Source organism: Lepisosteus oculatus, chromosome 14 (assembly GCF_040954835.1).
Source record: "Lepisosteus oculatus isolate fLepOcu1 chromosome 14, fLepOcu1.hap2, whole genome shotgun sequence".
Taxonomy (NCBI): domain Eukaryota; kingdom Metazoa; phylum Chordata; class Actinopteri; order Semionotiformes; family Lepisosteidae; genus Lepisosteus; species Lepisosteus oculatus.
In genome coordinates this window covers 5,893,462-6,036,767 of record NC_090709.1, presented here as the reverse complement: position 1 = coordinate 6,036,767, position 143,306 = coordinate 5,893,462, and the positions used below count along the sequence as shown (strand labels likewise).

The following is a 143,306-nucleotide window of genomic DNA, read 5'->3' as shown; positions in this document are numbered from 1 at the left end:
TATAGCGTACAGTGACAACCCAATGTCTTATGTGCTTTGTGTAATTCAGCTTTCTTACCACTTTGGGGCTCGATTCAGATATCGTTGTTAAAGCAAGGGGCGAGCAAAGGCTTTCCTAAATCAAGGTTGGTCTGCTCACAAGTAAATAGAAACACTTGAGCGTTTACTGTATGAAGACCACACTTTGTCAAAATACTGCTGTTTCTTAATTTCACATAATGGTATTTAGACGGGGCAAAGTAGTGTAGCCCTTGTGCAACTTTGATTAGCGTTTGTTATTCGGTTTTGAGGTTTGAGGAGCGTGATGCAAATCGAGCTTGCGAATAGAAAATGAAACAGGAATCATTTCTTGGGCTAAGAAATCCAAGAAGCATGGAAACCTGTGGATTTTAACACTACAGAACACTCACAAATCGCAGTGTTGCTGCTTTTATATTTCGGTCTTTGACTTTTGAATGCACACCTTACCGGAAATCTTTCTTCACTTACAGACAGCTCAAGAAGTTCTTAAGGCAGAAATCGGAGCCCATCTAAAAGTTCCTTTCTGCTAATCACATTTAAGTATTGACGAAGCATTTTCCTGCCCATCATGTTCTTGAAAAGCGGTTTCTCTGTTTTCCTCCTATTGTCATTGTCAGCACAATAAGACAGGAACAATGCACAAAAAATAAAAAAGTAGCTGTCAGAGTGGGATTTAATCCCCTGTTTCCATTCAGAGACCAGAACACCCAACCAAGATGGAAGACATCAGTTCTCAAGTCTGACACCTTAGACCACTCAGCCAACCAATGACAAAAGCTGTGCTGAATTCACCAGTAGTTCACTAAACTGAGTTTCTTCCTTGAACATATTTGCTTGTTTACAGAGTAAATTGCAAAGTCCAGGTGTGCAAAGCTCATGGAGACTTATTCACAAACACTTACTGCTGTAATAAATGCAAAAGGATCTTCCACAAAGTATTGGTTGGGGGGGGTTCACCAGGGTGTTGTAGGTTTATTAGTTTCAATTATTTTTCCAAAATGTTTCTCTTGAATTTTGTTGGTTGCAAGGTCACATTAAGGATGGAAAGACATCTGACATGATTTATCTTGATTTCTTTTTGATCACAAAAACCTGCAATTTCAATAAAGGTGTGTAGACTTTTTATATCCACTGTACAGTCACTTCCTTTGTTAAGCGCCATGGGGCAACCTAGTTATTGTGAAAGGCGCTATATAAAAATTAATTTAATTTAATTTAATTAATCCAGAGCATCAAGGCACTTTACAAAACATGCATAGGAAAGTAGAGTATAAATGTGTAAAACCGTAGTTTCTGAAGTAACTGCTTGGATAATCCAACTGCCACTGTTGTTACTGCTTCTGCTGCTAATACTACTACTGTTACCACTACTACTACCATGACTTCAGATTCTTATACTAATTCTGATACTAATACTCCTGCTACTACTACTGCTGTCATTACTAGTAATAGTGATAAAAACAGGGCTCTCACAGATCTGTGGATGTGGGTCTGGACTCTAGAAAGTGGTTCCATTCGCAAACAGCTCTGGACCTCAACACCTGTTGATGGGTCACTTCTGTCAGACACACCAGTGGAGCACAAGTCCACCTACACACACACTCACACACACTGACAGATATACACCCACACACTCACACACATTATCACACACTGACAGACACACATCCAAACACTCACATACAGACACTACACAGACTCACAGACACACACATAGACACTACGAATACTTATAGACACACATCCACACACTCACAAACACAAATTCACACACTGACAGACACCACACACTCCTCACAAACACATACGCTCATAACTACAAATACACTATAAATAACACTAATACAAATACCAATTATATCGCAACAGTAACACTATCACTAAGACTTACACTATCATCATCACCAACACTGACACAAAATACTACTACACTTATAATACTAATAATAACAGTAATTCTATCAATAAAACTAACATGACTACTAGTAAATAATCTAACCTTATCTATATAATTATCACTAATATTAACAGGAATACTAGCATTAAAACAATCAGTAGCACTATCATCATTAATACTCACATGAACACTAGCATTAATGTTAAAACTACTGATTGTACTCACACTAATATTAACATGAAGACAATATTAGTATTAGTTGCTATCCGTGACGTCACACCGCTCTTTGTGACGAAGTCGAGACACCTAGCAGTGCACAGTGACTTGGCGCCTGTCGCCGTGGTTACCATTCTTATGATTTGTAAACAGTGGAAAAATACATTTAAGCTTTACTTACACAAATTTGTCAACTTGGAATATAGTTTTTAAGAATTTTTCAACTTGGAATATAATTTTTAAGCTCTAGCATACAATTCCTAAACAATTATTTGAATAATAATTATTTAATTTCGGATTGAACATTATTAACACTAAAGGCGCTATTGTAATTGATCGATACAGGCTGTATTGACTGTTTTCTAGATATTTAAAACAGGGTCAAAACGGGAAAAGAATTAGTACTCACCAATCAGTGAAGTTAATCGATTATTCTACGGTTCTTCAGTTGAATTAATTGGTTGTCGATAGATAAGTGATCAATAAGTCTCCTCCGTGCGCTCCGCGCGCCTCCCGCGGTCTCGCTCTCTGATCCCGGCGCTCTGGCCGGTGAATGTGACATCACAGCGCTCTTTCTGACACGGCAGAGCGCGTCTCCGCTGGAGGAGACTCCTGTCCGGAGCCCGGGGGGCTTTTCATACACATATAACATCTCCAAAAATAAAGGCGATTCATAACAGCTGGAAATGGAAAGCGACAAACCGAGGAATAACATTTATGAAACAAAAAAAATAGTTTACTTCGCAGACTAATGCGTTGTATAGCATACTCCCGTACAGCAGAAGAGAAAGGGCACAAGTCCCTGTAATTAGCGTTTTACACGAATCTCCACAGAACAGAAGCCAGGAGGATCAGACTCCTGATCCTGGAGGTTGAAGAGCATCTCCTGGTTTTATTTCCACTCGAGCTCTCAGTTCCTCAGCCAGTTTGATGATTTAATTAACTGTATAACTGTTATCAGACTCTGTTTAACTGTATATTTATAGGACTCTCCGTGAGAGACCTTTGGGAGACGCTGTATCCCAGGGCTGGTGTGGAATAACACACATACAGGTCTTCTGTGTGATCTGAGTCCCACTGCTCAGAGCTACAGACTGGTCAACTGGTCACTATTGTAGACAAGACCATCAGTCTGCTGCTGCTGCTGCTAATCATATTACATTTATAAGAGTGGCAATACTGCTGTTCATTAAATCAGTAAAAATAATAATAATAGATAAACACATATTGCTCAATTTTCAGTAAAACACTTCTGACACTAAGAGGCTGTGAGGAAGGAGAAAAGGGGGAGATGTGACCTGAGTCCAGGCTGTTCTGTCTGATATTATTAATGGAGCAGCACTGATTGTCTGAATGTCCTCTGGTTCTGAATTGTCGGGATAAAGAGAAGGATGGAGATGAGCTTCTGTCTGTTCAGGAGGGAGGAGTTTTGGTCAAGTACTGAGGGACTCAGAGCTCTGTGTGTGAGTCTGAGCTGTGAATCTGACTGAGAGGAGAAAATATTTTTGTTTTATTCTGCCTCTGAGAAGTCTTTTCCTTTGCCAAGCAATGTAACATCCCCTTCAGATACTCTGCACAGACTGTCAGAGTGAGAGAAGAGGAGAGAGAGATGGACAGATAAGAGCACACACAGCGAGAGATACAGGATGGGGGAGAGAGAGGAGAAAGAGCAGGAAGACAGTGCAGGTGTTCAACCACACTGTGACCACAGGAGACAGGAGGCTTTTCTCAGCTGCTGAGGAGCTCAGTGCTCATGGCCACTCAGGGTGAGAGGCTCTGGCAGCAGTCAGGTCTGGGAGCTTCTCCTCATACTGACACTGGAGCTCTGAGAGTCAGCCTCCATTCTGACAGGAACAGCCCCTCCTGTTCAGCCCTGAGAGACACCATGAGAGAGCTGTGTGGGGAGAGGACCTGTCACCCTGTAGAGCTCTGAACACTGGACTCTCCTGTGTCTCCCTGTGCAGCACTGGAGCTCTGAATACTGGGCTTCCTGTGTGTCTCTCTGTACAGCTCAGCTCTCAGCTGCCTCATCACACTGACACCCACAGCCTCACAGTACAGCCTGGCTTCCTGTGCTGGAAGAGCTTGGAGGAGCACAAACCACAGTCTCACTGCAGGGTCTGACCTGAGGCTCCAGTACAGCTCTGCCTTAAATCACTGCTGTATTAACAATTAACAAAAAATATGATTTTTTTTTATTTCATAATTTTGTTGCTTTTTCAAATTTGAAACTGACTCCTGCTCTGTGGCTCCTGCTGCTGCAGCTATTATGGTGAAGCTGTAACACAAGAACTCTGCTATATTGAACAGGAGAGTTTAAATACAGCACAACTGCTAATACTACTACTGCTACCACAACTGCTGCTGCCACTGATACTACTGCTACTACTAATATTTTACTGCTGCTCCTACTGCTGCTCCTACTACCTATAATAATAAAGAAGAGGATGTGAGTTGTGCCCTCACACTGTTCAGACTGGTGGTGTATCAGTGTATCAGTATCAGTTCAGCTCCACTGTGCTGTTAGAGAGTCTCAGTCATGCAGTTGGCTCCACACAGAGAGACACTGGGGCCACAGCTGGAGGGGTTGGAACATCTCTGTGGACTGGAGCTGCGCAGAGACAGACACGGGGTCTGAGGGACTCAACTGGAAGAGCTGCTGTCCACCAGGCTCAGTACAGAGGGGACAATCATTGCTGAGCTTTTCTTTCTTTTTCATTTAAATTATTGATCACAGTCACAGGACAGCCAGTTCTTATTCAGTCCACCTTGTCTCTGTATTCCTGTGCTGACCTGAGTGACCTCACTGCCACCTTGAGCACAGGCTCTCCTCACACTGCCCTTGACCATGACCAGAAGACATTACTGTCTGGAGACACAACAACTCTGTGAGTCACTGCAGGACACCAGTCATTGGACACTGCCTGACACAGACAGCAAGACAGGACCATATTCAGGACACCAGTCACTGGACAATGCCTGACACAGACAGCAAGACAGGACCATATTCAGGACACCAGTCACTGGACACTGCCTTACACAGACAGAAAGACAGGACCACGTTCTAGACACTTCCTGCTACAGACAGCAAGAATTACAGGACAATATATACATAATTGATTATCTTGATACTGATTTTCAATTATAATACTTGTCTAGAACTGCAAAGATTTTTTTTTGTTTAATATCTGATCTCTTCCTGCCCCTGTAGCACCTGCGGCCCTGCTGTCTGTATCTGTATCTGTGTTTCCTCCAGTGAGACAGGAGAGCTGCTCCTGTCTCTCCTCTCCTCCGCGCTGCTGGGAGTATCTTCAGGGAGAGGAAACAGTGATGTGTCTCTGATATATATGGAGAAGACTGAAAGGGCCCTGTGTGATTGGCGTCCCGCCTGTGTGAGAGGTTCCTGCTGTCAGTCTAAAAAGGCAGTGCTGTGTGTGATTGGCGGGGCGGGGGGCTGTGTTGTTACTGGGGGTCTGGGGTGCGGAGCAGCAGCTCAGTTGCCCTGTGGGCTCAGGGTTGAAGACAGGGGTCTCAGCTGCGCTCTGTCCTGATGACAATGGAGAGCTGCCTGTCCATCTTCTCTCTCGCTGTCCTGGTGCTGCACAGCTCAGCCAGTAAGTGACCAGTCTTCACCTGTCCAGACAGACAGACAACAACTGGAATTAAATTAAGTAAAGTTTTGATGGAAATGGAGCAATAAGTGGGTTGAACAATTTTAAATGTTTAATTTACATTCAGCTTTGTGGGTATTCATCAAAAATATTATAACTGTATTTTATCTTGGTCTGTAAGTAAGGAAATATAATTAGATGTGTCTAAATATAATTAGTTGCTTTTAATTTTTATTGGATTTTTTAAAAATATTCTTAAGATTTCTAAATATTATATAATAATAATGTTATAGATGGATACAGCAGAAGCTGGCCATTATCACCCTCTATTGATAATTTGTGAAAACATGGAGTGTATAAAATCTTTAAAAAGTTATTTAACTTACTCGTTACTGTAATAATAAACTTTATATATAAGTGACAATTTGAGTGATATGCTGTGACATGTGAAAAAGTCTTCATTTACTCAAAAACAAAAAAAGTGTGAGCAATAAAAAATGTTTCTAGAATAATATCATATTGTACAGGATGATTCAGAAATACCCTGGGTTGTTTATTGTTTTATTGTGTTCAATTCTGACTCCTCAGTATTGTATTATTACAGACTGGTGCATTAATAGAGATACACACGTTTTTAAATAGTGGATTATTACTGAGACTGATATTAAATTATTACAGACTGATGTATTAATAGATATACAGTAAATGTGTTATTACCACCTAAAGTGTTTATGCTAGAGAATTAAGACTGGAGTTTTAATGCTGCCATTATATCTTTGGTGTATTCAGACAGTCCAGGTTTCTATCAGTAAGCTGTGTGATATTCAGTTGCTGTGAAAACAAGTAGTACCTCTAGGTGTTATAAGAATATGTGTTCCAATATGATAGGAAGTTATGAATGTGAATTCTTCATTTTAAAGACATACAATTACATTTTGAAAATGTATTTTCAGTCATAGGACAATTACCTCTTGTGTTTTTATAGTGTGAAAATAAAATGTGTATACTGTATGTATTTGTATTTGTATACCTTGTTCATAAAGACCAGGCTTGCTTGTTTTCACATTGAAAAGCACAGGCTGGTAAAAGTTACATTCATTATTGGTTTATAAGCTATAAAATGAAAAATATTAACAAAATTGTGGAAATTCTTAGTATTGTAGGTGTATTATTATTAACTGGGGTCTCATCAGAAACTGAGGTGTAACATTAATAACATGAACAACTACAAGACATTGTAGCATTACAGGAAGAATTAAAAAATGGTAGTTGTGGTTTGTGTTTATACAGGATTTGCTATTATTTAACAGCTAAATAATTTAATTTGTGTTTTTAGGTTAGTTATCTAATGACAGGTTTTTTTGTAAATTGTGAAGTTTTAATAAGAATGCTTTAATGTTTTTGACTACATAATCTGAAATTATTATCAAATGCAATTATATAAGTATAAGTAATACAAATTAAATATTTAATTACATGTTATCATACAAATTAAATATTTAAAAATTAATTCGTAATCACAGGACTCAAGTTTAGATTTTTGAGCAGTTGCTCAGGACAACATCACAATAAATGTATCTGTGCCTATATGTTAAACCTGTTGAATTCAATTAAATTCAACTGTATTGTCATTAAACTTACACAGGTGCATAGTATAATGAAAAGTGTTTCTCATTAGTCACTCAATACAATAGACAATAGACAGTAACACAATAGCAAAAACAGTAACATGTAATAACATAACATAAATAACATGTAATCAAGTAATCAAAACTGTGCAAAATTCCACAAACAGAGAATATATAACAGGACAAAAACAGTGCAAGGTAATTATTGAAAAAGTGCAAAAATAGTATGGTTAAAAATAGTATGGTTAATTAATAAATATTAAATATTATTATGACCGGTACAGTTTTACTGGGCTGTCTGGTATTTTTGAAAAATGTTGTTCTTTAATATAATTTAATCTGATGATCATGTGTTAAGTTTAGATGTTGGCAGGTAAAGGCTAGAAAATCATTGTCAACAATTCACATACAGACAATGGGAATATACACCTCACACACATTTCAGCACAACATGTGAAGTACCTGTCAGCCTCTGACTACTGTTGTGACCACAGGTCCCAGTAACACAGAAACACTGGTCCCAGGACTTGGAAGCCACAGAGTTAGTACAGTGTCCAGTATAGTGACCACAGTCTCCTGGAACCCAGGACCAGCCATCTGAGATTCTACAGTCATTACAGCCACTGACCACCGTAGTGACCACAGTATGCAGAAGCGCTTTTCTGTTTAATTTAAAACTCAGCTTTATGGATATTCCTTAAAATTATAATTGATTTTATTCTGGTGCTATAAATAAGGAAAAATAATAAACAATTTGCAGTATTAACAAGAATTTCACCTCTACAATTAATCATAATATTAATTCAGCTTATATGTTTTTTAAACTATTTTCTATTAATGCTGTATTAATAGTTTTATATGCAGTTATACACTATTACACACAACACAGACTAAGGATAATGTTTTTTAAGTACTAACATATAATTATTATAACTATTAATATAGTAGATATTTATCAACTTTATCAAAAATGTTGTACAACTTGACAATCCCTTATCTATTACCATAATAATAAAAAACAAAATATTGGTTGTAATTTGGGTCATGTGATAACACTTGTGGAAATTTTCCCATTTGCAAAAAAAAAAAGGAATACAAATGTTTTAACAATAATACAACGTCTTCAAAATATTTACCAGGGGTTGTTTATTTCATTGTGCTCAATTCTGCCCTCTCTAACAGGTATAATAACAGACTAGTGTATTAACGGAGATCAGTTGTTTTTAAACACTGTTGTATTGATTGGACTGATATTTTATTTTACACAATGATGAATTAATATGTTTTATTAAAGTAATTAACTGATGTGTTATTAAACACTGGAGTATTTTTAGACTAATATTTTAACTGAGATAAGTGTGTTATTAAATACTAGAGTATTATTGAGACTCCAGTATTATTACTATTGACACATTTTGTATTTACTGTATTATTAAAGTAACATTAATAATAATAACATTATAACATTATGGAAATGTTATTAAAAATAGAGCATTTTGAGAGAAGGTGACAATTTTAGTGCAAAGAACTATTACAGACAGGTGATCAGAGATAAAAGTATATTTAAGGCACGTTTCCGATTAACAAATAATATTAGTAACTATTGCAGGTGAATGTGCTAATACAAATAAGAGTACTGAAGGTAAATGTATTAAAATATGGTTGATCCATTGTTATTTTTGAGAATGATTACAGTAGTTTTAGATACTATGGTAATTATATTACAGAAGGATCTAACATTGTAACATGATTGAGGACAAGACATATAGTTGTGTTTATTTGTTATAACAGTCGCATTCAGGTGGTACAGTAGGTATTTGTATTGCAGCGTGTTGTAGTTTTCTGACCTGAATCCATACTGGGTGCTTTTAGACAACAGTGTCCAGTTTCAGTAACAACACAGGAGTCCTGAGGCAAATCTTGTAGTTTTTTCAACCTTAAACAAAAGTTTGGGATCTGTTCAGACTGGAGTCTATTATGTTGGAAGAAATGCGTATTTGACCCGGAAGTCCTTCATTTTGAAAAGATAAAGGTTTAATTCTTGTTCCATGTTTATTCTGCATTTGTCTGATACTTCACAGCTAAATGAATTGTTGTTTGTAAGTCTTAGATAACTAATGATAGGGATTATTTTTCTTACATCATGGAATTTTAAAAAAGAATGATTAATAAAAACAACCTGTGCACTGTGCTTTTAGAATATATTATTAAATGCAACTATAATTCCATCTGTGAATTATGGATTAAGATCTTGAAAGGTAAAAGCTAAAACACATTGTTCACATACAGATGCAGCCATTCAAAATGTGCGGTAAAAACTCGCGGTACAGTAACCTACCCACAAGCCACCGCGGGGCACCGGAAGGCACCGCAGGGCAAGTGATTGGCTGGCCAAAATGACCGACAGGGGCACTCGTGGTGCATTGGTTGGTAGTGCAAAGATTTAATCATTTAATGTCTTTACTGTGCACATTTTAATCCGCTTAGTTTTGAATATTTATATGGATTTTACCACTAAAGGGAAATTTTAGTAGCTGAGCATAAAAAGAAGAGGAGCATAACGCATCTGAAGGTCATAAACGATATTAATTTAGGAACATAACCATTACTGTATGTATGTAAACTGTACTGTGTATGGCTGGTCTTGGTACTTTAAAGAAAAAAATACACACCAGTATTCCATTTCTCCCTAAACATTGTAAGCTTCGAAGTCTTTAACTAACGTGATACCGGAGTCAACAAGCATACTTTTAGAATTTGATTAAAAGGGAATATAATATGGAATCGCGTATCTCAAGAATTTAATAACGGTATGATTATATCCGTGTACTGCGGCAGGGCTGTGTAGGGCTGTTTCGCCTGCCTGTTCATGCGAGCTGTCTTGTAGCCTACTGGTCTAGGTGCCTGACTACCAACTGGCAGGTTGTGTGTTTGAATCTAGCTGGTGCTGGACCTTTCAGTTTCATTTATTTATTTTTTAATCGCGTAACATAAACATATTACCGTATGCAAACTGTACTGTATACAATATGTATATGTATATTTAATGTCTTAACTGTGCCCATTTAAGTATTGAATATTCATATCTAATTTTAACACTGAAGGGAAATCTTAACATAAACATACAGTATATGGCTGGTCTCGGTACTTTAAAGAAAAAAATACACACCAGTATTCCATTTCTCCCTAAACATTGTAAGCTTCGAATGAAACCACTAAATAAAGACATAAATATAGAAATCTTAAGATTTGTTTTATTTAATGTTGGTAGCAGGATGAACTGTCAGAGTGTATATTTTGTCGCAAAGTTGCTACAAGATGTTAACAGTGAAAAAGGTATTTAGAAATGAGTTATTTCAAGATGAAAAAGAAAACATACACGAAACATGGTTTCATTACGACCAGAATCGGTCTTGAGATATTTTTAACTTGATTTACAGTATTTGAGAGGTATGTCTTAACACCGATACTACAGTGCTTAAGTACTGCTCACGTATATGTTTCTAGGTTTATATTATGCATTTCATACGGTCAAATTACTTTTGAGCAACTAATAAGAAGCGCGAAACGGTATGCGTTTTAGTTTCGTTTTGTGCTGGAACCCGTGGATTGATTAGAGATATCAAGTACATACAAGTCATTTTTTAAATGTTGTAGTTCGTCTTGAAAAAATGTTACGAGTACATCATCTATCAATAATTACACAGGTTCTGTTTCCATATTGCGGATTTTGGTTAGGTACAGTATTATCAAACCCAGTGGCGCTGTGTGTTACTTTACTGAGTCCCATGTCACATGGTCTGTGATTGAAATCTGTAAAACCGGTTTAATTTGTCACAGCCAGCACTCTTCAGGTGTGAGGGTCTTCTGCTCAGAATGAAACGCTAAAATGTTTGTGTATATTCTAATGGTAGTGGGGGCAGGGTGTGTGGGAACAGGTTTGTTCTTCACACCTGAAACATTTTCTCTGAAAGGATTTTCTTCGCAGTTTAACCGATCTTGTTACAGCATGTTATAGTTTACTATTATTAACCATATTAATTTTAAGTGCTTAATGTAAAATCTTGTAAAAATATATTTTCATTGTTCAAATATACATTAAGTCTGACTATCATATAATAAGTTAAATACAAAACTAAAGAAAAAATAGGGTTAAATATAATTCAAAATATTTTGCTAACAATGTTAACTGTTTATGAATAATAAAATGTATTAACTAAGGAGTAGGATGGCACAGTTGTGAGTATGTTTTTTGTTTTGTTTCTTTTTCATAAATACAACAATAGTACCTGATGTCTCAGTGGCTTTCAAAATTAAATTATGCATGCAAACCTGTGAACTAGAAAGATAACTAAGATATCCATCCATTATATTCCATAATATCCATGAAATATATGGCGCTGAAATATGTGTGACGCAGTGGTGGCCTGACACGGTGAGGTGCGCTGGCAGCTGTGTGGTGTGATGCAGTGGTGGCCTGGCACGGTGAGGTGCGCTGGCAGCTGTGTGGTGTGACGCAGTGGTGGCCTGGTACGGTGAGGTGCGCTGGCAGCTGTGTGGTGTGACGCAGTGGTGGCCTGATACGGTGAGGTGCCCTGGCACTGTGCTTTTAGAATATATTATTAAATGCAACTATCATTCAATCTGTGAATTATGGATTAAGATCTTGAAAGGTAAAAGCTAAAACACATTGTTCACATATATATCATGTTATCATAGTAAAAATCATATATGAATAAAAAGTAGTATTACAATGAATTGTAGTATATGATAGAAAAAAATATTTCACACTCCAAACTGAAGGTGATTGAAAATTTAATCAAAAAGAACAAATCTAGTTACTGTAAATGTGCCCTGGAAAAATAAGTATACACACCTCACGTACAGACTGGGCTGGGACTGACTCGCGTCAGCAGCAACATTCCCTCGAGCGCTCACCCTGTCATTCAGACTGGGTCAGGACGTCTTTCAATTAAACCTTCAGTCTTTCATTCAGGCTCCCAGTCACACTAATCACCTCTTTATTTGAAACTGTTCAGAACTCCAAATCTCCATCATTAGAGCTAAACTTTGTGAACCTAGCGATCGCATTCCTCTCATAGTCAAGTTTATCACTCGGTTATTTTAATTTCTCACTACTCCTGCTCTTCGATCCTGAAATATTTTCTCTGTTTTAATTCTTTCCTTTTCCTCGCTGACTCTCCAGCCTTTCTTTTCTTTATTTCAGCTGGGAGACGGGTGTCCCTCTTTATTGTTTCTTTCTGCTCACCTTTTTCATTCAGCCCAGCAGCCTGCATTCAATCTGATATTCCCTGATCATTCAACCTCTGAAAGAGCTCAAAGTCCATCGCCTGGGTTTCAATTATATCTCCAGCTGCAGATTTTCCAACTTTCTGCAGCATTACACTTCACAGATTTCAGCACAAGTTGTGAAGCATCCATCTATTAAGAAAATAAGATTCTGTTTTGGATTTTATAACTTATTTTCAAAGTAGACTGTTGAAAAGACTTATTAGTGTTTAAATCTCTTACTTGATACAGACATGCGGTCAATGCCCACTGCTAAGTACTTGTGGGGCCTGAGACCCAGATACACCAGATACACCAAACCTGGTTTCAGTCATTCAGCCTTCTGACACCACAGCCACTGTCCATTGTACTGACCACAGCTTCCAGAAACACAGGAGCACAGTCATTACAGCCACTGTCCACTATACTGACCACAGCTCCTAGAAACATAGGAACACACTCATTACAGCCACTGACCACTTTACTGACCACAGCTTCTAGAAACACAGGAACACACTCATTACAGCCACTGACCACTCTACTGACCACAGCTTCCTGAAACACAGGAAGACCATCATTTCAGCCAACTGACCACTTCCAGAAACACAGGAGCACAATCATTACAGCCACTGTACTGACCACAGCTTCCAGAAACACAGGAATGCAGTCATTACAGCCACTGTCCACTGTACTGACCACAACTCCCAGAAACACAGGAACACAGTCATTACAGGCACTGTCCACTGTACTGACCACAGCTTCCAGAAACACAGGAGCACAGTCATTACAGCCACTGTCCATTGTACTGACCACAGCTTCCAGAAACACAGGAACACACTCATTAAAGCCACTGTCCATTGTACTGACCACAGCTTCCAGAAACACAGGAGCACAGTCATTACAGCCATTGTCCACTCTACTGACCACAGCTTCCAGAAACACAGGAATGCAGTCATTACAGCCACTGTCCATTGTACTGACCACAGCTTCCAGAAACACAGGAACACACTCATTAAAGCCACTGTCCATTGTACTGACCACAGCTTCCAGAAACACAGGAGCACAGTCATTACAGCCATTGTCCACTCTACTGACCACAGCTTCCAGAAACACAGGAATGCAGTCATTACAGCCACTGTCCATTGTACTGACCACAGCTTCCAGAAACACAGGAGCACAGTCATTACAGCCACTGTCCATTGTACTGACCACAGCTTCCAGAAACACAGGAGCACAGTCATTACAGCAACTGACCACTATACTGACCACAGCTTCCAGAAACACAGGAATGCAGTCATTACAGCCACTGTCCACTGTACTGACCACAACTCCCAGAAACACAGGAACACACTCATTACAGCCACTGTCCATTGTACTGACCACAGCTTCCAGAAACACAGGAGGACCATCATTACAGCCACTGACCACTCTACTGACCACAGCTTCCAGAAACACATGAGCACAGTCTTTACAGCCACTGTCCACTGTAGTAACCACAGCAGAACAGCCCTCTGCAGTCACACAGTGATATGGACAGAGAGATATATAACAGGAGCTGGACACAGGTGTGTGGAGGGAGAGGTAAGATGGCTGCTGGTGGACTTCCTGTCACTCCACTGTCTCTTGTTCCCCATGGGAGGGACTAGCAATCCAATCAAACAGGTAAAACAAAATAACAATTCCAGATGTGCTTCTAAAATGTCTTAGTATAAAAATATCCTGTAGACATGGTGATAAGTGTTGTTTCTCTCTCTCTGCAGGCAGTGCTGATGTGAGGCTGGTGAATGGTGTCAGTCCCTGTGAGGGGACAGTGGAGGTGTATCATGGTGGAGAGTGGGGGACAGTTTATGACAGTCGCTGGGATCTGGAAGATGCTGCAGTGGTGTGCAGACAGCTGGGCTGTGGATCTGCTGTATCAGCACCAGGAGGAGCTCACTTCGGACCAGGGTCTGGATCAGTCCTGCTGAGCTGGGTAGAGTGCAGCGGGTCTGAGTCTGCGCTGAGGGACTGTGGAAAAACTGAAGTGAAAGACTGGGGCTTGAGTCATGACTCTGATGCTGGAGTGAGGTGTTCAGGTAAGAGACAGAGACTCTCTCCAGTCTCCAGCTTGAGGACAATGAAAACTCCTCCACTGATCTAGAGTCCATCATCATGATCCATTTAATTAAAACTAAATAAATTAAAATCTAGTATTGATAATATGATGATAATAATAATTAAAAGCAATATACGTTATAAACATATTATATTAAATGTATATATTAATTTAAGTGTGTCTTGTTTCTGTGTTTCCTCTGTGTTTATGTAGCAGGACAACAGGAAGTGTCTTCCTGTAGCTCATCCTCTCTCTCCAGGCACTTCAGTGTTGTTCAGTGTTGTTCAGTTTAAACAGGCAGGCTGTGCTCAGTGAGTCTGTATCTACTTCACTGCGCCTTTACTGTTTTAGCACTGGTGAAGTGACAATCTACTGTGGTTCCACTGTGCTGTTGGGTGAAATGCCTTTTCATTTTCAGGTTTTTTAATGGTATTTTGGTGTCAGTGTCAGTGGATCTGGTCAGTCTCAGGTGTGTTTAAATGGTATGTTGGTGTCAGTGTCAGTGGATGTGGTCAGTCTCAGGTGTGTTTTAATGGTATGTTGGTGTCAGTGTCAGTGGATCTGGTCAGTCTCAGGTGTGTTTAAATGGTATGTTGGTGTCAGTGTCAGTGGATCTGGTCAGTCTCAGGTGTGTTTTAATGGTATGTTGGTGCCAGTGTCAGTGGATCTGGACAGTCTCAGGTGTGTTTTAATGGTATGTTGGAGCTCAGTGCTGTAGTGGAGTTCAGCTGCACTACCAGCTGTCCAAGGGGCTGATCCTTGGTGGTGGAGTGACTCTCGGTCTGATTCTGATGAGCCCAGAATTTAATAATTTAATGTCAGATAAGCTCCTAATGCAGCTTTGGATATAAATAGAAAAGAAAAAGAACAGTTCTGTTGGCTCATTCATGTAATTTAATTATTTCACATTTGCTATTTCAAACTGGACCTCTAACGTCTTAACTGCTCTGCCATATTTTGACTTCTTTAAGGCACTGATGGTCATGTATTTTCTTGTGATGCACTGTAGCCAGGAGCTGACTCTAGACCCAGGTGTGTGTAATTAGTGCTGAACTCCATGAGAGTGTGTCATTCTCAGAGATCTGCTTTCATGTGGAGAAGCACAACCCTGGATGTGTCCAGAGTGTCTGTCAGTGCCCAGGTCAGACAGTCCTGCTCCAGCAGTGCAAGGCTGTGACAGTCCTGGTCTTGTCCAGAGTGTCTGTCAATGCCCAGGTCTGACTCTCCTGTTCCAGCAGTGTCAGGCTGTGACAGTCCTGGTCTTGTCCAGAGTGTGTGTCAGTGTCCAGGTCAGACAGTCCTGCTCCAGCAGTGCAAGGCTGTGACAGTCCTGGTCTTGTCCAGAGTGTCTGTCAATGCCCAGGTCTGACTGTCCTGTTCCAGCAGTGTCAGGCTGTGACAGTCCTGGTCTTGTCCGGAGTGTCTGTCAGTGCCCAGGTCAGACAGTCCTGCTCTAGTAATGCCAGGCTGTGACAGTGCTGGTCTTGTCCAGAGTGTGTGTCAGTGTTCAGGTCAGACAGTCCTGTTTCAGCAGCACCAGGCTATAGGGAATCTTTTCTTTGAGTCTACGACATGTTGTTCTGCTTCTGTGAATTTGGTGATAAGGATCAGTTTTTCCTTCTGTATTTATTAATTCTACAGCCCTAGATACACTTGGAACCATGAATTGGAAGAAGCAGTTAGAAAATGGATGGATGGATTTGTGATCAGTTTCTATTTTTACATATTCTACAGTTGAATGTGTTCCACAGGTGGCATCTTCAGCACTGTGGTTATTGCTATGAACATGTGGAACAGCTGGAATGATGCTGATAGTTTGATTTGTAGTATTCCACAAACTGATAAATTTAGTGTCTCTGATTTTTGTATCTTGTATTTGCCCCAGTGTACAGATAATAATGCACTGAACACCTTCTTTAGAGGCAAATGCTAGAGCACAGAGGTGGAGATTGATGATTTAGAGTCTTAACATTCATCTACAATTATTAGATGTACATGTATCTACATTATTTCCAGAGGAAAGGAATCAATTTTACAATCTGTAAAAAAGTTCAGCCCCAAAATATTTTATGGTTAAACTTTTTGAAGTTGACCTTTCAGATTTTTTTCCGACTCTCCTCTCTTTCATTTAATTTTTGTTTATGTCCTATTATCTACTTTTTTATCTATATCTATCCTATTATCTATATTCTTATTGAAAGCACTCTGTATTATTGTACAATTGATTGTAATAGTGTATGTATTTCTAAAATGTATGCCTAATTATAGGTGTAAATATATTTATGAATGAAACAATAGGAAGTCAAGATTTAAATTGAGAATCTATGATATCTGTTTTTCACATGAAGTTAATTTATTTTCATAGGGTAGTAAGTTTAATTTTCACAGACACCAGGTTCAGCGACAGTGAGCAATGAGCTGCACTATGAGAGATTACCTGCTCAGACTGACAGCCCGTAGTTCTCTATTGCAGGTTTTGTGAGGCTGGTGAATGGACACAGTCTCTGCTCTGGGAGAGTGGAGGTGAATCTCAAGAACAACTGGACCTCAGTGTGCGACTCTGACTTTGACTGGCAGGATGCAGAGGTTGTCTGTCGGGAGCTGGACTGTGGGGCTCCTTCAGTGATACACAAAAGGGCTCATTTCGGACAGGGCCAGGGTCCACTCAGGTCAGAGCAGTTCCAGTGTAAAGGACAAGAGTCCAAGCTAAAGTACTGCCCCACTGCAGCCAGGCCAGAGCACAGCTGCTCCCAGAGCAGAGCTGTGGGTCTGACTTGTACAGGTAAGATTGTCACACTGTTTTCACTCATGGAAACAATCGTTATAGAGTCGTAAATTATACATATTGTGATTGGGTGATCTCCTGAGGAGTGTCGAGTGGGGTCCCAAGCACACACCTCACACACCAGACTTAATTTAAACCAGTGATTTATTAGCTGGAACTTACAGTATATGACCTGGACCTGGCACAGTAGACATAGGAGTTGTTTTTGAGGATGTCGGTTGGCTGTGTTGGTGTTCCGATCGGCACCTGGTGTGGAACTGCTAGGGGAAGAAAATAACACAGGTGGTTCAGTGTAAGAACTGAGGGGATGGTGCTTTCTGCCTGAGCTGTCTTGTGAAACGTGTATCTACAGCCTGTGCAATGGCGAAAACTGCCCTTCAGCCTTGAGGCTGGGAAAACGAATCAGCCTTGGCTGTGCCAAAGCCTGTTTTAATAGCAGCAGCCTACCCTTCAGCCCACTCAGACTGTGTGGGAAAAAAGTACAGTTAGCAGGTAGTAGGTAGATTTTTCAATTGTAACAAAGCTCCTCACCAATGAAGCTAGGAAAAGTAAGGTAAACAGCCAGTGTGATGGCAAGGACTGTTACAGAAATATCAACGCTATTCTTCAGGCCTAAGACTGGAATTGTAGAGATAAAAATATAAGTGAAAACCTTCATCTTGGGGACGGTTTATTAATACTTTATTTCAATATGTGCCAGGCTGAGGCAATTATTGGGGAATTTTTCTGTCTTCTCCAAGTCCTTCCTGGTTTTATGTGACCTAGAGCAGGGTGCTAATTTTCTCCTATGAGCTGCACATCGTTATCTTACGTATGGGGAAAACTTGGAAAAATCATTCCCCAGGGAAAGTAGCACCCTTTGAGGAAACAATCACTTATGGCATCACAATATCTGTTCTTATTCTATGCCTGCTATTGGTTTCTCAGTCACTATGTGCTGAATCTTATAGTTTTTTTCACTGTATTGGTACTTTAATTTGTTGTATTTCTTGTAGCCTGCTGTGGTGTCATGCTGGTGAAGTTCTCTCCTATCTGCAGGATACACAGGGTTCAGGCTGGCGAACGGCTCTGACTCCTGCTCTGGCCGAGTGGAGTTACAGTGGCTCTTCAAGGACTGGGGGACAGTGTGTGACCTGTACTGGGACCTGAGAGATACCAGTGTTCTCTGCCAGCAGCTGGATTGTGGGGAGGCTGTAGCAGCACCAGGACAGGCCTGGTTTGGACAGGGCAGTGGACCAGCATGGGCTGATGTGTTTGAGTGCCAGGGCAATGAGAACCGTCTCTCACACTGTGCTGTCTCTTCATGGGGGAGAGCAGGGTGCTCTCATGGACAGGACGCAGGAGTCATCTGCTCTGGTGAGAATCGTGTATTTAAAACACAGTGACACTCCCTCTGCTTACACACAGAAGCACACTGTTTTTATGATTGAATATCTGCTCTGTTACACACTGCCAGTTATGTAAGAGATGCAAAGATGAAAACACATATTCCTTAAAACGTGAGTGTGTTTTTAACATGTCATATCTATCTCAAATATTCCCTCAAGGTGTTATTAGGTTATTATTTTCTTTCTGATGGATAGATGCACAAATACACTGAGGACTAAAGCTCAGTTTTATATTTATGTTGATATCAATGCTCTAAAAGATTAAAGAAAGTTCTGTACCTCAGTATCTGTTAAGGATTCGGTAGAGGGACCGAAACCAGCGAGTGAACCCACTTGCGAGAGCTGACAAAGCCTAGCCGTGATCCAAAAGCAAGCCGTAGTCGAAGGAGTGAGCCAAGAGTCCAGGGGAAGCCAGAGATCCAAAGGGAACGAGTTACCGAAGCCGAAGCGTGATCCGAAATCGTAGACAGTAGAGCAATCCGATAGTCCAGGGGTAGCCAGTGGCCCGAAACAGAGCGTAAGTAACGGAGCCAAGCCATGATCCGAAAAGCCGTAGTCAAAAGGGAAAAAAACGTAAACCGAAAGCCAAGACGAACACAAGGTAGAAGTAGGAGTAGCGCAACCAGGAAGCTCGAAAGGAAAACCAATACTGAGCAAAGAGGTAGGGAAAGACAGGTGTTTAAGTAGGATGAGACGGGGGTGTGGTGGTGAAATAGTAAAACTGATAGGTAAACAGATGGATAGGGGCTACGCCTACTTCTGCCTCATCCGTTGCCGGGACAGATCGTAACAGTATCCTGTAATTAACATCTGACCTGCTTAATTAGTTTAATTAATAGAGCCCAATTAAACAGGAGCCTGAAAAGAAAGTGAGTCTCAGAAAGTCAAAGTTTACAGATGTTATGTGCAGTTGAGCCCCACACACAGCTGACATTCCACTGGTGAAACATCGCTCCCGTGGACAGAAATGAGCTCTTTTCTTCTCTTTTACAGACTCAAATATGACCAGAGATTCACCTGGAGCAGGTAAAGAGAGAATGAGGACTTTCTTAATCACATCAGTGCTGTTTTATTTGTAGTTTCATTTCTGGTGTTAAATTGCTCCTCTCACACAAGGTTAACAGTCTGATTTCTCTCCCTCTGTTTGTTTCACAGACTTCCTTTCTTCAGCTCTTCCCTCTTCCAAAACACCAGGTATGAATTAGCCCCTGTTCTGTATCTCCAGGGCTCTCAGTGTGTGCTGATGTCTCTGTTGCTCAGTGGAATCCCAGATCAGTCGGTGAGGCAACAGCTGTGTGTGTGCAGTTTTTTCTGTGTCACAAACACACTCGGGTCTTTGGGATCTACAGCAAACACATCTATCTGAATACTGCAATTTGACACTGGTGGAGCTATTGTCTCTATGCCCAACAGTGGGTCAGAAAAAATAACTTATCTGGTATACTGTTTATGAACAATGTGGAATATGTTAAACTTACTGTATATATTAAATATATATATATAATATTATATATATATATACTGCTTATGAACAATTTGTTACAGTAAGTGTATATATTAAATTAATCAAAAGTCAAGAAACACTGTACTTGAACTGTATCTTCTGTGCCTAGTGGGCCAACTTGTAACAGGAGGTCATGGTGATCTCTTAGAACTCCTGATCTCTGACCCCTGACCTCTAATTTTCTGGTCCTAGATCAGCTATCCCTTAGGCTGGTTGGGAGAGGAGATGATTGTGCTGGGAGGCTGGAGGTTTATCACAATGGCTCCTGGGGGACAGTCTGCGATGACTCCTGGGACCTGGCAGACTCTCAGGTGGTGTGCAGGCAGCTCCAGTGTGGGCCGGCCCTCAGTGCCCCAGTGCCGGCCTCCTTTAGCCAGGGAACTGGTCCCATCTGGCTGGACGAGGTGGGCTGTCTGGGGAATGAGTCGTCCCTCGGGGAGTGTCCCTCAGCATGGTGGGGACAGCACGACTGTGGACACAAGGAGGATGTGAGAATCCTGTGTTCAGGTAGGGGAGATAATTAAAATTACAATGATTCAGATAATTTAATCCCACATTGTGGATATGGCTTGCATCTAGAGTGCCTAGATATGTTTGACTTGTGAGGATGTGAGAATCTTGTGTTCAGTAAGTTAGTTAAGTAAAATAATCCATATTCTTAAATTCCACGTTGTGGATATGGTTTGCATCTGGAGTGCTTAAATACATCTTGTTGAGGAAAAGACTGAGCTGGATGCAGAATTAATTTTAAAATAAATATTGATATTTATGATACAGTTGTGAATGCACATATTCACATCCCAGCAAAAATAAATAAAGAGAGAAAGAAACTCAAGATAAATTCTACTTTCATGCCTCAGTCTCTTAGTTGTGCTGCTGCTGAATAGCCAAGCTGATCAGAATTACATTTTGGGTCAGAACCTGATCATGTAATAGGATTTTAAAGCTCTGTGTGATGCACTGTCCAGGTTCTGAATGAACAGAACCACACAGTCACCTTCATGTCAACTGTGCTATTGTACAGCTGTCCTTGTTTCATTACGTGAGTCAGTTATAACTGGATTAGTACGGGAAATGAGACTGGTTGCTGTTCACATTGTTTGCTGGTTGTTTCTTACCAGTTCAGATTGAAACGTTGGGCTGTCTTGCCAGGGTTTGTTTCCTTTGACTTTCCCTGCTGTCTTGACAGATCACACTCTCCTGAGACTGTCTGCAGGCTGTTCAGGACAGGCAGAGGTTTACTACAATGGCACCTGGGGCAGCATCTGTGCCAACAGCATGACAGACTTCACAGTTGCAGTGATCTGTAAACAGCTGGGCTGTGGAGACAAGGGCACCATAAGTGAGATAAACTCCAGGCTGAGCCCTGATCCCAGATGGCTGGACTTTGTCTCCTGTCACAAACACGACTCCACCCTGTGGAAGTGTCCCTCCTTCCCCTGGGGTCAGAATGACTGCACAGACCGAGAAGTGGCTAACATCACCTGCTCAGGTACAGAGGGAAGAGTAATGCTCTGTAAATTAGTGTTTTGCCATATTTAGAACAGACAAAAGCTTTAAACTGAATTCTTAGTATATATATCCAAACATGTATAAAATTAAATAATTATTATTAATCTTTGAAGGTCCTAGAAAAGAAGCTGACAGAAGCACTCCAGCCCCTCAGGAAGAGCAGCCTCAACAGCACTGCCCAGGTGAGTTCAGTGTGTAAAACAGTCAGAGACACTGCAGCCCTGAGCTGAGGAACAGTAACCATACAGCTCTCTTCTAGAGCCACTCAATACCTCACTAACCTCTACTACAGTCACTGAGCTGAAGACACTCAGTAACCTCTCTGCTCTCGTCTACAGTCACAGATCTAATGACACTCGTTAACCTTTCTGTTGGCTTTCAGTCCCACTGGCTCTGCGCCTGGCTGGAGGCACTAACTGCTCTGGCCGGGTGGAGCTGCGGTACGAGGGCTCCTGGGGGACAGTCTGTGACGACTCCTGGGGCCTGCAGGATGCCCAGCTGGTCTGCAGACAGCTAGGCTGTGGGGACGCAGTGAGTGCAGCAATAGAGGCCTCATTCGGACCAGGAAACGGCGCCATCTGGCTGGACGAGGTGAACTGCACAGGCAGTGAACTTCACCTGTGGGACTGCTGTCACTCTGGACTGAATCAGAGCGACTGTCGACACAAGGAGGATGCAGGGGTTACCTGTACAGGTGAGGAGAGTCTTAGAACTGTAGATGAACAAGGTAGCAGATCAATGGAGAAGTTAGACTGATGTTACCCATACTCTATCACTGCTTAATATCTAACTGAACCAACTAAGATCATCAGTCACAAGATTGGGATGTTTTGTAGCCCTGTGTATGTGAACAGTACTAGGCTTTAATTCCGAACAAGACACCATTCATCCAGAAATCCTAGATTTGACCTCAAGGAACAAATGTAAAGATTTTCTTTTTAAGACCACTGTGGATTCAACCTGCTGTAAAACCAAAGGCAAAATAATGACAGTTCTCCTATCTCTTTTACAGGTTTGTCAGAGACAACAGCCAGTCCAGCAACAGCTACAGGTGAACAGAAATCTTCCTTGTCATTGATAACTCCTGTCTTTCTGTCTCTTCAGATTCCCAGTGTAGCTATAGTGTCTCCTCTCCTCCTTAAGTGTGAAGATCAGTGTCTCTTCAGATTCCCAGTGTAGATCTTGTGCTAGTGTCCTCTCTTTCCTCACTGATTTTGTGACAGTCCTGATGGGTTAGATTGGGAATCCTTAACTATTCTTCATTGATCTTGGGTTTACCCTGAAGCCATGATAGCCACATATCAGAACAGGAGGAGAACAGGACATGTGTCGAAGTGTATATGAGCCCAAGAGCACCTCTCCTGATCCCTGTTCATCCATTGTCTCCCCCTCTCTAAGGCAGAACCAGGACAACACCCCAGACACAGCCACTGGGAGGCCTGTCTGCCTCGCCCCTGGTCCTCCTGCTGCTGGGGGCTCTGCTCTTCGTGGTGCTGGCCCTGTTAGTGGGGCAGCTGATCCAGAACAGGAATCTGAAGAAAGGTAGGGAGGGAACTCTCCATCCACATAGTGACCTCTAGTGGTCAGTTCTGTCACTCACATGGAACTTATATTTACATAATTACCTTGAGGAATAAACCTGGTAGAGAAAACCATTTAAAGTTTAAAAAAGATTATCAACAATTACAGATGGAGATATCAGGAAATTTGCAAATCCAGAAGCATAACATTTATGTGCTGTAATGTCCAAAGAAGGTTTAGTAGTCAATGTTTGATCTTGTACTCCTCTCCCTGCATGTTAACCCTGAGTGTCTGTTTTCTCACACAGCCCTATCTAAGGGAGCACACCTATCATGATGCCGTTTACGAGGAAATAGAGTACAAACTGGCCAGAGAGGGAACCTACAGCGCCCCCAGGAGAGGTGAGTGGAGAGAGTCTTCAGGAGTGATTAGTCTCCATCTTCTGAGGAAAATCTGAGGACTTAACACTTGTAGAAAATCTCACCATACTGGTTTTAAATCTGTAGAGTTTTCTTTCTCAACTGCTGTCAAAGTAAGTGAAGAAAAGCATCATAAACTCTGTGTTTCTGTTGACAACCTGGCTTCTCTCTCAGTAAGAGACACACAGTGCTGACTGACTGTAGGATGGTTTTTTCTCAACTGGTGTCAAAGTAACTGACACCACAGTTCACAGTTCCTGATCTGCCTTATACACACAAACTCTGAGATACTGTTCACACCCTGGCTTCTTCCACAGCCAGTGGAAGACAATGAGTCTGCTGTCTGACTGCAGGTATTAGTGATCTGTCCTCCTGTTCACAGGGAGATTCCTCTCTGACGAGCTGCCCTCTGGATACGATGATATGGAGGACAGTGAGGGAGACCTAGTACCAGGTGAGGAGAGGTGGAGTCAGGGGGCTCAGTGTGGGAGTGAGGAGGTCTTCAGTCCAGTACTCACTCTCACCTCAAACCAGGCTGACATTTAGAGAACTTATGTAGAAAATCCTGAATTATATAAATATAACCACATGTGTTTGATACTTTATAAAGTCTGTTTTTCAGTGGTGCCTCACACTAGCCTTATCTCAGCAAATCATAGATGCTGAGCAAAACTAGACCTGGTCAATACTGGGGTGGTAAACAGGGTGCTGCTCTCATTGGTTTTGATAGAAAAGGAGACTGCGGAACAGCATGCTGTAAAAACTGCCTTTCAGATCAGATAAATCAGCGACCCTAGAGTTTTGGCTTAACTATACACCACAAAACATTTAAAATCACACTTTCCAATTACTTTGCAGCTCTATGGTCAAAGTAAGTCTGAGTCCAGAAGTGTAAATTCTCTGTCTCTCTGTGTGGTTCAGGAGACTCGATAACCTCTCTGAAAGAAGAGATCCCAGAGTACTATGATGATGCTGTAACTGTACCTCAGAGTCCAGATGCCTTGTCAGGTGGGTTATTTCAGTCCAATCACATGGGGAAACTCTGCACCAATCCCACAGAGTCTGAATCTCTCTACTCTTTCTTGGATCTCAGCCTCTGAATACGGAGTCTGAACTACTCTGCACCAGTTACATGAATCTGACTCTCTCTCTGTGATCTCAGCCCTGCACACTCAGTCTGGGTCACTGCTGCCGGTGTCCGGCTCCTCTTCAGTATCTCATAGGGTTCACATCACCACCCTCACTGTCCAAATACAGCCCAACTTTCTCTGCCCTGTTTTCCTTCAACATCTAGGAATTGTTTTACATTTATTACAGTTGTGAATAGGACTGGAAATCAGGTTCCCCCTGATCTCCTGTATTTAGAGCCTGGAGTTTTAGATCCTGTGTGATGTTCAGTTAATCAGTGTGTTCTGATGAGCTCCAGCAGTCCTGTCCTCTAGATAACTCAGTGTGCTGATGTGTGACAGTGATGCTGTGCTCTGTGTGCTTTAGGAAAGCTGATGTCCTCTGTGAAAGAAGATGATGCCATCACTGTGCCCCAGAGTCCAGACACTGTGTCAGGTGAGTTATTATAAATAAGACTAAGGAGTACCCCCTGTACCAGCCCACAGTAGCCTTTGTCATTAGAAATTAGTCTCAACCTAATTTCATATCTGCAAATAAACACTACCTAGAAGAGAAAAGGTCTCTGACAGGCCAGTCTGTGTCAGAATGACAGAGCCATTCCTGACCTGCTCTTCTGTTCACAGGGAGACTCCTCTCTGATGACACACCCTCTGGGTACAGTGATGTGTTCAGCAGTGAGGAAGACCCCACTTCAGGTAAAAGGGGCTACAGCCAGGGGGCTCGGTGTGGGTTAGGTAGTTCAGGGATGGGAAAGATAACCTCCAGTAATCCATCTCTGTTGCACTGTCATCCAAGACAGGGGGGAATCAGGCATTTTGCAGTAGCGGTAGCTTCACTCTATCATGTCCTACAAGGATCAATAACAGCCAATAAAGGCTGAGTGACCTGAATTGTACAAAGTTAGATCACAAAGATCACAGTGTCACTGAAACCCACCTACTGACACACCTAGCCAATCAGGTTTAAATTGATTTAAATTGATCAGCAGCTGATTAATGATGAGGGAATGAGGTCTGGGCAGAACAAAGCTTTAGATTCCCCAAGACCAGGAATTCTGTTCTCTGACTGCAGAGAGAATTACTAGGCTCAGAAATTACTAGGTCTTCCTCACTGTGGTTTTAGAGCATTGATACTTCATAAGTATAAGTGAATTCTACACTGAATCATCAATTCTTCCAAAAAGATACAATTTAATTAAAAAAAACTATTAAACGCTTTTGAGTACAATATTGTAACATCTATTCTGTATACTATAACTGTTAGCCCACTAATAGCCATTGATATCAAAGCAAAGTACTTCTCAGATACAGTATGTTCTATTATGCTTATTGTTTGTTATGCAAATTATGATTATATCAATAAATTGTATATTGTCTGGTTAGAATACATGTGTGAGACTATATATTATTATGTTTGATTAGTTCCTAAAAGTCTACAAGTACTCTCAAAATATACTGCTATAATTTCTGATTGTTACAGAAAATTAAAATCCCCATTCACTACACTATTGTGACTATGTAAGTGTTTTAAAAAATCTAGGTACACCTGGGTTATGTCATCAATTCCAATTCCAATTACAGTACATGGCTAGGGGCTGCAAAGCAAGGAGATGTTTGCTGAGATGCTGAGGTGTGAGATTCAGAGATCAAAGCAACCATAAAGTTCTGGGTAAATGATTGTCAATCAACTGTCCAGGAACGATAGAAGGCGAGAGCTACTTCTTGCTTCTACTACTTGTTCAGATCAACTGGAAAGATCAGACTGGAGTTTAGTCTTTGACCCTCATAAAGAGAGCTTGCCTTTCTGTTGTTTTTAGAAACTTTTATTTCTTTTTTAGAGAATCCCTTAGTTAAAGAGTGCCTCTCCTGGCTAGTGGGAGCATCTTTAGAACAGGGAGATAGGTTCCCATTCATTTTGTAACAATTGGGTTCACAAATAGAGATTTTACTGTAGGTTGTAATGTCTTAGGTTTAGAAGGTTTGGTTTCTCTTTCTTTTGTATAGGTGTTCTGTAAAAGCTGAATACTTGGTAGCAGTTTGAGGATTTTCTGGGTGGTTAGGATGTAGGTGTCTAAAACACCTTGTTAGCAAATTTGTAATTGGGTGCTGTATATTTATGTTGTGTGTAATTTCGTGTGTGTAGTGTTGTTAATAACAAATATTTAACTAATTGTACTTTTTTCAATAAAGCTGTTCCAAAGAACAAATCTCTTATGTGCCTTTAACTATACCAAATGCTTGGGTATATTGTTGGCAAAATCTTTAAAAGTTGGGGGTTATGATTAATTTATTTTTTAATGTATGTACTCAGTCATTTTTGATATTCACAATTTTCATAATCCTAATATGTAACAATATTATTTCAATAACTGGCTCATTTGACAAATCATGACAAGTCTGTCTCTCTGTCAGGTGTCCTCCAGCCTGTCCCTGGAGTGGACAGGGTCATGCCCACACTGCCCTCTGAAGAAGGAGCCCCTGCCCCTGATAGGACTGACTACGATGATGTTGGGGATGACTCTCAGGGAGAGGATGGGCGCTGTGAGACTGACAGAGCTGTCTGGGAGAACCTCCTCCAGCAGGTCTAGACACAAAAGAGCTTCACCAACAGAGTCACACAGTCTTACAACAGTTCTGAGCACTGAGACTGTCTGTGACCTGAGTCCACTTCACTCCATTGCTTCCACACTGACACTCTCTGTCACCTGAGAGCTCTGACCAGTGAGTCACTGTCCTCATTGACTTTGTCTACAGGACCTGCAGTTTGTGTTTTAAAACAGGGAGACCTTAAAGTTCCCTATTCCACTCAGTCTTTTTTCTTGTACAATATGTTCCTGAAATAAAACTATTAATTGATATAGAATTCTGAATGTAAGATTTCTGATGTGCAGAAATGTATAGACATTTTCTTAACGTTTCCTTTTTAAAAATAAACTTTTTAAAACCATTTTGTCATTCATTTGTAATTTCTTAATTTTGTACAATTAAAGACTTTTAATTAAATATATAAGGAACCTTTGGCCACTCACAATGATAAAATCAACCCCAGAAGGAGAGAATGCCTAAATGTTTGTGATCAATTCATAAGTATGACTTAATCCACACAAGGAGCAAAAGGCACTGTTGACAGAGCCAGATACAACACTACCAAAGAGACAACCTGGCTGTTATTTACATTCCCTTCAAATCAAAAGGTTAAGATAGATAGATACTTTATTGATCCCATGAGAAGAAATTGAATATCTATCTAAGACTCCTTGTCCTGCCTTCAGGAGCTGCTCAATTTAATGCAGCATCCCACAGCACTGGAGACACCCCAATATTCACTTTATACTGCACCTCAAACCATAGGTATTTTATAGCACCCAGATTGACCAGTACAGAGCACTAGATACAGTAAAACATCTTCATATTTGAAAGAAATGTGAGTGTTTTGCACATTTCAAGCTACAACAAGTAAACATTTGAGGACCTAAGTCAATATCACCTGGAATGATCAATAATGACCAACATCGGCAACTTCCAAGAAAATCATTTCACTCATTGAATTTGATCTTCATACTCACCTTGCATTCTCAGCTATAATACTTCAAAATTACAGTGCAGATTTGGTGGAAAACTTCACAAATCTGTACAATTGTATTTTAATATCTTGGTATATGTACCTTCATTTTAATATACATGTAAGCATAAATGCTGTTCAGTATATTGTACTTTTGTTGTACTTTTTAAAACATTTTACCTGAGGACGCAAGGGGACTGTTATATCTTGTGATAGATGCAAGACATCTGTAAAAGAAGGTGAAATTTTAATAAAATTGGTGATTAAAAGAAAACCACAACTTGTATGATATTATCCCTCGATATCGAAGATCAATTGAAGGATTTGAAGAAACTATCAAAGAAACAACAGCAATAGCAGATGATTTGGGTTTTGAACCAATGATTACACCTCAATAATCAATTCGTCCTCAAAAAAAGAAGAGACAGGCATGTTTTGAGCCTCATAATGATCCTCTTCTGGATCCACAAGAAACGTTTTTTGGATGTACTTATAACTTCCATCGAAGAGAGATCTCATCAGTTGCATGCAATTGAAACTTTTGACTTTTTGGATGGTATTGAAAATATTTTTTAAAAATAAAATAAACAATTTTCCAAAGAAGATCTCATGAAGTATTGCCAGGATCTATTCTTAGCGTTTGGTAGTGATAACACTGCTGATATTGATGGGGTAGAAACGTACGATGCTTTGACAGGATTTCTGAAGCGAGAAGTCCTGGAACACCGCCTATAAATGAGCTAGGATTCATACCAAGAAATACTTTTTGTTTTTCACCCAGAAGGCTCCTATTGCATTACACATCTTGTGAAGATTACCAGTCTTGGTAGCTTCTGGGTGTGATTTTCCAAAACCGAAACTAATAACAAAATTATTTAAGATGCACCATGTCCAAAAATTGTAAATCGAGACTAGTATTACTACAGAAGAAAATATTTAACTGAAATATTAATAAGACAATGTAAGTATAAAAAGTAGAACAATTCAATTTATATAACTTATTTTTTATTCTTATTAGAAATGGGCTCACACACCGGAAGACACTAACGTTTATCTTTGTTAGAGTATGTGAATAACAGTTTAACCCAAAATGTTTGTAATTTGTGTAAATTGTGATTTTGTTAAAATTCAATAAATCACCTATCAACAATAAGAAATTATTAAGAAAGTAAACATTATTTTATTTAATAAACTAAAAAACATGAAGAGAGTTTACAGGTCATATCCTTCGCTTTGTCTTTTAACTTAAGCATTCAGGATCCAAGCCTCTGTGCGGATGGTTGTGTTTCTCTTGTAATATCTTGTAATCATCAAAAGTTGTTGTTTAGTCCTTTAGTCCTTCAAGAAATCCCGGGTGAGATTCAACAGGTGTCTTCTTCAATTAGTTCAAATCATTTGTTGTAGTTAACAGAACTAAATGCTTTGGAGGTACATTTAAAACAGCAGAGCAACACTGTAGCACTTCGTGTGTGACTGAACTTAATTGTGTAAACCTGGATCTCTATGAACATGAGCAAAGAGTTCTCACTCAGCAGATTTCGATGTGAGCACAGTAATATAAAGCACTTAGAGATGCCAGGGATCAAACCTGGGACCTCATACATGCAAAGCATGCACTCTACCACTGAGCTACATCACACACACATTTTCCGTACAACTCCAGTGATAAAGCTCTGTAAATATTGTAGAAGAACCTAAAGGGGTGAAACAACGCTCCAACCACAGTAATGGTAACAGGAAGGATCGTGTTCTTATTTAATGTCCTTTTGAGATGCCTTGTCGATGCACACAGGCGTTAGAGCTGAATAATGTATTTTTAGTGATGTTTGTAAAGTAAGATGGAACATGTTATTTCTATACCAGGAAGAAAGGAGCAGACTCTTAAACTTTAAGAGACAGAAATGACACCTTATCATAGCTAACATTAATTAAAACGACATCACAACAAAAGAGTCGAGCCTTGAGTGAATCAAATTAGTTTTCATTGGATGTCTGTGTCTTCATAAGTTTGTAGGTGAGAGAGAGGTTTGCGAAAATGTGCAGGTGCTTCTTAGAAGTGTGTTGGTGGAACAGGGGCCTTCCAAATAATTGAGCTGGGTTTGATTACGGCCAGTGCATCCCCAAATCTTTTCAAGATAATCTGTCATCCGGTAACATCTTTTGAAACTAGCATTCGAGGTAGGAAGCGTGTTCTTAAACACCAAAAAATCCAATAAGGAAAAAGCAGACCTCTGGACACAAGATGGCAGTGCGATATTAGAATTCCTGTGTTCTTGACGGATTCAGACTCCTTCTCAGATGTCCTTGCTCGACAACTAACTTTGTAGTTGAGGAAGAGCAGATCGGAAAATACCCACTCAACAAGTGAGTGCATTGGTTGCAAGGAGCTGTTTTTTTTTTCCTCGCAGTAATCATTATTAACCAGAAACAGCAGCACAGGAAGGTCACATTTGTGATTATGTCACTTCTCTGCTTCAGCAAGGTCAATAAAAGACTCTGAAAGTAGTAAAGCAAAACTGAACTCAAAATCATATTAGGAATTCTGAGCGATATCTCCATACAGGTAATCCAACAGAACGTTGAAATATTTGAATATCATCTCTCTGTATATTGCGCTGCTTTTAACCCAGAGTAAAACTATTGGATTGAAGGAATGCTAACCGCTGGGTTAAAATGTATAGTTGTTATTTGGAGAAATCTGTAAACTCGTGATCTTATATGTTTTAAAAGACAGCACAGGAAAAAACAGTCCTGATTATTTTCCGGAGACGGAGCACTGATGACCTATCCGAGCTAATTGATAAAACCCACCCAGTGGATACTCTAGCAGAACGTCAAAGAACATTCACCTTTGTATCCAAAGAAACCACAGGAACAACATCAGGAAGCACAATCAATTCCCCTTTTAAATCTTTCCTGTAAGGTATGCTATGTGAATTCATGAAGTTAATCCTCTGATCTCTTTTGATCATGAACAAAGTACTTCTAATGGAGCGCTATGTTCAAAGATTTAATAAGCTTTACCCCTGCCAACGATTTGGCGTGAAGACAGACAAAAGCAGCTCACCACCACAGCCAATATTAAATGTACTTGCCGGTACACTATCATGTGCACTGCCTCAAAAGTGATCTCGGCAGATGTTGTTCCCTACATAAAGCTGAACGTGCCAAAGAGAATTTCTGTTGAGAAAACAAAATATTTTTTCTGCCTTGATGTCAAGCCTGTCTTTTAGAAAGTCTATCTCTAAACACGTCCCGCAGCCTAACAAAAAGCGTTTTTGCAGGTCTTAAAACATTAACATTTGGCAGCAGTGGGATTCAAACCCACGCCCCCAGAGAGACTGGAGCCCAAACTCCAGTGCCTTAGACTGCTCGGCTACAATACTGTACCTTCCTCCATATCCATCTTCCTCACATTGCTGACTTGGACTGGGGGTCTTCAGCTCTTGTCGTCGGATCTAATGATATCATGTGGAAGTGACTGCACCTTCATCTTCCGAGATGCTTTCAATAGCACAAACGCTACTTTCACCGGCCCAAACATAGCAATAACGAAGGAGGTGGGTTTCATCCTTTGTGCTGTTTGTAGGGGCGCAACTGTCACGGACGTCCAAAAGGACTAACCGTGGGGAGCAGGAGAGCGGAAAAAGACCCATATGCGTAGCGGCGAGACGGGAAAAAGGCCCGGGCTCATAGTGCAAAGAGTTCAGGATTGCCGTATAGAAACCTATGCCCTCAGGGAGCGGACGTGGGGCGCCCTGGTGCTAGGTGGGTCTCAGGACATCCGAACATCAATGCTGAGTGAGGACAGAGTGCAAGACCCGGAAATATATAGCCCAAGGGAAAGAGAGGGACAGGAAGGACAGCAGACCCGAAACTAGGGACAGGACAGAGAAGGAGCGCCCCCTGGCTGCAGAGGGCGTGACAGCAACTCTACGGTGATCTACTGACTTGAAGAGCAAAAATCAAAATCCTCTGCTACTACTATTGCTTTTTTCATAGTTTCTTCAAATCTTTCATTTGAACGTAGATTTTGAAGGATATTGATGATAATACCACATAAATTGTGGTTTTCTTGTGATCGCCAATTTTATTCAAATACCAGCCTTTTTTACAGTTCCTTGCGTGTTTCACAAGGTATAATAGCCCCCCTCGCATCCTCAGCTAACATTTTAAAATTACAATAGATTATACAGCATGCATGTTTACATTTATATTAAAATTAAAGTAAATATACAAGAATACATACAGTGCTAACCCAATAATTCTTGTCAGGTTCTCCAACAAATCTGCGTTGTTATTTTAACATGTTTCAGCTGAGGGTGCAACAGGAGTATAAATGAATTTTCACACCAGTCATTCAAAGACCAAATTCCATGAGTGAACATTATTTTCTCAGAAGTTACCGGCATTGGACTTTGCCGGTGGTATTGAATTATGTCCACAACTGTTGTAGTAGTTCCTTCTTGAAATTCGACACGTGCAAAGCACTCGTAATATCATAGGTGTTAAAGTTCGCTGAGTCTATTCGAGTCATGGTGTGTATCCCTGCCTATCATTGGGAGACGGGTAGCTTTTTTACACTCAGATTCCAATCTTCAATGCTTTGTGGGAGAGATTACATAACTTTCATTTTCTCACATTTTCTGACGACTGTTCCAAAGGGGCACCCTGTCAATTCCGAATACTTTTCAAAAATCTGCCTGCATGTTTGATTATTGTCATTTAATTTCGAAAAAGTTCAATATTGATCATAACTAAAGAAAATAATGATCACGAACAAAAAAGGGATAAAGATGCAAGTCGATCTTGAATCACAGCTGGGTGACACGGGCTTCTGTTCTGATATGGTTGTACGAGAAACAGGAGGAATCGCCAATCTCCTATAGAACATGAGTTGAATCAGGAGTGAGACATTTCATATACTTGTGCATATGTCAACGCCTGACCTACATCGTAAAACTAACATTAAGTTGTCAGAGACATTCATTTATGTACAAACAAGAGACAGACCAAGTAATAATTCTACATTAGTTCAGGTGGGTAAACCTGAACTAACTAACTAATAAACCTATTAATAATTCTACATTAACGTGTCCTACACTGATCAGACTAATTGACATGGTCTGATTCAGAGCCTGTGCAGTTCGTGCTAATTACAACAAGGACAGTTCTGAACCCTCATCACCGACCTGAGCACAAGTTCAGCTGTTCTCCAGTTTTGTTACGCATGGTTTTTCATTGCAATTGAGTTCAGAGCTGGAGCTGATCTCCAGACAGTACAGTGTTTTGGGTAAGTTGTCGAAATTCGCATGAGGCTGAAGACAACTTACCCAAAGTGTTTTCTATAGCTTTCAGGTGGAGTTCATTTATATAAAAGAATGTAAGTGGTATAAACGCAACAAGCCAGACGGCAGGCCAACCTATAATTTTCTGACGCGAGGCCTGACACGTTATACATTATGCCACTGACCCTGCTATTGCAGTACTAAAAAAAACACAATTTCTACATTTATGTCTGTTAAAAAATCACTCTAAAAAAGACAAAGGGTTTGTGTGTCGCGCTAAAAATCCTTCGGCTGAGACGTAAAACCGAGGTTCTGACTCTCTGTGATCATTCAGGAGAATGGTGGTGGTGGAGGGGAATCCCCATTACCTGTAAATCGCATTGAGTGGAGTATCCAGAACAGCGCTATATAAGTGTAAGCAATAATGATTATTATAATGTAAAATGCAATAAAAAATAAAAAAATATCAAACTTTGATTCAAAATAGATTAATGTAAAAACTGATAAAGCTAATGCTTTTTTCAGGGCTATATCTACTTTTTTTTTAACAGCTAAGTCTGTCGCGATTGTGGAAGTTAGAGAAGGTGTACCAGCGGGTGCCTTCATATAGCGAGCGTCAGTCTCGCCCGTAGCTGCGAGAAAGTTTAAAGCGCACAAGTGATCTGTCTTTCGTCAAAGTAATTGCCGGAGCAGTAAGACGCAGAGTACCATCCAGCAGCTGTAAACGATGTTCGGGGAAGAGCTAATTCTGTTTTTAGCACAGGGAGTGAGAATGAGCTCAGTCCGGCTCCGAGCAGAATCCATCCTGGTTTGGTTACAGTGCGTCTGAGGCTCTTTGGATCGCAACGTAAAAAAAACAATTGCTCACATCGTGTGACTTCCACGACAGGAAGGAAAGATATCACTTAAAAAAATCAGAACTGAATATTTGGATCCTGGGCCTCAATTTGATCAAATTATTAAAATAATAATTATCAAAATATCAGATTGTGTTTCTGCAACATTTCGTGCACAGTACGCCATTTTAATCTAAAACAGTCACAACGAGGGCTTTACACGCAGTCTGGGGTATTTTCCCCTTTTATATTTTTGCCACTTTATATCGAACCTGTTATACTCCCAGATGTGCACAGTAGCTTGTACTTAATAAAAATGTACAATTCACCACTGGTATAAACAGATGTGTGCCGTGTTTGCCTTTGTAAGCATTTGTTTAAAAAATAAGTTCACAATACGATAAAAAAACAGAAAGCACAAACTTTATAATACAACGATACAAAATCAATACCAAATCATTATGCCAATTAAGTACCTATCCTTTGAAAACAGAGAACACCTTTATATCTACAAAAAACTTGACATTGTATGTATTTTTGAATTACAAAGCAGACAGAGTAGTCCCTTAATTCAAAGATCAGATCTTGGCCAAAACAAGACAATCAGACGTGGGCTGAATTCGGAACAGGAACCTCTACTTCGTCGTTTATTGAGCTTTTGATCGATGTCTGAATGAAACAGATTCGCTTTTTTATCTCTTTGATTAAAGTACACAAAAATTGTAAATATTGATTACAATATTGTATATAATGTATAATTCGAACTACATATTGTTCAGGTGTGAATAATTGTATATTTTAAGAATACATTTCTAAAACAAATCATTGGCTTTATTTACTAGTTTCTACACCTATAAAAATCTTTCTTTGATGTATAATAGCCCTTTAACTATATATGTATAATAGTCCTCTAAATGTATCCGTATAATAGAACTCCAACCATTTATGTATAATAAACATATAATCATAGATGTCTAATTGACGTATAACAATATACGTATATTAGAATTTAATTCTAGACCAGTTACGGAGCAAATTTACACGTCTAAGGTATGCGTTTAATAGTCGTATATTCTACATCTTTTGCCCACTGGGATGTGCCGATTTTAATTTAACAAAGCTAGATACACAGACAGTTTGTTTCTTGAAAGCGTGTTATGTAAAAAAGAGAAAAACGAAAATATATAGATGACAATCTTTCAAAGCTGAAGATTTTACTTTTGAAAAATTGACATTTTATGTATGCAGATGCATTCGCTGGTTTTAGAACTTTGCTGTGCTTCCTGAATCATTTTCAGAGTTATAAAGTGGGTGTAGAGGGAGTGATCTCTTTGTAGAGCAGTTGACAGGCTGGAGATGTTCAGACTACTCTCGTTATTTCTCAAATGTTTACATCATTTTTCTTTCACGCTAGGACGCAACTGTGTACATGGGCTTGGTTTTCGTTTCACTGATTCTCATTGAAGATTTGGGAATTAACGACGAAAGATTCAGTATGGCAGAAGGTTTGGTTCACAATGGTCTTGAAGACATGCCCATGTAGAGCAGCGTGTGATGATTTGTACTATAAAAGACCAAGTGCTCAAAGTGACGTCTGCGTTTACCATTGAAACTTTTCATCTCGGGCGCACTTTTAGAAAACAAAGATAGAGTAGTTGTGTTGTATCACCCTAAGACATCTGTTAGCAGAGTGGCGCAGCGGACCTGTGCTGGGCCTGTAACACAGAGATTGACTGATCGAAACCATCCTGAGCTATGTACATTTTATGCACGATTGATAAGCACACCATCAGTTTAATGAAGTACATTAAAACTGATTTTTATCTCGTGTGTGTGCAAGCTTCACACTTACAGTACTCTTTAATCTTTACCAATAGCAGATGCCCAAATGTATCTTTGGTTGTTCTGAGATCCTTGATAGTTTCCTCAAATCCTTCAAATGAACATCCATTTCAAAGCAATTATGTTTAATTTTATTATAATTAAGGTACATATACAAAATATCAACGCACATTTGTATAATGCTCATTTAATAATGATTGTCAAGGATTATCAAGTTCTCCAACAAATCTGTGTTCTAATTTTAAAATATTTTAGGATACAACGGGTGTATAAATGAGTTCTCCTGACAGCCAGTTGAAGATAAAATTCCACACGTGAAAATGGTTTTCTTGGACATTGACAGGTACTTAATTGTTTACTTGTAGTTCCACACGAGTAAAATAGATATTTCCTGCAAATTTCAAGAGGGCTTGCGAAGAAATCCCATCAAGCTTTAGCAGAGATTATGGTTACAGCGGAACAGTCTGAAGCTCATCCCTTAGTGGGTTTGAACCACCAGCCCTTCATTTACCAGCTCCACAGAGACACACTCCCGTTGCTTTTTGCCATTCACACGTTTGTAGTTAAAGAATTATAAAATACTGACATTTTCCTGCCAGCCGGCAGTATTTCTTCTGCACTGACCATGAATAACCAATAACTTTATTTCATCTTTCGCAGTCTGTAATCCTTAGAAAAGGAAGTGAATACTTGTATTAAGCTAAATCAAGCTGACGGAGATGCACTGCCGTTGTTTTTCTCCACTTTTCGTTGAAAGGAGAAAAATCACTGACATTTTCTTGCGGTATTTCTTCTGTCCTGATTAGCAAGACTTATATTTTATCTTTCAGAAGTTGTATGAATTTCTTGAAGTTCAGAAACAACTTGTTCCACAAAAGAAATGAACACTTGGTTCAAAGTAAATCAAGACGTATGTATCTCTCGCCGCGTGTGCTCTTATCTGTCCATCTCTCTACTTTTCTCTCACTCTGACAGTCTGTGCAGAGTTTCTGAAGGGGATGTAACACCACTTGGCAAAGAGAAAAATTATCAGAGGCAGAATAAAAAATCATTATTCTCTTCTCAGTTCTCAGATTCACAGCTCAGAGACAATCGGACAGAAGCTCCATACTTCTTTTTATCCGTCAATCCAGAACCAAAGGACATTCAGACAATCAGTGCTGTTACATGAATAATATCAGACAGAACAGCCTGGACTCAGGTCACATTTTCCCATTTTCTCCTTCCTCACAGCCACTTAGAGACAGAAGAGCTCCTGGTTCTCCTCTCTGTGAACTGGGCTCAAGACTCACTGATCTGTCAGCTGTGGACTCTGTTCCAGGTCAGAAGCAAGAAGCTTCTATTAACCCTTTCCAGGACCTCCAGCCCTTCAGTATTACTTTCTTTACTGTATGTCAGTCTCCAAACATGTTTTATAAATGTTTTATAACACACGTGAGTGTGGAATTATCTTTTTATGTAATAAACACAAGTAGTGACACTTTGGTCAGTACACTGTATATTGATTATTAGTAGCCGATGGGCCGATGGTCGTGTCTACAGTAGTGACCAGTTGACCAGTCTGTAGCTCTCAGCAGTGGGACTCAGATCACACAGAAGAAGACCTGTCTGTGTGTGATTCCACACCAGCCCAGGGAATCACCAGCTCTCATATGTCTCTCACAGGTGTCTCACAGTCTTATAAATTTACAATTAGATGAATTATTGTAACAGGTAATCAGACTACCTATGGAACTGAGAGCAGGCTGGAAATAAAACCAGGATACACATTTTAACCTCCAGGATCAGGTTCCTGATCCTCCTGGCTTCTATACTCTGATGATTCGTTTAAAACATTTAAAAGCACTTATTACAGGGACTTGTGCTCGTTCTCTACTGCTCCACACGGGTACGCCTTGTAACACATTAATCTGCGAAGTAAACTATTTTTTTCCTGTTTAATGAATTTCATTCCTTGGTTTGTCGCTCTCCTTTTACAACTGTTATGATTCGCTTCTCTTCACAGCCCGGTGTGTTGTTTTTTGGGGGGGATGTTATATCTGTAAGAAAAGCCCCCCAGGCTCCGGACAGGAGTCTTCTCCAGCGGAGACGCGCTCTGCTCTGTTACAAAGAGCGCTGTGACGTCACAGACACCAGCCTAAGCGCCTGGATCAGAGAGCAAGACCGCGGGAGGCACAGGGTGCGCACGGAGGAGAGTTATTGATCACTTATCTATCGAAAACCAATTAATTCAATTAAAAAACCGTAGAATAAACAATTAGCTTCACCGATTGGTGAGTACTGATTCTTTTTCTGGTTTTGATCCTTTTTTAAATATCTAGAAAACAGTCAAAAAAGACTGTATCGATCAATTACCGTAGTGCGTTTAATGTAAAAAATGTTCAAACTGAAATTAAACAATGATTATTCTTCTTATTATTTAGGTAACTGTATCCTAGAGCTAAAAAAAATGTATTACAAGTTGATAAATGTATGTAAGTAACAGTTTACATGTATTTTTTCCCGTGTTTATAAATCATAAGTATGGTAACCACGGGGACAGGCGCCATGTCACTGTGCGCGTCTAGGTGTATCGCGTTCGTCACAAAGAGCGATGTGACATCATGGGTAGCAACAAATACTAATACTAGTGTATTCATATTAATATTAATGAGAGTACAACTGGTTGTTTTAATGCTAGTGTTCATGTGAGTATTAATGATGATAGCGCTACTGATAGTTTTAGTTTTAATGTTCATATTCATGTTAATATTAAATATAATTATAGTGTTACTGTTAGAGAATTAACAGTAGTAGTAGTAGTTTTAATACTACTGTTATTCTAGCATTACTGTTATTCTCTTTGGGGGAATTAAAAGCACACGTGGCGAGTGACCTCTTGGTGCAACGGTAGCGTGTCTGACTCTGGATCAGAAGGTTGCGTATTCAAATCATGTTGAGGTCAGCTGATGTGTTTGCAGGTGCTGCTAGTGCTGAACCTGGAAATTACACCATGCAGTTGGGTTTTAGCTGTACACCACATAAGTAATCTGAACGAAATAACAGCGCAGTACAGAACTACCAGTCAGGAGCTTATGCAGCGAATCATCTTGAACACGGCAAGAGAAAAGGCATACTGCACATCCGCGAAACATCACATCCGACTTTAGAGACAGTGACATCAGAGAATGGAAGTTTCAAACCGCTTTTCTGTTACAGGTTCAAGCAAACCTGAATGTTAGGGAGTGTTTGATCACTTTTGTATGAAAAAGTGTCTGAAGCCTGTAATTATAATTTGCCCTTCTTTTAATTGTGGTTGAAATCCACTCCCATGTACCAAGACCTTACAGTATATTCATGTTTACTTAAATGACTAACTATTGGACTATTGGACATTAGTTGGTGTTTTTTTTTTGTAACGATTTGCTATTTCATGCAGGAAAGAAAGGAACCCAGACCCAACGTTTGCTTTCAGGTGGGCTTCATTTACATAACAGACATCTATTTCTGAGGAGCCTGATTTGAATCACACAACCCCGGTAGAAGTCGAATCGACAATCTTATAAACCGAAATCAGACGCGTTATCCATTAAACCACTAGCCCGTCACGTAAATTAATTGCACCATGGTGAGTTCAGTGCCGCTACTAGTAATACCCCACCCCCATCTTAAATTTCTAAGTGAGAAACGTGTTTTCTACATTTTTTTTATAGTTTTAAAAAATCATCACTTTTAAGCAGACAAAGCCTTTATGTGTCGCTCTGAATTTCTAATTGATTTAGAATTCCAAGACAAAAGCGTTTCGTTCCACAGCGGCGTGAAATGATCACGTCTTTCACTCTACTTCTCTCTAGTAGTAAAGCAGATCTTGCTTGGTGAGCATTTGCTCCGGTAAATTAGGTCACTTTTCATGTTAACTCACTTCTTCTAAACACAACATTTCCCGGTGCATGTTTTCTCCATGAAAAAAAGACATGTGCATGTGCATGTTTTCCCTTACATGATTTCTCGTTTTGTTTCATCAAAGTGTACAGAAAGAAGAAAGAAAGGAAAAGTGTCGTTAATGAACTCTGTCCCCCTTGGGAGATGTCAAGCGCATTGGACATGAAAAGTGCCCAATAAAAGCCATTTCTCTTCATTTCTCTTACGGTCAGGGCTCCTGTTCCGTGTAAAGGAGGCAGCTTGCTCAGCCGGCAGACTCAGGGCTTCGTGAACGCAGATGGCTCAGAGCGGTGTGTCCAAGCGGCTATAAAAGAGGAGAATTCTGCCGGCACCGTAGCTGAGTCGGTTTAAGTACCTGTCTCGTTAACTGGAGATCCGGGCTCCACATCCCAGCTGTGCCTTTCTTCCTGTCTTTTTGTGCAGAAACTACCATCTTGGACAACCGCATAGGGCTTGATTTAGTTTAAAGCATGAATGCATTTCCTTTCTGCAACAACTTGTTTTTCAAGAAATTCATACAGCTTGTGAAAAATGAAATGTAATTCTTGGCTATCAGAGCAGTAGGAATATTGCCGACTGGCAAGAAAATGCAAGCAATGTTTATTTCTTGACCGGAAAGGTGTGAATGGAGAAAAGCCTCTCTCATCAGTCTCTGTGGCGCAATCGGCGAGCGCGTTCGGCTGTTAACTGAAAGGTTGGTGGTTCAAACCCACCCAGGGACGATCTTCTTATTATTGTCAATGTAAACACTGTCTCCGCTGAAGCCGAAACCTTAACCCTCTTTATATTTGCAGAAAATGCGAGTCTTTTGCCCGTGTCCAACAACAACACTTGAGACCGGGGAAGTCCAATAGTGATCAACACCGCAACTCCCCAGAAATCCATATTCACCCTTGGAAAAGTATCTTTGAATGGCTGGCGGGAGATATCATTTATACTCCTGTTGCGTCCTCTGCTAAAAGAGTTTAGAAATACAACGCAGATTTGTTTGAGAATTTGACAAGCACTGTTACAGTACGTTAGCACTGTGAAGTTGGATGTTGATATTTTGATATATTTACCTTAATTTTAACATAAATGTAAACATACATGCTGTACAATCTATGCTGTACAATCAAACACAGGTATATTTTGAGTCTCATGCTGATCGTCCTGTGGATCCCAAAGAAAATGTTAAAGCTGATACATTTTCGATTGGAATTTGCATTTAGCTACAACGTCCCTGGATAAGAGATTTTATTAGGTGCGTGCAATCGGTATCTTTTACTTTATGTATGATAGTGGAAATAGTTTTAAAAATGTTTTCTAAAGAAGATTGTATTGCCAGGACCTGCCTTTAGCGCTCAGTAGCGATGACGCTGTTGATATAGATGGAGAAGAAATGTAAGATGAATTGATGATCTAAGCTAAAATAGCCCTAACACGCCTCCTGTAACAGTGTTTGTATTCATAGCAAGTAATATATTTTTTCAAACCCGAACGTTGCTTTTGCATTAAGTGTTATGTAACCATTAGCGGTTTCGGTAGCTTCTGAAGAGCGCACTTTTCCAAACTGAAGCCTATAAGAACATTATTCAAGACACACCATGGCCCAGAATCGTGCATCGGGACAAAGATTAACATCCATTGAAAGTACTCCCGAATAAAAGATTTGACCGAAAAATTAAAAGAGTAGGCAAGTATTAAAACAAAACCATAACTTCTTGACTTCCAATCTCTTTCCTGGTTCAGGCCATGTAAAATGACATATTCAGTGGACTCATGCCGAGGTTGTGAGTTTAAGCCTCACCTGGAGCAGCCTGGTTTTCTGTCTTGACAGGTAAACAGTGTTTTGTGTTATTTGCTAAATGGAGAGAGGATTCTGTGTTAATTGTGCTCCTCCTGGGAGAGGTCAAGATGAGAAGTTCACCAGGCTGGTGGTAAATATCCTGTCCAGGAATATCGGGGCTGTAGGGGGTCAGATCTATAGATGTAGTAAACACATTAGTGGAGACGGTGTGTCTGCTCTCCGTGAGAGAGCCGGGCGGGAAGAATAATCTGTGGTCTGGGAAGAAGAGACCCTCGTTGGAAGAGCGGCGCTCCTCACAGGAGAGAATGAAAACAATCTTTTTCAGGGACGCTGATTTTTCTCTTTGGGTGAATTAAAAGCACTTGTCGCAAGTGACCTCGTGGCGCAACGGTAGCGCGTCTGACTCCAGATCAGAAGGTTGCGTGTTCAAATCACGTCGAGGTCAGCTGATGTGTTTGCAGGTGCTGCTGGTGCCGAACCCGGAATTTACACCATGCAGTCGGGTTTTAGCTGTACACCACCTAGGTAATCCGAATGAAGTAACAGAACAGTACAGAGCACCCAGTCAGGATCTTATGCAGCGTTTCATCTTGAACACGACAAGAGAAAAGGCACACTGCACATCCGCGAAACATCACATCCGACTTTAGAGACAGTGACATCAGAGAATGGAAGTTTCAAACCGCTTTTCTGTTAGAGGTTCAAGCAAACCTGAAAGTTAGGGAGTGTTTGGTCACTTTTGTATGAAAAAGTGTCTGAAGCCTGTAATTATAATTTGCCCTTCTTTTAATTGTGGTTGAAATCCACTCCCATGTACCAAGACCTTACAGTATATTCATGTTTACTTAAATGACTAACTATTGGACTATTGGACATTAGTTGGTGTTTTTTTTGTTGTAACGAAAGGAACCCAGACCCAACGTTTGCTTTCAGGTGGGGTTCATTTACATAACAGACATCTATTTCTGAGGAGCCTGATTTGAATCACACAACCCCGGTAGAAGTCGAATCGACAATCTTATAAACCGAAATCAGACGCGTTATCCATTAAACCACTAGCCCGTCACGTAAATTAATTGCACCATGGTGAGTTCAGTGCCGCTACTAGTAATACCCCACCCCCATCTTAAATTTCTAAGTGAGAAACGTGTTTTCTACATTTTTTTTTAGTTTTAAAAAAACATCACTTTTAAGCAGACAAAGCCTTTATGTGTCGCTCTGAATTTCTAATTGATTTAGAATTCCAAGACAAAAGCGTTTCGTTCCACAGCGGCGTGAAATGATCACGTCTTTCACTCTACTTCTCTCTAGTAGTAAAGCAGATCTTGCTTGGTGAGCATTCGCTCCGGTAAATTAGGTCACTTTTCATGTTAACTCACTTCTTCTAAACACAACATTTCCCGGTGCATGTTTTCTCCATGAAAAAAAGACATGTGCATGTGCATGTTTTCCCTTACATGTTTTCCCTTACATGATTTCTCGTTTTGTTTCATCAAAGTGTACAGAAAGAAGAAAGAAAGGAAAAGTGTCGTTAATGAACTCTGTCCCCCTTGGGAGATGTCAAGCGCATTGGACATGAAAAGTGCCCAATAAAAGCCATTTCTCTTAATTTCTCTTACGGTCAGGGCTCCTGTTCCGTGTAAAGGAGGCAGCTTGCTCAGCCGGCAGACTCAGGGCTTCGTGAACGCAGATGGCTCAGAGCGGTGTGTCCAAGCGGCTATAAAAGAGGAGAATTCTGCCGGCACCGTAGCTGAGTCGGTTTAAGTACCTGTCTCGTTAACTGGAGATCCGGGCTCCACATCCCAGCTGTGCCTTTCTTCCTGTCTTTTTGTGCAGAAACTACCATCTTGGACAACCGCATAGGGCTTGATTTAGTTTAAAGCATGAATGCATTTCCTTTCTGCAACAACTTGTTTTTCAAGAAATTCATACAGCTTGTGAAAAATGAAATGTAATTCTTGGCTATCAGAGCAGTAGGAATATTGCCGACTGGCAAGAAAATGCAAGCAATGTTTATTTCTTGACCGGAAAGGTGTGAATGGAGAAAAGCCTCTCTCATCAGTCTCTGTGGCGCAATCGGCGAGCGCGTTCGGCTGTTAACTGAAAGGTTGGTGGTTCAAACCCACCCAGGGACGATCTTCTTATTATTGTCAATGTAAACACTGTCTCCGCTGAAGCCGAAACCTTAACCCTCTTTATATTTGCAGAAAATGCGAGTCTTTTGCCCGTGTCCAACAACAACACTTGAGACCGGGGAAGTCCAATAGTGATCAACACCGCAACTCCCCAGAAATCCATATTCACCCTTGGAAAAGTATCTTTGAATGGCTGGCGGGAGATATCATTTATACTCCTGTTGCGTCCTCTGCTAAAAGAGTTTAGAAATACAACGCAGATTTGTTTGAGAATTTGACAAGCACTGTTACAGTACGTTAGCACTGTGAAGTTGGATGTTGATATTTTGATATATTTACCTTAATTTTAACATAAATGTAAACATACATGCTGTACAATCTATGCTGTACAATCAAACACAGGTATATTTTGAGTCTCATGCTGATCGTCCTGTGGATCCCAAAGAAAATGTTAAAGCTGATACATTTTCGATTGGAATTTGCATTTAGCTACAACGTCCCTGGATAAGAGATTTTATTAGGTGCGTGCAATCGGTATCTTTTACTTTATGTATGATAGTGGAAATAGTTTTAAAAATGTTTTCTAAAGAAGATTGTATTGCCAGGACCTGCCTTTAGCGCTCAGTAGCGATGACGCTGTTGATATAGATGGAGAAGAAATGTAAGATGAATTGATGATCTAAGCTAAAATAGCCCTAACACGCCTCCTGTAACAGTGTTTGTATTCATAGCAAGTAATATATTTTTTCAAACCCGAACGTTGCTTTTGCATTAAGTGTTATGTAACCATTAGCGGTTTCGGTAGCTTCTGAAGAGCGCACTTTTCCAAACTGAAGCCTATAAGAACATTATTCAAGACACACCATGGCCCAGAATCGTGCATCGGGACAAAGATTAACATCCATTGAAAGTACTCCCGAATAAAAGATTTGACCGAAAAATTAAAAGAGTAGGCAAGTATTAAAACAAAACCATAACTTCTTGACTTCCAATCTCTTTTCTGGTTCAGGCCATGTAAAATGACATATTCAGTGGACTCATGCCGAGGTTGTGAGTTTAAGCCTCACCTGGAGCAGCCTGGTTTTCTGTCTTGACAGGTAAACAGTGTTTTGTGTTATTTGCTAAATGGAGAGAGGATTCTGTGTTAATTGTGCTCCTCCTGGGAGAGGTCAAGATGAGAAGTTCACCAGGCTGGTGGTAAATATCCTGTCCAGGAATATCGGGGCTGTAGGGGGTCAGATCTATAGATGTAGTAAACACATTAGTGGAGACGGTGTGTCTGCTCTCCGTGAGAGAGCCGGGCGGGAAGAATAATCTGTGGTCTGGGAAGAAGAGACCCTCGTTGGAAGAGCGGCGCTCCTCACAGGAGAGAATGAAAACAATCTTTTTCAGGGACGCTGATTTTTCTCTTTGGGTGAATTAAAAGCACTTGTCGCAAGTGACCTCGTGGCGCAACGGTAGCGCGTCTGACTCCAGATCAGAAGGTTGCGTGTTCAAATCACGTCGAGGTCAGCTGATGTGTTTGCAGGTGCTGCTGGTGCCGAACCCGGAATTTACACCATGCAGTCGGGTTTTAGCTGTACACCACCTAGGTAATCCGAATGAAGTAACAGAACAGTACAGAGCACCCAGTCAGGATCTTATGCAGCATTTCATCTTGAACACGACAAGAGAAAAGGCACACTGCACATCCGCGAAACATCACATCCGACTTTAGAGACAGTGACATCAGAGAATGGAAGTTTCAAACCGCTTTTCTGTTAGAGGTTCAAGCAAACCTGAAAGTTAGGGAGTGTTTGGTCACTTTTGTATGAAAAAGTGTCTGAAGCCTGTAATTATAATTTGCCCTTCTTTTAATTGTGGTTGAAATCCACTCCCATGTACCAAGACCTTACAGTATATTCATGTTTACTTAAATGACTAACTATTGGACTATTGGACATTAGTTGGTGTTTTTTTTGTTGTAACGAAAGGAACCCAGACCCAACGTTTGCTTTCAGGTGGGGTTCATTTACATAACAGACATCTATTTCTGAGGAGCCTGATTTGAATCACACAACCCCGGTAGAAGTCGAATCGACAATCTTATAAACCGAAATCAGACGCGTTATCCATTAAACCACTAGCCCGTCACGTAAATTAATTGCACCATGGTGAGTTCAGTGCCGCTACTAGTAATACCCCACCCCCATCTTAAATTTCTAAGTGAGAAACGTGTTTTCTACATTTTTTTTTAGTTTTAAAAAAACATCACTTTTAAGCAGACAAAGCCTTTATGTGTCGCTCTGAATTTCTAATTGATTTAGAATTCCAAGACAAAAGCGTTTCGTTCCACAGCGGCGTGAAATGATCACGTCTTTCACTCTACTTCACTCTAGTAGTAAAGCAGATCTTGCTTGGTGAGCATTCGCTCCGGTAAATTAGGTCACTTTTCATGTTAACTCACTTCTTCTAAACACAACATTTCCCGGTGCATGTTTTCTCCATGAAAAAAAGACATGTGCATGTGCATGTTTTCCCTTACATGTTTTCCCTTACATGATTTCTCGTTTTGTTTCATCAAAGTGTACAGAAAGAAGAAAGAAAGGAAAAGTGTCGTTAATGAACTCTGTCCCCCTTGGGAGATGTCAAGCGCATTGGACATGAAAAGTGCCCAATAAAAGCCATTTCTCTTAATTTCTCTTACGGTCAGGGCTCCTGTTCCGTGTAAAGGAGGCAGCTTGCTCAGCCGGCAGACTCAGGGCTTCGTGAACGCAGATGGCTCAGAGCGGTGTGTCCAAGCGGCTATAAAAGAGGAGAATTCTGCCGGCACCGTAGCTGAGTCGGTTTAAGTACCTGTCTCGTTAACTGGAGATCCGGGCTCCACATCCCAGCTGTGCCTTTCTTCCTGTCTTTTTGTGCAGAAACTACCATCTTGGACAACCGCATAGGGCTTGATTTAGTTTAAAGCATGAATGCATTTCCTTTCTGCAACAACTTGTTTTTCAAGAAATTCATACAGCTTGTGAAAAATGAAATGTAATTCTTGGCTATCAGAGCAGTAGGAATATTGCCGACTGGCAAGAAAATGCAAGCAATGTTTATTTCTTGACCGGAAAGGTGTGAATGGAGAAAAGCCTCTCTCATCAGTCTCTGTGGCGCAATCGGCGAGCGCGTTCGGCTGTTAACTGAAAGGTTGGTGGTTCAAACCCACCCAGGGACGATCTTCTTATTATTGTCAATGTAAACACTGTCTCCGCTGAAGCCGAAACCTTAACCCTCTTTATATTTGCAGAAAATGCGAGTCTTTTGCCCGTGTCCAACAACAACACTTGAGACCGGGGAAGTCCAATAGTGATCAACACCGCAACTCCCCAGAAATCCATATTCACCCTTGGAAAAGTATCTTTGAATGGCTGGCGGGAGATATCATTTATACTCCTGTTGCGTCCTCTGCTAAAAGAGTTTAGAAATACAACGCAGATTTGTTTGAGAATTTGACAAGCACTGTTACAGTACGTTAGCACTGTGAAGTTGGATGTTGATATTTTGATATATTTACCTTAATTTTAACATAAATGTAAACATACATGCTGTACAATCTATGCTGTACAATCAAACACAGGTATATTTTGAGACTCATGCTGATCGTCCTGTGGATCCCAAAGAAAATGTTAAAGCTGATACATTTTCGATTGGAATTTGCATTTAGCTACAACGTCCCTGGATAAGAGATTTTATTAGGTGCGTGCAATCGGTATCTTTTACTTTATGTATGATAGTGGAAATAGTTTTAAAAATGTTTTCTAAAGAAGATTGTATTGCCAGGACCTGCCTTTAGCGCTCAGTAGCGATGACGCTGTTGATATAGATGGAGAAGAAATGTAAGATGAATTGATGATCTAAGCTAAAATAGCCCTAACACGCCTCCTGTAACAGTGTTTGTATTCATAGCAAGTAATATATTTTTTCAAACCCGAACGTTGCTTTTGCATTAAGTGTTATGTAACCATTAGCGGTTTCGGTAGCTTCTGAAGAGCGCACTTTTCCAAACTGAAGCCTATAAGAACATTATTCAAGACACACCATGGCCCAGAATCGTGCATCGGGACAAAGATTAACATCCATTGAAAGTACTCCCGAATAAAAGATTTGACCGAAAAATTAAAAGAGTAGGCAAGTATTAAAACAAAACCATAACTTCTTGACTTCCAATCTCTTTCCTGGTTCAGGCCATGTAAAATGACATATTCAGTGGACTCATGCCGAGGTTGTGAGTTTAAGCCTCACCTGGAGCAGCCTGGTTTTCTGTCTTGACAGGTAAACAGTGTTTTGTGTTATTTGCTAAATGGAGAGAGGATTCTGTGTTAATTGTGCTCCTCCTGGGAGAGGTCAAGATGAGAAGTTCACCAGGCTGGTGGTAAATATCCTGTCCAGGAATATCGGGGCTGTAGGGGGTCAGATCTATAGATGTAGTAAACACATTAGTGGAGACGGTGTGTCTGCTCTCCGTGAGAGAGCCGGGCGGGAAGAATAATCTGTGGTCTGGGAAGAAGAGACCCTCGTTGGAAGAGCGGCGCTCCTCACAGGAGAGAATGAAAACAATCTTTTTCAGGGACGCTGATTTTTCTCTTTGGGTGAATTAAAAGCACTTGTCGCAAGTGACCTCGTGGCGCAACGGTAGCGCGTCTGACTCCAGATCAGAAGGTTGCGTGTTCAAATCACGTCGAGGTCAGCTGATGTGTTTGCAGGTGCTGCTGGTGCCGAACCCGGAATTTACACCATGCAGTCGGGTTTTAGCTGTACACCACCTAGGTAATCCGAATGAAGTAACAGAACAGTACAGAGCACCCAGTCAGGATCTTATGCAGCATTTCATCTTGAACACGACAAGAGAAAAGGCACACTGCACATCCGCGAAACATCACATCCGACTTTAGAGACAGTGACATCAGAGAATGGAAGTTTCAAACCGCTTTTCTGTTAGAGGTTCAAGCAAACCTGAAAGTTAGGGAGTGTTTGGTCACTTTTGTATGAAAAAGTGTCTGAAGCCTGTAATTATAATTTGCCCTTCTTTTAATTGTGGTTGAAATCCACTCCCATGTACCAAGACCTTACAGTATATTCATGTTTACTTAAATGACTAACTATTGGACTATTGGACATTAGTTGGTGTTTTTTTTGTTGTAACGAAAGGAACCCAGACCCAACGTTTGCTTTCAGGTGGGGTTCATTTACATAACAGACATCTATTTCTGAGGAGCCTGATTTGAATCACACAACCCCGGTAGAAGTCGAATCGACAATCTTATAAACCGAAATCAGACGCGTTATCCATTAAACCACTAGCCCGTCACGTAAATTAATTGCACCATGGTGAGTTCAGTGCCGCTACTAGTAATACCCCACCCCCATCTTAAATTTCTAAGTGAGAAACGTGTTTTCTACATTTTTTTTTAGTTTTAATAAAACATCACTTTTAAGCAGACAAAGCCTTTATGTGTCGCTCTGAATTTCTAATTGATTTAGAATTCCAAGACAAAAGCGTTTCGTTCCACAGCGGCGTGAAATGATCACGTCTTTCACTCTACTTCTCTCTAGTAGTAAAGCAGATCTTGCTTGGTGAGCATTCGCTCCGGTAAATTAGGTCACTTTTCATGTTAACTCACTTCTTCTAAACACAACATTTCCCGGTGCATGTTTTCTCCATGAAAAAAAGACATGTGCATGTGCATGTTTTCCCTTACATGTTTTCCCTTACATGATTTCTCGTTTTGTTTCATCAAAGTGTACAGAAAGAAGAAAGAAAGGAAAAGTGTCGTTAATGAACTCTGTCCCCCTTGGGAGATGTCAAGCGCATTGGACATGAAAAGTGCCCAATAAAAGCCATTTCTCTTAATTTCTCTTACGGTCAGGGCTCCTGTTCCGTGTAAAGGAGGCAGCTTGCTCAGCCGGCAGACTCAGGGCTTCGTGAACGCAGATGGCTCAGAGCGGTGTGTCCAAGCGGCTATAAAAGAGGAGAATTCTGCCGGCACCGTAGCTGAGTCGGTTTAAGTACCTGTCTCGTTAACTGGAGATCCGGGCTCCACATCCCAGCTGTGCCTTTCTTCCTGTCTTTTTGTGCAGAAACTACCATCTTGGACAACCGCATAGGGCTTGATTTAGTTTAAAGCATGAATGCATTTCCTTTCTGCAACAACTTGTTTTTCAAGAAATTCATACAGCTTGTGAAAAATGAAATGTAATTCTTGGCTATCAGAGCAGTAGGAATATTGCCGACTGGCAAGAAAATGCAAGCAATGTTTATTTCTTGACCGGAAAGGTGTGAATGGAGAAAAGCCTCTCTCATCAGTCTCTGTGGCGCAATCGGCGAGCGCGTTCGGCTGTTAACTGAAAGGTTGGTGGTTCAAACCCACCCAGGGACGATCTTCTTATTATTGTCAATGTAAACACTGTCTCCGCTGAAGCCGAAACCTTAACCCTCTTTATATTTGCAGAAAATGCGAGTCTTTTGCCCGTGTCCAACAACAACACTTGAGACCGGGGAAGTCCAATAGTGATCAACACCGCAACTCCCCAGAAATCCATATTCACCCTTGGAAAAGTATCTTTGAATGGCTGGCGGGAGATATCATTTATACTCCTGTTGCGTCCTCTGCTAAAAGAGTTTAGAAATACAACGCAGATTTGTTTGAGAATTTGACAAGCACTGTTACAGTACGTTAGCACTGTGAAGTTGGATGTTGATATTTTGATATATTTACCTTAATTTTAACATAAATGTAAACATACATGCTGTACAATCTATGCTGTACAATCAAACACAGGTATATTTTGAGTCTCATGCTGATCGTCCTGTGGATCCAAAAGAAAATGTTAAAGCTGATACATTTTCGATTGGAATTTGCATCTAGCTACAACGTCCCTGGATAAGAGATTTTATTAGGTGCGTGTAATTGGTATCTTTTACTTTATGTATGGTAGTGGAAATAGTTTTAAAAATGTTTTCTAAAGAATATTGTATTGCCAGGACCTGCCTTTAGCGCTCAGTAGCGATTAAGCTGTTGATATAGATGGAGAAGAAATGTAAGATGAATTGATGATCTAAGCTAAAATAGCCATAACACGCCTCCTGTAACAGCGTTTGTATTCATAGCAAGTAATTTTTTTTTTTCAAACCCGAACGTTTCTTTTGCATTAAGTGTTATGTAACCATTAGCGGTTTCGGTAGCTTCTGAAGAGTGCACTTTTCCAAACTGAAGCCTATAAGAACATTATTCAAGACACACCATGGCCCAGAATCGTGCATCGGGACAAAGATTAACATCCATTGAAAGTACTCCCAAATAAAAGATTTGACCGAAAAATTAAAAGAGTAGGCAAGTATTTAAACAAAACCATAACTTCTTGACTTCCAATCTCTTTCCTGGTTCAGGCCATGTAAAATGACATATTCAGTGCACTCATACCGAGGTTGTGAGTTTAAGCCTCACCTGGAGCAGCCTGGTTTTCTGTCTTGACAGGTAAACAGTGTTTTGTGTTATTTGCTAAATGGAGAGAGGATTCTGTGTTAATTGTGCTCCTCCTGGGAGAGGTCAAGATGAGAAGTTCACCAGGCTGGTGGTAAATATCCTGTCCAGGAATATCAGGGCTGTAGGGGGTCAGATCTATAGATGTAGTAAACACATTAGTGGAGACGGTGTGTCTGCTCTCCGTGAGAGAGCCGGGCGGGAAGAATAATCTGTGGTCTGGGAAGAAGAGACCCTCGTTGGAAGAGCGGCGCTCCTCACAGGAGAGAATGAAAACAATCTTTTTCAGGGACGCTGATTTTTCTCTTTGGGTGAATTAAAAGCACTTGTCACAAGTGACCTCGTGGCGCAACGGTAGTGCGTCTGACTCCAGATCAGAAGGTTGCGTGTTCAAATCACGTCGAGGTCAGCTGATGTGTTTGCAGGTGCTGCTGGTGCCGAACCCGGAATTTACACCATGCAGTCGGGTTTTAGCTGTACACCACCTAGGTAATCCGAATGAAGTAACAGAACAGTACAGAGCACCCAGTCAGGATCTTATGCAGCATTTCATCTTGAACACGACAAGAGAAAAGGCACACTGCACATCCGCGAAACATCACATCCGACTTTAGAGACAGTGACATCAGAGAATGCAAGTTTCAAACCGCTTTTCTGTTACAGGTTCAAGCAAACCTGAAAGTTAGGGAGTGTTTGGTCACTTTTGTATGAAAAAGTGTCTGAAGCCTGTAATTATAATTTGCCCTTCTTTTAATTGTGGTTGAAATCCACTCCCATGTACCAAGACCTTACAGTATATTCATGTTTACTTAAATGACTAACTATTGGACTATTGGACATTAGTTGGTGTTTTTTTTGTTGTAACGAAAGGAACCCAGACCCAACGTTTGCTTTCAGGTGGGGTTCATTTACATATTTACATAACAGACATCTATTTCTGAGGAGCCTGATTTGAATCACACAACCCCGGTAGAAGTCGAATCGACAATCTTATAAACCGAAATCAGACGCGTTATCCATTAAACCACTAGCCCGTCACGTAAATTAATTGCACCATGGTGAGTTCAGTGCCGCTACTAGTAATACCCCACCCCCATCTTAAATTTCTAAGTGAGAAACGTGTTTTCTACATTTTTTTTTAGTTTTAAAAAAACATCACTTTTAAGCAGACAAAGCCTTTATGTGTCGCTCTGAATTTCTAATTGATTTAGAATTCCAAGACAAAAGCGTTTCGTTCCACAGCGGCGTGAAATGATCACGTCTTTCACTCTACTTCTCTCTAGTAGTAAAGCAGATCTTGCTTGGTGAGCATTTGCTCCGGTAAATTAGGTCACTTTTCATGTTAACTCACTTCTTCTAAACACAACATTTCCCGGTGCATGTTTTCTCCATGAAAAAAAGACATGTGCATGTGCATGTTTTCCCTTACATGTTTTCCCTTACATGATTTCTCGTTTTGTTTCATCAAAGTGTACAGAAAGAAGAAAGAAAGGAAAAGTGTCGTTAATGAACTCTGTCCCCCTTGGGAGATGTCAAGCGCATTGGACATGAAAAGTGCCCAATAAAAGCCATTTCTCTTCATTTCTCTTACGGTCAGGGCTCCTGTTCCGTGTAAAGGAGGCAGCTTGCTCAGCCGGCAGACTCAGGGCTTCGTGAACGCAGATGGCTCAGAGCAGTGTGTCCAAGCGGCTATAAAAGAGGAGAATTCTGCCGGCACCGTAGCTGAGTCGGTTTAAGTACCTGTCTCGTTAACTGGAGATCCGGGCTCCACATCCCAGCTGTGCCTTTCTTCCTGTCTTTTTGTGCAGAAACTACCATCTTGGACAACCGCATAGGGCTTGATTTAGTTTAAAGCATGAATGCATTTCCTTTCTGCAACAACTTGTTTTTCAAGAAATTCATACAGCTTGTGAAAAATGAAATGTAATTCTTGGCTATCAGAGCAGTAGGAATATTGCCGACTGGCAAGAAAATGCAAGCAATGTTTATTTCTTGACCGGAAAGGTGCGAATGGAGAAAAGCCTCTCTCATCAGTCTCTGTGGCGCAATCGGCGAGCGCATTCGGCTGTTAACTGAAAGGTTGGTGGTTCAAACCCACCCAGGGACGATCTTCTTATTATTGTCAATGTAAACACTGTCTCCGCTGAAGCCGAAACCTTAACCCTCTTTATATTTGCAGAAAATGCGAGTCTTTTGCCCGTGTCCAACAACAACACTTGAGACCGGGGAAGTCCAATAGTGATCAACACCGCAACTCCCCAGAAATCCATATTCACCCTTGGAAAAGTATCTTTGAATGGCTGGCGGGAGATATCATTTATACTCCTGTTGCGTCCTCTGCTAAAAGAGTTTAGAAATACAACGCAGATTTGTTTGAGAATTTGACAAGCACTGTTACAGTACGTTAGCACTGTGAAGTTGGATGTTGATATTTTGATATATTTACCTTAATTTTAACATAAATGTAAACATACATGCTGTACAATCTATGCTGTACAATCAAACACAGGTATATTTTGAGTCTCATGCTGATCGTCCTGTGGATCCCAAAGAAAATGTTAAAGCTGATACATTTTCGATTGGAATTTGCATCTAGCTACAACGTCCCTGGATAAGAGATTTTATTAGGTGCGTGCAATCGGTATCTTTTACTTTATGTATGATAGTGGAAATAGTTTTAAAAATGTTTTCTAAAGAAGATTGTATTGCCAGGACCTGCCTTTAGCGCTCAGTAGCGATGACGCTGTTGATATAGATGGAGAAGAAATGTAAGATGAATTGATGATCTAAGCTAAAATAGCCCTAACACGCCTCCTGTAACAGTGTTTGTATTAATAGCAAGTAATATATTTTTTCAAACCCGAACGTTGCTTTTGCATTAAGTGTTATGTAACCATTAGCGGTTTCGGTAGCTTCTGAAGAGCGCACTTTTCCAAACTGAAGCCTATAAGAACATTATTCAAGACACACCATGGCCCAGAATCGTGCATCGGGACAAAGATTAACATCCATTGAAAGTACTCCCAAATAAAAGATTTGACCGAAAAATTAAAAGAGTAGGCAAGTATTAAAACAAAACCATAACTTCTTGACTTCCAATCTCTTTCCTGGTTCAGGCCATGTAAAATGACATATTCAGTGGACTCATGCCGAGGTTGTGAGTTTAAGCCTCACCTGGAGCAGCCTGGTTTTCTGTCTTGACAGGTAAACAGTGTTTTGTGTTATTTGCTAAATGGAGAGAGGATTCTGTGTTAATTGTGCTCCTCCTGGGAGAGGTCAAGATGAGAAGTTCACCAGGCTGGTGGTAAATATCCTGTCCAGGAATATCGGGGCTGTAGGGGGTCAGATCTATAGATGTAGTAAACACATTAGTGGAGACGGTGTGTCTGCTCTCCGTGAGAGAGCCGGGCGGGAAGAATAATCTGTGGTCTGGGAAGAAGAGACCCTCGTTGGAAGAGCGGCGCTCCTCACAGGAGAGAATGAAAACAATCTTTTTCAGGGACGCTGATTTTTCTCTTTGGGTGAATTAAAAGCACTTGTCACAAGTGACCTCGTGGTGCAACGGTAGCGCGTCTGACTCCAGATCAGAAGGTTGCGTGTTCAAATCACGTCGAGGTCAGCTGATGTGTTTGCAGGTGCTGCTGGTGCCGAACCCGGAATTTACACCATACAGTCGGGTTTTAGCTGTACACCACCTAGGTAATCCGAATGAAGTAACAGAACAGTACAGAGCACCCAGTCAGGATCTTATGCAGCATTTCATCTTGAACACGACAAGAGAAAAGGCACACTGCACATCCGCGAAACATCACATCCGACTTTAGAGACAGTGACATCAGAGAATGGAAGTTTCAAACCGCTTTTCTGTTACAGGTTCAAGCAAACCTGAAAGTTAGGGAGTGTTTGGTCACTTTTGTATGAAAAAGTGTCTGAAGCCTGTAATTATAATTTGTCCTTCTTTTAATTGTGGTTGAAATCCACTCCTATGTACCAAGACCTTACAGTATATTCATGTTTACTTAAATGACTAACTATTGGACTATTGGACATTAGTTGGTGTTTTTTTTTGTTGTAACGAAAGGAACCCAGACCCAACGTTTGCTTTCAGGTGGGGTTCATTTACATAACAGACATCTATTTCTGAGGAGCCTGATTTGAATCACACAACCCCGGTAGAAGTCGAATCGACAATCTTATAAACCGAAATCAGACGCGTTATCCATTAAACCACTAGCCCGTCACGTAAATTAATTGCACCATGGTGAGTTCAGTGCCGCTACTAGTAATACCCCACCCCCATCTTAAATTTCTAAGTGAGAAACGTGTTTTCTACATTTTTTTTTAGTTTTAAAAAATCATCACTTTTAAGCAGACAAAGCCTTTATGTGTCGCTCTGAATTTCTAATTGATTTAGAATTCCAAGACAAAAGCGTTTCGTTCCACAGCGGCGTGAAATGATCACGTCTTTCACTCTACTTCTCTCTAGTAGTAAAGCAGATCTTGCTTGGTGAGCATTCGCTCCGGTAAATTAGGTCACTTTTCATGTTAACTCACTTCTTCTAAACACAACATTTCCCGGTGCATGTTTTCTCCATGAAAAAAAGACATGTGCATGTGCATGTTTTCCCTTACATGTTTTCCCTTACATGATTTCTCGTTTTGTTTCATCAAAGTGTACAGAAAGAAGAAAGAAAGGAAAAGTGTCGTTAATGAACTCTGTCCCCCTTGGGAGATGTCAAGCGCATTGGACATGAAAAGTGCCCAATAAAAGCCATTTCTCTTAATTTCTCTTACGGTCAGGGCTCCTGTTCCGTGTAAAGGAGGCAGCTTGCTCAGCCGGCAGACTCAGGGCTTCGTGAACGCAGATGGCTCAGAGCGGTGTGTCCAAGCGGCTATAAAAGAGGAGAATTCTGCCGGCACCGTAGCTGAGTCGGTTTAAGTACCTGTCTCGTTAACTGGAGATCCGGGCTCCACATCCTAGCTGTGCCTTTCTTCCTGTCTTTTTGTGCAGAAACTACCATCTTGGACAACCGCATAGGGCTTGATTTAGTTTAAAGCATGAATGCATTTCCTTTCTGCAACAACTTGTTTTTCAAGAAATTCATACAGCTTGTGAAAAATGAAATGTAATTCTTGGCTATCAGAGCAGTAGGAATATTGCCGACTGGCAAGAAAATGCAAGCAATGTTTATTTCTTGACCGGAAAGGTGTGAATGGAGAAAAGCCTCTCTCATCAGTCTCTGTGGCGCAATCGGCGAGCGCGTTCGGCTGTTAACTGAAAGGTTGGTGGTTCAAACCCACCCAGGGACGATCTTCTTATTATTGTCAATGTAAACACTGTCTCCGCTGAAGCCGAAACCTTAACCCTCTTTATATTTGCAGAAAATGCGAGTCTTTTGCCCGTGTCCAACAACAACACTTGAGACCGGGGAAGTCCAATAGTGATCAACACCGCAACTCCCCAGAAATCCATATTCACCCTTGGAAAAGTATCTTTGAATGGCTGGCGGGAGATATCATTTATACTCCTGTTGCGTCCTCTGCTAAAAGAGTTTAGAAATACAACGCAGATTTGTTTGAGAATTTGACAAGCACTGTTACAGTACGTTAGCACTGTGAAGTTGGATGTTGATATTTTGATATATTTACCTTAATTTTAACATAAATGTAAACATACATGCTGTACAATCTATGCTGTACAATCAAACACAGGTATATTTTGAGTCTCATGCTGATCGTCCTGTGGATCCCAAAGAAAATGTTAAAGCTGATACATTTTCGATTGGAATTTGCATCTAGCTACAACGTCCCTGGATAAGAGATTTTATTAGGTGCGTGCAATCGGTATCTTTTACTTTATGTATGATAGTGGAAATAGTTTTAAAAATGTTTTCTAAAGAAGATTGTATTGCCAGGACCTGCCTTTAGCGCTCAGTAGCGATGACGCTGTTGATATAGATGGAGAAGAAATGTAAGATGAATTGATGATCTAAGCTAAAATAGCCCTAACACGCCTCCTGTAACAGTGTTTGTATTCATAGCAAGTAATATATTTTTTCAAACCCGAACGTTGCTTTTGCATTAAGTGTTATGTAACCATTAGCGGTTTCGGTAGCTTCTGAAGAGCGCACTTTTCCAAACTGAAGCCTATAAGAACATTATTCAAGACACACCATGGCCCAGAATCGTGCATCGGGACAAAGATTAACATCCATTGAAAGTACTCCCAAATAAAAGATTTGACCGAAAAATTAAAAGAGTAGGCAAGTATTAAAACAAAACCATAACTTCTTGACTTCCAATCTCTTTCCTGGTTCAGGCCATGTAAAATGACATATTCAGTGGACTCATGCCGAGGTTGTGAGTTTAAGCCTCACCTGGAGCAGCCTGGTTTTCTGTCTTGACAGGTAAACAGTGTTTTGTGTTATTTGCTAAATGGAGAGAGGATTCTGTGTTAATTGTGCTCCTCCTGGGAGAGGTCAAGATGAGAAGTTCACCAGGCTGGTGGTAAATATCCTGTCCAGGAATATCGGGGCTGTAGGGGGTCAGATCTATAGATGTAGTAAACACATTAGTGGAGACGGTGTGTCTGCTCTCCGTGAGAGAGCCGGGCGGGAAGAATAATCTGTGGTCTGGGAAGAAGAGACCCTCGTTGGAAGAGCGGCGCTCCTCACAGGAGAGAATGAAAACAATCTTTTTCAGGGACGCTGATTTTTCTCTTTGGGTGAATTAAAAGCACTTGTCGCAAGTGACCTCGTGGGGCAACGGTAGCGCGTCTGACTCCAGATCAGAAGGTTGCGTGTTCAAATCACGTCGAGGTCAGCTGATGTGTTTGCAGGTGCTGCTGGTGCTGAACCCGGAATTTACACCATGCAGTCGGGTTTTAGCTGTACACCACCTAGGTAATCCGAATGAAGTAACAGAACAGTACAGAGCACCCAGTCAGGATCTTATGCAGCATTTCATCTTGAACACGACAAGAGAAAAGGCACACTGCACATCCGCGAAACATCACATCCGACTTTAGAGACAGTGACATCAGAGAATGGAAGTTTCAAACCGCTTTTCTGTTAGAGGTTCAAGCAAACCTGAAAGTTAGGGAGTGTTTGGTCACTTTTGTATGAAAAAGTGTCTGAAGCCTGTAATTATAATTTGCCCTTCTTTTAATTGTGGTTGAAATCCACTCCCATGTACCAAGACCTTACAGTATATTCATGTTTACTTAAATGACTAACTATTGGACTATTGGACATTAGTTGGTGTTTTTTTTGTTGTAACGAAAGGAACCCAGACCCAACGTTTGCTTTCAGGTGGGGTTCATTTACATAACAGACATCTATTTCTGAGGAGCCTGATTTGAATCACACAACCCCGGTAGAAGTCGAATCGACAATCTTATAAACCGAAATCAGACGCGTTATCCATTAAACCACTAGCCCGTCACGTAAATTAATTGCACCATGGTGAGTTCAGTGCCGCTACTAGTAATACCCCACCCCCATCTTAAATTTCTAAGTGAGAAACGTGTTTTCTACATTTTTTTTTAGTTTTAATAAAACATCACTTTTAAGCAGACAAAGCCTTTATGTGTCGCTCTGAATTTCTAATTGATTTAGAATTCCAAGACAAAAGCGTTTCGTTCCACAGCGGCGTGAAATGATCACGTCTTTCACTCTACTTCTCTCTAGTAGTAAAGCAGATCTTGCTTGGTGAGCATTCGCTCCGGTAAATTAGGTCACTTTTCATGTTAACTCACTTCTTCTAAACACAACATTTCCCGGTGCATGTTTTCTCCATGAAAAAAAGACATGTGCATGTGCATGTTTTCCCTTACATGTTTTCCCTTACATGATTTCTCGTTTTGTTTCATCAAAGTGTACAGAAAGAAGAAAGAAAGGAAAAGTGTCGTTAATGAACTCTGTCCCCCTTGGGAGATGTCAAGCGCATTGGACATGAAAAGTGCCCAATAAAAGCCATTTCTCTTAATTTCTCTTACGGTCAGGGCTCCTGTTCCGTGTAAAGGAGGCAGCTTGCTCAGCCGGCAGACTCAGGGCTTCGTGAACGCAGATGGCTCAGAGCGGTGTGTCCAAGCGGCTATAAAAGAGGAGAATTCTGCCGGCACCGTAGCTGAGTCGGTTTAAGTACCTGTCTCGTTAACTGGAGATCCGGGCTCCACATCCCAGCTGTGCCTTTCTTCCTGTCTTTTTGTGCAGAAACTACCATCTTGGACAACCGCATAGGGCTTGATTTAGTTTAAAGCATGAATGCATTTCCTTTCTGCAACAACTTGTTTTTCAAGAAATTCATACAGCTTGTGAAAAATGAAATGTAATTCTTGGCTATCAGAGCAGTAGGAATATTGCCGACTGGCAAGAAAATGCAAGCAATGTTTATTTCTTGACCGGAAAGGTGTGAATGGAGAAAAGCCTCTCTCATCAGTCTCTGTGGCGCAATCGGCGAGCGCGTTCGGCTGTTAACTGAAAGGTTGGTGGTTCAAACCCACCCAGGGACGATCTTCTTATTATTGTCAATGTAAACACTGTCTCCGCTGAAGCCGAAACCTTAACCCTCTTTATATTTGCAGAAAATGCGAGTCTTTTGCCCGTGTCCAACAACAACACTTGAGACCGGGGAAGTCCAATAGTGATCAACACCGCAACTCCCCAGAAATCCATATTCACCCTTGGAAAAGTATCTTTGAATGGCTGGCGGGAGATATCATTTATACTCCTGTTGCGTCCTCTGCTAAAAGAGTTTAGAAATACAACGCAGATTTGTTTGAGAATTTGACAAGCACTGTTACAGTACGTTAGCACTGTGAAGTTGGATGTTGATATTTTGATATATTTACCTTAATTTTAACATAAATGTAAACATACATGCTGTACAATCTATGCTGTACAATCAAACACAGGTATATTTTGAGTCTCATGCTGATCGTCCTGTGGATCCAAAAGAAAATGTTAAAGCTGATACATTTTCGATTGGAATTTGCATCTAGCTACAACGTCCCTGGATAAGAGATTTTATTAGGTGCGTGTAATTGGTATCTTTTACTTTATGTATGGTAGTGGAAATAGTTTTAAAAATGTTTTCTAAAGAATATTGTATTGCCAGGACCTGCCTTTAGCGCTCAGTAGCGATTAAGCTGTTGATATAGATGGAGAAGAAATGTAAGATGAATTGATGATCTAAGCTAAAATAGCCATAACACGCCTCCTGTAACAGCGTTTGTATTCATAGCAAGTAATTTTTTTTTTTCAAACCCGAACGTTTCTTTTGCATTAAGTGTTATGTAACCATTAGCGGTTTCGGTAGCTTCTGAAGAGTGCACTTTTCCAAACTGAAGCCTATAAGAACATTATTCAAGACACACCATGGCCCAGAATCGTGCATCGGGACAAAGATTAACATCCATTGAAAGTACTCCCAAATAAAAGATTTGACCGAAAAATTAAAAGAGTAGGCAAGTATTAAAACAAAACCATAACTTCTTGACTTCCAATCTCTTTCCTGGTTCAGGCCATGTAAAATGACATATTCAGTGCACTCATACCGAGGTTGTGAGTTTAAGCCTCACCTGGAGCAGCCTGGTTTTCTGTCTTGACAGGTAAACAGTGTTTTGTGTTATTTGCTAAATGGAGAGAGGATTCTGTGTTAATTGTGCTCCTCCTGGGAGAGGTCAAGATGAGAAGTTCACCAGGCTGGTGGTAAATATCCTGTCCAGGAATATCAGGGCTGTAGGGGGTCAGATCTATAGATGTAGTAAACACATTAGTGGAGACGGTGTGTCTGCTCTCCGTGAGAGAGCCGGGCGGGAAGAATAATCTGTGGTCTGGGAAGAAGAGACCCTCGTTGGAAGAGCGGCGCTCCTCACAGGAGAGAATGAAAACAATCTTTTTCAGGGACGCTGATTTTTCTCTTTGGGTGAATTAAAAGCACTTGTCACAAGTGACCTCGTGGCGCAACGGTAGTGCGTCTGACTCCAGATCAGAAGGTTGCGTGTTCAAATCACGTCGAGGTCAGCTGATGTGTTTGCAGGTGCTGCTGGTGCCGAACCCGGAATTTACACCATGCAGTCGGGTTTTAGCTGTACACCACCTAGGTAATCCGAATGAAGTAACAGAACAGTACAGAGCACCCAGTCAGGATCTTATGCAGCATTTCATCTTGAACACGACAAGAGAAAAGGCACACTGCACATCCGCGAAACATCACATCCGACTTTAGAGACAGTGACATCAGAGAATGCAAGTTTCAAACCGCTTTTCTGTTACAGGTTCAAGCAAACCTGAAAGTTAGGGAGTGTTTGGTCACTTTTGTATGAAAAAGTGTCTGAAGCCTGTAATTATAATTTGCCCTTCTTTTAATTGTGGTTGAAATCCACTCCCATGTACCAAGACCTTACAGTATATTCATGTTTACTTAAATGACTAACTATTGGACTATTGGACATTAGTTGGTGTTTTTTTTGTTGTAACGAAAGGAACCCAGACCCAACGTTTGCTTTCAGGTGGGGTTCATTTACATATTTACATAACAGACATCTATTTCTGAGGAGCCTGATTTGAATCACACAACCCCGGTAGAAGTCGAATCGACAATCTTATAAACCGAAATCAGACGCGTTATCCATTAAACCACTAGCCCGTCACGTAAATTAATTGCACCATGGTGAGTTCAGTGCCGCTACTAGTAATACCCCACCCCCATCTTAAATTTCTAAGTGAGAAACGTGTTTTCTACATTTTTTTTTAGTTTTAAAAAAACATCACTTTTAAGCAGACAAAGCCTTTATGTGTCGCTCTGAATTTCTAATTGATTTAGAATTCCAAGACAAAAGCGTTTCGTTCCACAGCGGCGTGAAATGATCACGTCTTTCACTCTACTTCTCTCTAGTAGTAAAGCAGATCTTGCTTGGTGAGCATTTGCTCCGGTAAATTAGGTCACTTTTCATGTTAACTCACTTCTTCTAAACACAACATTTCCCGGTGCATGTTTTCTCCATGAAAAAAAGACATGTGCATGTGCATGTTTTCCCTTACATGTTTTCCCTTACATGATTTCTCGTTTTGTTTCATCAAAGTGTACAGAAAGAAGAAAGAAAGGAAAAGTGTCGTTAATGAACTCTGTCCCCCTTGGGAGATGTCAAGCGCATTGGACATGAAAAGTGCCCAATAAAAGCCATTTCTCTTCATTTCTCTTACGGTCAGGGCTCCTGTTCCGTGTAAAGGAGGCAGCTTGCTCAGCCGGCAGACTCAGGGCTTCGTGAACGCAGATGGCTCAGAGCAGTGTGTCCAAGCGGCTATAAAAGAGGAGAATTCTGCCGGCACCGTAGCTGAGTCGGTTTAAGTACCTGTCTCGTTAACTGGAGATCCGGGCTCCACATCCCAGCTGTGCCTTTCTTCCTGTCTTTTTGTGCAGAAACTACCATCTTGGACAACCGCATAGGGCTTGATTTAGTTTAAAGCATGAATGCATTTCCTTTCTGCAACAACTTGTTTTTCAAGAAATTCATACAGCTTGTGAAAAATGAAATGTAATTCTTGGCTATCAGAGCAGTAGGAATATTGCCGACTGGCAAGAAAATGCAAGCAATGTTTATTTCTTGACCGGAAAGGTGCGAATGGAGAAAAGCCTCTCTCATCAGTCTCTGTGGCGCAATCGGCGAGCGCATTCGGCTGTTAACTGAAAGGTTGGTGGTTCAAACCCACCCAGGGACGATCTTCTTATTATTGTCAATGTAAACACTGTCTCCGCTGAAGCCGAAACCTTAACCCTCTTTATATTTGCAGAAAATGCGAGTCTTTTGCCCGTGTCCAACAACAACACTTGAGACCGGGGAAGTCCAATAGTGATCAACACCGCAACTCCCCAGAAATCCATATTCACCCTTGGAAAAGTATCTTTGAATGGCTGGCGGGAGATATCATTTATACTCCTGTTGCGTCCTCTGCTAAAAGAGTTTAGAAATACAACGCAGATTTGTTTGAGAATTTGACAAGCACTGTTACAGTACGTTAGCACTGTGAAGTTGGATGTTGATATTTTGATATATTTACCTTAATTTTAACATAAATGTAAACATACATGCTGTACAATCTATGCTGTACAATCAAACACAGGTATATTTTGAGTCTCATGCTGATCGTCCTGTGGATCCCAAAGAAAATGTTAAAGCTGATACATTTTCGATTGGAATTTGCATCTAGCTACAACGTCCCTGGATAAGAGATTTTATTAGGTGCGTGCAATCGGTATCTTTTACTTTATGTATGATAGTGGAAATAGTTTTAAAAATGTTTTCTAAAGAAGATTGTATTGCCAGGACCTGCCTTTAGCGCTCAGTAGCGATGACGCTGTTGATATAGATGGAGAAGAAATGTAAGATGAATTGATGATCTAAGCTAAAATAGCCCTAACACGCCTCCTGTAACAGTGTTTGTATTAATAGCAAGTAATATATTTTTTCAAACCCGAACGTTGCTTTTGCATTAAGTGTTATGTAACCATTAGCGGTTTCGGTAGCTTCTGAAGAGCGCACTTTTCCAAACTGAAGCCTATAAGAACATTATTCAAGACACACCATGGCCCAGAATCGTGCATCGGGACAAAGATTAACATCCATTGAAAGTACTCCCAAATAAAAGATTTGACCGAAAAATTAAAAGAGTAGGCAAGTATTAAAACAAAACCATAACTTCTTGACTTCCAATCTCTTTCCTGGTTCAGGCCATGTAAAATGACATATTCAGTGGACTCATGCCGAGGTTGTGAGTTTAAGCCTCACCTGGAGCAGCCTGGTTTTCTGTCTTGACAGGTAAACAGTGTTTTGTGTTATTTGCTAAATGGAGAGAGGATTCTGTGTTAATTGTGCTCCTCCTGGGAGAGGTCAAGATGAGAAGTTCACCAGGCTGGTGGTAAATATCCTGTCCAGGAATATCGGGGCTGTAGGGGGTCAGATCTATAGATGTAGTAAACACATTAGTGGAGACGGTGTGTCTGCTCTCCGTGAGAGAGCCGGGCGGGAAGAATAATCTGTGGTCTGGGAAGAAGAGACCCTCGTTGGAAGAGCGGCGCTCCTCACAGGAGAGAATGAAAACAATCTTTTTCAGGGACGCTGATTTTTCTCTTTGGGTGAATTAAAAGCACTTGTCACAAGTGACCTCGTGGTGCAACGGTAGCGCGTCTGACTCCAGATCAGAAGGTTGCGTGTTCAAATCACGTCGAGGTCAGCTGATGTGTTTGCAGGTGCTGCTGGTGCCGAACCCGGAATTTACACCATACAGTCGGGTTTTAGCTGTACACCACCTAGGTAATCCGAATGAAGTAACAGAACAGTACAGAGCACCCAGTCAGGATCTTATGCAGCATTTCATCTTGAACACGACAAGAGAAAAGGCACACTGCACATCCGCGAAACATCACATCCGACTTTAGAGACAGTGACATCAGAGAATGGAAGTTTCAAACCGCTTTTCTGTTACAGGTTCAAGCAAACCTGAAAGTTAGGGAGTGTTTGGTCACTTTTGTATGAAAAAGTGTCTGAAGCCTGTAATTATAATTTGTCCTTCTTTTAATTGTGGTTGAAATCCACTCCTATGTACCAAGACCTTACAGTATATTCATGTTTACTTAAATGACTAACTATTGGACTATTGGACATTAGTTGGTGTTTTTTTTTGTTGTAACGAAAGGAACCCAGACCCAACGTTTGCTTTCAGGTGGGGTTCATTTACATAACAGACATCTATTTCTGAGGAGCCTGATTTGAATCACACAACCCCGGTAGAAGTCGAATCGACAATCTTATAAACCGAAATCAGACGCGTTATCCATTAAACCACTAGCCCGTCACGTAAATTAATTGCACCATGGTGAGTTCAGTGCCGCTACTAGTAATACCCCACCCCCATCTTAAATTTCTAAGTGAGAAACGTGTTTTCTACATTTTTTTTTAGTTTTAAAAAATCATCACTTTTAAGCAGACAAAGCCTTTATGTGTCGCTCTGAATTTCTAATTGATTTAGAATTCCAAGACAAAAGCGTTTCGTTCCACAGCGGCGTGAAATGATCACGTCTTTCACTCTACTTCTCTCTAGTAGTAAAGCAGATCTTGCTTGGTGAGCATTCGCTCCGGTAAATTAGGTCACTTTTCATGTTAACTCACTTCTTCTAAACACAACATTTCCCGGTGCATGTTTTCTCCATGAAAAAAAGACATGTGCATGTGCATGTTTTCCCTTACATGTTTTCCCTTACATGATTTCTCGTTTTGTTTCATCAAAGTGTACAGAAAGAAGAAAGAAAGGAAAAGTGTCGTTAATGAACTCTGTCCCCCTTGGGAGATGTCAAGCGCATTGGACATGAAAAGTGCCCAATAAAAGCCATTTCTCTTAATTTCTCTTACGGTCAGGGCTCCTGTTCCGTGTAAAGGAGGCAGCTTGCTCAGCCGGCAGACTCAGGGCTTCGTGAACGCAGATGGCTCAGAGCGGTGTGTCCAAGCGGCTATAAAAGAGGAGAATTCTGCCGGCACCGTAGCTGAGTCGGTTTAAGTACCTGTCTCGTTAACTGGAGATCCGGGCTCCACATCCTAGCTGTGCCTTTCTTCCTGTCTTTTTGTGCAGAAACTACCATCTTGGACAACCGCATAGGGCTTGATTTAGTTTAAAGCATGAATGCATTTCCTTTCTGCAACAACTTGTTTTTCAAGAAATTCATACAGCTTGTGAAAAATGAAATGTAATTCTTGGCTATCAGAGCAGTAGGAATATTGCCGACTGGCAAGAAAATGCAAGCAATGTTTATTTCTTGACCGGAAAGGTGTGAATGGAGAAAAGCCTCTCTCATCAGTCTCTGTGGCGCAATCGGCGAGCGCGTTCGGCTGTTAACTGAAAGGTTGGTGGTTCAAACCCACCCAGGGACGATCTTCTTATTATTGTCAATGTAAACACTGTCTCCGCTGAAGCCGAAACCTTAACCCTCTTTATATTTGCAGAAAATGCGAGTCTTTTGCCCGTGTCCAACAACAACACTTGAGACCGGGGAAGTCCAATAGTGATCAACACCGCAACTCCCCAGAAATCCATATTCACCCTTGGAAAAGTATCTTTGAATGGCTGGCGGGAGATATCATTTATACTCCTGTTGCGTCCTCTGCTAAAAGAGTTTAGAAATACAACGCAGATTTGTTTGAGAATTTGACAAGCACTGTTACAGTACGTTAGCACTGTGAAGTTGGATGTTGATATTTTGATATATTTACCTTAATTTTAACATAAATGTAAACATACATGCTGTACAATCTATGCTGTACAATCAAACACAGGTATATTTTGAGTCTCATGCTGATCGTCCTGTGGATCCCAAAGAAAATGTTAAAGCTGATACATTTTCGATTGGAATTTGCATCTAGCTACAACGTCCCTGGATAAGAGATTTTATTAGGTGCGTGCAATCGGTATCTTTTACTTTATGTATGATAGTGGAAATAGTTTTAAAAATGTTTTCTAAAGAAGATTGTATTGCCAGGACCTGCCTTTAGCGCTCAGTAGCGATGACGCTGTTGATATAGATGGAGAAGAAATGTAAGATGAATTGATGATCTAAGCTAAAATAGCCCTAACACGCCTCCTGTAACAGTGTTTGTATTCATAGCAAGTAATATATTTTTTCAAACCCGAACGTTGCTTTTGCATTAAGTGTTATGTAACCATTAGCGGTTTCGGTAGCTTCTGAAGAGCGCACTTTTCCAAACTGAAGCCTATAAGAACATTATTCAAGACACACCATGGCCCAGAATCGTGCATCGGGACAAAGATTAACATCCATTGAAAGTACTCCCAAATAAAAGATTTGACCGAAAAATTAAAAGAGTAGGCAAGTATTAAAACAAAACCATAACTTCTTGACTTCCAATCTCTTTCCTGGTTCAGGCCATGTAAAATGACATATTCAGTGGACTCATGCCGAGGTTGTGAGTTTAAGCCTCACCTGGAGCAGCCTGGTTTTCTGTCTTGACAGGTAAACAGTGTTTTGTGTTATTTGCTAAATGGAGAGAGGATTCTGTGTTAATTGTGCTCCTCCTGGGAGAGGTCAAGATGAGAAGTTCACCAGGCTGGTGGTAAATATCCTGTCCAGGAATATCGGGGCTGTAGGGGGTCAGATCTATAGATGTAGTAAACACATTAGTGGAGACGGTGTGTCTGCTCTCCGTGAGAGAGCCGGGCGGGAAGAATAATCTGTGGTCTGGGAAGAAGAGACCCTCGTTGGAAGAGCGGCGCTCCTCACAGGAGAGAATGAAAACAATCTTTTTCAGGGACGCTGATTTTTCTCTTTGGGTGAATTAAAAGCACTTGTCGCAAGTGACCTCGTGGCGCAACGGTAGCGCGTCTGACTCCAGATCAGAAGGTTGCGTGTTCAAATCACGTCGAGGTCAGCTGATGTGTTTGCAGGTGCTGCTGGTGCCGAACCCGGAATTTACACCATGCAGTCGGGTTTTAGCTGTACACCACCTAGGTAATCCGAATGAAGTAACAGAACAGTACAGAGCACCCAGTCAGGATCTTATGCAGCATTTCATCTTGAACACGACAAGAGAAAAGGCACACTGCACATCCGCGAAACATCACATCCGACTTTAGAGACAGTGACATCAGAGAATGGAAGTTTCAAACCGCTTTTCTGTTAGAGGTTCAAGCAAACCTGAAAGTTAGGGAGTGTTTGGTCACTTTTGTATGAAAAAGTGTCTGAAGCCTGTAATTATAATTTGCCCTTCTTTTAATTGTGGTTGAAATCCACTCCCATGTACCAAGACCTTACAGTATATTCATGTTTACTTAAATGACTAACTATTGGACTATTGGACATTAGTTGGTGTTTTTTTTGTTGTAACGAAAGGAACCCAGACCCAACGTTTGCTTTCAGGTGGGGTTCATTTACATAACAGACATCTATTTCTGAGGAGCCTGATTTGAATCACACAACCCCGGTAGAAGTCGAATCGACAATCTTATAAACCGAAATCAGACGCGTTATCCATTAAACCACTAGCCCGTCACGTAAATTAATTGCACCATGGTGAGTTCAGTGCCGCTACTAGTAATACCCCACCCCCATCTTAAATTTCTAAGTGAGAAACGTGTTTTCTACATTTTTTTTTAGTTTTAAAAAAACATCACTTTTAAGCAGACAAAGCCTTTATGTGTCGCTCTGAATTTCTAATTGATTTAGAATTCCAAGACAAAAGCGTTTCGTTCCACAGCGGCGTGAAATGATCACGTCTTTCACTCTACTTCTCTCTAGTAGTAAAGCAGATCTTGCTTGGTGAGCATTCGCTCCGGTAAATTAGGTCACTTTTCATGTTAACTCACTTCTTCTAAACACAACATTTCCCGGTGCATGTTTTCTCCATGAAAAAAAGACATGTGCATGTGCATGTTTTCCCTTACATGTTTTCCCTTACATGATTTCTCGTTTTGTTTCATCAAAGTGTACAGAAAGAAGAAAGAAAGGAAAAGTGTCGTTAATGAACTCTGTCCCCCTTGGGAGATGTCAAGCGCATTGGACATGAAAAGTGCCCAATAAAAGCCATTTCTCTTCATTTCTCTTACGGTCAGGGCTCCTGTTCCGTGTAAAGGAGGCAGCTTGCTCAGCCGGCAGACTCAGGGCTTTGTGAACGCAGATGGCTCAGAGCGGTGTGTCCAAGCGGCTATAAAAGAGGAGAATTCTGCCGGCACCGTAGCTGAGTCGGTTTAAGTACCTGTCTCGTTAACTGGAGATCCGGGCTCCACATCCCAGCTGTGCCTTTCTTCCTGTCTTTTTGTGCAGAAACTACCATCTTGGACAACCGCATAGGGCTTGATTTAGTTTAAAGCATGAATGCATTTCCTTTCTGCAACAACTTGTTTTTCAAGAAATTCATACAGCTTGTGAAAAATGAAATGTAATTCTTGGCTATCAGAGCAGTAGGAATATTGCCGACTGGCAAGAAAATGCAAGCAATGTTTATTTCTTGACCGGAAAGGTGTGAATGGAGAAAAGCCTCTCTCATCAGTCTCTGTGGCGCAATCGGCGAGCGCGTTCGGCTGTTAACTGAAAGGTTGGTGGTTCAAACCCACCCAGGGACGATCTTCTTATTATTGTCAATGTAAACACTGTCTCCGCTGAAGCCGAAACCTTAACCCTCTTTATATTTGCAGAAAATGCGAGTCTTTTGCCCGTGTCCAACAACAACACTTGAGACCGGGGAAGTCCAATAGTGATCAACACCGCAACTCCCCAGAAATCCATATTCACCCTTGGAAAAGTATCTTTGAATGGCTGGCGGGAGATATCATTTATACTCCTGTTGCGTCCTCTGCTAAAAGAGTTTAGAAATACAACGCAGATTTGTTTGAGAATTTGACAAGCACTGTTACAGTACGTTAGCACTGTGAAGTTGGATGTTGATATTTTGATATATTTACCTTAATTTTAACATAAATGTAAACATACATGCTGTACAATCTATGCTGTACAATCAAACACAGGTATATTTTGAGTCTCATGCTGATCGTCCTGTGGATCCAAAAGAAAATGTTAAAGCTGATACATTTTCGATTGGAATTTGCATCTAGCTACAACGTCCCTGGATAAGAGATTTTATTAGGTGCGTGTAATTGGTATCTTTTACTTTATGTATGGTAGTGGAAATAGTTTTAAAAATGTTTTCTAAAGAATATTGTATTGCCAGGACCTGCCTTTAGCGCTCAGTAGCGATTAAGCTGTTGATATAGATGGAGAAGAAATGTAAGATGAATTGATGATCTAAGCTAAAATAGCCATAACACGCCTCCTGTAACAGCGTTTGTATTCATAGCAAGTAATTTTTTTTTTCAAACCCGAACGTTTCTTTTGCATTAAGTGTTATGTAACCATTAGCGGTTTCGGTAGCTTCTGAAGAGTGCACTTTTCCAAACTGAAGCCTATAAGAACATTATTCAAGACACACCATGGCCCAGAATCGTGCATCGGGACAAAGATTAACATCCATTGAAAGTACTCCCAAATAAAAGATTTGACCGAAAAATTAAAAGAGTAGGCAAGTATTAAAACAAAACCATAACTTCTTGACTTCCAATCTCTTTCCTGGTTCAGGCCATGTAAAATGACATATTCAGTGCACTCATGCCGAGGTTGTGAGTTTAAGCCTCACCTGGAGCAGCCTGGTTTTCTGTCTTGACAGGTAAACAGTGTTTTGTGTTATTTGCTAAATGGAGAGAGGATTCTGTGTTAATTGTGCTCCTCCTGGGAGAGGTCAAGATGAGAAGTTCACCAGGCTGGTGGTAAATATCCTGTCCAGGAATATCAGGGCTGTAGGGGGTCAGATCTATAGATGTAGTAAACACATTAGTGGAGACGGTGTGTCTGCTCTCCGTGAGAGAGCCGGGCGGGAAGAATAATCTGTGGTCTGGGAAGAAGAGACCCTCGTTGGAAGAGCGGCGCTCCTCACAGGAGAGAATGAAAACAATCTTTTTCAGGGACGCTGATTTCTCTCTTTGGGTGAATTAAAAGCACTTGTCACAAGTGACCTCGTGGCGCAACGGTAGTGCGTCTGACTCCAGATCAGAAGGTTGCGTGTTCAAATCACGTCGAGGTCAGCTGATGTGTTTGCAGGTGCTGCTGGTGCCGAACCCGGAATTTACACCATGCAGTCGGGTTTTAGCTGTACACCACCTAGGTAATCCGAATGAAGTAACAGAACAGTACAGAGCACCCAGTCAGGATCTTATGCAGCATTTCATCTTGAACACGACAAGAGAAAAGGCACACTGCACATCCGCGAAACATCACATCCGACTTTAGAGACAGTGACATCAGAGAATGCAAGTTTCAAACCGCTTTTCTGTTACAGGTTCAAGCAAACCTGAAAGTTAGGGAGTGTTTGGTCACTTTTGTATGAAAAAGTGTCTGAAGCCTGTAATTATAATTTGCCCTTCTTTTAATTGTGGTTGAAATCCACTCCCATGTACCAAGACCTTACAGTATATTCATGTTTACTTAAATGACTAACTATTGGACTATTGGACATTAGTTGGTGTTTTTTTTGTTGTAACGAAAGGAACCCAGACCCAACGTTTGCTTTCAGGTGGGGTTCATTTACATATTTACATAACAGACATCTATTTCTGAGGAGCCTGATTTGAATCACACAACCCCGGTAGAAGTCGAATCGACAATCTTATAAACCGAAATCAGACGCGTTATCCATTAAACCACTAGCCCGTCACGTAAATTAATTGCACCATGGTGAGTTCAGTGCCGCTACTAGTAATACCCCACCCCCATCTTAAATTTCTAAGTGAGAAACGTGTTTTCTACATTTTTTTTTAGTTTTAAAAAAACATCACTTTTAAGCAGACAAAGCCTTTATGTGTCGCTCTGAATTTCTAATTGATTTAGAATTCCAAGACAAAAGCGTTTCGTTCCACAGCGGCGTGAAATGATCACGTCTTTCACTCTACTTCTCTCTTGTAGTAAAGCAGATCTTGCTTGGTGAGCATTTGCTCCGGTAAATTAGGTCACTTTTCATGTTAACTCACTTCTTCTAAACACAACATTTCCCGGTGCATGTTTTCTCCATGAAAAAAAGACATGTGCATGTGCATGTTTTCCCTTACATGTTTTCCCTTACATGATTTCTCGTTTTGTTTCATCAAAGTGTACAGAAAGAAGAAAGAAAGGAAAAGTGTCGTTAATGAACTCTGTCCCCCTTGGGAGATGTCAAGCGCATTGGACATGAAAAGTGCCCAATAAAAGCCATTTCTCTTCATTTCTCTTACGGTCAGGGCTCCTGTTCCGTGTAAAGGAGGCAGCTTGCTCAGCCGGCAGACTCAGGGCTTCGTGAACGCAGATGGCTCAGAGCGGTGTGTCCAAGCGGCTATAAAAGAGGAGAATTCTGCCGGCACCGTAGCTGAGTCGGTTTAAGTACCTGTCTCGTTAACTGGAGATCCGGGCTCCACATCCCAGCTGTGCCTTTCTTCCTGTCTTTTTGTGCAGAAACTACCATCTTGGACAACCGCATAGGGCTTGATTTAGTTTAAAGCATGAATGCATTTCCTTTCTGCAACAACTTGTTTTTCAAGAAATTCATACAGCTTGTGAAAAATGAAATGTAATTCTTGGCTATCAGAGCAGTAGGAATATTGCCGACTGGCAAGAAAATGCAAGCAATGTTTATTTCTTGACTGGAAAGGTGCGAATGGAGAAAAGCCTCTCTCATCAGTCTCTGGCGCAATCGGCGAGCGCATTCGGCTGTTAACTGAAAGGTTGGTGGTTCAAACCCACCCAGGGACGATCTTCTTATTATTGTCAATGTAAACACTGTCTCCGCTGAAGCCGAAACCTTAACCCTCTTTATATTTGCAGAAAATGCGAGTCTTTTGCCCGTGTCCAACAACAACACTTGAGACCGGGGAAGTCCAATAGTGATCAACACCGCAACTCCCCAGAAATCCATATTCACCCTTGGAAAAGTATCTTTGAATGGCTGGCGGGAGATATCATTTATACTCCTGTTGCGTCCTCTGCTAAAAGAGTTTAGAAATACAACGCAGATTTGTTTGAGAATTTGACAAGCACTGTTACAGTACGTTAGCACTGTGAAGTTGGATGTTGATATTTTGATATATTTACCTTAATTTTAACATAAATGTAAACATACATGCTGTACAATCTATGCTGTACAATCAAACACAGGTATATTTTGAGTCTCATGCTGATCGTCCTGTGGATCCAAAAGAAAATGTTAAAGCTGATACATTTTCGATTGGAATTTGCATCTAGCTACAACGTCCCTGGATAAGAGATTTTATTAGGTGCGTGTAATTGGTATCTTTTACTTTATGTATGGTAGTGGAAATAGTTTTAAAAATGTTTTCTAAAGAAGATTGTATTGCCAGGACCTGCCTTTAGCGCTCAGTAGCGATGAAGCTGTTGATATAGATGGAGAAGAAATGTAAGATGAATTGATGATCTAAGCTAAAATAGCCATAACACGCCTCCTGTAACAGCGTTTGTATTCATAGCAAGTAATATTTTTTTTTCAAACCCGAACGTTTCTTTTGCATTAAGTGTTATGTAACCATTAGCGGTTTCGGTAGCTTCTGAAGAGTGCACTTTTCCAAACTGAAGCCTATAAGAACATTATTCAAGACACACCATGGCCCAGAATCGTGCATCGGGACAAAGATTAACATCCATTGAAAGTACTCCCAAATAAAAGATTTGACCGAAAAATTAAAAGAGTAGGCAAGTATTAAAACAAAACCATAACTTCTTGACTTCCAATCTCTTTCCTGGTTCAGGCCATGTAAAATGACATATTCAGTGCACTCATGCCGAGGTTGTGAGTTTAAGCCTCACCTGGAGCAGCCTGGTTTTCTGTCTTGACAGGTAAACAGTGTTTTGTGTTATTTGCTAAATGGAGAGAGGATTCTGTGTTAATTGTGCTCCTCCTGGGAGAGGTCAAGATGAGAAGTTCACCAGGCTGGTGGTAAATATCCTGTCCAGGAATATCGGGGCTGTAGGGGGTCAGATCTATAGATGTAGTAAACACATTAGTGGAGACGGTGTGTCTGCTCTCCGTGAGAGAGCCGGGCGGGAAGAATAATCTGTGGTCTGGGAAGAAGAGACCCTCGTTGGAAGAGCGGCGCTCCTCACAGGAGAGAATGAAAACAATCTTTTTCAGGGACGCTGATTTTTCTCTTTGGGTGAATTAAAAGCACTTGTCGCAAGTGACCTCGTGGCGCAACGGTAGCGCGTCTGACTCCAGATCAGAAGGTTGCGTGTTCAAATCACGTTGAGGTCAGCTGATGTGTTTGCAGGTGCTGCTGGTGCCGAACCCGGAATTTACACCATGCAGTTGGGTTTTAGCTGTACACCACCTAGGTAATCCGAATGAAGTAACAGAACAGTACAGAGCACCCAGTCAGGATCTTATGCAGCATTTCATCTTGAACACGACAAGAGAAAAGGCACACTGCACATCCGCGAAACATCACATCCGACTTTAGAGACAGTGACATCAGAGAGTGGAAGTTTCAAACCGCTTTTCTGTTACAGGTTCAAGCAAACCTGAAAGTTAGGGAGTGTTTGGTCACTTTTGTATGAAAAAGTGTCTGAAGCCTGTAATTATAATTTGCCCTTCTTTTAATTGTGGTTGAAATCCACTCCCATGTACCAAGACCTTACAGTATATTCATGTTTACTTAAATGACTAACTATTGGACTATTGGACATTAGTTGGTGTTTTTTTTGTTGTAACGAAAGGAACCCAGACCCAACGTTTGCTTTCAGGTGGGGTTCATTTACATATTTACATAACAGACATCTATTTCTGAGGAGCCTGATTTGAATCACACAACCCCGGTAGAAGTCGAATCGACAATCTTATAAACCGAAATCAGACGCGTTATCCATTAAACCACTAGCCCGTCACGTAAATTAATTGCACCATGGTGAGTTCAGTGCCGCTACTAGTAATACCCCACCCCCATCTTAAATTTCTAAGTGAGAAACGTGTTTTCTACATTTTTTTTTAGTTTTAAAAAAACATCACTTTTAAGCAGACAAAGCCTTTATGTGTCGCTCTGAATTTCTAATTGATTTAGAATTCCAAGACAAAAGCGTTTCGTTTCACAGCGGCGTGAAATGATCACGTCTTTCACTCTACTTCTCTCTTGTAGTAAAGCAGATCTTGCTTGGTGAGCATTTGCTCCGGTAAATTAGGTCACTTTTCATGTTAACTCACTTCTTCTAAACACAACATTTCCCGGTGCATGTTTTCTCCATGAAAAAAAGACATGTGCATGTGCATGTTTTCCCTTACATGTTTTCCCTTACATGATTTCTCGTTTTGTTTCATCAAAGTGTACAGAAAGAAGAAAGAAAGGAAAAGTGTCGTTAATGAACTCTGTCCCCCTTGGGAGATGTCAAGCGCATTGGACATGAAAAGTGCCCAATAAAAGCCATTTCTCTTCATTTCTCTTACGGTCAGGGCTCCTGTTCCGTGTAAAGGAGGCAGCTTGCTCAGCCGGCAGACTCAGGGCTTCGTGAACGCAGATGGCTCAGAGCGGTGTGTCCAAGCGGCTATAAAAGAGGAGAATTCTGCCGGCACCGTAGCTGAGTCGGTTTAAGTACCTGTCTCGTTAACTGGAGATCCGGGCTCCACATCCCAGCTGTGCCTTTCTTCCTGTCTTTTTGTGCAGAAACTACCATCTTGGACAACCGCATAGGGCTTGATTTAGTTTAAAGCATGAATGCATTTCCTTTCTGCAACAACTTGTTTTTCAAGAAATTCATACAGCTTGTGAAAAATGAAATGTAATTCTTGGCTATCAGAGCAGTAGGAATATTGCCGACTGGCAAGAAAATGCAAGCAATGTTTATTTCTTGACTGGAAAGGTGCGAATGGAGAAAAGCCTCTCTCATCAGTCTCTGGCGCAATCGGCGAGCGCATTCGGCTGTTAACTGAAAGGTTGGTGGTTCAAACCCACCCAGGGACGATCTTCTTATTATTGTCAATGTAAACACTGTCTCCGCTGAAGCCGAAACCTTAACCCTCTTTATATTTGCAGAAAATGCGAGTCTTTTGCCCGTGTCCAACAACAACACTTGAGACCGGGGAAGTCCAATAGTGATCAACACCGCAACTCCCCAGAAATCCATATTCACCCTTGGAAAAGTATCTTTGAATGGCTGGCGGGAGATATCATTTATACTCCTGTTGCGTCCTCTGCTAAAAGAGTTTAGAAATACAACGCAGATTTGTTTGAGAATTTGACAAGCACTGTTACAGTACGTTAGCACTGTGAAGTTGGATGTTGATATTTTGATATATTTACCTTAATTTTAACATAAATGTAAACATACATGCTGTACAATCTATGCTGTACAATCAAACACAGGTATATTTTGAGTCTCATGCTGATCGTCCTGTGGATCCAAAAGAAAATGTTAAAGCTGATACATTTTCGATTGGAATTTGCATCTAGCTACAACGTCCCTGGATAAGAGATTTTATTAGGTGCGTGTAATTGGTATCTTTTACTTTATGTATGGTAGTGGAAATAGTTTTAAAAATGTTTTCTAAAGAAGATTGTATTGCCAGGACCTGCCTTTAGCGCTCAGTAGCGATGAAGCTGTTGATATAGATGGAGAAGAAATGTAAGATGAATTGATGATCTAAGCTAAAATAGCCATAACACGCCTCCTGTAACAGCGTTTGTATTCATAGCAAGTAATATTTTTTTTTCAAACCCGAACGTTTCTTTTGCATTAAGTGTTATGTAACCATTAGCGGTTTCGGTAGCTTCTGAAGAGTGCACTTTTCCAAACTGAAGCCTATAAGAACATTATTCAAGACACACCATGGCCCAGAATCGTGCATCGGGACAAAGATTAACATCCATTGAAAGTACTCCCAAATAAAAGATTTGACCGAAAAATTAAAAGAGTAGGCAAGTATTAAAACAAAACCATAACTTCTTGACTTCCAATCTCTTTCCTGGTTCAGGCCATGTAAAATGACATATTCAGTGCACTCATGCCGAGGTTGTGAGTTTAAGCCTCACCTGGAGCAGCCTGGTTTTCTGTCTTGACAGGTAAACAGTGTTTTGTGTTATTTGCTAAATGGAGAGAGGATTCTGTGTTAATTGTGCTCCTCCTGGGAGAGGTCAAGATGAGAAGTTCACCAGGCTGGTGGTAAATATCCTGTCCAGGAATATCGGGGCTGTAGGGGGTCAGATCTATAGATGTAGTAAACACATTAGTGGAGACGGTGTGTCTGCTCTCCGTGAGAGAGCCGGGCGGGAAGAATAATCTGTGGTCTGGGAAGAAGAGACCCTCGTTGGAAGAGCGGCGCTCCTCACAGGAGAGAATGAAAACAATCTTTTTCAGGGACGCTGATTTTTCTCTTTGGGTGAATTAAAAGCACTTGTCACAAGTGACCTCGTGGTGCAACGGTAGCGCGTCTGACTCCAGATCAGAAGGTTGCGTGTTCAAATCACGTCGAGGTCAGCTGATGTGTTTGCAGGTGCTGCTGGTGCCGAACCCGGAATTTACACCATGCAGTTGGGTTTTAGCTGTACACCACCTAGGTAATCCGAATGAAGTAACAGAACAGTACAGAGCACCCAGTCAGGATCTTATGCAGCATTTCATCTTGAACACGACAAGAGAAAAGGCACACTGCACATCCGCGAAACATCACATCCGACTTTAGAGACAGTGACATCAGAGAGTGGAAGTTTCAAACCGCTTTTCTGTTACAGGTTCAAGCAAACCTGAAAGTTAGGGAGTGTTTGGTCACTTTTGTATGAAAAAGTGTCTGAAGCCTGTAATTATAATTTGCCCTTCTTTTAATTGTGGTTGAAATCCACTCCCATGTACCAAGACCTTACAGTATATTCATGTTTACTTAAATGACTAACTATTGGACTATTGGACATTAGTTGGTGTTTTTTTTTGTTGTAACGAAAGGAACCCAGACCCAACGTTTGCTTTCAGGTGGGGTTCATTTACATATTTACATAACAGACATCTATTTCTGAGGAGCCTGATTTGAATCACACAACCCCGGTAGAAGTCGAATCGACAATCTTATAAACCGAAATCAGACGCGTTATCCATTAAACCACTAGCCCGTCACGTAAATTAATTGCACCATGGTGAGTTCAGTGCCGCTACTAGTAATACCCCACCCCCATCTTAAATTTCTAAGTGAGAAACGTGTTTTCTACATTTTTTTTTAGTTTTAAAAAATCATCACTTTTAAGCAGACAAAGCCTTTATGTGTCGCTCTGAATTTCTAATTGATTTAGAATTCCAAGACAAAAGCGTTTCGTTCCACAGCGGCGTGAAATGATCACGTCTTTCACTCTACTTCTCTCTAGTAGTAAAGCAGATCTTGCTTGGTGAGCATTCGCTCCGGTAAATTAGGTCACTTTTCATGTTAACTCACTTCTTCTAAACACAACATTTCCCGGTGCATGTTTTCTCCATGAAAAAAAGACATGTGCATGTGCATGTTTTCCCTTACATGTTTTCCCTTACATGATTTCTCGTTTTGTTTCATCAAAGTGTACAGAAAGAAGAAAGAAAGGAAAAGTGTCGTTAATGAACTCTGTCCCCCTTGGGAGATGTCAAGCGCATTGGACATGAAAAGTGCCCAATAAAAGCCATTTCTCTTAATTTCTCTTACGGTCAGGGCTCCTGTTCCGTGTAAAGGAGGCAGCTTGCTCAGCCGGCAGACTCAGGGCTTCGTGAACGCAGATGGCTCAGAGCGGTGTGTCCAAGCGGCTATAAAAGAGGAGAATTCTGCCGGCACCGTAGCTGAGTCGGTTTAAGTACCTGTCTCGTTAACTGGAGATCCGGGCTCCACATCCTAGCTGTGCCTTTCTTCCTGTCTTTTTGTGCAGAAACTACCATCTTGGACAACCGCATAGGGCTTGATTTAGTTTAAAGCATGAATGCATTTCCTTTCTGCAACAACTTGTTTTTCAAGAAATTCATACAGCTTGTGAAAAATGAAATGTAATTCTTGGCTATCAGAGCAGTAGGAATATTGCCGACTGGCAAGAAAATGCAAGCAATGTTTATTTCTTGACCGGAAAGGTGTGAATGGAGAAAAGCCTCTCTCATCAGTCTCTGTGGCGCAATCGGCGAGCGCGTTCGGCTGTTAACTGAAAGGTTGGTGGTTCAAACCCACCCAGGGACGATCTTCTTATTATTGTCAATGTAAACACTGTCTCCGCTGAAGCCGAAACCTTAACCCTCTTTATATTTGCAGAAAATGCGAGTCTTTTGCCCGTGTCCAACAACAACACTTGAGACCGGGGAAGTCCAATAGTGATCAACACCGCAACTCCCCAGAAATCCATATTCACCCTTGGAAAAGTATCTTTGAATGGCTGGCGGGAGATATCATTTATACTCCTGTTGCGTCCTCTGCTAAAAGAGTTTAGAAATACAACGCAGATTTGTTTGAGAATTTGACAAGCACTGTTACAGTACGTTAGCACTGTGAAGTTGGATGTTGATATTTTGATATATTTACCTTAATTTTAACATAAATGTAAACATACATGCTGTACAATCTATGCTGTACAATCAAACACAGGTATATTTTGAGTCTCATGCTGATCGTCCTGTGGATCCCAAAGAAAATGTTAAAGCTGATACATTTTCGATTGGAATTTGCATCTAGCTACAACGTCCCTGGATAAGAGATTTTATTAGGTGCGTGTAATTGGTATCTTTTACTTTATGTATGGTAGTGGAAATAGTTTTAAAAATGTTTTCTAAAGAAGATTGTATTGCCAGGACCTGCCTTTAGCGCTCAGTAGCGATGAAGCTGTTGATATAGATGGAGAAGAAATGTAAGATGAATTGATGATCTAAGCTAAAATAGCCCTAACACGCCTCCTGTAACAGTGTTTGTATTCATAGCAAGTAATATATTTTTTCAAACCCGAACGTTGCTTTTGCATTAAGTGTTATGTAACCATTAGCGGTTTCGGTAGCTTCTGAAGAGTGCACTTTTCCAAACTGAAGCCTATAAGAACATTATTCAAGACACACCATGGCCCAGAATCGTGCATCGGGACAAAGATTAACATCCATTGAAAGTACTCCCAAATAAAAGATTTGACCGAAAAATTAAAAGAGTAGGCAAGTATTAAAACAAAACCATAACTTCTTGACTTCCAATCTCTTTCCTGGTTCAGGCCATGTAAAATGACATATTCAGTGCACTCATGCCGAGGTTGTGAGTTTAAGCCTCACCTGGAGCAGCCTGGTTTTCTGTCTTGACAGGTAAACAGTGTTTTGTGTTATTTGCTAAATGGAGAGAGGATTCTGTGTTAATTGTGCTCCTCCTGGGAGAGGTCAAGATGAGAAGTTCACCAGGCTGGTGGTAAATATCCTGTCCAGGAATATCGGGGCTGTAGGGGGTCAGATCTATAGATGTAGTAAACACATTAGTGGAGACGGTGTGTCTGCTCTCCGTGAGAGAGCCGGGCGGGAAGAATAATCTGTGGTCTGGGAAGAAGAGACCCTCGTTGGAAGAGCGGCGCTCCTCACAGGAGAGAATGAAAACAATCTTTTTCAGGGACGCTGATTTTTCTCTTTGGGTGAATTAAAAGCACTTGTCACAAGTGACCTCGTGGCGCAACGGTAGCGCGTCTGACTCCAGATCAGAAGGTTGCGTGTTCAAATCACGTCGAGGTCAGCTGATGTGTTTGCAGGTGCTGCTGGTGCCGAACCCGGAATTTACACCATGCAGTCGGGTTTTAGCTGTACACCACCTAGGTAATCCGAATGAAGTAACAGAACAGTACAGAGCACCCAGTCAGGATCTTATGCAGCATTTCATCTTGAACACGACAAGAGAAAAGGCACACTGCACATCCGCGAAACATCACATCCGACTTTAGAGACAGTGACATCAGAGATTGGAAGTTTCAAACCGCTTTTCTGTTAGAGGTTCAAGCAAACCTGAAAGTTAGGGAGTGTTTGGTCACTTTTGTATGAAAAAGTGTCTGAAGCCTGTAATTATAATTTGCCCTTCTTTTAATTGTGGTTGAAATCCACTCCCATGTACCAAGACCTTACAGTATATTCATGTTTACTTAAATGACTAACTATTGGACTATTGGACATTAGTTGGTGTTTTTTTTGTTGTAACGAAAGGAACCCAGACCCAACGTTTGCTTTCAGGTGGGGTTCATTTACATAACAGACATCTATTTCTGAGGAGCCTGATTTGAATCACACAACCCCGGTAGAAGTCGAATCGACAATCTTATAAACCGAAATCAGACGCGTTATCCATTAAACCACTAGCCCGTCACGTAAATTAATTGCACCATGGTGAGTTCAGTGCCGCTACTAGTAATACCCCACCCCCATCTTAAATTTCTAAGTGAGAAACGTGTTTTCTACATTTTTTTTTAGTTTTAAAAAAACATCACTTTTAAGCAGACAAAGCCTTTATGTGTCGCTCTGAATTTCTAATTGATTTAGAATTCCAAGACAAAAGCGTTTCGTTCCACAGCGGCGTGAAATGATCACGTCTTTCACTCTACTTCTCTCTAGTAGTAAAGCAGATCTTGCTTGGTGAGCATTTGCTCCGGTAAATTAGGTCACTTTTCATGTTAACTCACTTCTTCTAAACACAACATTTCCCGGTGCATGTTTTCTCCATGAAAAAAAGACATGTGCATGTGCATGTTTTCCCTTACATGTTTTCCCTTACATGATTTCTCGTTTTGTTTCATCAAAGTGTACAGAAAGAAGAAAGAAAGGAAAAGTGTCGTTAATGAACTCTGTCCCCCTTGGGAGATGTCAAGCGCATTGGACATGAAAAGTGCCCAATAAAAGCCATTTCTCTTCATTTCTCTTACGGTCAGGGCTCCTGTTCCGTGTAAAGGAGGCAGCTTGCTCAGCCGGCAGACTCAGGGCTTCGTGAACGCAGATGGCTCAGAGCGGTGTGTCCAAGCGGCTATAAAAGAGGAGAATTCTGCCGGCACCGTAGCTGAGTCGGTTTAAGTACCTGTCTCGTTAACTGGAGATCCGGGCTCCACATCCCAGCTGTGCCTTTCTTCCTGTCTTTTTGTGCAGAAACTACCATCTTGGACAACCGCATAGGGCTTGATTTAGTTTAAAGCATGAATGCATTTCCTTTCTGCAACAACTTGTTTTTCAAGAAATTCATACAGCTTGTGAAAAATGAAATGTAATTCTTGGCTATCAGAGCAGTAGGAATATTGCCGACTGGCAAGAAAATGCAAGCAATGTTTATTTCTTGACCGGAAAGGTGCGAATGGAGAAAAAAACTTTCATCAGTCTCTGTGGCGCAATCGGCGAGCGCGTTCAGCTGTTAACTGAAAGGATGGTGGTTCAAACCCACCCAGGGACGATCTTCTTATTATTGTCAATGTAAACACTGTCTCCGCTGAAGCCGAAACCTTAACCCTCTTTATATTTGCAGAAAATGCGAGTCTTTTGCCCGTGTCCAACAACAACACTTGAGACCGGGGAAGTCCAATAGTGATCAACACCGCAACTCCCCAGAAATCCATATTCACCCTTGGAAAAGTATCTTTGAATGGCTGGCGGGAGATATCATTTATACTCCTGTTGCGTCCTCTGCTAAAAGAGTTTAGAAATACAACGCAGATTTGTTTGAGAATTTGACAAGCACTGTTACAGTACGTTAGCACTGTGAAGTTGGATGTTGATATTTTGATATATTTACCTTAATTTTAACATAAATGTAAACATACATGCTGTACAATCTATGCTGTACAATCAAACACAGGTATATTTTGAGTCTCATGCTGATCGTCCTGTGGATCCCAAAGAAAATGTTAAAGCTGATACATTTTCGATTGGAATTTGCATCTAGCTACAACGTCCCTGGATAAGAGATTTTATTAGGTGCGTGCAATCGGTATCTTTTACTTTATGTATGGTAGTGGAAATAGTTTTAAAAATGTTTTCTAAAGAAGATTGTATTGCCAGGACCTGCCTTTAGCGCTCAGTAGCGATGACGCTGTTGATATAGATGGAGAAGAAATGTAAGATGAATTGATGATCTAAGCTAAAATAGCCCTAACACGCCTCCTGTAACAGTGTTTGTATTCATAGCAAGTAATATATTTTTTCAAACCCGAACGTTGCTTTTGCATTAAGTGTTATGTAACCATTAGCGGTTTCGGTAGCTTCTGAAGAGCGCACTTTTCCAAACTGAAGCCTATAAGAACATTATTCAAGACACACCATGGCCCAGAATCGTGCATCGGGACAAAGATTAACATCCATTGAAAGTACTCCCAAATAAAAGATTTGACCGAAAAATTAAAAGAGTAGGCAAGTATTAAAACAAAACCATAACTTCTTGACTTCCAATCTCTTTCCTGGTTCAGGCCATGTAAAATGACATATTCAGTGGACTCATGCCGAGGTTGTGAGTTTAAGCCTCACCTGGAGCAGCCTGGTTTTCTGTCTTGACAGGTAAACAGTGTTTTGTGTTATTTGCTAAAATGGGGAGAGGATTCTGTGTTAATTGTGCTCCTCCTGGGAGAGGTCAAGATGAGAAGTTCACCAGGCTGGTGGTAAATATCCTGTCCAGGAATATCGGGGCTGTAGGGGGTCAGATCTATAGATGTAGTAAACACATTAGTGGAGACGGTGTGTCTGCTCTCCGTGAGAGAGCCGGGCGGGAAGAATAATCTGTGGTCTGGGAAGAAGAGACCCTCGTTGGAAGAGCGGCGCTCCTCACAGGAGAGAATGAAAACAATCTTTTTCAGGGACGCTGATTTTTCTCTTTGGGTGAATTAAAAGCACTTGTCACAAGTGACCTCGTGGTGCAACGGTAGCGCGTCTGACTCCAGATCAGAAGGTTGCGTGTTCCAATCACGTCGAGGTCAGCTGATGTGTTTGCAGGTGCTGCTGGTGCCGAACCCGGAATTTACACCATGCAGTCGGGTTTTAGTTGTACACCACCTAGGTAATCCGAATGAAGTAACAGAACAGTACAGAGCACCCAGTCAGGATCTTATGCAGCATTTCATCTTGAACACGACAAGAGAAAAGGCACACTGCACATACGCGAAACATCACATCCGACTTTAGAGACAGTGACATCAGAGAATGGAAGTTTCAAACCGCTTTTCTGTTACAGGTTCAAGCAAACCTGAAAGTTAGGGAGTGTTTGGTCACTTTTGTATGAAAAAGTGTCTGAAGCCTGTAATTATAATTTGCCCTTCTTTTAATTGTGGTTGAAATCCACTCCCATGTACCAAGACCTTACAGTATATTCATGTTTACTTAAATGACTAACTATTGGACTATTGGACATTAGTTGGTGTTTTTTTTGTTGTAACGAAAGGAACCCAGACCCAACGTTTGCTTTCAGGTGGGGTTCATTTACATAACAGACATCTATTTCTGAGGAGCCTGATTTGAATCACACAACCCCGGTAGAAGTCGAATCGACAATCTTATAAACCGAAATCAGACGCGTTATCCATTAAACCACTAGCCCGTCACGTAAATTAATTGCACCATGGTGAGTTCAGTGCCGCTACTAGTAATACCCCACCCCCATCTTAAATTTCTAAGTGAGAAACGTGTTTTCTACATTTTTTTTTAGTTTTAAAAAAACATCACTTTTAAGCAGACAAAGCCTTTATGTGTCGCTCTGAATTTCTAATTGATTTAGAATTCCAAGACAAAAGCGTTTCGTTCCACAGCGGCGTGAAATGATCACGTCTTTCACTCTACTTCTCTCTAGTAGTAAAGCAGATCTTGCTTGGTGAGCATTTGCTCCGGTAAATTAGGTCACTTTTCATGTTAACTCACTTCTTCTAAACACAACATTTCCCGGTGCATGTTTTCTCCATGAAAAAAAGACATGTGCATGTGCATGTTTTCCCTTACATGTTTTCCCTTACATGATTTCTCGTTTTGTTTCATCAAAGTGTACAGAAAGAAGAAAGAAAGGAAAAGTGTCGTTAATGAACTCTGTCCCCCTTGGGAGATGTCAAGCGCATTGGACATGAAAAGTGCCCAATAAAAGCCATTTCTCTTCATTTCTCTTACGGTCAGGGCTCCTGTTCCGTGTAAAGGAGGCAGCTTGCTCAGCCGGCAGACTCAGGGCTTCGTGAACGCAGATGGCTCAGAGCGGTGTGTCCAAGCGGCTATAAAAGAGGAGAATTCTGCCGGCACCGTAGCTGAGTCGGTTTAAGTACCTGTCTCGTTAACTGGAGATCCGGGCTCCACATCCCAGCTGTGCCTTTCTTCCTGTCTTTTTGTGCAGAAACTACCATCTTGGACAACCGCATAGGGCTTGATTTAGTTTAAAGCATGAATGCATTTCCTTTCTGCAACAACTTGTTTTTCAAGAAATTCATACAGCTTGTGAAAAATGAAATGTAATTCTTGGCTATCAGAGCAGTAGGAATATTGCCGACTGGCAAGAAAATGCAAGCAATGTTTATTTCTTGACCGGAAAGGTGCGAATGGAGAAAAGATCTCTCATCAGTCTCTGTGGCGCAATCGGCGAGCGCGTTCGGCTGTTAACTGAAAGGTTGGTGGTTCAAACCCACCCAGGGACGATCTTCTTATTATTGTCAATGTAAACACTGTCTCCGCTGAAGCCGAAACCTTAACCCTCTTTATATTTGCAGAAAATGCGAGTCTTTTGCCCGTGTCCAACAACAACACTTGAGACCGGGGAAGTCCAATAGTGATCAACACCGCAACTCCCCAGAAATCCATATTCACCCTTGGAAAAGTATCTTTGAATGGCTGGCGGGAGATATCATTTATACTCCTGTTGCGTCCTCTGCTAAAAGAGTTTAGAAATACAACGCAGATTTGTTTGAGAATTTGACAAGCACTGTTACAGTACGTTAGCACTGTGAAGTTGGATGTTGATATTTTGATATATTTACCTTAATTTTAACATAAATGTAAACATACATGCTGTACAATCTATGCTGTACAATCAAACACAGGTATATTTTGAGTCTCATGCTGATCGTCCTGTGGATCCCAAAGAAAATGTTAAAGCTGATACATTTTCGATTGGAATTTGCATCTAGCTACAACGTCCCTGGATAAGAGATTTTATTAGGTGCGTGCAATCGGTATCTTTTACTTTATGTATGGTAGTGGAAATAGTTTTAAAAATGTTTTCTAAAGAAGATTGTATTGCCAGGACCTGCCTTTAGCGCTCAGTAGCGATGACGCTGTTGATATAGATGGAGAAGAAATGTAAGATGAATTGATGATCTAAGCTAAAATAGCCCTAACACGCCTCCTGTAACAGTGTTTGTATTCATAGCAAGTAATATATTTTTTCAAACCCGAACGTTGCTTTTGCATTAAGTGTTATGTAACCATTAGCGGTTTCGGTAGCTTCTGAAGAGCGCACTTTTCCAAACTGAAGCCTATAAGAACATTATTCAAGACACACCATGGCCCAGAATCGTGCATCGGGACAAAGATTAACATCCATTGAAAGTACTCCCAAATAAAAGATTTGACCGAAAAATTAAAAGAGTAGGCAAGTATTAAAACAAAACCATAACTTCTTGACTTCCAATCTCTTTCCTGGTTCAGGCCATGTAAAATGACATATTCAGTGGACTCATGCCGAGGTTGTGAGTTTAAGCCTCACCTGGAGCAGCCTGGTTTTCTGTCTTGACAGGTAAACAGTGTTTTGTGTTATTTGCTAAAATGGGGAGAGGATTCTGTGTTAATTGTGCTCCTCCTGGGAGAGGTCAAGATGAGAAGTTCACCAGGCTGGTGGTAAATATCCTGTCCAGGAATATCGGGGCTGTAGGGGGTCAGATCTATAGATGTAGTAAACACATTAGTGGAGACGGTGTGTCTGCTCTCCGTGAGAGAGCCGGGCGGGAAGAATAATCTGTGGTCTGGGAAGAAGAGACCCTCGTTGGAAGAGCGGCGCTCCTCACAGGAGAGAATGAAAACAATCTTTTTCAGGGACGCTGATTTTTCTCTTTGGGTGAATTAAAAGCACTTGTCACAAGTGACCTCGTGGCGCAACGGTAGCGCGTCTGACTCCAGATCAGAAGGTTGCGTGTTCCAATCACGTCGAGGTCAGCTGATGTGTTTGCAGGTGCTGCTGGTGCCGAACCCGGAATTTACACCATGCAGTCGGGTTTTAGTTGTACACCACCTAGGTAATCCGAATGAAGTAACAGAACTGTACAGAGCACCCAGTCAGGATCTTATGCAGCATTTCATCTTGAACACGACAAGAGAAAAGGCACACTGCACATCCGCGAAACATCACATCCGACTTTAGAGACAGTGACATCAGAGAATGGAAGTTTCAAACCGCTTTTCTGTTACAGGTTCAAGCAAACCTGAAAGTTAGGGAGTGTTTGGTCACTTTTGTATGAAAAAGTGTCTGAAGCCTGTAATTATAATTTGCCCTTCTTTTAATTGTGGTTGAAATCCACTCCCATGTACCAAGACCTTACAGTATATTCATGTTTACTTAAATGACTAACTATTGGACTATTGGACATTAGTTGGTGTTTTTTTTGTTGTAACGAAAGGAACCCAGACCCAACGTTTGCTTTCAGGTGGGGTTCATTTACATAACAGACATCTATTTCTGAGGAGCCTGATTTGAATCACACAACCCCGGTAGAAGTCGAATCGACAATCTTATAAACCGAAATCAGACGCGTTATCCATTAAACCACTAGCCCGTCACGTAAATTAATTGCACCATGGTGAGTTCAGTGCCGCTACTAGTAATACCCCACCCCCATCTTAAATTTCTAAGTGAGAAACGTGTTTTCTACATTTTTTTTTAGTTTTAAAAAAACATCACTTTTAAGCAGACAAAGCCTTTATGTGTCGCTCTGAATTTCTAATTGATTTAGAATTCCAAGACAAAAGCGTTTCGTTCCACAGCGGCGTGAAATGATCACGTCTTTCACTCTACTTCTCTCTAGTAGTAAAGCAGATCTTGCTTGGTGAGCATTTGCTCCGGTAAATTAGGTCACTTTTCATGTTAACTCACTTCTTCTAAACACAACATTTCCCGGTGCATGTTTTCTCCATGAAAAAAAGACATGTGCATGTGCATGTTTTCCCTTACATGTTTTCCCTTACATGATTTCTCGTTTTGTTTCATCAAAGTGTACAGAAAGAAGAAAGAAAGGAAAAGTGTCGTTAATGAACTCTGTCCCCCTTGGGAGATGTCAAGCGCATTGGACATGAAAAGTGCCCAATAAAAGCCATTTCTCTTCATTTCTCTTACGGTCAGGGCTCCTGTTCCGTGTAAAGGAGGCAGCTTGCTCAGCCGGCAGACTCAGGGCTTCGTGAACGCAGATGGCTCAGAGCGGTGTGTCCAAGCGGCTATAAAAGAGGAGAATTCTGCCGGCACCGTAGCTGAGTCGGTTTAAGTACCTGTCTCGTTAACTGGAGATCCGGGCTCCACATCCCAGCTGTGCCTTTCTTCCTGTCTTTTTGTGCAGAAACTACCATCTTGGACAACCGCATAGGGCTTGATTTAGTTTAAAGCATGAATGCATTTCCTTTCTGCAACAACTTGTTTTTCAAGAAATTCATACAGCTTGTGAAAAATGAAATGTAATTCTTGGCTATCAGAGCAGTAGGAATATTGCCGACTGGCAAGAAAATGCAAGCAATGTTTATTTCTTGACCGGAAAGGTGCGAATGGAGAAAAGATCTCTCATCAGTCTCTGTGGCGCAATCGGCGAGCGCGTTCGGCTGTTAACTGAAAGGTTGGTGGTTCAAACCCACCCAGGGACGATCTTCTTATTATTGTCAATGTAAACACTGTCTCCGCTGAAGCCGAAACCTTAACCCTCTTTATATTTGCAGAAAATGCGAGTCTTTTGCCCGTGTCCAACAACAACACTTGAGACCGGGGAAGTCCAATAGTGATCAACACCGCAACTCCCCAGAAATCCATATTCACCCTTGGAAAAGTATCTTTGAATGGCTGGCGGGAGATATCATTTATACTCCTGTTGCGTCCTCTGCTAAAAGAGTTTAGAAATACAACGCAGATTTGTTTGAGAATTTGACAAGCACTGTTACAGTACGTTAGCACTGTGAAGTTGGATGTTGATATTTTGATATATTTACCTTAATTTTAACATAAATGTAAACATACATGCTGTACAATCTATGCTGTACAATCAAACACAGGTATATTTTGAGTCTCATGCTGATCGTCCTGTGGATCCCAAAGAAAATGTTAAAGCTGATACATTTTCGATTGGAATTTGCATCTAGCTACAACGTCCCTGGATAAGAGATTTTATTAGGTGCGTGCAATCGGTATCTTTTACTTTATGTATGGTAGTGGAAATAGTTTTAAAAATGTTTTCTAAAGAAGATTGTATTGCCAGGACCTGCCTTTAGCGCTCAGTAGCGATGACGCTGTTGATATAGATGGAGAAGAAATGTAAGATGAATTGATGATCTAAGCTAAAATAGCCCTAACACGCCTCCTGTAACAGTGTTTGTATTCATAGCAAGTAATATATTTTTTCAAACCCGAACGTTGCTTTTGCATTAAGTGTTATGTAACCATTAGCGGTTTCGGTAGCTTCTGAAGAGCGCACTTTTCCAAACTGAAGCCTATAAGAACATTATTCAAGACACACCATGGCCCAGAATCGTGCATCGGGACAAAGATTAACATCCATTGAAAGTACTCCCAAATAAAAGATTTGACCGAAAAATTAAAAGAGTAGGCAAGTATTAAAACAAAACCATAACTTCTTGACTTCCAATCTCTTTCCTGGTTCAGGCCATGTAAAATGACATATTCAGTGGACTCATGCCGAGGTTGTGAGTTTAAGCCTCACCTGGAGCAGCCTGGTTTTCTGTCTTGACAGGTAAACAGTGTTTTGTGTTATTTGCTAAAATGGGGAGAGGATTCTGTGTTAATTGTGCTCCTCCTGGGAGAGGTCAAGATGAGAAGTTCACCAGGCTGGTGGTAAATATCCTGTCCAGGAATATCGGGGCTGTAGGGGGTCAGATCTATAGATGTAGTAAACACATTAGTGGAGACGGTGTGTCTGCTCTCCGTGAGAGAGCCGGGCGGGAAGAATAATCTGTGGTCTGGGAAGAAGAGACCCTCGTTGGAAGAGCGGCGCTCCTCACAGGAGAGAATGAAAACAATCTTTTTCAGGGACGCTGATTTTTCTCTTTGGGTGAATTAAAAGCACTTGTCACAAGTGACCTCGTGGCGCAACGGTAGCGCGTCTGACTCCAGATCAGAAGGTTGCGTGTTCCAATCACGTCGAGGTCAGCTGATGTGTTTGCAGGTGCTGCTGGTGCCGAACCCGGAATTTACACCATGCAGTCGGGTTTTAGTTGTACACCACCTAGGTAATCCGAATGAAGTAACAGAACTGTACAGAGCACCCAGTCAGGATCTTATGCAGCATTTCATCTTGAACACGACAAGAGAAAAGGCACACTGCACATCCGCGAAACATCACATCCGACTTTAGAGACAGTGACATCAGAGAATGGAAGTTTCAAACCGCTTTTCTGTTACAGGTTCAAGCAAACCTGAAAGTTAGGGAGTGTTTGGTCACTTTTGTATGAAAAAGTGTCTGAAGCCTGTAATTATAATTTGCCCTTCTTTTAATTGTGGTTGAAATCCACTCCCATGTACCAAGACCTTACAGTATATTCATGTTTACTTAAATGACTAACTATTGGACTATTGGACATTAGTTGGTGTTTTTTTTGTTGTAACGAAAGGAACCCAGACCCAACGTTTGCTTTCAGGTGGGGTTCATTTACATAACAGACATCTATTTCTGAGGAGCCTGATTTGAATCACACAACCCCGGTAGAAGTCGAATCGACAATCTTATAAACCGAAATCAGACGCGTTATCCATTAAACCACTAGCCCGTCACGTAAATTAATTGCACCATGGTGAGTTCAGTGCCGCTACTAGTAATACCCCACCCCCATCTTAAATTTCTAAGTGAGAAACGTGTTTTCTACATTTTTTTTTAGTTTTAAAAAAACATCACTTTTAAGCAGACAAAGCCTTTATGTGTCGCTCTGAATTTCTAATTGATTTAGAATTCCAAGACAAAAGCGTTTCGTTCCACAGCGGCGTGAAATGATCACGTCTTTCACTCTACTTCTCTCTAGTAGTAAAGCAGATCTTGCTTGGTGAGCATTTGCTCCGGTAAATTAGGTCACTTTTCATGTTAACTCACTTCTTCTAAACACAACATTTCCCGGTGCATGTTTTCTCCATGAAAAAAAGACATGTGCATGTGCATGTTTTCCCTTACATGTTTTCCCTTACATGATTTCTCGTTTTGTTTCATCAAAGTGTACAGAAAGAAGAAAGAAAGGAAAAGTGTCGTTAATGAACTCTGTCCCCCTTGGGAGATGTCAAGCGCATTGGACATGAAAAGTGCCCAATAAAAGCCATTTCTCTTCATTTCTCTTACGGTCAGGGCTCCTGTTCCGTGTAAAGGAGGCAGCTTGCTCAGCCGGCAGACTCAGGGCTTCGTGAACGCAGATGGCTCAGAGCGGTGTGTCCAAGCGGCTATAAAAGAGGAGAATTCTGCCGGCACCGTAGCTGAGTCGGTTTAAGTACCTGTCTCGTTAACTGGAGATCCGGGCTCCACATCCCAGCTGTGCCTTTCTTCCTGTCTTTTTGTGCAGAAACTACCATCTTGGACAACCGCATAGGGCTTGATTTAGTTTAAAGCATGAATGCATTTCCTTTCTGCAACAACTTGTTTTTCAAGAAATTCATACAGCTTGTGAAAAATGAAATGTAATTCTTGGCTATCAGAGCAGTAGGAATATTGCCGACTGGCAAGAAAATGCAAGCAATGTTTATTTCTTGACCGGAAAGGTGCGAATGGAGAAAAGCCTCTCTCATCAGTCTCTGTGGCGCAATCGGCGAGCGCGTTCGGCTGTTAACTGAAAGGTTGGTGGTTCAAACCCACCCAGGGACGATCTTCTTATTATTGTCAATGTAAACACTGTCTCCGCTGAAGCCGAAACCTTAACCCTCTTTATATTTGCAGAAAATGCGAGTCTTTTGCCCGTGTCCAACAACAACACTTGAGACCAGGGAAGTCCAATAGTGATCAACACCGCAACTCCCCAGAAATCCATATTCACCTTTGGAAAAGTATCTTTGAATGGCTGGCGGGAGATATCATTTATACTCCTGTTGCGTCCTCTGCTAAAAGAGTTTAGAAATACAACGCAGATTTGTTTGAGAATTTGACAAGCACTGTTACAGTACGTTAGCACTGTGAAGTTGGATGTTGATATTTTGATATATTTACCTTAATTTTAACATAAATGTAAACATACATGCTGTACAATCTATGCTGTACAATCAAACACAGGTATATTTTGAGTCTCATGCTGATCGTCCTGTGGATCCCAAAGAAAATGTTAAAGCTGATACATTTTCGATTGGAATTTGCATCTAGCTACAACGTCCCTGGATAAGAGATTTTATTAGGTGCGTGCAATCGGTATCTTTTACTTTATGTATGGTAGTGGAAATAGTTTTAAAAATGTTTTCTAAAGAAGATTGTATTGCCAGGACCTGCCTTTAGCGCTCAGTAGCGATGACGCTGTTGATATAGATGGAGAAGAAATGTAAGATGAATTGATGATCTAAGCTAAAATAGCCCTAACACGCCTCCTGTAACAGTGTTTGTATTCATAGCAAGTAATATATTTTTTCAAACCCGAACGTTGCTTTTGCATTAAGTGTTATGTAACCATTAGCGGTTTCGGTAGCTTCTGAAGAGCGCACTTTTCCAAACTGAAGCCTATAAGAACATTATTCAAGACACACCATGGCCCAGAATCGTGCATCGGGACAAAGATTAACATCCATTGAAAGTACTCCCAAATAAAAGATTTGACCGAAAAATTAAAAGAGTAGGCAAGTATTAAAACAAAACCATAACTTCTTGACTTCCAATCTCTTTCCTGGTTCAGGCCATGTAAAATGACATATTCAGTGGACTCATGCCGAGGTTGTGAGTTTAAGCCTCACCTGGAGCAGCCTGGTTTTCTGTCTTGACAGGTAAACAGTGTTTTGTGTTATTTGCTAAATGGAGAGAGGATTCTGTGTTAATTGTGTTCCTCCTGGGAGAGGTCAAGATGAGAAGTTCACCAGGTTGGTGGTAAATATCCTGTCCAGGAATATCGGGGCTGTAGGGGGTCAGATCTATAGATGTAGTAAACACATTAGTGGAGATGGTGTGTCTGCTCTCCGTGAGAGAGCCGGGCGGGAAGAATAATCTGTGGTCTGGGAAGAAGAGACCCTCGTTGGAAGAGCGGCGCTCCTCACAGGAGAGAATGAAAACATCTTTTTCAGGGACGCTGATTTTTCTCTTTGGGTAAATTAAAAGCACTTGTTGCAAGTGACCTCGTGGCGCAACGGTAGCGCGTCTGACTCCAGATCAGAAGGTTGCGTGTTCAAATCATGTCGAGGTCAGCTAATGTGTTTGCAGGTGCTGCTGGTGCCGAACCCGGAATTTACACCACGCAGTCGGGTTTTAGCTGTACACCACCTAGGTAATCCGAATGAAATAACAGAACAGTACAGAATACCCAGTCAGGATCTTATGCAGCATTTCATCTTGAACACGACAAGAGAAAAGGCACACTGCACATCCGCGAAACATCACGTCCGTCTTTAGAGACAGTGACATCAGAGAATGGAAGTTTCAAACCTCTTTTCTGTTACAGGTTCAAGGAAACCTGAAAGTTAGGGAGTGTTTGTTCACTTTTGTATGAAAAAGTGTCTGAAGCCTGTAATTATAATTTGCCCTTCTTTTAATTGTGGTTGAAATCCACTCCCATGTACCAAGACCTTACAGTATATTCATGTTTACTTAAATGACTAACTATTGGACTATTGGACATTAGTTGGTGTTTTTTTTTTTTTGTAACGATTTGCTATTTCATGCAGGAAAGAAAGGAACCCAGACCCAACGTTTGCTTTCAGGTGGGCTTCATTTACATAACAGACATCTATTTCTGAGGAGCCTGATTTGAATCACACAGCCCCGGTAGAAGTCGAATCGACAATCTTATAAACCGAAATCAGACGCGTTATCCATTAAACCACTAGCCCGTCACGTAAATTAATTGCACCATGGTGAGTTCAGTGCCGCTACCAGTAATACCCCACCCCCATCTTAAATTTCTAAGTGAGAAACGTGTTTTCTACATTTTTTTTAGTTTTAAAAAATCATCATTTTTAAGCAGACAAAGCCTTTATGTCGCTCTGAATTTCTAATTGATTTAGAATTCCAAGACAAAAGCGTTTCGTTCCACAGCGGCGTGAAATGATCACGTCTTTCACTCTACTTCTCTCTTGTAGTAAAGCAGATCTTGCTAGGTGAGCATTTGCTCCGGTAAATTAGGTCACTTTTCATGTTAACTCACTTCTTCTAAACACAACATTTCCTTGTGCATGTTTTCTCCATGAAAAAAAGACATTTTCCCTTACATGATTTCTCGTTTTGTTTCATCAAAGAGTACAGAAAGAAGAAAGAAAGGAAAAGTGTGGTAAATGAACTCTGCCGCCCTTGGGAGATGTCAAGAGCATTGGACATGAAAAGTGCCCAATAAAAGCCATTTCTCTTCGTTTCTCTTACAGTCGGGGCTCCTGTTCCGTGTAAAGGAGGCAGCTTTGCTCAGCCAGCAGACTCAGGGCTTACTGAACGCAGGTGTCTCAGAGCGGTGTGTCCAAGTGGCAGTAAAAGAAGAGAGTTCTGCCGGTGTCGTGGCTTAGATGGTTAAAGCGCCTCTTTAGTAAACAGGAGATCCTGGGTTTAAATCCCAGCGGTGCCTTTCTTCCTGTCTTCTTGCATGTTTATTGTTATAGACAACATGCTTCTGCATTAAGTTTAATGGAGGTGTTTATTTCGTTTTTGGCACAACTTGTTTTTCAAGAACTCCACACATTGCGAAAGCTAAAATGCTTGTCTTTGTTATCAGTTCAAAAGAATTACTGCCAGCTGGCAAGAAAATGAAAACTATTTTTTTTTTACTTTAGCCAAAAATCTGTGAATGTGGAAAAATATGACATGTGTCAGTTTCTATGGCACACTCAGTCAGGGTGTGCTTCAGTTAAACACAATGTTCGTAGATCAAACGCACCCAGAGACACACTTCGAATTAATCCGATCTAACCATTACCTTCTCTAAATGTGATTGAGTTTCTTTGCACGTCCTTAGCCATCTTGATGTTTGCAGAGATTTTCAACTTTTGACACGAGTCAAACTACAAGTAAATAGTGGAGTACCTAAGTCAATATCACCGGGAATGTGAATATAAATGTAAACATCAATATTTCTGCTGTCTCCTGAGAAACACAAGTATAGAGTCAAAACACAATAAATAATGCTAGAAAATTGTTCAGTTAACACCCAGATGTGACAAAACACATTTAAGACTTACACCCCCTTTAAATATGTATTTCCTTAATATCAGTTCTCTTCCCTCCCCAGGATACCTGCAAATTCACTATATCATATTAAAAGCTGTGTGTAAGTCTTACATGTGTTCTGTCACATCTGGGTGTTAAATTAATAGATGTGTTGTGTTATTTAATATGATTTGACTCCACGCTTGTGTTTCTCGGGAGAAAGCAGAAATATTGGGGATTTGCAGCTACAGAAAATAATGTGAACTTTACAGGCAAAAGTTAGGTTACGTTAAAGAAACAAAAACTTATTGTCACCCTTTTCAACTTGATTATTTAAGACATTTGTTCGGAATAGTATATCTTCTCGTGTCTGTGGCTGTTATCCTACAATAACGGTGGTGAAATAGCAGGAATGTGCGGAAAGAATCGGAGATAGAACAGAAGACTCATCTAGTCGATAGTAATGTTGTGTAGGACCCACCTATCCCAGTGTATTACCTGTAGTGTTATCTTAAAAAAATCATAAAAAATTAAAGAAAGGGGCCACAGCCACAGCAAGGTTATATAAAGTTAGGGGGCCTGTCTGGTGTGTAAAACACTTGGTTTCAACAGTGTGGGTGCTGTATTTGAAATGCTATTGAGCCATGAAGATGACCCACCTATCCCAGTGTATTACCTGTAGTGTTATCTTCAGAAACTCATTACAAAATAAAGAAAGGAGCCACAGCTACAGTAAGGTTGTACGAGGTTCTGGGGCCTGTCTGGTGTGTAAAACACTTGGTTTCAGCAGTGTGGGTGCTGTATTTGAAATGCTATTGAGCCATGAAGACGACCCACCTATCCCAGTGTATTACCTGTAGTGTTATCTTCAAAAAATCATAAAAAATTAAAGAAAGGGGCCACAGCCACAGCAAGGTTATATAAAGTTAGGGGGCCTGTCTGGTGTGTAAAACACTTGGTTTCAACAGTGTGGGTGCTGTATTTGAAATGCTATTGAGCCATGAAGATGACCCACCTGTCCCAGTGTATTACCTGTAGTGTTATCTTCAGAAAATCCTAAAAAATATAAAGAAAGGTTCCACAACCCAAAACAAAGCTGGGAAAAGTCAGAGGACCTGCTTAGTGTGCAAAACACTTGCTGCATTGTGGGTGCTGTGGTTTAAATGCTATTGGTTTGTGAACAGAATACCCCTATCCCAGTGCATTGTGCCATATTAAATAAAAGCATGAGAAAAAGAGATTCAGAATGCAAAGCTGTGTCAGTGTTCTGTGTAAAAAATCGGTTTGAACATCATGGGAGCTGTTTTTAATAAGCTGCTGAGAAAAGAATATTTTAATCTTCCTGCTGTCAGTAGTATTGTGAATATAGTTGACAACTTATAGTTGAATGAAAACAGGGCGTAAAGGAAGGGTTTCAAAGCTTTATTCCCGTGCTTACAGTCTGGGTAATGGGAGACTGCGCTGTTCTGCTTCCTATGGTCATATACGGGTTTTTCGCATTAAGCCGTATTGAACAGTATTTCTCGTGTTGTGAACGTGTGCACACAGCGGTCCCCCGGGTTCCAGTTCGTGCGTAATTACGCATCGATGAAATACCGGAGGTTTAAAAAAAGATAATTAGCTCACTGATAGTTTGATGTAAAGGCTGTTGAAAAATCCACAAGTCGTGGTCTTTAAAATGCATTTGGTGTGACGGCGTTCTGTGCTTCCATTGCGAAGATATGGACAAAAGAATATTCGTGCATGGTCAAAAAAATGTCATAAAATCGAAAAAGTAAAGGCTGAGAAAGCATCCACAATGTATTTTATACACAAAACAAGCATTCTCGCAACTCTAAGAGGTTTCGTGAAAGCGTACAGGCGTGCCTAAATCGTTTTCGAACTTCGAGCTAACTTTACCCCGGTATGTAGTGTAGTGTTCCTCTTTATTTAAATCCCAGTTCGACATCAAAATACTCACTCCCATAGTCTCGTTTAGTAGAAGAAATGGACCAGGCTTCTACTCTATAAACGTCAATAGTTCTTATAAAACATTTGAAGGGATATCAGTGCAGGTGGAAATTGACTCTTTTTCTTTATGATTTGGTTTTGATTTTGAATCGTTATATTATTAAGTTTGTGCTTTCTCTGTTTTTATCATATTGTGAACTTATTTTTTAAAAAAATGCTTACAAAGGCAAACAGGGCACACAGTACAAGCTACTGTGCACTTTTGGGAGTATACGAAGTTCGATATAAAATCGCAAAAATGTAAAAGGAGAAAATACCCCAGACTGCGTGTAAAGTCCTCCTTGAGGTATGCTTTCAAAATAGCTGCACCAGGCACTTGGACACAGATAAACATAGGTATTTAAAATTCAGGAATATGAATGGTCAATTGCTTACAGTTGGGTTTTTACGTTTCATATTTAGCGATTTGTGTATAAATCTTTTAACAATTCATTAAAATGCTAACAATATGTAAAATAAAAACAACAGCAACGTTAAATGGCGGGGAGACGGGCAGTTTTTTTTTTTACAATCAGATTCCAATCTCTAATGCTGTGTTTGAGAGCTGTGTGTGAGAGCTTACTGTACATAACTTTCCTTTTCTCACATTTTCTGAAAACTATTCCAAAGGGGCACCTGTCACGGACGTCCAAAGGGACTAACCATGGGGAGTAGGAGAGCGGAAAAGGACCCATATGCGTAGCGGCGAGACGGAAAAAAGGCCCGGGCTCATTAGTGCAAAGAGTTCAGGAATGCCGTATAGAAACCTATGCCCTCAGGGAGCGGACGTGGGGCGCCCTGGTGCTAGGCGGGTCTCAGGACATCCAAACGTCAATGCTGAGCAATGACAGAGTGCAAGACCCGGAAATATATAGCCCAAGGGAAAGAGAGGGACAGGAAGGACAGCAGGCTGGAAACTAGGGACAGGACAGAGAAGGAGCGCCCTCTGGCTGCAGAGGGCGTGACAGTACCCCCCCTTCATGCCAAGCACCCTGTCAAGATGTGAGTCGCTCTTGAATCAGAGCTGGGTGACACGGGCTTCTGTTCTGATATGGTTGTACGAGAAGCAGGAGGAATTGCTTCACTCGTATTGCTTCATGAGCTGAATCAGGAGTGAGACATTTCGTGTGTTTGTGCATATGTCAACGCCTGACCTACATCGTAAAACTAAATTAAAAACTAACATTAAGTTGTCAGAGACATTCATTTATATACAAACAAGAGACAGACAAAGTAAAAATTCTTCATTAACTTGTCCTACACTGATCAGACTATTTGAAATTGTCTGATTCAGCCTGTGCAGTTCGTGCTAATTAGAACAACGCCAGTACTGAACCCTCATCACCGAACAGACTATTTAGCACAAGTTCAGCTCCTCGCCAGCTTTGTTACGCACAGTTTTGCATTGCTATTGAGCTCAGAGCAGGAGCTGATCTTCAGACAGTACCGTGTTAAGTAGTCTGCAGCTTCGTGCAAAACAGTTCGACAGTTCATTGCAATTTACCCAACGTGTTTTCTATAGCTTTCAGCTGCAGTTAATTTACATAAAGAAAATCTACTACTGGTTTAAAAGCAACATGAGTCAGACAGGAGTCAAACCTACAATCTTCTGATCCAAAGTCAGATGCATTATACATTACACCACTGGCCCTAACCTTATGGTGCTCAACAGCACCATAGTGACCTCAGTGCCACTACTAGTAATGCATCACCCCCATCCAAAATTTCTAAGTAAAAAAAAAACTTTTTCTATACTTGTCTGTTAAAAAATATGATATCTTTAAAAAAGACAAAGGGTTTGTGTGTCACACAAAAGTTTTGATTCATTTCGAATGCAAAGAAAAACCATTTTCTTCCAAGAAATCATAAATTTGTCTCATCCTCCATACTATAATCCTCTCTTGTAGTAGTAAAGCATTTTGAATTCAACCGAACAATATATTAAAGGAACAAGTAATAGGTTTATTCCATGCTGAAAAGAGAAGAGAGAAAACACAATGTTTCAGCTATGAAAAATTCTTCAGGTTTGTTTTCTCTCTTCTCTTTTCAGCATGGATTAAACCTACAATATTACTTGTTTCTTTGCAGATATGCATGCTGAAGTAGCTATCCACCTGAATATATTAAACGATTCATCTATACGATTAACATAATGTTCTCCTGAATAACTACTCAAAAGAAGCCACAGCTCAGGTGTTAGAGAGATTTGAAATCAGATCGATGGATTTAGAGTCCAGACTGCGAACCGACAGTTGACACAGGTCTTTTATAGAACCGTTTAGATTTTTTCTACTTTGTCCCCGTGACATCATTGTCCTGCTTGCAGCCGAGCCCGACACACAGTACCATCTGGTTTCTGTCGCTGGGCGCTCACCCTGTGGTCCATGTGGGTCCTAATGCCCCAGTATAATGACGGGGACACTAAACTGTAAACAGGTGCCGTCCGTCGGCTGATAAGTAAAACTGAGGTCCTGACTCTCTCTGGCCTTTAAAAATCCCAGGTCATCTCTTGAAAGAGTAGGGGTGTAACCCCAGCATCCTGGCCCAATTTTCCAATGGCCCTTACCAGTCATGGCCTCCTAATAATCCCTAAAAAAATCTATGAACTGGCTTCATTACTCTGCTCTCCTCCCCACTGATTGTTGATGTGTGGTGAGCATTTTGGCACAGTATGGCTGCCGTTGCATCATCAAGGTGGGGCTGCACATTGGTGGCGGTAGTGGGATTCCCCATTACCTGTAAAGCACTTTGAGTGGAGTGTCCAGAAAAGCGCTATATAAGTGTAAGTGATGATGATAATAATAATAATAATTATTATTATTATGTAAATTGCAATAAAAATATAATATTTGTTTCAAAATCGATTAATGTAAAAACTGATAAAGCTAATGCTTTTTTCAGGGCTATATCTACTTTAAAAAAAAAAGAGAAGTGAAATTTGGAGAAGATGCACCAGCGGGTGCCTTCACATCTCCAGCTTCAGTCTCGCCTGTAGCTGCGAGAAGGTTAAAAGCACACAAGTGATCTGTAGACGATGTTCGGGGAAGAGATAATTCTGTTTTCAACACAGGGAGTGAGAATGAGCTCAGTCCGGCTCCCAGCAGAATCCATTCTGGTTTGGTTACTGTTAGACTGTGCGTCTGAGGCTCTTTGGATCGCAATGTGAAAAAAAAACAATTGCTCACATCGAGAGGAAGGGAAGATATCATGTTTAAAAAATCAGAACCGAAGATTTGGATCTGGGGCCTCATACTTATCAAATTATTAAAATAACAGTTATTAAAATATTAGATTGTGTTTCTGCAACATTTCGTGCACACTACGCCATTTTAATCTAAAAATAAAACAACAGCCACAACAAGGGCTTTACACGCAGTCTGGGGTATTTTCCCCTTTCAGATTTTTGCCACTTTATATCGCACCTGTTATACTCCCAAAAATGCACAGTAGATTGTACTTAATAAAAATGTACAATTCACCGCTGGTATAAACAGATGTGTGCCGTGTCTGCCTTTGTAAGCATTTGTTTAAAAAATAAGTCCACAATACAATAAAAACACAGAAAGCACAAAGTTAATAATACAACAATACAAAATCAATACCAAATCATAAAGCCAATTAAGTACAGATGCAGCTATTCAAAATACGCGGTAAAAACCCGCGGTACAGTAACCTACCCACAAGCCACCGCAGGGAACCGGAGGGCACCGCGGTAAGTGATTGGCTGGCCAAAATGACCGACAGGGGCACTCGTGGTGCATTGGTTGGTAGTGCAAAGATTTAATCATTTAATGTCTTTACTGTGCACATTTTAATCCGCTTAGTTTTGAATATTTATATGGAATTTTACCACTAAAGGGAAATTTTAGTAGCTGAGCATAAAAAGAAGAGGAGCATAAACGATATTAATTTAGGAACATAAACATTACTGTATGTATGTAAACTGTACTGTGTATGGCTGGTCTTGGTAGTTGAAAGAAAAAATACACACCAGTCTTCCATTTCTCCCTAAACATTTTAAGCATGAAAGTTTTATGAAACGGTACCCAAATATGCGATTGCTGTATGGAATGAATTTTAATTTAAAAAAATTATTTAACACGAACATTAAGCTGTTTACATCTTCCGCCTGAGAACAGTCACCCGTTGCTACCCAACGCAGAAACACAGCCACTAACTAGCAAAGAGAGGACATTAGCTACCCAATATGATAAAGAAATAAATGATTATTTTGTTTATTTCTTTTGCACATTTATTTGAACATTTCCATCGATTGTACAAGCACCTGGAAACTGTCCAATCCCTAGTTCATCAGACATTTTACCGGTCTGGCGCCGGTCTGTGTCTTCCAGGATATAATGCCAGCGAACTCTTGTTTTTATGTCCACTATAACAGACAATCTCCTTTGCTTTTAACTGAGCGTTTAATAATTTCCTAAAATGAAAATGATATACTTTATTTCCCTCACGGGATCAATAAAAGTATCTATCATCTGTCTAAACTATGGGACAGAATTCTGGGGTCTCCCCATACCAGAGATTATGGTAGGGCTTCAGAATGGTGATTGGCTGACACCATCTGACACGCCTCTGATTGGAGAAAAAAAGACGTGCTGGTTTGCTATACATACTGTACCAGGAAGAGGATTTCTTTCTATTCAAAACGTGTATTTTAAAAGTTTAAGAAGTAAAAACCTTACAGCGTACACAGATTTCTAAACTGATCAGGATCGTTATCTTTGTCTTATGCATAATAATGTTCACCGCTCTGTCCAGCAAATTAATAATAAACTTTATTTTATATAGCGTTTTAAACGAATAAGTAATTAGATTGCTCATAAACCTAATCACTTGCTTTTTCTTTTTATTTAGGCTCAGATTTCAACTATAGATCGTATTATTAATAACCATAATAACAACCAACCAACAAAAACAACCATATAAACATAATACCAACCAAAAACATAGATAACAACCACAATACAAAATCAAATATATCAAACAATTTTACTCTCGCAAATTCCTCCAATTATCATAATCCCGTCCCTTATGCAAAACCAAACCTTCCTCCCATCCCAGTTTATCCTGTTTATCATAAACAAAATCCACCTCAATTTTCAACATAAAGCATTACACAAAATCAATACCTCAACACTCCATACTCAACAACGATAATTCACAAACAACCAGAACATGTAACTACACATTCCCAAACAGACCAAATTTCCATAGCCCCTTATGCAAAACCAACATCCCTCCCCTGTTCTCTCTCTCCCCTGGCGGTTGTAATTGTTTTTATTTTCAAATAAATTTTAGCAAAGTCATGTATTTCAAAAATCTTAAGATTTTTATATTTATGTCTTTATTTAGTGGTTTCATTAGTGACAAAGGCTAAACTTTCTTGGAAAAATGTCTTTTATGTAAACCATGTTTGCTATTAATTCATTCAGGGCTAAAATATGTTCATTGTCTTCTAATGAAAGAAGGGTTCCTTTCGCCGTAGTCGGGTTGAAATTAGAAGCTTGCCACGCCCGGACTGTTACACCAACGCATTAGCATGTTAAAGCGATTTCATTGAGGAGCCTAGCCTTTAACTAGTAAGTACTGTACTTACTGGGTTTTTGAGGGGGGGAAGGTGTCTTTCGCTGGAAATCTCGCCTCCTAGTTTGAAAATACCCGTGAAACCGGTTCAACCGTTTTCCCAGCCTAACAGTACTGTTTTTAACCTGTAAAGCGCTTTGAGGAGCCACCTTTAAAGGCGCCATATACAATAAAGTTCATTATTATTACTATTGTAAATTTGCTGGACAGAGAGGTGAACATTATTACACAGAAGACAAAGAGAGCGATTTACGTTGCATTGTGTATCGTGCTGCTTTAATACAGTTTTAAATAATTAAAAGTCTAAACAGTATCAGCTTTATTTATGGGTTTTAAATAAAGGTGATTTAAACGCGATTTAAATCAATATAAATGTTTATATTGTAACGCATAGGTGACTATTCATTGTTATTAAAATGACTTAAATTCGATCATGTTGTGGTATTTAGAAATATACATTTGTTTGGTGTGAGTGAAGTTTTATTTAATCTCTGAGCCATACTGATTCTTCTGGAAGCCAGTTTCCGCCAGGGAGTAAAAAAAAAAAACACACTATGGTATTCTCTCCAATGCAGTGCAGTTAAAAACATACCTCTGATGCTGCATCTAAATGAATATCGTTTATGACCATCAGAAGCTTTATGCTCCTTTTCTTTTTTCCAGTGGATTGAACAGGGAGAGGCATTTCATGATGTACTTTTCACTGATGAAACAACAGTGGCTCTGGAACAATTTTCAACCATGTCGTTTTATAAAAAGGGGAGATATGTACACGTTACTGAAGCTAAAAGTTTAGCCTTTGTCACTAATGTAACCACTAAATAAAGACATATAGAAATCCCTACGTTACAGACTGTATATGGCTGGTATTGGTAGTTTAAAGAAAAAATACACACCAGTATTCCACTTTCTCCCTAAACATTTTAAGCATCAGAGTCTAACATCTGGTTATTTCGGAAACGTTTGTACGTGCTCCTTCTGACCATGTTACTGTTTACTGTTACTGACCATATTAAGTTTAAGTGCCTGTGGGCACTTTTCCTGTCCGTGGGGGGTGGACCGTCTTTCATTAGAAGATTAGTCTGTTCTACTCTGAGAATGTAGAGGGGGTGGAAAGTGCCCGCGGTCATTTAATTAGTATTAAAATTCGCACTGATTCCCTTGTGAAGATACGGACATAGGAATATTCGTGCGTGGTCAAAAAATGGCATAAAAACTACAAAGTGAAGGCTGTGAAAACATTCACAATGTACTTTATACACAAAGCAAATATACCCCCCCCCCTCTCAATTCAATTCAAGCTGCTTTATTAGCATGACAGATGGGTACAATCAGTGTTGGGTATTTACTTTGCTTTGAGATGCCACTTTTAAAGGTGATATATAAAATCAAGGCTTTACTTGCTTTAACTCCGCAAGTCTAAGTTCTTGTGTCTGTCCTATTCGAACCCGAAAGTATTACAATATGTATATTTATAGCAGGTGGTGTACAGCTTTTTAGTATAGATTACACTTTTCTAAAATGTATTTAAAAAATGAAAACGATTACAATCTAATCTTTCCACGTTTGATCCCAAAATAAATCTAAACGGGGAGAAAGCTATGCTGAAAGTTTATTAAGATACTTAGAAGACAAAAATATCAATTTATGTTGCATTTGTCTGATTGTGAATCAAAAAACACATATATTTAAACCCGCATTTGCGATTTAAATCAAAACGTTATTTAAATCAATATAAATGTTTATATTGTAACGCCTAGGTGACTATTCATGGTTATTAAAATGACTTAAATTTGATCATGTTGTGATATTTAGAAATATAAATTTGTTTGGTGCGAGTGAGGTTTTATTTAATCTCTGACTCAGTGATGGCCTGGCATGGTGAGGTGCGCTGGCAGCTATGTGGTGTTACGCAGTGGTGGCCTGACACGGTGAGGTGCCCTGGCAGCTGTATGATGCAGTGGTGGCCTGGCACGGTGAGGTGCGCTTGCAGCTATGTGACGCAGTGGTGGCCTGGAACGGTGAGGTGCGCTGGCAGCTGTGTGATGCAGTGGTGGTCGGGTATGTAGAGGTGCACTGGCAGCTGTGTGTTGTGACGCAGTGGTGGCCTGGCACGGTGAGGTTCGCTGGCATATAATGAATATATTTCCATGGATATAATACAACTGTTATTATTGATCACCGAATTATTGTACTTGACATGACTTCATTCAGCCTTTCCTGAACGTCTATGACAGGCAGAGAGAGTGCTGTTTCTGGTGTGATCTTTTGCAGCTGACATTTCACTGTTTTAAACGAACAAGAAATTAGATTGCTCATAAATCACTTATTCTATATAAACACAGCGTAATTGCCCTCCAAAAATCCTCTTTTTCTTGTTCGTTTTAGAGACCTTGATCGAAACTGATTTTAGATGTCAGAAAGGATTTATTTTCTCTGTATTTCCTACATTGCTTTGTCGAGATTTTAACTTTATATCTAACTTTATATCTAGGCTCAGATTTCAACTATAAATCGTACAGTGATTAATAGCAGTAAATACTGATGTTTTGCGCTCTACTACCACAAAAATATATGTTTAAAAAAATGTCATGTTCCCATAAAAAAGTCATGCCTTGGAGTATAGACCCCCAAAGGAATGCCATAGACTCAAACTGCAAAATAAACACATACAGAAAGAAAGTATTTGTATTGTAATTGCAAATCCTGGTATTGTATGAGTGATTGGTATGACTTTCCTCATTACAAATCTCTTATTAGAATTTAAATTTCTCTGTAACTCCAGGTCAGAACAGAGAAAATGTAACTGCCTTAAGGCGTTTAGGATTATGAAAAATAGAAGGATAAGCATGATACGTATGTCTTCTGTCATTTTCTAAGTCATGTTACTGAGCACCAAATCTTATTGAGAATATGAATCCATTTAAGGTTTATACCATTAAAGTAACGGTTTATTCCATGCTGAAAATGTTTGTACCAGACTTTTTTGAGGCCTGTTTAATTGTGTCTGAAGTCTGATGTTGTAAATTTTATTGTTAAAAAGATCCATGAAAATGTCACTACTAAAGTTAGCTGGTACTGTTGGTATTGTAAGTGGCAAGTAGAGCTCATATTTTAGATTTTGTGTAGTTGCTAGCGTTGAACTGTGTGTTGGATGCACATGAATTGAAGGAATGGGCAAACATAGCTGATGCGGATCCACAGAGCCAGCATATTAAGATGTTTATAATTAGAGGCAATTTGTTTAAATAACTAGGTATGGATACTGATGTGCAAGAGAGGTGGAAAGGCTGTTTCCTTAAGCCAGCACTATAAAATATTTTATTCTCAGTGAGATGCTGCCATTTCATAGTGGGTTTCTAACACCGTGTATAGTTCCATCCGCACAGTGCCTTTACTTCCATTTCTAATCTCTTTATCCAGTACAGAGGATTTGGAGCCTATCCCAGTAAGCAACGGACACAAGGCAGAATACACCCTGGACATCGTGCCAGTCCATCACAGGACAGACAGACACAAACACACACACACCAGAGCCAGTTTTCCCATAAACCAATGAACTTACCAGTATGTTTTGGAGTGCGAGAGGGAGTCATATCACACATATGGAGAAAAACCATGTAACCCAGAGAGAACATGTAAACCCCACACACACAGGATGGCAGGAATTGAACCTAGGACCCCAGTGCTGCAAGATAGCAATGCTAACCACTTCGCCACCATTATAAATGGATGGATATCTTAGTTATCTTTCTAGTTCACAGGTTTGCATGCATAATTTAATTTTGAAAGCCACTGAGACATCAGGTACTACTGTTGTATTTATGAAAAAGAAACAAAACAAAAAACATACTAACAACTGTGCCATCCTACTCCTTAGTTAATACATTTTATTATTCATAAACAGTTAACATTGTTAGCAAAATATTTTGAATTATATTTAACCCTATTTTTCTTTAGTTTTGTATTTAACTTATTATATGATAGTCAGACTTAATGTATATTTGAACAATGAAAATATATTTTACAAGATTTTACATTAAGCACTTAAAATTAATATGGTTAATAATAGTAAACTGTAACATGCTGTAACAAAATCGGTTAAACTGCGAAGAAAATGCTTTCAGAGAAAATGTTTCAGGTGTGAAGAACATAGATCTCCAATGCAATTTCAACCAAACCTGTTCCCACACACCCTGCCCCCACTACCATTAGAATATACACAAACATTTTAGCGTTTCATTCTGAGCAGAAGACCCTCACACCTGAAGAGTGCTGGCTGTGACGAATTAAACCGGTTTTACAGGTTTCAATCACAGACCATGGATTTTTAGAAACATCCCATCAGTGACATCACTGAAGTCAACTCCTAGGTACTGTAACTGTCGTGTGGGTAGTTTCACAAGAATCAGACAAAGGTTTAAGCATCGCTTGTTCTAGATAAAACTGCAAAAAAAAAAACAACAACCAATAATGTACTTCTTTGCGTTTCTGTTTGCCCAAATCATATATTCACAACGTGAAATCTAGAAAATAATATTACGTAACCAAAATCCGCAATATGGAAACAGAACCTGTGTAATTGTTGATAGATGATGTACTCGTAACATTTTTTCAAGACGAACTACAACATTTAAAAAATGACTTGTATGTACTTGATATCTCTAATCAATCCACGGGTTCCAGCACAAAACAAAACTAAAACGCATACCGTTTCGCGCTTCTTATTAGTTGCTCAAAAGTAATTTGACCGTATAAAATGCATAATATAAACCTAGAAACATATACGTGAGCAGTACTTAAGCACTGTAGTATCGGTGTTAAGACATACCTCTCAAATACTGTAAATCAAGTTAAAAATATCTCAAGACCGATTCTGGTCATAATGAAACCATGTTTCGTGTATGTTTTCTTTTTCATCTTGAAATAACTCATTTCTAAATACCTTTTTCACTGTTAACATCTTGCAGCAACTCTGCGACAAAATATACACTCTGACAGTTCATCCTGCTACCAACATTAAATAAAACAAATCTTAAGATTTCTATATTTATGTCTTTAGTGGTTTCATTAGTGACAAAGGCTAAACTTTCTTGGAAAAATGTATTTTATGTGTTGCGGAAAAAACTGACTTGCTTTAACAAAATATGTTTACAAATCCTTTCACCTGGCATTTTCGTAGTTAGAAATTATGGAACGCTCTGTTAAAAGCAAGGGAGTTTTTATGTCCGTTGCAGTTCTTTTGCAACATGAATATAATTATATCGTTATTAATTTCTTGAGATACGCGATTCCATATTATATTCCCTTTTAATCAAATTCTAAAAGTATGCTTGTTGACTCCGGTATCACGTTAGTTAAAGACTTCGAAGCTTACAATGTTTAGGGAGAAATGGAATACTGGTGTGTATTTTTTTCTTTAAAGTACCGAGACCAGCCATATACTGTATGTTTATGTTCCAAAATGAATATCGTTTATGGCCTTCACACGCGTTACAGTATGCTCCTCTTCTTTTTATGCTCAGCTACTAAGATTTCCCTTCAGTGGTAAAATTAGATATGAATATTCAATACTTAAACGGGCACAGTTAAGACATTAAATATACATATACATACTGTATATAGTACAGTTTGCATACGGTAATATGTTTATGTTACGCGATTAAAAAATAAATAAGAATGAAAAGTCCAGCACCAGCTGGATTCAAACACACAACCTGCCAGTTGGTAGTCACACTCCTAGACCAGTAGGCTACAAGACACCTCGCATGAAAAGGCAGGCGAAACAGCCCTACACAGCCCTGTCGCAGTAAACGGATATAATCATACCGTTACTAAATTCTTGAGATACGCGATTCCATATTATATTCCCTTTTAATCAAATTCTAAAAGTATGCTTGTTGACTCCGGTATCACGTTAGTTAAAGACTTCGAAGCTTACAATGTTTAGGGAGAAATGGAATACCGGTGTGTATTTTTCCTTTAAAGTGCCGATTCCTGGAATCTGACTGGCTGACACCGCTTTGAAGTGGTTCCATAAAATCTGGTATACGGAAAAGAAAGCGTTGATAAATACAAGTGTCTTTTAATACACTCTTTGCTGTGCTCTTGAGGATCCTTGTGACATTTTAAGCTCTAGTTGAATGATAGGTGTCGCATTTTAAATAATTTTCGTAGCTAGAAATTATGAAACGCCCTGTTAAAAGCAAGGAAGTTTTTATGCCCGTTGAAGTAAAACAAAATGCCCGACAGAGTATGGCTTGGACAGATTCCAAGTGCTTGTACAAATGTGCTAAAGAAATTAAACTTTGAGTATACAGCTTGTCCAAAGTCATCCATTATTAATACTATTAGTAATATCTTCAGTAAAGGCTTTGATGCATAAATATTTCTGATAAAGGTAGGTTGTGTACTTTTGTCCAACTGAGCAATCTTGCTTTCATAAAATATACCAACATTTTAATGACTGATGATTAACATGCTGTAATACACAGTTCAAAATTAAAGGCTCAAATGCTGTAAATGAGAGGTTAAGCTCCCCTTGGCGGTTTTACAAGGCGATGCCGGATAGTTTCCGGCAGAGCGTCAAATGATACGTGACACCACGTGATCCCGCGTGACACCGTGACACGCCCACCGCGGTATGCCGCGAAATACCTCACCCATTTTGAATGGCTGCATCTGTAGCTATCCTTTGAAAACAGAGAACACCTTTATATCTACAAAAAACTTGACATTTGCATTACAAAATGTATTTTTGAATTACAAAGCAGACAGAGTAGTCCTTTAATTCATAGATCAGATCTTGGCCAAAACATGACAATCAGACAGGAGCTGAATTCGGAACAGGAGCCTCTGCTTCGTCGTTTATTGAGCTTTTGATCAACGACTGAATTAAACAGATTCACTATTTTAACTCTTTGATTAAAATACACAAAAAGCACCTTCCTTCAAGCCAGAGTTGAACCAACAACCTAAGGATTCCCAAGTGTTTTTATTACAGTTCCCCACTCTACCAACTGAGCTATCGAAGGGATATCAGGAGCTGCTCTCTGGCACATACTGCCCACTGTAGTGAAATGTTCCGGATGAGTAAAATCCCAGATCGACATTGTTTCCAACTCGTTTCCTTAGTCTTTTTTTACTTTGAATTTAAGCCACAAACCAGGATTCTACTGTATAAACTTCCGGGGATATTAAAACATGTTTGATGGGGCATCAATCATTCCAGGCGGAAATTGACTCCTTTTTTTTTCTTGGGGGAAATGAGTAACAAAACTAAATGTCATTCTGTGTTTCTTAGAAGCATTAACACAGCTAATGCATGTAATGCCTTTAGTATGTGAAGGTGAGAGTTCAGTTATGCCAGGGAGTAAAGAGAACTGAAATTTAGAAAATTCATATTTAAATAGATTGCAAATCTTCAAAGTGTTCTGTCACTGCAAAATTATTACAGGGGTCTACCAGCTGCGATACGTGCTTGTTTTGGGACTATTTCCAATAAGTATCGCATTAGTAATTGTGTGTCCTTACTGGTATCTTTTAAACTGTGAGGGACATTCGGTTATATAGTCATAATCCGATTTTAACGTGTCCTGCATTTTAATTTACTGAACAGATAAATTGAAACGTTCTGATTCAGAGCCCCTGCAGTTCGTGCTAATTAGAACCACAACAATGCTCCCGTGTCCTGAGCACCACACTGAGCACATGTTCAGCTGGGCTCTGACTTTGTTCAGCACGACTTCTTGTTGCAGTTGAGCTCAGAGCTAGAGATGATCTCCATATTCTACCGCACTAAGTACTTCGAAAGTTTGTACACAGTACACACTTTTAAGTGGAGTCAGGTTTTTAAAAAATTAAACCAGCGCCCTGTCACAGAAAAGTACCCCGGTCTCCCGCGCAACAAGCGTAGGTACTCAGCACTGTACTAACGAGGAGCACTTATTTGCAGCTGAGCGTGAGCTCTGTTTACTGTCAGCAGACATTTCCTCATTTCCAATGACGTTTTCGCCTGCCCTCAGCTTTTTAAAGACGGTCATAAACGATCATGAAGTAACTCATGTGAGTTTGAAGTCTGTTTCTGTTGTCTCGGCTCTTGACGAAGAAAAGCCGTACCTGGGAGACTCCCTCTCTGAAGAAGTTTGCCGTCACCCTGCAAGGGAGAAGAGCCATCAATCACTGAGACAATTAACATTAAACACGTGAAATGCGAAATGTTGTGATTTTTTTCCCACTTAAGGCTTCTATCATTTCTACTCTAACGAGAAAAGCTTTTCATCAGAAGTGGGATTTGAACAAATGTCTCCAGGAGAAACTGCTAACTGACCGCAACGCCTTAGACAACGAGCCTTCCTGCCTGTGGTTATTGTATTGAATTATATGTTTTATTTATTTATGAGAAAAAAGTGAAATCAAGTAATGAGGGAAACATATTTTTTTCATGGAGGAAACTAGTACGAGCAAATGTAAAGTTTAGAGCAGCGCTTAATTAAAACGATCAGAAACCGAAAGCGCTTCTTTTGCGGAACAGTATATTCCAATACCGGTGGTTCTGCAGAAGAAATAAGCCGAACTCCAAACACTGTTGCCATTACGGCTACTCTGGCTGTAGCTGCTTTAAGATCTACTCAGCGGGCACAGGTTGTAGGAGGTCAGACTGTGTTGGCGCTGTCTAAATAACAGTGTGCGAATTTAAACTTATTTAAATAAGACTGTTTACAATGTAATACATGCTCCAAAAGCGTTAATACTGCACTGGCTGCTATTTGAAACGCCTTCATAAATGACGTGTAGTAGAGATTGATGCAGCTGGCTTTTATGCTTCACAATACATTATGTAGCGTTTGCAGGTTGTTTTCAGAACTAAAGAACAGTGGAGACACGATTAACCAACCAAGCACTAGCTTTATTTAACAACCACACAAAAACCAAACACAAGATCTACACACACACATGAGGAGACTGACGGAACACGTACACATATTTAGGGTGGTAATTACCTAACAACACACTATACTTTTACAGGACTACACAGGGCACTAGAATTACTAGGACATTATTTACACAGGTAGGGTCAGCCGCTGGTCATCGTGCTGACCCTCAGACTCTCCCCGGCTACCACTCCCAGCATGCCCAGCGGTACTACGAGCGCCTAGGGGCGCTTCCTCCTCACCACCAGGCGAGGGCGTTACAATATGGACTCCCAGGAGGCTCCCATACTTCGGATTCTTGCTTTCTTATCAGAACATACTGATGCGCAAACATATTCATTACCATATTTCAAAGCATTGGAATAATATATGTCGTACAGCAACACAAAAACAGGAAGACAAGTATCACAGCTACTATAATCGGTGTTAGTAACTTAAAGAAAAACATTCCCCCTCGCCCAAACAGTGATTCTAACCAGGAGAGAAATGGGTGAGACTGTAGAATGAGGCATTAAAGCACATACATAACAAGATGCATTTCTTTAACTTTACAGTATGATTTATAAGTTTATACCACAAATTACTCATATCCCCCTCATTATCAGTTTCATTCAGCCAGTTTTTATACAAAGAGGCTTCGCATTTAGATTCTTCCTCTTTCTGGGTGGTGACAGGCTTCCACATAAAAAGGAAAAAGGCTGGGCACATCAGTCCCAAGCATGTGATCCCCATCTATCCCTGTGGAGACATCACTCCTGCGCTTTGCTCAGTTCGTTTGTGACCTTTTTACAGTGGGAAGCATGAATTCAGGGCACCCTTTCCGTGACTTTCACAGCAGTCGCAGTGGTCAGCAGCCTTGGTACGGCCCCCTCCACCTGAGTGAACACCACTTCTTTTTCCTGAAGTCTTTCACCAGAAGAGTAATAACTCTTAGAAAAATCTACACATTGTTCCACTGCCTCAGCTGTGCCATTTTGCAGAACAATTCTAGCTGAAGTTGTAAAATTTCTCATTGGCCCGTTCCTGCAAAACATCTTATTATGAACAAACAAATCATAATAATAATGTGCCGCTGAGCTGAGGTGCGAAGAAGGGTGGCTTTGGCCTTCCTCCAGAAGGTCTTCAGTTTAGAGATGTAGTCCTGAACCGAAGGTACCTCTGTGTTGTGGTGGGAGTCAGGGATAAGAGGAGGCTGATAACCTAAAGCACACTTAAAGGGAGACATGCCGGTAGCTGTAGTATACAGAGAATTGTGTGCATACTCTGCCCATGGGAGCAAAGACACCCAATTGTCATGGGTAGAGGAGATATAAGTCCTTAAATAGGTCAGCAGTTCCTGATTCATTCGTTCAGTCTGACCGTTGGCCTGAGGGTGATAAGCTGAGGTAAGTGAGACTGAGGCGCCCAGCGACTTACAGAAGGCCCTCCAAAATCGGGAGACAAACTGGGGGCCCCTATCAGAAACAATATCTTTAGGGATGCCATGCAGTCGGAAGATATGTTGTACAAACAATTCTGCTAGTTCCCGAGCTGTCGGTAAGGATGGTAGGGGAATAAAATGGGCAGATTTGGAAAAACGGTCTACCACCACCATAATAGTTGTGTGTCCATGGCTGGGTGGAAGGTCAGTAATAAAATCTACTGAAAGATGGGTCCAAGGACGGTCCGGGATGGGTAGGGGTTGAAGAAGGCCCGCTGCCTTCATCCGGGAAGACTTCATTTGGGAGCAGATAGAGCAGGCCTGGACATATTCCTTGACATCCTTGGCCATAGATGGCCACCAGAAGTCTCTGGAGATGAAATCCAAGGTACGGTGGAATCCAGGGTGTCCGGCGAAGCGGGAGTCGTGTCCCCATTGTAAAACTGCCGATCTGCCGGAATTAGAGACAAATAACTTGTCCTGAGGGCACTGAGGTGGTACCGTCTGTCCTACCAAAGCTCGTTGAACAATTACCTCAATGTCCCATCTTACAGCTGCCAGGAACTTACCAGACGGGATGATAGGTTCTGGAATCAATTCGGCCTCAGGGGGGTCGATTTGCCTTGTTTAGGTCCATTACGGGTCAAAGAGGTTATGGGAGTGACCACCGAGCTGAAATTTCGAATAAACTTCCTGTAAAAGTTAGCAAAGCCGAGAAATCGTTGAATGTGTTTTAGATTCTTGGGAGTGGGCCAATCAGTAATCGCCCAGACTTTACTCGAATCCATTTCCACCCCATCCGGCGAGATGACGTACCCTAAAAAGTGAATCCTTGAAGCATGGAAAGTACACTTCTCCTGGAAGGAATCAGAAAAAATTAATATGTCATCTAGATAAACCAATACAAATCTTTGTAGGAGATCCCGAAAGATGTCATTAATAAAAGATTGAAACACTGCTGGAGCATTAACTAAACCAAAGGGCATGACCAAATATTCATAATGTCCATGGGTTGTCTTAAATGCCGTCTTCCATTCATCCCCCTGCCGAATGCGGATTAGGTTATAGGCCCCTCGTAAATCCAGTTTAGTAAAGATCTTGGCTCCATGCACCGACTCAAGTGCTGCTGGAATTAAAGGCAAAGGGTACCGATTCTTGATGGTGATCTCATTGAGGCCACGATAGTCGATGCAGGGACGGAGCCCACCATCCTTCTTTTCCACAAAAAAAAAAAACTGGCACATGCTGGTGAGGTGGATGGACGTATAAGCCCAGCCTTCAGAGAATCTTGTATATAGACTTTCAGGGCCTCAGACTCAGAATTGGAGAGTGGAAAAATACGACCTTTGGGAGGGATAGTAAGGCAAAAGGTCAATGGCACAATCGTATGGTCGATGAGGGGGGAGGGCCAAGGCCTCCTGCTCATTAAAGGCTTCCTGAAGATCAGAGTATTGAGGGGGTATGGTAGGAACCCCTGAAGGGGGCGTCGCCATGAGTGCAATCTTCACTGGTAGGTGACAGCATTTTCTAATACATCTGGGTCCCCAAGCTACAATCTCTTTACGGGACCAAGAAATGTGTGGGTCATGCTGCTGTAGCCAAGGAAATCCTAGAACCAGAGGATGTGTAGGAGTCTCCAGGAGATAAAACCAGATGTCTTCGACATGGGTGGCGCCTATCTGCAGGCTTATAATTTCCGTTTGCCACCTAATAAGTCCTGGAGATACGGGGGAGCCATCAATAGACTGGACACGAAGAGGGGTGGACACCAGGGTCAAGGGTAATTTCCAAGCTCAAGCGACGGAGGCGTCTATAAAGTTTCCTGCCGCCCCCGAGTCAATAAAAGCAAGAAGAGGTCTCCTTTCATTATCCCAGAATAGGATAGAACAAATAAAAAATCCTGAGGAAAACTGAGGGAATTGAGTAGTCTCACTCACCTTAGGATTCCGAGAAGGTGGGCGGCGCCTCAATGACGAGTATGCAGCAGGGCAGGCCGCTTTAAAGGGTCCAAGTACAGGCAGCGACCCTCTCGTTGGCGCCTCTCACGTTCTTCAGGGGTTAACCGGGTGCGGGCTATTTCCATAGGTTGTTCCGAGTCGGCAGATCTGAAAGGTGATAGCCGAGGAGCCTCTAGTATAGAGGACCGGGATCTCTCAGCACTCCTATGACGAATTCTGAGTTCCAATTGCAAAACCTGTGAAATAACTTCCTGCAAGGTATTGCCCAATTGTGGCATATTTACCAGATGGTCCTTAATTTCTTCACTGAGTCCTTGACGGAAAAGAAAAATAAGGACCTCATCGTCCCAGTGAGTCTCTGCTGCCGCTACTCGAAAATCAATAGCATAATCATGTACAGACCGGCGGCCTTGGTGGATGGAGGAGAGGCGGAATGCAGAGTCTTGGCCAACTACGGGGCGACAAAAAACCCCCTTAAATTTTTCTAAAAAAAAATCATAATCCTGAATTTCAGGAGCCCCGCGATCAAGCAGAGCAGTAGCCCATTCCAGAGCGCGGCCGGTTAGCAGTGAAACTATGAAGGCGATCTTGTCCTGAGGAGAAAAAAAAGTTTCCGGATGGAGCCTGAAAACCAGCGCACACTGTGCTAAGAAGCCCCGACATTTGGTAGGGTTGCCGTCAAACCTGTCAGGTGGAGTTAGTGGAAGAGGTCGAGGGGCAGGTGTAGCGGCTGGCGGGGGCGGAGCCGCAGCGGCAGCTCCAGCGTTGCTTCCTCGATTGCCGATGGGTGGTATTGCAGACAGGTGTGCAGAGATCTGTTGGACAGAAGCCTGGAGCTGGAGTAAGGCTTGTCCGTGCTGATCCAAAGCTGAGCGAATCTCCTGTTGCTCCGCTGGGTCCATGTTAAATGGCTCAGTATTCTGTTACGAGTTCGGTAACAGGGACCGAACGAGTGAGTGAACCCACTTGCAGGAGCGAACAAAGCCAAGTCGTAATCCGAAAGCAAACCGTAATCGTAGGAACGAGCCGAGAGTCCAGGGGAAGCCAGATATCCGAAAGGGTACGTGTACCGAAGCCGAAGAGTAATCCGAAGCCGTAGTCCGTAGAGCAATCCGAGAATCCAGAGGTAGCCAGAAATCCAAAACAGAGCGAAAGCACCAATCCAAGCCGAGATCCGAAAAGCCGAAGTCCAAAGGGAAAAACCGAAAGCCGAAATCCAAGACAAACACAGAGTAGAAGAAGCGCAACCAGGAAGCTCGATAGGGAAAACCAATACTGAGCAACAAGTTAGGGAAGGACAGGTGTTTAAGTAGGATGAGACAGGGGTGTGGTGGTGAATGGGAAAACTGATAGGTGAACTGATAGATAGGGGCTACGCCTACTTCTGCCTCCTCCGTTGCCGGGAGCCAGGGTTCGTAACACTTTCCCATTAAATCATTTTTTGACCTTCATGATCCCTTCAGGGCGTACAATTAGCACAGAAGCAGCAGCTTTAGTCCACATGTTTTTCAAGCAGGATATTAACAGTATGATTATAATGAATAATACCAGACACACAAATATGTATTGAACCAGAGACCCTCTCCAGGTTCCTAGCACATACTGTAGCCATGCACCAATGCCCCAATCATCTGGATTATAATTATGATATATATTTTTCTTCATCATAGATGTGCTTTGCTAAGTCATTAATTTGCTAATAATTGTCTAGAATACAAGTACTGTTTAGTCTTTGCTCACCTAAACAGCAGTCTATCACCCTAATAGAGAATGACCTAAAACTGTGATTATAGCGAGGAGCATACAGTTATTTCCATTCTAATACATCTGAGTTACACTCAGACTAAAAGCAGGGCTATTTACCCATGCCAATAAACCTAAATAACCACCTCTATCAAAGGGGATTACTCCCATGAGCATCTTTTATAGCAATACAATCCCAACAGGAGCTCTGATTATTATTTGTGGCTGACTGATAAAGTATTGATTCCATATCCCCATTTATAAAAGTAAAACTCCTTACACTTAACAGGTACACTGTCACCCCCCCTCAGGAAGCTCAACAAACACAGAAACAGTGACAATATAATAATGTTCTCTCAGTCTCTGGTGCAGTGGTTCGGTGTCAGCGCAATGCGTAGATCCAGCGAGCTCATCCTGTCACTCAGATGGCAGAGTCGGTAGTCAGTTGCACTTGATATGGCCCTTCCCAGCAGGGTTGCAACATCTGGCAGGGTATATCTTCCTCACCCACACCCACTCGCCAGGTATCAGGTCGTGTCTTCCCCCTACTGGAGGTCTCCAAGCGTCCAGCACCTGTTCACCAGCCCCGTGCACCACTTCAATTAACAACCTACAATACTACAATAGAGAATTAGCAAATTCAACAATCCATTAGCCAAATTCATCCCTCCAGGAAGTTTCGTTGATTGGCCTGTGATGATATCAAACAGGCTCTATTACACAGTTCTGTTTGATCCAGCCCGCATCCCATGGTGTTCCTTCAGTCTGATGTCTAGTCAATCTTTTCTGTTCCTTCATTCCACTGTTCCAGCAGACTGAGGGTGATCTCAGTCCATCTCACCCCGAATAATCCAGCCACAGCCTGTCCCTTGATCATAATACATGCGGTAGGGCAGTGCCCACCAAGGGCTTATCTCCATCATCAAGTGTTTGGTAGACACAGAGGCAGTGACAGCAACCCACTGGGAAAACAGATTATAAGAGCCAAGGTTGTAAACATTCGCTACTGCATGAAAGGTTTCTCAGGAGCAGGCCTTTTGAGCTGTAGCACCTGCACCTGAACTGTAGTTGAGTTCCTTTGATAAGCATCACATTGAGATACCACAAAAGTGGCTACTGCTTCAAACACGGTCCCCACCCAGGTTTGGGTAACCGGCACACCATTTGACTCACACCCAGGTGTCCGACAGAGTGCATTAGTCGAGCTACAAAGGGCATTAGGCTGTGAGGGCATGCAGAGCGTCCAGTGTGCTGGCAGCACCACACTCTTTTCTAACCATGTCCTTTTCTCTGCTTTAGAGGCCTCAGCCTGAATATCCTGTAGCTGTCCCCTTTTCACCAACAGAGGTCTCACAGGGGTCTCAGACTCCTGTTCTACCAGGACTGTGCACCTGACAGCTACATCTGCAAAGTTGTTCCCTCGAGTTACTGGAAACATTTCTTTATTATGTGATTTATACTTTACCACAGCTACTTCAGTCAGTAGCTGCAAAGCTTCTAACAGTTAAGAGACAAACCCAGCATTCTTGACTGGAGTCCCTTCCATGTTGGGGAAATCCCTATTCCTTCACTGCCATCCAAAATTGTGGCATACACCAAATGTATATATACAGTCTATATAAATTGCTACAATTTTCCATTTAGCATATTTACAAGTTTCAATTAAATATTTTCATTCGGTCTGCTAGTTCTACACCAGATTATTCACAGTTTATACAGCCAGGCAGGTAGCCTGCACAACACATAAACACGGCCCCTTGGCCACCGCATCAAGGGGTCCTGAATAATAATAACCCACCAGACGATGCCTATCTCCATGCTCCTGCACCAGCACAACGGCTCACAACCCATTTCTTTCACTTACAGACAGATTACATACAGATGATCAGTCTGAGGGAATACAGTCCAGGGCCAGTGTCTGCAAGAAAGCTTGTTTCAAAACATCAAAAATGGTTTCTGCTGCAGGGGTCAAGGCAATTTTGTCTTTAGACTGCACTACCCCCCTTAAACCAATACGTCACTGGACAAGCTCGTTCTGAGAAGACATTCACCCTTGCTTTATCATGTAGTTGGTTTTATACTCCTTTTTTTCCTCTTTAGATCCAATACTTGGAGTAGCCCAGCCTTATGGATTCCCTAATTAGGTAAAACAATCACAATATCACATAACTCTATTGAGTTAGTTTACATAAATGCTATTTCATGCACTAATTCCTTATAAAATGCTGCAGTCTGGGCCTAAAATAGGTCTGGGGTGTCCCCCAACCACATCCGTAGTTGAAACTGCATATCTTTTCCCAAGCAGACTGTGACAGCTTGTATCTGCTTTAAACGCAACCCTTGCCCCCCTTCTCCTGTAGCCTCCTGTTACCCGTTAGAAAACTTTATATCACATCTTTATGCAGTTATAGTCTAAAAACAGGACAGCTGTGCTCCAGTTACTGCACACTGTAAGATTATTTCACTTTTATTTAAATCCTGAGATAAATTTAGGAAGGCTACAGAGGGGTTTACTAGATTAAAACTGTTAGTTCACGCACGGCTCTCGTTTCAGCTTCTGACGTTCTTTAATTGTGAAATCAAGCCTCTTTCTTACAATTTCTCAAAAAAACACCTTTTTTTTAGTAACTGCACACCAGCTTATTAGTAGTTTTGTCTTTGGGGTTTTATATCTCGGTATAACATTAAAGTCGCACAATAATTTCGACAAACTGGCGGCTCCCTTTTCTCCTCCTTGGGAGTCTTTTTACCTCCCATTTGCAGCGCTTGCACTTCTGCATGCATGCTTCACGAGTTATTAAATCAAATCTGTCTCCGCTGTCTGTAATATCAGGAAAGCATAGTTGTACATTCTTGGCAACATCATGTTTTAACCTACTCAAGTAAATTTGTTTTATTACTGTGGAAGTATCTTCATTCACTTCCTTCTCATCGGCTTACCCCGAGTATACTATCCATAAAGCTATAAACCTTTCTGTAAAATCTGAAACATCCTCACTTCCTTCTGCTGACATGCTGTTACTTTTCTCTAATCAGTTTTCGGTGGGTAATGCTCTTTCAAAAATCTCCACACTAATTCCTACCCTTCTCCTAGATTCTCTCTTAAGGCGTTCTATTTCTTCTTTTGCTGTTTCTTTTTCTGCATATATAACTTCGTTTCGTTCAGCCATTGCTTTTAGCTTTTCCATCAGAGATTTTTGCGTCTCATCTATGATATTCTGTTGAATTCTCAAATATTCCTCTAAATATTGTTTATTTTTATCAAAATGTTCATACACTTTTCTACATTCCTGTTCAGCCTAAATTCCGTCTGACATATTTCTTTTAAGTTTTACTTTGGATTAATCAAACTTTTTTTTTTCTTCACACCAAACCATTTTCACGTCTCCCACGCGCCCCGCGGAACCCCCCTAGTCGAGACAAACTGACGAACTATCACAATTCGGGAACACGGACCAGGTTCCAAATCCTGGCTTTAAACACACAGTTGAATCGAGTTACCATTTTCGGCTCTTCTGCGAGTACAGTTCTAGTTACCACCTTCAGCCGTACTGCAGTTGTGTACCAGGATGCAACACCTGGATTGTTTCGCACGGGCAGGGCGAGACGCTATTCCTTCAGCAATCCCTTTTATTCTACCCCACCTTCACAAAACAGGCATCTAAAAACACATACACCATTAACTCATTTTTCTGTTGTACTTGCTTCAGCACCACAGCAACATGGAGAGGACAAGGGACTTTTTAGAAAAGAGGAGTCCTTACCTCTTTTTAGTAGCGGCCGCCGAACTTTTCCTCTCCATGTCCGTGTGGTTTAATTTAGATGGATACTTAGATAGATAGATACTTTATTGATCCCGTGAGGGAAATTGCAGTGCAACAGCAGCTTAACACACACAACACAGCCACAGTGTAACGAATTATATAATAATAGTACAATACATACAATACAATACAAGAGTTACTCACAGTCCGGACAGACAAGAACAAACTAGAACAGAACAGTACACAGAAAATCGTATCACACGTATGAATATAAATATAGATGTAACCATAGATATAAATATAAATATAAATGTATTGCACAGGTCCCTGGCATATATTGCACAAAAGTGGTTGTAAAAGGGAAAAAGAAAAAGAAAAAGAAAGAGAACAGATGTAGCAGTAGATGTGTATATGCGTTTAGTCCAGAAACAGGTCACTGTCGCTGTTGCCTCTGCCAAGACGCAAGGTGGATGCGTTGTACAGTCTTATGGCAGACGGCAAGAATGACCTCCTGTAGCGTTCCCTGTCGCACCGTGGATGAATCAGTCTATTGCTGAACGTGCTCTTCATTCCTGCAAGCCTGTCATAGAGGGGATGGGAGAAGTTGTCCATGATGGCCTCTAGTTTGGACATCATTCTCCTCTCAGCCACTACCTCCAAGGGGTCCAGGTCAGACCCAATGACAGAGCTTTCTCTCCTGATGAGCTTGTTCAGCCTTTTGGAATCTACTGCTCTAATCCCAGAGCCCCAGCACACCACTGCGTAGAAAATGGCACTCGCTACCACCGACTGATAAAACATGTGTAGCATCTTACTACACACATTGAAGGACCTGAGCCTCCTCAAGAAGTAAAGTCGGCTCTGTCCTTTCTTATAGATGGCCTCGATGTTCTTAGACCATTCCAGTCTATCGTCGATGTGCACTCCCAGGTACTTGTACGAGTCCACCATCTCCACGCCACTCCCATGGATGTAGACAGGAGTAGGTTTGATCTTTTTCCTCCTGAAATCCACCAGCAGTTCCTTTGTCTTTGTAACATTCAGTTCCAAGTGGTTCACCCCACACCACTCCACAAAGCTACTTCTTCATCATTTGGGTCACGTATCCGCCAATCTGCCTTTTCCTTTTTAGAGGACGTTGTAAACCTTTAGGAACAATATGATCTAGCAACAAGGTTATGTCACTGTAATTAGGCTTAAGACAATCAAGAACAAGGCTTGCCTTTCTTCGAAATTCTTTACGGTCATCAGGCAATTTAGGAAAAAGACTTAACTAATGCAAATAGTTCACTAGGAGACCAATGTCAATGTACATATGCTGGAGTTCCTTCTGGACCTGTAAAAGTGCACATTGGCATTTCACGAACAAGTGAAAAGGCTTTGGCTCCGGACCGCTTTCTAGTTTCGGTGGAGACTTTTTCTTTTTAGAAGGCATGGCCATGACTTTAGCTGCAGCTTGCTGTTCTTTAGTTTCAAGACTAGTCTTTTTTTAAGCTTCCCATTATTTCTGTGATTCCTCTTCCCATTACATAAGTTTTCCAATTCACTTTCTTTCCTTTCTTCTCCTTCTCTTCTAAGTTTCCCCTTCTTCGGGAAACTTCTTTTTCCTAATTCAACTTTCCTCTGTCCATTCTGATTCACTTACAAAGATCCTTCATAGTTATGGGCCCCTAATTATCATATATAAATTATGTGTAAGTTCCCTTACACCTATTACCCTAGCTTTACAGTTCATGAACATAAAACATTTTTTTTACTCTAACCCAGGCTATAATTGTTTCTCTGAATTTGTCGTACATGTACTTTTGCTGGACTGCTCGGTCCCATTTTCATCTTTGAATTTTAATTTCCCATTTTTACCGATCGGTGCCTTACTTAGAACCTTCTCACATCAACTACTCCGCAGAGCAAAAACCACACGTCTGTGTTAAGATAAGTTCTTTATATGAGTCCCAGACTCATCAAACCCGCGTGAGAACACCCCTGTGGCTCGCTTCTCAAACTATTAATTTTTAAGGATCTCTTACTGGCGTCAGACAGCTGCCAATTCTCCAGACGCGTCTCTGGAAGGATAAACAATTTATCCTCCGAGGTTCGTCCAATTTTGATAAAATTGTCAGGGTCCGGATGGAGTTTCAGCAGCCGTTCGCGTTCAGGTTTCTGATCCCAGACGAGCCCCCAAATTGTCATGGAACTATCAAGGAAGCCACAAGAGAGAGTTCTCACCTGAGTAAGGTCTTTATTTCAATATTGCAAGCCCTGCTGCCACTTCGCAAAGTGCAACCAGAGACTCAATTTGTTACAAGCAGTACAGGGTTTTTAAAAGACGTTGCGCTGTAAAAAAGTTTAGCGCTTTGTCCCTTCTAAAAGTTCCCCTTTCCCTAAGAGAAAACAGATTACATCAAAAAGCGAGAGAAGAAGCACTAGATTTGTTATTAAAAGCTAATCAGTTACTTTCAGCTAATTCTAATGACCCAGACAGCATATATTGTTTTGGTACATTGTCTTCTAAAGTAACCTAAACAGTGTAATTTGTTGATGCATTGTTTTCTAAAATTCTGCACGTACTGTAGCACAGCATTTACATCCTTGAAATATATTATCTTAAAGCACCAATTTATTTTTTGCAAAGCTCTCTACATTTTAAGAATCAATGTACTTATTAGATTTCCACTTCAAGACTTGTTCGGCTGGCGTTCTGGGAGTCGCGTTTTTCAGAATTGTATTGAGATCGTTTCCCACAGAGCTCAGATGTCAAAGCACAGCAGCAGCTCTCCACAGCGATCCTCTATAGCGCCCTTTCTCCCGCAGCTCCGTCCTCATTGGAAGGAAGCAAGAGTGAAAGGCTGAAGTGAAATAGAGCGGGGACGAAGGCAGTGAAGAGAGAGAACGTGGGAGGAAGAGAAAAACGCAAGGGAAAAAAAAGCAGCAGCGTAAAAGAGGTGACGGAGCTATCCTCTTTATAAGAAGGGTGCCAGCGAGCCTTGCTCTCGCTTACGGCCACACCCCCTTGAACACGCCTGATCTCGTCTGATCTCGGAAGCTAAACAGGGATGGGCCTGGTTAGTACTTGGATGGGAGACCGCCTGGGAATACCAGGTGCTGTAAGCTCTTAAGCGCAGGAGGCGCCCTATCCCCGCTCGCTCGCTCATTCCCCTGTTCACACGTGCAGTGCGGCTTGTCCGTCTGTTTATTTGTCAGCTTTGGCGAGACACGGGTGCTTGTGTATTAGCGTGAGCGTTTTTTATTCTGATCAGGAACAGTTTTACAAGTCCGCAAAGGATCGAGGAAAGGTTTATCGCCAGCTGAAAAGAGACACAGCGCTTCGGCTGTGGAGACTTGTTCGGCTGGCGTTCGGGGAGTCGCGTTTTTCAGAATTGTATTGAGATCGTTTTCCACAGACCTCAGATGTCAAAGCACAGCAGCAGCTCTCCACAGCGATCCTCTATAGCGCCCTTTCTCCCGCAGCTCCGTCCTCATTGGAAGGAAGCAAGAGTGAAAGGCTGAAGAGAAATACAGATGCAGCCATTAAAAATGAGCGTTAAAAACCCGCGGTACAGTAACCAACCCGCAGGGCACCGTAGGGCACCGCTTTAAGTGATTGGCTGGCCAAAATGACCGACAGGGGCACTCGTGGTGCATTGGTTGGTAGTGAAAAGATTTAATCATTTAATGTCTTTACTGTGCACGTTTCAATCCGCTTAGTTTTGAATATTTATATGGAATTTTACCACTAAAGGGAAATTTTAGTAGCTGAGCATAAAAAGAAGAGGAGCATAACGCATCTGAAGGTCATAATCGATATTAATTTAGGAACATAAACATTACTGTATGTACATAAACAGTACTGTGTATGGCTGGTCTTGATAGTTTAAAGAAAAAATACACACCAGTCTTCCATTTCTCCCTAAACATTTTAAGCATGAAAGTTTTATGAAACGGTACCCAAATATGTGATTGCTGTATAGAATGAATTTTAATTTTTAAAAATTATTTAACACAAAAATTAAGCTGTTTACATCTTCCGCCTGAGAACAGTCACCCGTTGCTACCCAACGCAGAAACACAGCCACTAACTAGCAAAGAGAGGACATTAGCTAGCCAATATGATAAAAAAATAAATGATTATTTTGTTTATTTCTTTTGCACATTTATTTGAACATTTCCATCGATTGTACAAGCACTTGGAAACTGTCCAATCCCTAGTTCATCAAGCATTTACCGGTCTGGCGCCGGTCTGTGTCTTCTAGGATATAATGCTAGCGAACTCTTGTTATTATTTCCACTATAACTACGCTGGGCAAACGTTCCGAGGTGAAATTCTTCCAGCACGGGGGTACCTTTAAAGCGGAGACAACGGCACCGAAATTTTTTGGCGCGCCTTCTCTTTAAAGCCCTGGCCAAATATGAAGACAGTACGTACAGTTATAATTCAAACGGAATTAAAAACTACACATCCCAGTTACCATGGTGGTGCTTGTGATCATTGCATTTAACCAACGAAACAGGGCGAAAAATCAGTCACATGACTTTGGGGCAGAGTTTCGAAGTATCAGCAACAAAGCGAAATTTACACGATAGGCTACCTCAAACTGTCAGTTACACGACTGTGTATGTCGCTTAAGCCACTCCTATTTGGCATTTTAGTTATGGAGGCGAGAAGATGCCCCCCCCCCCCTCTCTGGGTGTCTGATTTGCCGCCATCTTTAACTGTTCGATGTCCGAATCGGAGTAGCTACGCGTACGAAATAAAGTTAATCCCAACTACAAAACATATATTTTTGTGGTAAGAGGGCTCAAAACATCAGTATTTACTGCTATTAATTACTGTAAGATTTATAGTTGAAATCTGAGCCTAGATATAAAGTTAGATATAAAGTTAAAATCTCGACAAAGCAATGTAGGAAATACAGAGAAAATAAATCCTTTCTGACATCTAAAATCAGTTTTGATCAAGGTCTCTAAAACGAACAAGAAAAAGAGGTTTTTCGGAGGGCAATTACACTGTGTTTATATAGAATAACTGATTTATGAGCAATCTAATTTCTTGTTCGTTTAAAACAGTGAAATGTAAGCTGCAAAAGATCGCACCAGAAACAGCACTCTCTCTGCCTGTCATAGACGTTCAGGAAAGGCTGAATGAAGTCATATCAAGTACAATAATTCGGTGATCAATAATAACAGATAATGATCAATAATGAAGATTGCTCAGTGTGGATTTAATTTCCCCAGTGAACAGGATGTGCATTTATTAATTCTAGAAAAAAAGCCTTTCTTGATTTCATTTCTCTAGTTCTTAGTTTCTCTAGTTCCCTTTAAAATAAACTATTATTCCACAATGCAGAGTATTACATGGCCAGTATTTACACATGATATTTGTGATTTAAAGAAATTAACACAAGCAGCTTTTGGAGATATAAGTGTTGGCTGAGTTATTGCAGGATAAAAGACTAGAGATGTTGGCAAGAAGAAGATAATTTGGGGAAAGCTGAGGAATACACTTATAACAAGAACACTTCCTAATGGGGTTAGGCATACTTTTGATGAAGATGATTAAGTTAACAGACTATATGTTTACATAGATACTGAAATAAGGATTGTATTTTAGATTATGTGTAGTTGCTGGCATTGAACTGTGTGTTGGATGCACATGAATTGAAGGAATGGGCTAACATAGCTGATGCGGATCCACAGAGCCAGCATATTAAGATGTTTATAATTAGAGGCAATTTGTTTAAATAACTAGGTATGGATACTGATGTGCAAGAGAGGTGGAAAGGCTTTTTCGTTAAGCCAGCACTATAAGATATTTTATTCTCAGTGAGATGCTGCCATTTCATAGTGGGTTTCTAACACTGTGTATAGTTCCATCCACACAGTGCCTTTACTTCCATCCATTTCTAATCTCTTTATCCAGTACAGAGGATTTGGAGCCTATCCCAGTAAGCAACGGACACAAGGCAGAATACACCCTGGACATCGCGCCAGTCCATCACAGGACAGACAGACACAAACACACACACCAGGGCCAGTTTTCCCATAAACCAATGAACTTACCAGTATGTTTTGGAGTGCGAGAGGGAGTCATATCACACATATGGAGAAAAACCATGTAACCCAGAGAGAACATGTAAACCCCACACACACAGGATGGCAGGAATTGAACCTAGGACCCCAGTGCTGCAAGATAGCAATGCTAACCACTTCGCCACCATTATAAATGGATGGATATCTTAGTTATCTTTCTAGTTCACAGGTTTGCATGCATAATTTAATTTTGAAAGCCACTGAGACATCAGGTACTACTGTTGTATTTATGAAAAAGAAACAAAACAAAAAACATACTAACAACTGTGCCATCCTACTCCTTAGTTAATACATTTTATTATTCATAAACAGTTAACATTGTTAGCAAAATATTTTGAATTATATTTAACCCTATTTATTCTTTAGTTTTGTATTTAACTTATTATATGATAGTCAGACTTAATGTATATTTGAACAATGAAAATATATTTTTACAAGATTTTACATTAAGCACTTAAAATTAATATGGTTAATAATAGTAAACTGTAACATGCTGTAACAAGATCGGTTACAAGAAGAAAATGCTTTCAGAGAAAATGTTTCAACCAAACCTGTTCCCACACACCCCGCCCCCACTACCATTAGAATATACACAAACATTTTAGCGTTTCATTCTGAGCAGAAGACCCTCACACCTGAAGAGTGCTGGCTGTGACGAATTAAACCGGTTTTACATGTTTCAATCACAGACCATGTGACATGGGACTCAGTAAACTACAGTAACACCGTATTTGATAACACTTTAAAAACGCTATAAAATTATGTGACTTGACACAGAACAAGTTTACAACACAGTACAAAGATAAATGCTGACCATGACTTTAGAAGCATAAATTGCCTTACACTCAATTTAAACACAAGCTGTCTTTAGCCCTCTAAGCTGGTTCATACAGAAATGTAGAGATCTAGGCTCAGAACACACAGCTTCATTAGCGAATACATATGCAGGACAACTAGAGAAGACGTTTTACAGAGGATGGATTTTTAGAAACATCCCATCAGTGACATCACTGAAGTCAACTCCTAGGTACTGTAACTGTCGTGTGGATAGTTTCACAAGAATCAGACAAAGTTTTATCTAGAACAGACGCTTGTTCTAGATAAAACTGCAAAAAAAAAAACAACAACCCATAATGTACTTCTTTGCGGCTCTGTTTGCCCAAATCATATATTCACAACGTGAAATTTAGAAAATAATATTACGTAACCAAAATCCGCAATATGGAAACAGAACCTGTGTAATTATTGATAGATGATGTACTCGTAACATTTTTACAAGACAAACTACAACATTTAAAAAATGACTTGTATGTACTTGATATCTCTAATCAATCCACGGCGACATTGTTAAAGCAGAGTCCCAGTAAAACGAAACTAAAACGCCCTGCGCATACCGTTTCGCGCTTCTTATTAGTTGCTCAAAAGTAATTTGACCATATGAAATGCATAATATAAACCTAGAAACATATACGTGAGCAGTATTTACGTACTGTAGTATCGGTGTTAAGACATACCTCTCAAATACTGTAAATCAAGTTGAAAATATCTCAAGACCGATTCTGGTCATAATGAAACCATGTTTCGTGTATGTTTTCTTTAAAGTACCGAGACCAGCCATATACTGTATGTTTATGTTCCAAAATTAATATCGTTTATGGCCTTCACACGCGTTGCAGTATGCTCCTATTCTTTTTATGCTCAGCTACTAAGATTTCCCTTCAGTGGTAAAATTAGATATGAATATTCAATACTTAAACGGGCACAGTTAAGACATTAAATATACATATACATACTGTATACAGTACAGTTTTCATACAGTAATATGTTTATGTTCCTAAATCAATCTCTTTTATGAGCATGTGAAAGGCATGGTGAATCGATTCTCAAAAATAACTGTACTTTGCATGATTGGAAACAAATGCGTGATTGCGAAATGCTGTGGTGTTACTTTTACAAAGACGGTCAATGAAAAAAAGAATGTTGACCAGGGCAATACTTTGAGTTTACACTTACAGCTTGTCCAAGGTCATTCATTATTAATACTATTAGTAATATCTTCGTTAAAGACTTTGATGGCCACAGCTCAAACATGAGAGGTTGAGCTTTATTAGCTCCACCTTGCCGAAATTCCGGATACTATTATTTTGCTTGTCATATTATAGGAGAATTTACGGTAACTAGCGGTATTTACCGGTAACTCGCGGTATTTACCGGTAACTTGCGGTAGACTGCGTACAGCGTACCGGAAAATAAAGCGGTATCGCCCACGCATTTTGAATGGCTGCATCTGTATGTCCCCCAGCTCTGAGCCCATTGGGCCTGCTGGTGTGACCAGAGCTGCAGTGTCGCCATGCTGGTGGGGGTCAGTTCGGCTTTTCTGTTGGAATGAACAGGGGGGTTACATGATGGTGCTGTCTGTGGTCTGGCTGTCCTGCTGGTCTGGATGAGGGGTGCGTAGTGTGGTGCAGGTTCTTGTCCCATCCTGCTCTTGGTCCAGGTTGGAGGGTTGCACCGATTCTGAGTCTTGTTAGCTGGTATGGATGGGTTTGGGGGTGTTGATACCAGAGTGGTCCGGGGGGGGTGCAGGTGTCTCGGGGGCATTCTTGTTTTTCTGTGAGTTCAGGTTGATTCTGTTGGTTTTGCCACGAATCTCCCTCACGCAGGCAAGTGCTCCCGCATTCCTACGAGCTCTCCCCATACCAAACGTGCACTTGTCAATCAGTCCTCTGCTTAAACCCTCATCTGCCCCCCGGTCATTGCTCACGATTGAGATTCTCTCCAGGAGCTTACGTACTAACTACACCTTTGCCTTACTACGACTTCTCCCCTGGACCTCGACCCCGCTTTTCCGACTACCGCTTTAGCCACTCGATTTTGTACCTTCGCCTGTTTTACGCTTTCTCGGATCCTGACCCCAGCCTGTCTCTTCGTTTACGCCTCTGCCTTCTGAATCCACACCGACGCAACTTCTACGCCTTCCCGGACTCCGACCCCTGCCAGTCCCTCGACTACACTTTCGCCTGTCGATTCTGTGCCTACGCCTGTGCTACGTGTGGAAGACCGAGTCAAAAGGTCAAGACAGTGACCATGCGTGGGAAAGGTTTTCTGTTCACACCTAAGACCACTGTCTTAGGTGCAAACTAAAGCCTGTGATTCCTCACACCCATTCAACCAGAGAAAATTGAAACAGATTGTAGGATGCCAAATGGCACCCCCCTGTCCTGTTTGTTTGACTTCTGACACTGCCCCTTTCCTTGTATGTTCCTTTGATATGTTAAAGTATTGCCTACTTTTAATGTATAAAAAAGGAAAGTATAACTTCAGTCCAGTGAGCATGTCTTGAGTGCTAGGGGAAACCCTTTCTCTGTGATATGCTCCCCTTCAGCTGATTGTATTAAAGATCTCTGTTGACAATCTCCCAACCTGAGTGAAGACTGAGTTTTCTTCGACATACGCCTTCCCGGACTCGGACCCCTGCCTGTTTACTCCGACTACGCCTGCGTCTCGCGCCAACCCTACCAAGGGCACTGCATTGGATCCCTATCCTCAGCAGTCAGCCCCTGCGTGACAGGTTCTGAGTGTCTTGGTTACATCCGTTTGAGTGTATAGATGAAAAAGCTATTGAAGAGCACCCCGACACCCCCCACCCATCTCGGTGGAAGTTGCCATGTTCAAAAAATCCTAAAAAGATAATTAAAGTTTCACACAACAAAGCATGACTGTGAAAGGTCAGGAGGCCTGCCTAATGGTGGTACTGGCCCCACTAGCACCTCTTCCAGCAGCAACCTTAGTTTTTCCCAGGAGGTCTCCCATCCAGGTACTGACCAGGCTCACACCTGCTTCAGTACTGAAGGCTGCTGATTATGGCCAGCAGCCATATCACCCTGCAACTCACAACTGGCAACCCACTGAAGCTAAGCAGGTGTGAGCCTGGTCAGTACCTGGATGGTAGACCTCCTGGGAAAAACTAAGGTTCCTGCGGGAAGAGGTGCTAGTGGGGACAGCAGGGGGCGCTCACCCTGCGGTCCATGTGGGTCCTAATGCAACAGTATAGTGATGGGGACACTTTACTGTAAACAGGCGCCTTGCTTCGAATGAGATGTAAAACTGAGGTCCTGACTCTCTGTGGTCATTAAAAATCCCATGGTGTTTCTTGAAAAGAGTAGGTGTGTAACCCCGGCGTCCTGGCCAAATTTCCCCATTGGCCCTTACCAATCATGGCCTCCTAATAATCCCCCTCTATGAATTGGCTACATTACTCTGCTCTCCTCCCCACTGATAGCTGATGTGAGGTGAGCGTTCTGGTGCACTGTGGCTGCTGTCACATCATCCAGGTGGGGCTGCACACTGGTGGTGGTGGAGGGGAGTCCCCATTACTTGTAAAGCGCTTTGAGTGGAGTGTCCAGAAAAGCGCTATATAAGTGTAAGCAATTAATATTATTATTATCAATGAGCACAACACTTGATTACAGTAAAAAAATCATTAAAAAATAAAGAAATGTTCCACAACTCAAAGCAAGGTTGTATAAGGTTAGGGGAGCTGTCTGATGTGTAAAACACCTGGTTGCAGCACTGTGGCTGTTGTGCTTGAAGAGCTATTGACTCGTGAATAGCACCCTCCTATCACTATGTACCGCCTGTCTAATGGTGCCATATTGAAAACATCATAAAAAAATAAAGAAAAGGGACACAGCCACAGCAAGATTGTGTAAGGTTAGGGGGCCTGTATGGTGTGTAAAACACCTGGTTGCAGCACTGTGGCTGTTGTGCTTGAAGAGCTATTGACTCGTGAATACCACCCCCCTATCCCCATGTACCGGCTGTCTAATGGTGCCATATTGAAAAAATCATTACAAAATAAATAAAGGGGCCGCAGCCACAGCAAGGTTGTATAAGGTTAGGGGGCCTGTCTGGTGTGTAAAACATATGGTTTCAGCAGTGTGGCTGTTGTATTTGAATTGCTATTGTAGCGGCAATGCTTGTTAATAAGACAGAATTAAGCGTTGGTATGCTGTCCTAAAGGAGGCCCCATCTCACCCTCCATCTCTGTGGTGCAGCCACAGAGAAAGTATTCATGCAGGCTGATTTGAGATGTTTTCTTTTGATAAGGAACAAGCTCCCAGACGGGGATGCACTTAGCTAAGCCTGGCTATCATGATCAATGGTCATCCATTGGCGCCTATCAGTCTAGGGAGTGCCGAATACCATGTGGGTCTCCAATGCCCGCCAAACTCTCAACCAATCAGCACACATCTGGGTCTTGGTCAAAAAGGGAGTGCAAGCTCAGATCGGGGCTCTCCTTGGCCATTTTCGCACATCCTCAGAGACAATCACGTGACAACTGCTGTTGTCTGCAAAAGGACTTGGACTTTGTTCTAAGCGCGAGGCCGAGGATCCCGTACGTACTCAGAATTCTACCAACGTGAATGCTCCGCTTGATCAACGGCAGCCTACAGTTGGACCCTCGTCCACAACCTGAATAGCTTATTCAGAAGCAGCGCTGGACCGGGAACGAACCAGCTTCTTCCCAGGCAAAAGAGTGACTTGTGAGGACTCGCGGTCACACTCTGTGCATAGAGACTTTCTACTAGCCAGCCGGACTGCTGGTAGATCCCCTCGGAGCAACGACTGCCCTGCACACCGCAGTCAGATTCCTCCGCCCGTCCTACTCCGAGCTGCACCTCGACTGGTTGGCCGGTAGCCAGAGAACGCCGACACAACGCCCATTGGACAACTGCTGCAACAGAGGCTGCAACAGAGCCTGTCAGCTGGTTTGGTGTTCTTGCCGGGAGATTCCAAATCCATACACAGTGGATAAGTAAACCCCATGTTCTACATTGCGTCTCGAGAATTCAATTGTACCTCAACACAAGTTGTTATCAATTTAATTCATGAGTAATGTATTTACTTCCGAGTTTAGAGTAACAGTGGGTAATAACACTGATTAGCGATTTGATAACCGAACGATATATATTGACATATATTCTCTGTTTTGTATCTCTTTGTGTTTGCATCTCTTCGAGATTATATACCTTGTATATTAATAACCCTCACAGTAAGGTCTGCCGCTCGTATCCAGGCAGACTAGTATATCTTTGGTGCACAATTTATATTAATAAATGTATCTCGTGTATTGAACCCGTGTGTGTGCGTTGTTAGTTGTTCTGACGATTGATTTTCTAAAAGCTACAACGAACAACTTCGTGATTACTGTTACAATTAATAATTGTCTCAGTAAACCCATCAAACCACTACATTTAATGGCGTCCCTGTGAAGGCGAGTTTAGAATGAAATGAGAATCAATCGCACAGAATAACTGATGTTGCTGTTAGTTCAAGTTCAGCACAGCACCGCGGCTTCTATACGCGAATACCGGGTGTGCTGATAACTGCGTAAAGAAATCCCCCTGTTTTCTGGCATTTCGTGTAACGTGTGCTGATTGGAAATCCATCTGCTCGGGTGTTTAGATTCCATACTGTATTTTGGTAAAAAGGAAAAAAAGTAATACTCTTAAAGTTTCTCTGACGTAATGACAATGGCTGCTAAAATGTCTGAAGTGGAGTCGCTTATAAGTACTATTTCTAGCGACGACAATCCTGTTTACTGGAGCGGTATCGAAAAGTTGAACTTTGATGATATTGAGAAGCTGCAAGTAAATCTAGTAACTAAGGTAGTGAACCAGCTTAACACAGGAGGGTCTGTGAATGCAGTTCAGGTCCTATCGAGTTTCGCCTTAAATCTAGCTAAACAGCTGGAACTGTCTTTGTCCGAGCTGACAAAGTTTCAAAAGCTTCAGGGAAAGCTAGAAAGATATAAGGCGGAGCGAGTTGAGTTGTTGGATATAATCAGAGAAAAGAGAGTGAAAAATGAGGAAAGTGAAGACAGACTCAGGGAAGTTTTAGGTAAATTAGATGACCTGTCTGCTAGAGAAACTGCGGCTGAGGAAGCTAGGAGAGACCTGGAAGCGAGCTTGAAAGAAAAAGAAATTGAGAGTTTAAATGAGCTCAGCCAGGAAAGGCAAAAGGAGTTAGATGCTGCCGTACTGGAAGCAAAACAGGCTAGATCCCACTTGCATGCCAGCCCACCTAGCAGCCCGGAGCGCTCACCCAGCGCGCCGGGAGGAGCTTTCTCCCGGCCAGGGTCTGTGGTCGGATCGGCATGGGGGAGATCGCCAAGTCCTGCGCGAGACGCAAGGGCGATTCAATTCGGGCATAGACCCCCTGCTCGCGGAGAAACCATAAAAATTAACCTCCACTCCCTGAGGCAGTTAGCCAAAGATGTAGAAAGGTTTGACCCGTCAGTGTCAGGGAATAATGTGGAAACCTACATCGATGAGCTGAGATATACTTTGCAGTTTATGCCCGAAGCGTCCGAACAGGAAAAGGCTATGTTAGTAAGGAAAACTACCAGCCGAGCGGTCCACGAGTGGATGTCTAGACAAGGACCAGAGGTCTGTAATAGCTTTGAGGAGCTGTGTCAGGCAATGATCGGAGAATTTTCGGCTTGTATCGATCCCATATCTGCCGTGGCCGCTGCGCACCATATTAAGCACGAAAAAGCTGAAGCCCCTCGCGACTATTATGAGAGGCTTAGGCGCACTTATTTTGCGGGGCGGAATGAAGAGGGTTGCGAAGAGAACGTGAATTTCAAAGGTTTATTCATTGCTAATCTGCATCCCTCAGTCAGGAAAATGATTGTGATGCACACTGATGCAAAAGCGATGAAAATGGCTGACATTAGAAGGTTGGCTCAAAAAGCCTGGGGAGCTGAAGTCTCTGCCTCCTCAGAGCGAAAACCTGCTAAAACGGCCGTGTTCGCCACTAAAGCCAGCAGGGTTGACGACTCGCCTCAGCTCGAGGGAGCTGAGGTTCCTGAGCCCTATAAGCCCCGGCGCAAAATAGGCAGGCAGGACCGCACTAAGCGTCAGAGCCGCCGTGAGCGCTACGGGGAAGGCAAGGGCTCAGGCAGATCCTATCATAAGGCTGGACGAAGGGAGTCGACTGCAGCCCACCTGGCCCGGCTTGAACAAGCCCTGCTTGAGAGATCAGGACAGGGTAAACCTTCCGCACCGAATGCCGGAAGCGTGAATGAGCTGAGGGGGACCACGCCCCTTCTCACTGGAGGAGGCGGGGATCCGTCCCAAGCCCCTCCCTCAGTCTATCTGTGAAGAAGGCTGTGACTCTGAGTTGGGCGCTGACCCCGCCCCTGAAGTCAAAGAAAAGGCAGGCTTCCAACAATTATTAGGGAATCTCAGCCAGAAAGGCAAAGCAAGGCGTATTTATATCAAGGTTTCTCTTGAAAACGTCTTAGATAGAGAAGCACTGATTGACACTGGGGCTGAAATTAGTTTGATGTCAGCCGATCTACTCAGCGAGCTCAAACGAGTAGCGAAAGGAAAAGGCATCAGACTTAAGGTAGAACCGTGTAAGATAGATATTTCCAGCTATACCCAGGATCATGCCAGGATCACACACTGAGTGTGGGTGGCACTTAGGTTCAGGCCAATGAACGTGGTGCATCCTGTTTACGTCTCTAGGTTTAAAACAGAGCCACTACTCATTGGCCAAGACCTGCTTGACAGGCTGGAGCCTCTGGTGGACTGCCAGCGTGGAAAATTGTGGGCTCAGGTCAAAAACCCTAAGCCTGTCGTACAGCAAAAAGGGGGGTTCAGTGGTTATGCTGTGATCACACAGTACCCACTGAACACTATAGCTGAGTTGGAGGTCCCACCTGGTTCCTCTGGACGAGAAATAAATGTCTCTTCTTGCTTTCCAAAACTACAGGGAAGTCCTGCCCAGGCCAGCACTCCCACGGTCTCCCAACTACAGGAGCAGTGCTCCGAGCAGCTGCTTGACCCGCCAGGTAAAGCACACCCCTTTTTCATCCCTGAAGAAGAGTGGATCTCCCTGTCCGGTAATGAATGGGAGTCCTTTCTGTGCGCCCTGGCACCTCAGGGGGACCAGGACTACCACCCCATGGTGGTGGGAGGGGTCCAGGTGGCAGAAGTGCAGGTTGATGATGTAATTCTCAGCCTCAGCTCTGAGAAGTCCATAATCAGTGAAGGTCTGTTCAAGGACCTGTCGCGAAGCCGTCAGGTGACTCTGGTGACGCAGTCACAGGTTCTGTGGTGGGCACCCCCACTTCATAGGTCCATTTGGAGCAAAGGAAGCTTTGTAGCTTCCATCTCCATTGGAAAAAGGAAGTTTGCTCACTACTTCCAGGTAGCACCTCAGCTGACCCATTCGGTCTGTATTGGTGCAGACCTGTTGGTTCGACTGGGCGCCCAGCTGGACACAGTAAACAGTGTGCTGTGGACACAGGTGAACCCAGATGGCCACTCTCTAAGCGGCGACCCCGAGAACATTCGGTCAGGTCAGATGATTCCTCAGGCCTGCCAGGTAGTAAATGAATCAGACCTGATCGTTCCTGCATCAACAGCAGGGTTTCCAGTACGCCTTGTCCTAAAGAAGGGATGCTGAGATGGTTTTCTTCCAACCATCAGCTCAGTTTATCAGACTGAACCTAGCTGTCTGTGGTACCCCCAGACTGGAACGGAATGGCCAAGCCACCTGCCTGTTGGTGCAGAACATAGCAAAACAAGATGTCAAAATCCCTGCTCGCACTGACATGGGACTGGTAATTGACAATGGTTTCTATGATTTCGAACTGGCCATCCCAGTACTGGGGCAGCTCCCTGGTCCCTTGGCCAGGGAGGGGGGAACCGAGCAGGTGTACTACACCTACCACCGGCGGATGATTGCAATTATGCCAATAGAGGGATTCTGCAACCAGGAGGTGTGCAGAGTGGACCTTAGCGAGAAGGATGAGATGGTTGTGTACACAGTACACGCAGGTGTTCCGACGGACCACTCAGCCGAGAGTGCGACCCGGGATACCGCCATGCCGTCAAAAGCGGGGTTCCTAGAGCAGGTACAGGAACAGGTTGGTAAGGCAGATGCCCTGGAAACGGAAAGCCAGCGTCAGCAGCTGCGTCAGATCTTCCAGGATTTCCAGGAAGTGTTTGCACGGGACGCCTATGACTGCGGGGTGACGGATTTGCACACAGTGCGCATTCCTACGGCCCCTGGCGCCCGCCCAACCTATGTCAGGCAGTATCGCATTCCCCTCACGGCATACGAGTCCATAAAGCAGACGTTGGATGCTCTACTACAGCGTCAGATCATAAGGGAGTGTAACTCCACTTACAACTCCCCACTGTGGCCGGTGCTGAAACCCAATGGTAAGTGGCGTCTGACCATTGACTACCGGCAGCTGAATAAACAGGTTCCTTTGTCACGATGCCCAATGATCTACCTAGATCAGGAGTTAGCCAAGGTGACAACAGCGAAATATTTCACCACAGTGGATGTGGCCAATGGGTTCTGGACCCTTAAGGTAGAACCGACAGACCAGTACAAACTGGCCTTTTCCTTCGGAAACAGGCAGTTCACCTGGAATCGATGCCCCTTTGGGTATTCCAACTCCCCAGCGGAGTTCAACATATTTCTGCACAAAGCCATTAGTGATGCAGCCGCCAGGGGCAACCTGGTCTATGTGGACGATATTCTGATGCGGAGTCAGACCTGGGAAGAACACATGGTCGAGATCAGGCATGTGTTGACCCAGCTCTCCCGTGCAGGGGCCAAACTGTCCCTGGCTAAGGGACAGTGGTGTAGGACCCAAGTGGAGTATGTGGGACTGTTGGTGGGAGCCCAAGGCATACAGCCACAGTCCAGCAGAGTCCAAGCTATCCAGAATATGTAGTCGCCCACTAACCTGTCTGAACTGCGCAGCTTTCTGGGAGTATGTAATTATTTCCGGCAGTTCATTGAGGATTACGCTGAAATAGCAAGGCCCCTCCACAAGCTGTTGCAGAAAGACATGCCCTTTGAGTGGGGGCCTTCCCCAGAACAGGCTGTGATGGAGCTGAAGCGGAAACTCGGTAGTGCGCCGTGCTTGGCCTACCCTGACAAAAATAAGGTCTTCTACCTTGAAGCAGGGTTCTCAGAGCACTGCCTTGGGGCTGCTCTGAGTCAGGAATATGACCAAGAGCGAAGGGTGGTGGCGTATGCCAGTCGAGCCCTGAGCCCAGTGGAGCAAAAGTTCTTGGACTGCAAGAAGGCCCTGTTGTCTACGGTCTGGTCGGTAGAACACTTCCGTAGTTATGTTGGGGGACAAAAGATCATCATCGAAACCTGCCACCAACCTGTGACATTCCTGCATAGCCAGAGACTGAAAGCGGGCAGGGTGTCAAATAGCAGGATTGTGGCATGGATGATGGCCCTACAAGGCTATGAGATAGAGGTACGTTATGCACAGAGCAAGAAAATGTACCTGGGACAGGGCCTGGCTTTGGGCCAAGTGTGTCACGGCTGTGACACTGACATGGAAGCTCCAGAAATGATTCCCGCTGCTGAGCTACCGAACAATCATCGGTACTACGATGAGAACGTGGGCCAGGGCTTACCCATGGCCTATGTTGACGGTTGCTCTTTTCGCCACGAACAGCAGGTGCTAGCAGGGGTAGGAGTAGTCTGGCAAGACAATACTCCCTGTGGGCCGACCCGCTATAAGCTAGGACCAAAGACTAGTCAGTATGCGGAAGTAGCTGGGGTGCTGATCACCCTCCAGCAGGCCCTGACAAATGGCCTTAAACAATTTGTCATCTGTAGTGACTCGAACTATGCCCGACATAGCTTTGTGTCCCATCTTCTGTATTGGAAGGGTAACGGCATGAAAAATGCCCGGGGCAAGGAAGTAAAGAACAAAGAGTTGTTCCTGGCCAGTGACAAGCTCACGACCGAGGCTGGAATGATGGCTTACTGGAGGAAGGTGAAGGGACACTCCCAGGTGAAGGGAGCCGACAAAGACGGGAATGATGAGGCCGACCGGCTGGCCAAATCTGGCGCCTTAGAGGGTGAACCCTGGCAGTTCCAGCAGGAATGGCTACCCCCAGAAACCGTGGCTGAGGTGAAGGCGGTCACCTGAAGCAGGGCTAGACAGGATGTCGGAGCTGACCCTCAATCTGTAGTGCTTGGGTCACAGGGTTTTAACACCGATCTTGCGGAAATGCAGAAACAGGACCCAGCATATCGCTGACCCAGTGCGTCAACCTCTTTCGGAGCAGGTGCTGAGCCAGTCTCCGGAGCTGAAGGAGCTGGCAAAGGTGAAAGACAACCTAAAAATTATAAAGGGGTTGTTGGTTTGTGTACCAGTTGCACAAGGTGTCCCAAAGTGGGTAGTTCCCCGCTGTCATCAGGGGGTCATGATCCAACACGCTCATGACGAGCCCTGTGGGGGTCACCGGGGAATCAAGGCCATGTACGACACTATCCAGCAGGTGGCATTCTGGCCTCACATGGGCCAAGACATCGCCGCGTATGTAAAGGGGTGTCTGACGTGTAGCCAGTTCCAACCATCACGGCCCTTGCACCGTGCACCACTCCAGAAAAAGGGCATGACATTCCCCTGGTCCAATCTACAAATGGATTGGGTGGGGCCGCTGGTGAGGTCATCCAGAGGGAACAAATATTTCCTCACTGTTACGTGTGCATTCACAAAATGGATTGAGTGCCTCCCAGCACCCAACGACACGGCAGAGACAACTGCAGTGCTGTTGGTGAACCATGTGTTCAGTCGATGGGGACTCCCCCTGACCGTGGACTCGGATCGGGGAACCCATTTCACAGCTACAGTAATGGCAACCCTGTGGAATATGCTTGGGGTCAAGGCCCAGTTGCATATCTCCTACACCTCGGGCCAGGCAGAAAGGGCAAACCGAACGGTGGTTAGTATGCTCAAAAAGTTTGTCTCCACCAGCAGTAGGGACTGGGACATTAAGCTGCCCCTGGTTCTGATGGCCATCCGAGCCACGCCCCGTTGCTCTACGGGGGTCCCACCTTTTGAGATGATGACAGGTCGGAAGATGACTCTTCCCCTACACTGTCTTTATGGGGTGGAGGACCTGAGCACGACGGGGGCTGCTACGGCCCATCAGTATGTGTCAGACCTGCGAGCACATCTGCAGGCAACCTTTGCTTTTGCCCAGAACAATCTGGGAAGGAGTGCAGAGGGTAGGAAAGCATACTATGACCGAAAGGCAGTTAACCAGGAACTCCAAGTAGGAGACAAGGTCCTGTACTTCCAATTTGCCAAACCCACAGGGGTGGCCCGGAAGTTCTTACCCAGTTGGACAGGACCCCACGAGATTGTCGATAAGGTATCACCGGTAGCTTATCGAATTCGGATTGAAAAAGGAAGGCAATCTCTGGTCTACAAGTGGGTGCATCGCAACCACCTCCGGTTGTATCGCCCACCTCAAATGGCGCCGGAGGACACAGAATAGGGTTAAAAGTCTAAACCCGATCAAAGAGGGGGGTGCCCCTTTGTAGTTGCAGGTAGTTAGGTACTGTAGTGTAGGTCCTGCTAGGAAAATATATTCAAAAATATAGTGGAACTGTACCATGTGCCTCATCTGTGTTCCAGAATGGGAATCCTAAAACTGCCACGGCTGGTCCTGACAGTACTGTGGATCGCCTCAACACAGCCCCTTGAAGTTGTGGAACCCGGTCCTCCTACCGGCATAGTCCTGCAGGACGCTCCAGGATTGTTGTTAACAAATTGCAGAACATATACTCAGCGAGTGTATGTACGGCTGGACCCACATGATGTGTTTCGGAAGCACATCAACATGAACAGTAGGGTGTCCTATCATGGTAGGCAGTGGGCTGGGGATACTGTATGGCATGCCCAGCTAGACACTATACACATGCTCCACCAGCTGAGGAAGGCAACAGTCACCCAGGAGGAGATGACAGGCCTCAGCCGCCCCAAAAGGTTCTTGGGGGGTCTGATTGCTGCGGCCTCCGCCGTGGGTTCGCTATTTTCAGCGGGTCTGTTTGCTGCTAACAGTCACCAAGACCACCCTGAGAAGGCAGGTGTCTGGGTTACGTAAGGAAATGCCAGAAATTTATGACAGGCTGTATCAACAGCAGCAGCGGCTGGAAAGCCTAGGGAAAACCTTACAGGGCACAATTTTAGCAGTAAACCTTCATACAGAAGTGTTAAATAACACCCTCCACACCGTGGGCAGGATTGTCGACGTGTTACAGTGGGACTATGCTTATGTGCAACAGGTCAGAATGCTGATGCAGGATCTGCTTAGGGAGCTTAGTGCCACGGTAACTAGCCTAGCCATGGGACAAATTCCAACCTATTTGGTTCCACTGTCCTTAGTAGAAGAAGTACTGAGGACAACCACTTCCGAGATGGTGCAGCCATTGCAAGTACATCTTGCATACAGTCTAGGCAGTGCCATTCCCATACATGTCAACCCCGAAGCCAAGGAAATAGGTTTCCTGTTGAACCTTCCCATCGTGAGTAACAAGGATATCTATAGACTTAAGTCTATATCGAACTGGAGGGGGGACGTGCATGTGAAGTTGACCACCCCACCGCTCGTAGCTTACCGGGAGGATGATCCGAATTTGTACCTTGTTCCAAACCTGGAACTGTGTATATCAACCAAGGATATCCACTGGGTATGCCTAAGTAAGCCATTACTTAGGAACAAAACTCAGAGGTTGTGTGGTATCAGGAAGGGGGCTGCCACCGAAAAGTGTAAAGCCACAGTGACGAGTAGAAGGGAGGTTAACAAACCCCAGGTTGAGCAGGTGGGAAAGGAATGGCTGGTCAGCACACCACAGTTTACTGTTACAAAATCTCAACGATTTAGCACTATATCACCTGGAGTCAGAACTGTATGAAACGGAACTCGAGATTGTGGACGCTTTCAGAGGACACAGCGTTGACTTGGATGAGAGAATCAAAGAGACAGTAAGTCTTGAGGGCGTACAGTTAGTCGAATTTGTTCTCAACGACACAAACTTAAAAACCACGCTGGTAGGTCCCAAGCACAGTCGTTGTGGATCCTCTGGGGCGCTGGGAACAGTAAATGTGGTCATCTTGACACTGCTGCTGGGTAGCTGGATCATGGCTGGGGTAATGTGTTGGATGCTGTTCTCTTGTATCAAAGCCTTGCGGGGTAGTTTGAATGAGACAAAGGGAGCAATGGTGTATCACCGAAATCAGGTAACCACTCCCAAACGTCTGCCTGCTGCAGAGCTATCCGATACTGATAGTGAACTGCCGGAAGTTTAAGGTCTAGGGCTAATGATGATGCCCGATGCCTCATTTCTATGTACCTTATAACCGAGAGCAGGTATACGCAATGTTCTTTCCAACACTATTTCCTGTACGAATTCTCAAGAGGTAATGTGAATATTGGGTGGCAAAATCCACCGTGGTACAACAGACATCACTTAACTCTGTTTTTGTTTTGAAGGCAACAACGCCTCAGGACCTTGTGACCTTCAAAAAGGGGGGATATGTAGCGGCAATGCTTGTTAATAAGACAGAATTAAGCATTGGTATGCGGTCCTAAATGAGGCCCCATCTCACTCTCCATCTCTGTGGTGCAGCCACAGAGAAAGTATTCATGCAGGCTGATTTAAGATGTTTTCTTTTGATAAGGGACAGCTCCCAAACGGGGATGCACTTAGCTAAGCCTGGCTATCATGATCAATGGTCATCCATTGGCGCCTATCTGTCTAGGGAGTGCTAAATGGACATCTGGACTGCATTTCTAAGTGTCAAGAGTAAGTGACTCATATCTCACCTTGATCAACCAATCAGGGACTGGCAGGGTCACCACTTGGGTCTCCAATGCCCGCCAAACTCTCAACCAATCAGCACACATCTGTGTCTTGGTCAAAAAGGGAGCGCAAGCTCAGGTCGGGGCTCTCCTTGGCCATTTTCGCACATCCTCAGAGACAATCACGTGACAACTGCTGTTGTCTGCGCTGGGACTTGGACTTTGTTCTAAGCGGGAGGCCGAGGA

At 41.8% G+C, this 143,306-nt stretch overlaps 1 long non-coding RNA gene and 34 other non-coding genes across 35 annotated transcripts; 34 read left to right on the top strand and 1 right to left on the bottom strand.

The window, feature by feature from the left end:
* The first annotated feature begins 19,923 nt into the window (after positions 1 to 19,923).
* LOC102683084 (uncharacterized) lies at positions 19,924 to 20,708 on the top strand. Its single transcript, XR_011191829.1, has 3 exons — positions 19,924 to 19,956; positions 20,086 to 20,124; positions 20,627 to 20,708. It is a non-coding gene; the product is annotated as an uncharacterized lncRNA (long non-coding RNA).
* A 9,433-nt stretch (positions 20,709 to 30,141) lies between these two features.
* On the bottom strand, positions 30,142 to 30,214 carry trnaa-ugc (transfer RNA alanine (anticodon UGC)). Its single transcript has one exon. It is a non-coding gene; the product is annotated as a tRNA-Ala (tRNA).
* Positions 30,215 to 41,110: 10,896 nt separating this feature from the next.
* trnan-guu (transfer RNA asparagine (anticodon GUU)) lies at positions 41,111 to 41,184 on the top strand. Its single transcript has one exon. It is a non-coding gene; the product is annotated as a tRNA-Asn (tRNA).
* A 1,440-nt stretch (positions 41,185 to 42,624) lies between these two features.
* On the top strand, positions 42,625 to 42,696 carry trnaw-cca (transfer RNA tryptophan (anticodon CCA)). The gene has a single exon. It is a non-coding gene; the product is annotated as a tRNA-Trp (tRNA).
* A 1,616-nt stretch (positions 42,697 to 44,312) lies between these two features.
* On the top strand, positions 44,313 to 44,386 carry trnan-guu (transfer RNA asparagine (anticodon GUU)). The gene has a single exon. It is a non-coding gene; the product is annotated as a tRNA-Asn (tRNA).
* A 1,440-nt stretch (positions 44,387 to 45,826) lies between these two features.
* Positions 45,827 to 45,898, top strand: trnaw-cca (transfer RNA tryptophan (anticodon CCA)). The gene has a single exon. It is a non-coding gene; the product is annotated as a tRNA-Trp (tRNA).
* A 1,616-nt stretch (positions 45,899 to 47,514) lies between these two features.
* Positions 47,515 to 47,588, top strand: trnan-guu (transfer RNA asparagine (anticodon GUU)). The gene has a single exon. It is a non-coding gene; the product is annotated as a tRNA-Asn (tRNA).
* A 1,440-nt stretch (positions 47,589 to 49,028) lies between these two features.
* Positions 49,029 to 49,100, top strand: trnaw-cca (transfer RNA tryptophan (anticodon CCA)). The gene has a single exon. It is a non-coding gene; the product is annotated as a tRNA-Trp (tRNA).
* A 1,616-nt stretch (positions 49,101 to 50,716) lies between these two features.
* Positions 50,717 to 50,790, top strand: trnan-guu (transfer RNA asparagine (anticodon GUU)). Its single transcript has one exon. It is a non-coding gene; the product is annotated as a tRNA-Asn (tRNA).
* Positions 50,791 to 52,231: 1,441 nt separating this feature from the next.
* trnaw-cca (transfer RNA tryptophan (anticodon CCA)) lies at positions 52,232 to 52,303 on the top strand. Its single transcript has one exon. It is a non-coding gene; the product is annotated as a tRNA-Trp (tRNA).
* Positions 52,304 to 53,927: 1,624 nt separating this feature from the next.
* Positions 53,928 to 54,001, top strand: trnan-guu (transfer RNA asparagine (anticodon GUU)). Its single transcript has one exon. It is a non-coding gene; the product is annotated as a tRNA-Asn (tRNA).
* Positions 54,002 to 55,441: 1,440 nt separating this feature from the next.
* trnaw-cca (transfer RNA tryptophan (anticodon CCA)) lies at positions 55,442 to 55,513 on the top strand. Its single transcript has one exon. It is a non-coding gene; the product is annotated as a tRNA-Trp (tRNA).
* A 1,617-nt stretch (positions 55,514 to 57,130) lies between these two features.
* Positions 57,131 to 57,204, top strand: trnan-guu (transfer RNA asparagine (anticodon GUU)). Its single transcript has one exon. It is a non-coding gene; the product is annotated as a tRNA-Asn (tRNA).
* A 1,440-nt stretch (positions 57,205 to 58,644) lies between these two features.
* On the top strand, positions 58,645 to 58,716 carry trnaw-cca (transfer RNA tryptophan (anticodon CCA)). Its single transcript has one exon. It is a non-coding gene; the product is annotated as a tRNA-Trp (tRNA).
* Positions 58,717 to 60,332: 1,616 nt separating this feature from the next.
* Positions 60,333 to 60,406, top strand: trnan-guu (transfer RNA asparagine (anticodon GUU)). Its single transcript has one exon. It is a non-coding gene; the product is annotated as a tRNA-Asn (tRNA).
* A 1,441-nt stretch (positions 60,407 to 61,847) lies between these two features.
* On the top strand, positions 61,848 to 61,919 carry trnaw-cca (transfer RNA tryptophan (anticodon CCA)). Its single transcript has one exon. It is a non-coding gene; the product is annotated as a tRNA-Trp (tRNA).
* A 1,624-nt stretch (positions 61,920 to 63,543) lies between these two features.
* Positions 63,544 to 63,617, top strand: trnan-guu (transfer RNA asparagine (anticodon GUU)). Its single transcript has one exon. It is a non-coding gene; the product is annotated as a tRNA-Asn (tRNA).
* Positions 63,618 to 65,057: 1,440 nt separating this feature from the next.
* Positions 65,058 to 65,129, top strand: trnaw-cca (transfer RNA tryptophan (anticodon CCA)). Its single transcript has one exon. It is a non-coding gene; the product is annotated as a tRNA-Trp (tRNA).
* Positions 65,130 to 66,746: 1,617 nt separating this feature from the next.
* Positions 66,747 to 66,820, top strand: trnan-guu (transfer RNA asparagine (anticodon GUU)). Its single transcript has one exon. It is a non-coding gene; the product is annotated as a tRNA-Asn (tRNA).
* Positions 66,821 to 68,260: 1,440 nt separating this feature from the next.
* Positions 68,261 to 68,332, top strand: trnaw-cca (transfer RNA tryptophan (anticodon CCA)). The gene has a single exon. It is a non-coding gene; the product is annotated as a tRNA-Trp (tRNA).
* Positions 68,333 to 69,948: 1,616 nt separating this feature from the next.
* trnan-guu (transfer RNA asparagine (anticodon GUU)) lies at positions 69,949 to 70,022 on the top strand. Its single transcript has one exon. It is a non-coding gene; the product is annotated as a tRNA-Asn (tRNA).
* A 1,440-nt stretch (positions 70,023 to 71,462) lies between these two features.
* Positions 71,463 to 71,534, top strand: trnaw-cca (transfer RNA tryptophan (anticodon CCA)). The gene has a single exon. It is a non-coding gene; the product is annotated as a tRNA-Trp (tRNA).
* A 3,137-nt stretch (positions 71,535 to 74,671) lies between these two features.
* On the top strand, positions 74,672 to 74,743 carry trnaw-cca (transfer RNA tryptophan (anticodon CCA)). The gene has a single exon. It is a non-coding gene; the product is annotated as a tRNA-Trp (tRNA).
* A 3,137-nt stretch (positions 74,744 to 77,880) lies between these two features.
* Positions 77,881 to 77,952, top strand: trnaw-cca (transfer RNA tryptophan (anticodon CCA)). Its single transcript has one exon. It is a non-coding gene; the product is annotated as a tRNA-Trp (tRNA).
* A 1,625-nt stretch (positions 77,953 to 79,577) lies between these two features.
* On the top strand, positions 79,578 to 79,651 carry trnan-guu (transfer RNA asparagine (anticodon GUU)). Its single transcript has one exon. It is a non-coding gene; the product is annotated as a tRNA-Asn (tRNA).
* A 1,440-nt stretch (positions 79,652 to 81,091) lies between these two features.
* Positions 81,092 to 81,163, top strand: trnaw-cca (transfer RNA tryptophan (anticodon CCA)). The gene has a single exon. It is a non-coding gene; the product is annotated as a tRNA-Trp (tRNA).
* A 1,615-nt stretch (positions 81,164 to 82,778) lies between these two features.
* Positions 82,779 to 82,852, top strand: trnan-guu (transfer RNA asparagine (anticodon GUU)). Its single transcript has one exon. It is a non-coding gene; the product is annotated as a tRNA-Asn (tRNA).
* A 1,441-nt stretch (positions 82,853 to 84,293) lies between these two features.
* trnaw-cca (transfer RNA tryptophan (anticodon CCA)) lies at positions 84,294 to 84,365 on the top strand. The gene has a single exon. It is a non-coding gene; the product is annotated as a tRNA-Trp (tRNA).
* A 1,615-nt stretch (positions 84,366 to 85,980) lies between these two features.
* trnan-guu (transfer RNA asparagine (anticodon GUU)) lies at positions 85,981 to 86,054 on the top strand. Its single transcript has one exon. It is a non-coding gene; the product is annotated as a tRNA-Asn (tRNA).
* A 1,441-nt stretch (positions 86,055 to 87,495) lies between these two features.
* Positions 87,496 to 87,567, top strand: trnaw-cca (transfer RNA tryptophan (anticodon CCA)). The gene has a single exon. It is a non-coding gene; the product is annotated as a tRNA-Trp (tRNA).
* Positions 87,568 to 89,182: 1,615 nt separating this feature from the next.
* Positions 89,183 to 89,256, top strand: trnan-guu (transfer RNA asparagine (anticodon GUU)). Its single transcript has one exon. It is a non-coding gene; the product is annotated as a tRNA-Asn (tRNA).
* Positions 89,257 to 90,697: 1,441 nt separating this feature from the next.
* trnaw-cca (transfer RNA tryptophan (anticodon CCA)) lies at positions 90,698 to 90,769 on the top strand. Its single transcript has one exon. It is a non-coding gene; the product is annotated as a tRNA-Trp (tRNA).
* A 1,616-nt stretch (positions 90,770 to 92,385) lies between these two features.
* On the top strand, positions 92,386 to 92,459 carry trnan-guu (transfer RNA asparagine (anticodon GUU)). The gene has a single exon. It is a non-coding gene; the product is annotated as a tRNA-Asn (tRNA).
* A 1,439-nt stretch (positions 92,460 to 93,898) lies between these two features.
* On the top strand, positions 93,899 to 93,970 carry trnaw-cca (transfer RNA tryptophan (anticodon CCA)). Its single transcript has one exon. It is a non-coding gene; the product is annotated as a tRNA-Trp (tRNA).
* A 30,342-nt stretch (positions 93,971 to 124,312) lies between these two features.
* On the top strand, positions 124,313 to 124,431 carry LOC138243928 (5S ribosomal RNA). Its single transcript, XR_011192542.1, has one exon. It is a non-coding gene; the product is annotated as a 5S ribosomal RNA (ribosomal RNA).
* The last annotated feature ends 18,875 nt before the right edge of the window (positions 124,432 to 143,306 follow it).